We start from the raw sequence: 144,179 nt of genomic DNA, 5'->3' as shown, positions 1-144,179 counted from the left end.
CGAGCTACGTAGTTATTTATGCAAAAGATGGCCTGGAATCTTCAGAAAATCAGCCATATGTGCTAGCTGTCAGAAATTAACAGCGTTTGTTACAACGGACCACAAAATAGATAATTTTGTGGTCATAGCAATATTTGGGTTTACTTAATAAAATTATTGATGAAAATAGTAATAATGGTATTATATGATAATATTAATAACTAACAACTGCTCCTAAAAACCTACCTGTATTTACAGCTAGCTGAATGCTCGACATTGCCCGCGTAATGAAAAAGTCGTTGCACAGAAAATTAATTTTCATTTTGCATTTACCATCTAACTTTTAAATTTTATGTTATACAAAAAGTGTTTTGAGCAGTTCCAAATAATTCACAGAAACAATATAACAACTGTAAAGGTGTTTAAATGTGAAATAATTATCAAGTAATGGCTAGATAGTTTGTTTTGCTATAATTATTACAATGAAAAGTTATTTGATACTGATACAAATAATATGAACTAAGAAAACAAAATCATTAATATGATGAATTACTAATAATAATAACTACATATAAGTTTCTGTATAAAAAAGCTTTCTGTTGCAGCAGAAGCTTATTGTATTCGAGGTTTTAATGAACTAATGCCGATGCTTCTCAATACTAGTACAAACGTATAGAGCGAAGCGCAAGAGGGTACTTTGTTTTTGTATTTTTTAGGTTTATCTATCCCCTTTAAGAGAAACCAGAAATAAGAGTGCAACAACACATTTGAAATTGAAATGGCACATTTTAAAATTACAAATAACAAAAATAGATAATGAACTTTGAAATAGCTTTTTAAACTTCTAAACAAAAAAAAAACGTGTAAGATACTATTAATTAATAATAAAAATACATACAATGTATATAGCTTGTAACCTGCAATCATAATAATAACAAATAAAAAGTTAAATACTAAGAAAGGCTTAGCCTAGTAGTTACTCGTGATCGTTTATTAAAGCATATCAATTACATACAGGTAAGTACTTACATATACTTACAGGTAAGTATTACATACCGGTAAGTACTTACATATACTTACAGGTAAGTAATTACATACCGGTAAGTACTTACATATACTTACAGGTAAGTAATTACATACCGGTAAGTACTTACATATACTTACAGGTAGGTAATTAAATACCGGTAAGTACTTACATATTCTTACAGGTAAGTAATTACATACCGGTAAGTACTATTTCAGCTAACTCAGGCTCTTCAATATCTTGGTAATGATAATTGTGACATCACATTGTAGGAACCACGACCAACTGTTTTTTTTATTGCAAGACATACTTTTAACACCCTGTTTCTCATAGTTCTATTATTCTTTGTGTATTTAATATAAACTCATTCGAAAGCCAAGACTCTGATGTACTGAAATATATAATAAAAGTACTTATGTAATTGATGTGCTTTAACATGTGATTTGAATGTCATAAATTCAAATCCTCAAGAAAGTGTATTTTTTCTTACTAAAACTTTATCACTATAACTAGATGGATTGACACTCGCATTTATATATAGGCTATAAGAGCAATCAATATATATAAATATATCGTTACTTAAGAGAATTCAATTGATCTCACGAAAATTAAAACTTGTAATAACTTATTATTTTTTGTTCTAATCAAAAGCAAGTGTTTATATCATGTGACCTGTCATGTGACTATATCATGTGACCCAACCAACAATTGGCCAAAGTCTGATTCATGAGGAATTAATGGTTTAGCAATATCAAGAGGTAAATAAATCCCTATGTAAACTTCCTTTCAATACAGTTTGTAGCGGCAGCTGCTGACTCTTGTGATTTTTAGCATCTGAGCACATGCTTATATGAGTCAGCCTGTAAACTATACTTTGCTAACACGTGCGAATGTACCCAAATAGTTTCTGGGTATTTTTCTATGAATTTAGGAAATCTGTTAGAACGTTATGAAAGCAACAGTCATAGACAAGGCATCAATTAAAAGTTGGATTTTTATTGATGATGAGGTTGGAGTGAGCAAAGTGTAATATAAAACATTGGTTAAAAGAAAATTTAAGATAAAACAGCTGACTTGAGTTAATAACATCAAAAGAGACCAATTTCTATCAAACTGAAAACCGAGCACTTTAATATAATTTATAGATAGAAAGTTGACTAAAAAAACTATTTTTTTTGTAAGAAATTTTCAGAAAACCTTTAAGTATAAAACTGTACAAAAATGGTGACATAACATAGAATATAATATTAATAATAAAACACAACATTCACTAAATGAACTTCCTATAAATGAGTGTTATCTACATTAGCTGCTCCATTTCCATTGGAGGGCATATGAACCATTTCACTGTCAGGTTTTGTTTCATATTTTGTATTTTCGCGATTCTCTTCTAGAGCTGGTCCCCAATTTGGTTCTGAAGTGATTCCCATCTTTATATACTGCAAGAAATAGTGGCATATAATAGCATAGTTTGTAATGTAGAGCATTTTAACTAGCCCCCAAGTAAAAAAATTCCGCAATTCTATCATTCTCAATGTTTCAATAAAGCTTATCAACTCCATGTAGACTTTCCTACAATGTAAATAATCCGTTCCGATAACGCTTACGCTATCCATAGGGATTTTAGGTTATACTAACAATAATGCCTAATACATTACAATATCATCCCAAACTTGGCCCTTAAAATAAATAAAAACCAAACTTTTTAATTTAATGACTGTACAGTAACTGTGTTGTTATTAGCTTGTATCAACAACTTTTCTCTTATCACTTTTGCTTTAGTTCAGGGTTTATGATTACGGTAACTTCACATTAAGTTAAGGAGAGTGTACAACTTTTCATTAGGTCTGCTGTAAAGAGAACATTAAAGAAATCAAAAATACTTATTTCCTGTTATAAGATCAAAAAGTCTGTCATTTCATTTGTCCAAAGTCAGGGTTAGGGGTTAAGATTAAAAGATGAAAGATTGATTTTAACGGAATTCCAATTCATGGCATCAAGATTGGTTGACCAACTACATCAGACCAACACTTGCACCATTTTTGAATAATTGAGCAGCTAATGATTCTCTTTGCATTTTCGGCACACTTGCTGATCTCTGTTGGCACACTAGACTGCAAGGGTACTAGTATATATGATAGAGAGACCCACCCACATGTATACCTGATATTTATTATAGTGTATGCACACTGTATTCTAATCTTTTAATGGAGATATTTTAGCAGTCAAGCCTACACATTTTGTCAACAAAGTTATAGGGCTGATGGCTTTATTGAACATCAAGAATAGGTTTCTGGTGAAACAAATTAAATTATCCAACCAATTTGTACACAAGCAGTAAGGCAAGTTACTTGACTTTCGTTTTCCAAATTGAAATTGAGAACTTGCACTGACTTGACACTTTGTGTCAAATCACACTGACACTTCTGACACTTGATACTCACACGGGCAATTTCTCAAGCAATACAAAGCAACAATTTACATAAATTCCTTGTTACGTGGAATCTACGTTGTAGGAGATTGACATTATAGGAGCATCTTCCCTATGTTAAACTTAGGGAGAAGTTTATACATACCTCAAAATGGTTGGACTTCTGACAGTAGACTACACAGGCCCAGAGGGGAATCATCAACATGCTTGACAAAGCTACAAGCCAGCCAAGGCTCTCCGCCCATGCAGGATACTCAACTCCATTATAGCTGACAGCTTCATAGTCGTATGATGCAAATACTAGGATGAACTGCAACAACAAGGGTTTAAATTAGTGCACTGCCAGCTTTGCGTATATTTAAATTTACTAGTAATTTGACAGTAATATCGGCATCAATGCATGATTGTGCTTACTAATAAAAATCTGTCTTTCTGTGAAAAGCTAATAAAATTTTAAAACTTTTGCCTCGCTTTTCATTTTCACATCATTTAGGCTCAAAAACTTTGATGGCATGATAGACTGTCCTCGATGAATTGTGCTAGTATTTTCTGAAAACTTGATGCAGTGGTTCCCTAACGACGGCAATAAATCCCACTTCGCCATCGTCTGGCTACATTTTTTTTTGTCGATTTTGTTCAAATTTTACATGCGCATGCTCTCCGCCTACTAACAGATCGCCAAAAATATTTGGTTTCAAATCTTGGCCTGGTTTTTGAAAACTAGCTTCTTGAAAAGCGTATGATTAAAAACTCAAGAATACTCCTTCACATACATTAAGAATAATTGATAATTATAATTAATAAAGAAAATTAATGAATAAATGCGCTCATGGATTGTTGTCGCGAAAGTAGTGGAGCAAATCGTGTTGAAAACCTAAACAAGCGCTGCAGACTATCTAATCGAGAGTTAACATTCATTCATTCATATTCATCAGGTTTGACTACCATACTATAGTATTTTAAGTCATTTGTTTTTTCATAAATTATCTCTTATCAAATAATTTTTATTATCCTTTGCTCATTCAAATCTTGCTATCAATGAATATTTGTACCGTAAATTGAGTGCTCGCAGGTCTTCACCAAACTGCAGAAAAGCGGAACCATGAAGTCATGTGTCTATATATTTCACTCACCAAAATTCCTGCAGGAGAAAGTACCAGCCAACATACGATAAAGTACATCCAGTAGCCTAGTGATTTCTGCCCGACCATCAACTCGATGTCTGAAATGAACTGCCTCCATCCTGCAATAGATACGTCATTTCTATAAATGTTGATCATGTAATATCGGATGCGCTATTTGCAACAATGTCTAGCTCTTAAAATGCAAACTAGAATGTCACGAGGCAACACTTACCATAGACATAAACGAGGCCAACTAGTTCAAAGAAGACAATAACCAGAAGACAGTGGGAAGCTGAGTACCAATCGAGCAGTTGAAACCAGTAGACGCCAGCCTGAAATATAAGAACACTAATGTCGTAGAACCATAAAAAATGGATGATTTAATTATCGATTAACACAATCGTACTCAATTGTATCTCTGACATTATTTAGTCATCTCTGCAACAAAGGAGTTATCCCTATTGACAACAGCACTCACGTTTGTCGACATTGGCAGGCCAACGATGAACATGAAAAGGCAGAGTCCACCTGTGAAGCAAATTTTCTTTGGAATCTTGGCGTACTTGTATTTAGCAAAGCGGAAGCTTCCACTGGCCAGTACAGGGAATTCATCGACGAGCCCACTGATTACAGCCTCCATCATGGCAAACTGAAGAACATGAAATCGGCTACAGATCAGTTGCGAGTTTATAGTCCACAGGCTTTTCTACTTAAAGAGCTGCTGGCAAAAGTAAATGCAGAGATCTACTTCTAATTCTGAATAATATAAGCTTCTAGCTATTTGCTAGCCTAACAGGGTGAGATTTTATATGAGAATTATGAGAAAACTGGTGTTCAGAGATTAAGATGCAGTTTAAAATGATATTTAAACTAACAAAAATTGCTTCATTCTATTCAGTAACTTTTTGGAATTTATATTCCATCTTCATACAGAGAACAACAATGAGAACAACTGAAGGATACATTTGGATGCACTACCATCGCAAGCTCAATGACTAACAAAACATTTGATTTTAAAATTAATACTTATTAGATTGTACAGTTTATGACAGGCGATCATGAAATTAAATAGTTTTTTTTGTAAAATTTCATGTTAAAGTGAATTTTCAGTCAAATTTTTGTAAGCGGTTCCAAAATTTGGCGATTCTCATAATAAAAAAATCCCTACAGGAGCGTGCCAAAATCCAGCGACATGCCTTTAAAAGTGATTTCAGTCAACCGATTATTCTAGTATATGGCCACAATTATTGACTGCACACAGAAACACTTCAGCACACGAAACGCTTCCATCGGATCAATCTAGCTAATGCTGACTCACCTGGCTGTCAAGACCGAGCGTGAAAAGCATAAAGAAAAAGAGAATAGCCCATAGGGGAGCAACAGGCATCTGTGAGATTCCCTCGGGGTAGGCCACAAACGCAAGACCTGGACCTACAATGAATCATACAATGAATGTAATTATTTTAAACGCACTTGTTGCATAAATTGTCTTCTGAATTTTTTGACTAGGCAAAAGCTAACAATCTATTTAGCAAAAGAAATTTATAGCAATGCAACTGGTGAATATTCATGCTGTAAAAATCAACTGTGAAAATAACAAACATTTTTGTTCCACTTGAATCATATTCGCTAAAATTGTTGGCAAATAAACTGTTAGTTGAAATCTAACAAAGAGAATACGACTTTATAGCTTGAGTGTCTGTTCAAAGCAGTAAATGTGCAAGTTTAAAAACAAAGATGCTAGCAGTCAAAATAACATCAAAAACTAAACTTAGATTAGAGCCTCGACACAACTTTTGGGCTTTTAACGCAGGCAGACAACTCCTAATATGCCCAAATAAATTAACAAAACTTCAAGTTCTTAAATTTTGGCTCAAAAAGGATTGATAATCTTACTACTGATTGACTTTGTAAAAATTTACTAACCGCTTGTGGCTGCATCTTGCACATCAACTCCAGTCCTGTAGGCTACAAAGCCAATCACGGAGAAAATGGCGAATCCGGCATACACGCTAGTGCAGCAATTTATGAAGGAGACACTGACAGCGTCCCTACAAACAATGACAGTTGTGTTGAGAATGAGGCTATGTCGTGTAAAAAAAGATAGCTGACCTGCTATAAGACATCTTGTGTTGATGCTTGTCAATCTTGCACAGACATTTGTTTTTGCATCAGAAATGAGATACGAAGAGAAGTGAAAGATAGAACTATTTTCTTTTTGTTTAATATAGCCACATGTAAGTACCTAAAAACCAATTCTAACATAAACTTTACGTCACAAAAATGGCTGACTTGATCAGACAGACACAAAACAACATTAGCAGCTTTGAAGTTATTTCCACCTGGAACTCATCGAACTAATCAGAGCGGGTCAATCAGAACGGGTCCCATACTTACAGCAAGCAGTTGTTATTGAACTTGTTGTAGCTAGACATAACTTGCAGACCTCCAAATCCAACACCAAGAGAATAAAAGATTTGAGTCGCAGCATCTTTCCAGACCTGATGACAGAATAGCAAAGACATGTACCGGTGCATGTGTACTAGAAGATGTGTACCGGAAGACTAAAACAGCTTTTCATTTGAGTAGGAAGAGTTGTACGGCATTCGGTTACTATTACAAAACTTTTGTAACAACTCAGATCAAAATACTAAGAGACATTCAAGGCTGGCAAACATTGTATTGCAGTATGTCCGGTTGTGTTTATTCATTGACTGACGGCATCACCGATGCAACACAGATACGTTAAAAACATTGCAACTGGCAAACTTGTCTGATATCTCGCAGTGCTTCCTCGACCTTCTGTTTTACTTGCACCTGTTTGAGAATGGTGATTGGTTGTTGCAGATTGCGTGATCAATATTTTCTTTCAGAATAGTTACTGCGGGACTAGAATGTCATCATGTCGGCAATCGCAATGCATAATGAGAAAAACGCATAATATTCATTGAAGTAAACATAGATGGGTTTGTGAACAATTTTATCACAGAAAAATGTGGAATTATCACCGATTGACTGCAATACAGACTTTAAAGACAGTTCAAGATAATTTTTAAAAGGAGTTTTACCTTGGCATCGCTGAGCCGATCCCACTGGGGTGTCACGTAGAACTTGATTCCATCTGAAGCTCCTTCTAAAAGGCAGCCTCGAATAAGCAGAATAGTCAACACAATGTAGGGGAAAGTGGCTGTGAAATAGACGACCTGCAATGACAAATACAGGCCATCAACTATTGGTAACTTGTAACAGTTAAAAGGAGTTGTCACACTACGGATCATTTTCTCTGACAGCATTAACCTAAACCGTTTTGACTTTAATTTATGTATAAAGTTCTGTGTCAACTAGAAAAAACTTTATACATATATGCTTACTTTAAATGAACTTAATATAAGCTTTTATTTTTGTTTTAAAATGAATGAAAAAAAAATTTAAAAAAAAAACAACCTAAATGCAATAATGTTATTGAAATTCTTCAACATTAGGCTTAAGATAAATTTGATAACTACATGTTTGTATTTTAAATATAAAACTATTTCCGCGTTTCGGGCAAACTGCAAAAATGATAGCACGTTTTTTTGTTGCAGTTGGTTTCACTAAACACAAAACAAATATTAAACATAGCTTTGTTTGATTAATGCATTGATTCTTGTGCAGAATTTCTTATTAGTTCGAAGAAAAAAACTTAGATTAAAGCTTTGTGACAGAAACTAGCTTTTACAGCAAAAATACTGAGCATACGTCAGCAAAAAATTTTCAATATGAATTCATGCCATCAGAACGAGCAAAAAAGTTTGTAGTGAAAGAACTAAATTGTGTCGATGAGCTTACAAATACCAAAAAAACAAAAAACACAAAAAACTGAGGCACAGAGCTATGTTGAAGGACGTGCTAGACTCGAGAGATACACAGTTGACATTGATTCTCTCTAACTGGTATTTAAAAAGGATAAAGAATTGTTGCAAAAGGACATATCCAACACGCGGGAGTAACTATTACCTTGCCAGAAGATTTGACGCCTTTGATGAGACAAAGAAAGATGACAATCCAAGCGAGGAGCAGACACAAAGCGAGGTCCCACTGCACTGATCCTGTCTCGTTGATGCTCTCCGATCGTCTCAATACTCTTCGACTGAAAACGATTAGACGATGGGTAAATATGGCGGAACATGCTTCTAATGGTAAACTTTCATAATATGTTAGAGTGAAGCACTTTTTAAGCCCTTCTCTGTATATATACAACTAACGATGTTAGCTGCAATTTGGGTCGAGCTCTTTCTAATTGATATCAAAGAGTAATATCACAGAGCAATACATAGCTATAACCATGCTCTCCTACACAGCTCCATTGAGCTGATCTCAGAAATTAGGGGGGTAAGAGGTTGTTCTCATTCAAGCCTCTTATAGACCGTGGTCAAACAGACTTCAAGCCACTTTAGACCATGGTCAAACAGACTTCAAGCCACTTTAGACCATTGTCAAACAGACTTCAAGCCACTTTAGACCATAGTCAAACAGACTTCAAGTCCCCACAACTTCGAACTCCAGAAAGTGTACAAAAAACTTACTCCCAGTATTCTTCTGAAGGAGAAACCAGCTTCACATTGAAATGCCCTAAAATAAACACAAACCATAAGATGAAGACAGAAGCAGAAAGAATAAGTTGACCAGTTGACAGAAAACGAACCAACTAGCACAATTACAAGAATCAACTTTTAGATGACTCACATAGGTCAGAAATTGGATACTGGGATATGTTGCACTCTGATGTCATTTCCTCAACACCAGACTCTCCCTCAACCATCTTTGACAAACATTGGACTCCGTAATCTGCCATCTGTGAGCCTATATGACTGATGTTCGTTATCCAGTGGTCATCGGTGTATGAGGAATTCAGGCCGGTTTTTAAGTAGCTGTTAATGTTAGACGGGCCCGTGAAGTTATGGAGAATAGTCTCATTTGAGTTTTCTGTCTAAAATACATTACATGAAATATGAAAAAAACACGAAAATAAAATTAATAATAAATCACCATTTACTGTCATAGATTTGAAGCAGTGAGAATGACTGACTTACTTTCCCTCTGATATTGGCACAGAGAGCTGTATTCCACCATTCATTGCAAAGCTCCCATGGCAGTTGCGATGTCATTGAGGCAAAGAAGTAGTAGAGGGTCCAAGAAATGATGACATTGTAGTAGATTCCAACCATAAATGATACAACTATCATTCCCCAGCCAACACCTGCAAGGAGTGTCACAATTAGATTAAAATGATACAAACATCAGGTATTACCAAGACGGATAAATAAAATAATTGCAAGCTTGTAGTAGAACAGACCCATGAACTAAAGTTTATGACTGATGCTTGATGCTTTTTGGAGTTATTCTCTCCAGCTGTAATTACAGCAGCAAACATATGTAATACGTGTAACCAAATACATGCACATTTATATGATTATATTTTGCAGACACCTACTCTCTTAGCATTGAAGAGTATTATGTAATTTCAAGGTTGACCTTACAAACCTTTGAATAGTGGAACAGCTCTCCACATGGTGATGGGGCCGAGAGAAGCGAATTGACCGAAGGCTAACTCCATAAAGAACAGAGGCACTCCGCATATCAACAACATGATTAGATATGGAATTAAAAAGGCTCCTGCAATGTAAAGTAAATATGTTACAACAGGCTATCATTCTAGTACCTTTAGATGTATTATTTGCAGCATAGCAAACAACTAAAACAAGTGTTTTTGTTAAACCAGCTAAACTGTTAGTTATACTGTAGCAATGAGTTCTATTTAGAAACTGTTAACCCAAGCATCAATTTTAAAACTATAGACTTTTGCTGAATTTATGGGGTGCGTGAGATCACCCACCCTGTCTAGCAAACTTTAGCGTAAACCTTTGCATCAAACATGACAGTCAAGTCTCAATCAAGACAGTCATGTCAAGACAGTCTTACAGAGGCATGCGGAGAAGCAACTCTTTATATAAATAGCTGATGAGCTAACTTAGTTATTTAGTATTTGTTGTCAAAATACTCAGACCATATCTCCAATCTGCCTGACCGACCATTACATTCCTACTTTTTTAGATAAACCACTACACCTATGTACATGTACATCTATGTAAATCCAGTGGAAATTTCCACAAGTTATTGGAAATAAGCCCTCAGGGAATTTTCCATTTTAATAAAATGTAGCTAACTAGGATGCAATTGCGCATTTCCTGTAATTGTATATTTATATCTAGCTGGGAGAGAAAGCCATCTAACATGTATAGAGCGATATATCTAAACAACAATCAACAATATGGTTTCAATTATTCATGAGCCTGATAAAATAGCACTACGTAACGTCATGGTATGTTGAAAATCATCCTTTGCCGATGCCGTAAACAACACTTTCTGTTGTGCATTGATGTCGAATCTGGAACAACGTGTTATTCATTCATCGACCTCAGCAGATTGTTACCTCATGATTTCATATCTATGCCACGCCTTCAACATTGAGTATAACCAGTTCACACATGGGTCAGTGTCTTTTAACGATGGCAAAGAACGTTCCACCACATTGATATTTGCTGGTAATTTAGAAGCTAGGGTGATGGTAGCTTGCGGCCAACCACCTCATTGTTATACATTAATCTCCTGGGTGATTATTCTGAGAACCACAAGTTCTGCCTGTCCTCCTGACACCTTTCTATCAGGCCATACCATCTGTAGCTATAATATCTTACCTCCTCCATTTCTGTATGCGAGGTAAGGAAATCTCCAGACATTTCCAAGGCCGACAGCATAACCGACACATGATAAAAGGAACTCTATTTTTCCTCCCCAGGTTCCACGAGGTTCTACCTCAGAACTCACTGTTGATTCACTATCAGTATTTTTTGAAGAGTAACCGACCTGCAAAGTTCAAAGTAATTTGTCAACATTTTAGCGTTATAATCATATTTTTGAGCTTTTATTGTGCCCAGTGTGAGTTAAATAATATGAAAAAGGACTAATTCTTCATAGTTAAACTAGCTAGAAATGGTGATGCATGTAAAGGAAAATTAGCCTTGTTACAACTAATTGAAATTTAATACGTATATTTGGAGACCAAATTAATCCAGTGGAAAACTTCATATTTTTCATTCATTCAACATAAAAACTCAATAACGCAATTTATTGTCTTTTTAGTTTCTTCGTCACTTAATTCTAAAACCCTCCATTTTTGTAACTATAACTTTAATTAAACTATTTTTATTAAAGTGAACACAAAGTACAACATTACAGCATAAAACAAATACAACCATACAAAGACCACTACAAGTATTTTTTGTAACAACAACTTTTTTACTGTAACATAATACATTTCATATCTGATACAAACATTCATAAATCATGAATCGCCGGATTTGTGCACAAAAAATTTCAACAGCAAAGAAAATCATACGCTAGAGCTAAAACTTAAATTGAAGCAGAATAAATCCTTGAGTTTAATATGTTAAAAATGAAGAAAGTTGAATAAGCGTGATGAAAATACCGTTGATCTCTCTAAAAGTGGGTCGACAGTCCCAATCTTTTCATCTGCATCAGCCATTTTGTACGAATATGATAACAGCTCAATGAAAGCTAAACCGTCTGTGAGGTAAAACAGCGTACAACTGTCGAACACGCCAAATTTTATATTCTAACCAGTCAGTTGGAACACAAACCGAACATTGCTGAAACCTTACCTTATACCATACCTCACTGTGACACAGTATAGCACTCCACCAGTAAACAGGTTAATCAATACTATAATCGATTGGAACAGAATACTAATTAGGTAGGCGTAAATGTTCTAAATATTCTTCATTCTTGCCCAACATCCGGAGTGGAAAATTCCATAGTACTATACATCAGCTTTACATTTTTACAAGCATATTTTACTCCATATGCGGCCAACAGCAAATGCTATAAACATTTTTCATACGAACTGCATTGCTCAAGAATGCAATTAGCTGTTCCTGCCAGTCTGATACTTGTAATTGATTAGCGGAGCCGGTGCCAGTTTCTCAGTTAATAAGAAAAGGTCAGACGGCATTGTAAAAACATAAGTGTAGTAACATCTACCATTTTTGGGAAATTGTACTCCGACTAAAATTCAGGGCATGATGCAAAATAGTAGTTACATCCTCCTGCAACAAACAGGTAGGCAAAAGAAAGACAACTCCCATAAAGTTCATCACAATGTACTTGTGGAACCAATTGCTATGTCTAACTTACTCTTTTGCGTAGCCAGCATATGGGAGTTATCAACTCACCAACTGCGTTAAAATCTAGCTCAAAGTAGTTAGCAACACTAAATTTCAAGGTTTGTTGCAATTATTCCTAAATCACCTGAACAATGGGAAATTTTCAACATTAGCCTAATAGCTGGCTAACATAAAAAGCAGCATATTTTATTTCAAGTCAACATATATAATTATTACAGCAACGTATTTGCATACGATTTAGCAAATGCATACTGTCTATTATGCCCATATCGCCTTCTGTTTGTTTTACCTAATGCTACACCATGTGAGAATTTCTCCTGTCCTATTTTGGCACAAGCGGACCTTTGTTAGCCACTTCGTGCCTGACCCTTTGAAAATAACATACCTATTCAACGCTTTGACGTATGTAATAGATTTGAAAGAGTCTCTTAATACATGTCATCTCATATGGCAGGCGATTGATTTTCTATCTGACGCAACCAATTGAATATTCAAAAACCAACTTTAGTGCCATGGTAACGAATTTCATAGAGGAGATGAAAATGCAGAATTTAGTTACTCCACGACTAGGAGGTGCTCACACAGCGATGACTAACTTTTACTGAATTGAATCATCTCATGAATAGCAGTAAAAACTCTGCCAGTATTATTAATGAGTACGTGAATGCTATATGGGAGATGCTGCCTATTGACTCATCGTTGACCTAATAAGCTTTCGCGATGCCCTTCACAAGAAGCCCTAAATGAGTCAATCAATCGCATTAGAGGGAGTAATTTAGGACAGCCGGGTCCATTAATTGACCCGTGTGCTCCCATTCCTTGCTTTGATAATTAGTTTGTCCTGATTTTACATTCTTCTGAAAACAACAAACTCTGCTTTGAATATATCATTAGATTTGTCTCCACTCTCAGATTTTCCTTGTTATCAAATTAAAATACCATTCGCATTAACAAATCAGACAAGTGGCAAAACCCAATAACTTAAGTTGATGGCAGGATAATTGACCATTCTTAGCTAAACTAATTCAAAACCTGCGAGGCATAGCCTGACAAGGTGCCAATACGTTGTCCACTGCGTTGTCCATCGAAGGTGGACAACGCAGCTAAGTTCAATGGCTGCCTTATACGTGACAATAAGCCATTAAACACATGTGATTCTAGGGTGACGAGCCAAAACCCCTCCACAAGAATAAACTACGCTACACAATCTAACAAGTCCAAAACAGCGGCAAACTTACTCCATATTTGATAACAACTATTTTATGAATTTTATGACTAGTTTTTATTCTTGTTATGTTATTTATATACGGTTTAGAGGTGATGACCTAGAAAGGACAGCGCTGCTGCTGAACAGATTATAAGCAGTAATCAGACAGAAATTGAATTTCTGATCCATTGAATTTGGCAACAAAATAGCTAAATGCATGCATTATTCTCACATGTTGAATTGCGTTTTCATGAAGAATTTAAGGCTAAGATATTTTGTCATATCGCAGCCCCATTTTACAGAGCTCGATATTAGACATAAAAATAACAATGACCCCAACCTGTAAATAACTTTTCTCATTTGCGAGCTTGCTCATGCTGATAAGCTTTGCCCATCTTATCCTAATGAACTCTTTTTTCAAAAGCTTTCGTTATAAATAATCGTATCACATAATATTATTTACTATATATGTCATTCTATATAAATTTTATTCTACAGAATAAACTCGGTATCACATATTTTGCAGGTTCTCGCTGACTTGCATTTCAAATAGTTTTAATGTTATAATTTAGCACAATTCCAAACAACTACGGAGCAGCTGCAAATAATCTCACACAAGAATAATAATTGAAACAGCACAAATTTAACAAACAAACCCAGAAAATTGTATTGATGAAAAATGCTTTTATAAGTAAAAAATAGTTTACCTTCAGAAAAGTATATTCCTCTTACAGAAGTCTATACTAATACACTGTACTTGTGAACCAGCGAGCACGTATTCCAACTCACCACACTTTTACGAATCATACCACAAAGTCTTTGAACATATCGTCTCATAACAAATTAGCTCATTTTTGCATATATTTTACAAGTTCCAAAATTCTGTGTAAACTATGCCCAGAATATTTATCCTTCCACATATGACAAACTTTTATTCCGTGACACCAACATACTACATCCACCATCATATGCTTTAGATTATGAACTTTCTGTTACTACAGGCTACAATTCACCATCCCAACTCATCCACAGTACTATTAGATTATCAACTTTAAAACACTTTTGAAACAGTTTTAATTTAAACACAATCACTAATTCCCGATTCCAGTGTTCTCATTCTTGTTTTAGCAATACTGATGCAAATTAAAAGTTATACGTACCTGCGAGCCATTGCTAGCAGCCAGAGCATCTGTAGAGCTTTCCAATACACCCATCGTTTACTGTAGGTTAACCGCTATGCATACGCAGCTGTATCTCGATGTGAACTGCTTGAAAGCTAGCGAGTCATTTATAGGCTTTTGACATCCAACACTGAAAGGCTTCATGATGCTATCCAATCATACGCTGCGTGAGGCTTCAAATTATAATAAACAGCTCTAATTTGTCTAGGACTTCGGCGCTAATTGCATGTTTACATTCTGGAATTCTTAAGGAGACTTTTGGGACAAAGCAAAATGTTCAAAACACTGACTAAAATTATGTAACATAAATGATTGAAGAATGGAAAATTACCAACATGCCTAAGACTCGTTAAGATGGGAGCCCCATAATTAACTTATGGGAACCTGTGGAGACCTGTCACCGGGCAGTGTCAACAGTAGTGAGTATATTTTCCTTTATTTATAATATACCTTTTATTTAAATCTTTATTGATTCACGCTATAGGACAACAGATGTTATGAAATGCATCAAATATTTTTGAGTGATTGTATTTGATTTCCGTATAATCTATAGACTGGAATTTCTAAAACATTTAATTTATCGAAACAACATGAAAACTTGTTAGCCAAACGACAACTGGTCAGTGACTTGGTGTTCTAGTACAACCGCCCAGATTAATCGACTTTTGTAGGACTATTTTTACCAAATGGTAAACACTCCTAGGCTAGAACTATATTTACAGCCAGCATGTGTGATTTCCTAAGTGTACCAGATATTAAACATACAAATAACTACATGAGGTGACATTGAAAGAACCATTGAGTTTCTAAGAGCTAACGGCATGCCGAACAATCTGTTCATCAACAAATTGAAATGGGTCAGTGTGTCAAGGAATCGCTTGCCTCTCAATTTGGTCGATTGATGAATTATCAATAAACAGCGTATAACATAGTTACACTAGCTTTCTGGTTAACTGTCGATGATGAGAGGGACAAAAACGACAATCTGGGAAATTCTAAAATGACTTTGACCTTTTGTTCTTACAGATTATATCAAAATCCATAATTTGCCTTACACAGTAAAACTTTTACGACATCAACACTTGTGTTTGCTAAGTTTGTTGCATTAATCAATCGGACTCTTCACTGAAGTGAATTTAGTCTCTGACGAGTGGACAGACCGATGCTTGGTACAATCTATCGGTGATAACAGATGCCAAAACAAAAAACATTGATGAATAAGAACGGTGAAACAGACCGGCTGCCCTGCCCTCGTTGAGATAACATTTCCTTGTTAAATTAGCCTCTCGTGACATCACTTGTATGTCAACAACCACGAATGTTTAGACATTCCAACACTAGAGGTGCATATATGGTGACGTGCGGCAGCACATATATTGACCAGGCAGCGCAAAACAACTACGGTATTATCAGTACAGACAAATCACTGAACAATTGCGACAGGCACAACTGACATTAGCCGAGTTGACACAGTGATTGGTATAGGAATTTAAGGGGCAGTAAACAACAATATTTACCGTTGTTTGTCCCAGAGAACTTTTTAGGGACTGACTTTTGCATTTAAAACAAGACAGTGATAGACACCCTTTTCTATTCCTTAGATTGTTAGATAGCTTGGGCAATGATCCCATGCAATTTTTGTTTGAAATATTGATTTTCATGGTAAAATCGTACAATTTTATGTATATCCAAATAATGTACCTTTATACCCAACATCATGCTTGTTAGACTACAATCAAACTTATGCCATATTTCAAAAATATTTCAGCATGATTGTTTTAACTTTTTTTGCTGTTTTTGGACATATATCCGTGAGAATATCTTATTCAATGAGATTTATCCTAATAAAGTCCATAAGAATAATTGAAAGATTGGATTTCTGACCGTTGCAAGCAGTCAAAATAATGATGAAGCATGAATGTGCTGGAAAGCAAGCTCTGAGTACCATTACATAACCCATAGCTAATAAACACTTGATTTAAACTTAATAGTGGCTTCCACAATATATAATACTCTTAATTAGCAGGTAAGACCTGAATGGTCGACGTAACAACAGTAGAAATGACACGTGAAAAGTTAATCAGGCCTTAGAAATGGCTTCATAAGGCACAGGTGTGGATATGTAAACTAGCATTTCTATGGTTGTGGATGGGCTATCTTTATGGAGAATACTGATATATTGATACTTTAAATTTTTGTTTCGGTGAGGGGAAACCTGACCTTTTAATTGCGATTACGAAGGAAAAATAACATGAAGGGTTTATAAAAAAACTGATCTCATGCACTATCATTTTGTAGAACATCGTTGGTTGACTTTTTCATCAACTTGCCCAACAAATGGATTCAGTTCTTATCAACCTCGGTGCTCCAATGTCCTTGGGCCATAAAATCTCAATAAGCTATCTAATGCTGTCCGATGGGGTTTATAAAGAGAAAGGTTGGTCTAACATTTGCTAGCCGTCAACCATGGTTTAGCCTCAAACCTTGTTGCTCCTGATGTAACTGGCACCATCTCCAGGATCTTCAATTACTATGCTTCAATGATGCGGTTAATCCGCTTTGTTTGTGTCATCCACGAGATGGAAATGGCAAAAACTCCGTAAGTCAAACGTGTTTTGTTGCTCGCAAATTTTTATCAAATGTCTCATTCCTGCGAAAGATGGAGACAGCACTTGCGAACGATGCCCAAAATATTGCCGCACAAGCTATTCCATTTTAGACATTTTCCATACTTGGGCCATTTCTATTTTGAAAGCATGCTGCTATACGAGACAGGAGTGCCCCGCTATGACCTCTGACGTAGAACTCGAGATCTTTGTTAAAAAAAACACCCGTGTTAATCTGCAACATGCGATTGAAACACTTATCGCAAGGTAACTCAACGTGCGATTTTAGATCCGTCCCATCTGCACAACGGAAGCATGATAAATGGCTCTGCTAAAAACCATAAGGGAGTTTTTAGATTCCCTACACATACTCTAGAGCGGCACCTGTGGAGACATATCTATATCAGAATAAGGTACACGGTAAGCATTCTATTTATTTCTAGAACCATTAAGTTATCCTCAATATGCCACCGACACATAGCTAATGTATTGAGTGAATCTAGTAAACAATTCTGAGTATCCTCTGAATGTAGTTATTGCAAGACAAACAGTAGATTATGGTAGCCTAAAATCTTTAAAATATAAAGAACCATTAGTAACTGCCATTAAGGATGCATCGCCGACATGCACTTATCAACGTTCAATGGCGCCTACCAGACTCAGTTATTGTGTATCCCTGCCTAAACCAACCAAAAAAAAACCTGCCACAGTTTTCTCAAAATTGTGAGGCGTATTTTAATCGAATCCAATCACTTCAAGTATAATATATACAGTCAAACCTCAACCTGCTAGCTTAATGCCTTCTGATACTAGGCTCGTATGTTGATGTTCTAAAATAAAATAACTAAATACAAATTAATTTATTCCCATACTATGAAAAAAGTACCTAAAACAGAATATTACAACGGAAAAATGTATTTTTAATTGTTATAATTCAGTACCTCCGTTCAGAAAGCAAAACAATTAGGCTACATATTTAGTGGTTATGATATGCAATAAAATATAATATAACAATGTACAGTACTGTATGGAGTACTTACCTTCGAGACAGACGTAGTGGATAACAGCGGTGTGAGAGAAACCTGACAGCAACTCGTTCGGAACGCTAGACTTTGGTGACATTACGTAATATAAATTTTGAATTGAACTTAAACGATTTTAGTTTACTAAACACACATTTGAGACTAAGATTTTATCTTTTACTAAAAGTAACTTTAATTTTGGCTTCGTCTTAAATTTTTTATGTTTCCGACTTGGCGCTTTTTGCCTTATTTTCACTATAACTTTTAACTGACCTTTTTAAGACCGTTTCCAAACTGATTTGACAAGGAAAAATGGAGAGATACTGTTCTTAAAAGCGGTCTCTCGCATACTTGGCCATTTAGGAGCAATCAAGAACTGGCTTGTATGCTCATATATCAAAGGTTTCTCGTATCTCAAGGCAGAAACTTGCTTGAAATTTTGCTCGTATCTCAATTCCCTCCTATTTTGGGGATGCTCGTATGTCGGGATATGACTGTACTCCAGGATGACCGATGCAAAAGGAATCCAGAAGCCTCCTGAGTAGTTTTACAATACAAGCTTTGCTTCCAAAGTAAATGAAACCATCAAAATAGGGAGAGCTTGAAAGCAGAACCATGGTATGTTTTTCGAGATGCTTCGTAACTAATGCATAGAACCACAAACAAGAGCACATTTACCTTAAACTATAAAAATGCTAAAAAGTTATAAACAATACATAAAATTATTACTGAAAACGTTTTTTGTTAAACATTCTAACACAAAAAAAAATAAAATGGGGTAAATTATTTTTCAGGTATTTGCTGTCATATTTTACATGGTTGAGAGCAGAACAGGATACAACATCTATACTACCTCGTGTATTGGCAATGATCGTGTTATTTATCATTGCATGTTTCAAGTGATGATGGCGAAACAGATTACCATATAATAAATTTTGGCAAAAAAATCTTTGAATCGTGCAACAACTAATATTGGAAGCCTACAGCGAGACCTTTGAATATGGAGACACTACTCCTTATACAGCACCTATATTGTATGATAAAACCGTTGTATGTAGGGGCAAACATTCCTTTAGGAATTTACTGTAATTTATTTAATTGGTTCCAGAACTTACTAACACCTAAAATAACTCTTTAATAGACACTGCTTATAGTTACAAATGGCTTTGAAAAAATTGCATTAAATCCAGTTTTGCAAAAAGCTAAAAGTTAAAATCTAAGTTACATGTAAAAACTAAATTAACGATCAATCAGAATCTTTTTTATTGTTACTTAGCCTCAGAGACAAACTAGTTGAAGTGTAGGCTAAATTCAGAAGTAGAGGGGCTGATAAAGAAATGCTGCGTAGGTTATTTCAACTTAGGCTAGGTAAAGTTTACACTAATTTTTTATACAATTGCTATTATTGTTGTGTTTTATTTTTAAATGTCACCAGCATTTTCACTACAAGAATTTTCACTACAAGCATTTTCACTACAAGCATTTTCACTACAAGCATTTTCACAGCAAGCATTTTCACTACAAGCATTTTCACTACAAGCATTTTCACTACAAGCATTTTCACTACAAGCATTTTCACTACAAGCATTTTCACTACAAGCATTTTCACTACAAGCATTTTCACTACAAGCATTTTCACAGCAAGCATTTTCACTACAAGCATTTTCACTACAAGCATTTTCACAGCAAGAATTTGCACTACAAGCATTTTCACTACAAGCATTTTCACTGCAAGCATTTTCACTGCAAGCATTTTCACTACAAGCATTTTCACTACAAGCATTTTCACTACAAGCATTTTCACTAAAAGCATTTTCACTACAAGCATTTTCACTACAAGCATTTTCACTGCAAGCATTTTCACTACAAGCTTTTTCACTACAAGCATTTTCACTACAAGCATTTTCACTACAAGCATTTTCACTACAAGCATTTTCACTACAAGCATTTTCACTACAAGCATTTTCACTACAAGCATTTTCACTACAAGCATTTTCACTACAAGCATTTTCACTACAAGCATTTTCACTACAAGCATTTTCACTACAAGCATTTTCACTACAAGCATTTTCACTACAAGCATTTTCACTACAAGCATTTTCACTACAAGCATTTTCACTACAAGCATTTTCACTACAAACATTTTCACTACAAGCATTTTCACTGCAAGCATTTTCACTACAAGCATTTTCACTGGCACGTTTCAAGAAGCTTTAAACATCATATGTTAGCGATTTCTTCAAACACAGAGTAAAATATTTGCTCTACTTCTACAAGGTGTAGAGAAGTTAGTTGGTGAGACGGTTACAAGGATAGGCAAGTCGGTTATGAAAACTGGCTGTAAGTTAATCATGTGAATTTGAGTAAGCCAACTCAAACATCTCCGATACCTTTAGTTTCGCAGCCCAAGAGGGAGTCAACACTTCACATTATCAACACGTACTCAGGTTTTACAGGCAAGCTCAAACATTTGTGGACTGAGAGTTCAATGTGGACTAAACAGTTTTACTCAAAGTAATAGGCTTCTAACAATTTTAATTAGATTACAGGCTCTTTGAGCAAGTATAGACCCAGAGGACTTGTAGAACCAAAGACATGTTTTGTTATAAACATCAGACAAAAATCTTATTTTATCAGAGCAAGCTGATAATCATGACAGAAAAAGAGCATGCACAAAGCAATTTATTATTATGTGCATGGTACTAACAGATGATGGGGGGAAATGGGAAAGGATGACAGGCAGAAATGCGCAATGATGACAAACCATGATAAACGGTTGACATCATTTCTCTAGTACCAGCTCTCTGACACTTGAGCTATTTTATGTGATTCACCATCTTGGGAAATTTGATCTTCCCAGAAGCATGATGAAGGAAAGATTACCATTGTACAAGGCCGGAAATGTGAGATAAAATAGAATTTTATTAACGTAACTAGCATTGCCACATAACAATGGGTGATGAATGATGGTTGAGCAATAAGGGTCATTTTCCCTAGATAGCAAATATTTGACCATTTTAACCGCAAATTATGCCACGGAATGAAATGCTTTTAGTGTCGGCTTGTGAACAAGATTGACGACTGGAAGTTGAACCCTACATACTCTTATAATTTGTATTTCCTCATAGCAAGCAAACAGCGACAACGACTAATTTAGGCTATGACCTTTGATGACTGTCAACAGGTATGTGATGGCCTTCACAACGCTATGATGTCACAGCGTAGTAAACAATTCGCAGTCATGTTTTGAATAATAACTTTACAAAACTGATGCTAGTGAATCAGCTGGAGAAAAGACTATTATTATGTCGAGAAAACTATGACGAAAGGAAGTGGCCGAACATCACTGCTATGATTTTTTTTCTGGAGATAAATCTTGGAAGCCAGAGACAGTAAATCGATTTTAAGACATCTTATAACTAACCAGGCTCCTCTAAATATATAGCTATTATAGCAGTCCTTGGAAACAGTAAACAGTTTTCAAGGGTTTATAAAAGCCTATAGCAACGTCTAAGCCATTATACCATAAGGTTAACAAGAGCTGTTTGCTCAAAGGCCTATATATGCAGACAAGCCAAGCGAATTGCATGTCTAATTCCACTCATGGCCCTTTCATCTTAGTGCTTATTACGTGAACATGTTTTAGCAATCGGTAGAGGGCTATAACAACAAAATAGCTTGTCTTCATATTATAAACACTTTTGTGAAGCCTTGAAGTGTTCCTTCAATAGTAGATGCAAGCACACTATAGCTTTTAGTGCATATATACGGTATTTATACCGTATACCTATATACCTGTCGGTATATAGGTATATGGTATACCTATACTTATATACAGTATACTTATACGGTATATATATAATGTAGATATATACCGTATCTATATACGGTATATATATCAGTGTCACAAAATGTCAATTTACCATAAAACCTTTCTTTGAACGACATGGTGCTCTATCTTCTAACCATTTCCTCGAAGTGGCACTTGTTTAAGAGGTGCCGTTCAAATAAAGGGTGACGTTGTATTTTTGAAAGATTTAGTCAGAATATCGAGAAGACAAATTTAACCATTTCATTTGCACTATCCTTTGGGCGGAGTGACATTAACACTTTTATATGCAAGAAATTTGCTGACTTACCTCCAACTTGTTATGAATCTCAAAATAAAAATACAAGGGAAGTAAATACATAAATAAATAAATATAAATAAATAAATATGAATAAATAAATAAAAATAAATAAATATACAAGGGGAAGCTGATGCATGTCTCTGCCAGTTGATATCTATTACTTGCAAGTAACCTATGATGATCTTAAAGACTGCGATGCAATTTGTTGGAGCTTTTGAGTTTTTTATTCTATTCTAAAGTTGAAGGCATATTTTCATTTTATAACTACGTTTGACAAGTTGTATAACAGCTCATTGTACACGTTGATACGTTTGGTACAGTTTGTAGCAAAAACTGGCTTTTTATTTGCAATAGAAAAGTAGTTATGAGCGCCAATCCGGTGTAAGCCATGTTCAGATTAACGCAATCATGCTAACAAATAAGATAATATAAATCAGCAACTTTTTATTGTACAGTAACAATAATATATCAAATGATACAAACACATATTCAAAAACAAGTGAAATAATTGAAACAAACCATATTTATGATACGCGTAGAAACAAAAATTGACATTTTTAAAACAAAAATATTAGCATCGTTTGCGGGGCCTGTTGCGTTCTGATTGGTGCTTTCGTTTGAGGCAATTTCATATTCTTCTGGCTGTTCAATACCTTCTACAAAGTCTTCTGATCTCAACTTCTCTTCTGCACATCTGAGCTAGTCGATATTAGCGTCTAAACAATTTTTTTAGCAGAGCAAAACTTTCACACGATATATTTTAGAAAATAAACCTCGCGCAAATACAGAGAAACCGCATGTAACCAAAATAGCCTCAAAGTTTTAGCTTCAAAATGCTTAGTAGCACAGATTCCATCGTAAATGCAAAAACTTTCTTCACGTACATGGAAGTATCAAGACCGTGTTAAACAATGAATTACTATCAGTGTAATAAAGTTACTAACTACTTCTATGGTGCTGCATTCAAAGTTTTAATGGAAAAATTGTAAAGACTTGGAGTTGGAAAATGAACTTCGACACGAACAGAAACAACAAACAAATTAATTGTTACTAATGTAATCGAGCAATTATTACTATAGTTTTGTGGACACTTTTTTGCTGATCACTCGGTATTATTTGTTCGTAATGATCAAGAATGTCAAATAGTGCCAGTCAAATAGAAGTGGCATGCAAATAGAATTGGAGTTCAACTAAAGCGTGGCGCACTATTTTTTAACCCCTCTCGGATAGTGGCATTCAAATAGAGGCAGCATACAAATAAAGGTGGCGTTCAAAAAGAAGTTAAAAAAAAAAATATATATATATATATATATATACTGTAAAACATTATATATATATACTGTAAATCATTATAAGCTATATATATGATTATATATATAATCATACCTTCACATATGAAAAAATAGAGGTGCAAGCAAAATTTTGAGCAAGTTTTTCCCTTGAGACACAAGCAACCTTTCAGATACGAGCCGGTTCTCCACGGCTGCTGTATGGCAAAGCATGCGAGAAGCCGATTTCAAGAACAGCATCGCTGGGTCTTTTCTCTCTAACGAGTTTGAAAAAAGGTTTTATAAGGTTGCCTAACAGTTGTAGCAAACGTGAGGTAAAAACCGCCAAACCAAAAACATAATAAAAAATTATGATGATAAAATTAAAGTACATATGTTACTATATATATACATATAATTATATGTATATACATGTATATATATATATTTATTATATGTCATCATATATGTTGTAGCAGCGCTGTTGAGTGTAGGTTGTTTGTTAGCAATTGGTGCCACACTGGGCGCCATTCACTGTCAAGGGGCAAAGATCACGTAGACAATTGCATAACATGCTGGTGCACTAGAAGGATAAATTATGCAACCGATGAATGCCATCATCGTTTTCTTTGTTATATTGGCCTAAGAAATATTCTTTTCTTACCTAACCCAAGGGGTTAGGTAAGAAAAGAATGTTTCAGTTACCATGTTTGCTATTCACAAATAGCAGCACCCAAGCCCCACTCTGAAATTTAATCACTAGGTTTTAGTTCAAGCTTTGTTATTACCAGAGATACTTATCAAGAGAGTGAGAAGAGCCGAAAAGAAAATATTTTCTCATTTGTTCTGTCTTGATTCAATATTGAATTGAACTTAAATGGTCTTGCTTGAATATGTGGTCCCTCGTTAGTTTGATGCGTGTAAATTTTGTAAATTCATTTTCAATTTTGTGTAAACTGGCAACTCCTCTTTCAGATTTTACGATGGTATTCTCAGAAAATAATTGATAACAAGACAAAATAAATTCAACTCAATTCAAAATCAAATTCAAGTGAATATACATGTCTTCAGCACTTGCAACCAAAAAAGGTGCTGAGCTTTACATATGTTTTGTCACTAACAAAGTCACAGAGACATCTTTCACTGTAGTGTTTTATTTTGCACCCAATAAAATATATTATATATGTTAAAAAATGCAGTAGGAATTTATTTTGCATCATTTAATATATATAATACATATATTAAAGGGTGTAAAATACCACACTGCGGTGAAAGATGTGTCTGTCACACTGTTAGTAGTCCTTCGCTTCAATATTGAACCATCAACCTTGACCTAAATGTGATTAATAGGTGAAACCAGCAACGGAGCTGCCCACTCAGAAGCAACGCTAGCAAAAAGGAAATGATACTCTATGCTGGAATGAATTAAATGTTTTATGCATTCATATAACTATTGCTAGAACAACTTCATTTTTCCATGTTCATAAAAATTTATTCAAACTATTCATAAAACTATTTTTATTGTATAATACTTGGGTAGTAATTTGCCAAGTATTGTTTGATTTGGCAAGAACAGTTTACCAGATCTCGTATAAATGTATGGCTTAGCCATAGTTCTTGTAAGCTCGGCATTGGTGAAATCTCACCATTTCCATTTTGGTGCATTATGACAGTCTTGTCTGTATGGCAAAAATTTGGTAATGGGCATCTAATGGCATCAGTTGCCAATTGCAACATTCATTTTCTTTGTCCACCAAGCTGTTGCAGCCCTGGTGCATCTGCTACCTTATGATTTCACTGCCTAATTTTGCAAAACAACTGATTCATGGTATTCTCTTTTTGTCTTCCAACAACTATCACTTTAACTTTAGCTACTGCACAAGCATTATGTGAAATTGTCAAACTCTCGAATATAGGGTATGTATCTTCTAAGCATAATTTCCTGCTTTATTATTATATCTACATACACATATTCTATACTTATCAAATAAAAGTTTTGGAATCACGTTATTACAGAATCCCTAGAAGGTCGTTCAAGGTTACAATGGTTAAATTTACTTCCTGTATTATTTTTGTTTTATCATTTACTATTCTTGATTCCAATGTTACTATTAGTGCATTTATATTCATGTCTAGAAAGCATAGTGCACTAATTGAGAAATTTAATCTTTCATTATATCTACTCATAGTACGTATAGTATGTTACTCATAGTATGTTATTTTAGTTTTCATGTTGTTCAATAAATCTCATAAGTGGACATCAGTTTGAATTCCTTCGAGTATCTGAGGGTGAAGCCGTAACAGTTCTCCATATGCAAATGAGATGCTCCTTCTATTTAGAGAATCTGTATTAATAAATCACTTTATCATTGTGTGTGTCTGTTAGTCCGCATCAATGTTGAGTTTCAATATTTTAGGCCAATTCCATCCAAGCTTCGCAGACATGCTCCGTGCCTTGTGCCAGGTTGCTGAAAAATTTGACTTCAAAACTTCATTTGGTTCGAGAGAACAATTCATAATGAAATGAACTCCAGGTGCTGCCAGACTTACTGCATATACTCAATAATCAAGTACTGCGGCAGTAATTGCAGCAAACTCAGTTATTCACACCGTGTATTGTATTATTTGACAAATATCTTTTACAATTTGTTTATTTTACAAGCAAAATAGCCTATGTCAGATTTCAAAAAACCTTCCGAAATCCGAATGTGGTTTTTTGCTTTAATACATTGGTAGCTTAACTAAGACAAACAGCCGCTGCCAATAAGTAACAACAGCAGCAATTACAAAATAATTGAACATAATGAGGTTTATATTTGCTCCATCATTAACTAGTCCCACCTAAAACCATTGATAGAATTTGAAAACGAGGAGCACTCTGGGTAAATCTATGAAATCATTATTATGGGAGCTATTATCACACCAAAGAAATTGAACAAGTGTGTTCTAGACTTGATACACACAAGCTATACACTTTACCTAATAATGGCTTATGGAAAATGGCATTAACAACAGAGCATAGCCAACCATGATGGGAACTGACCTTTGACCTTATCATCTGACCTTTGGCTTGCTTAAAAGTTTCATCAGGTGAGAACCATACAAATTAACTCAGTCAAAGAAGACAATCAAATATATTTATTACAACACATTCAAATAGCAGCACGTTGGTTATTTGGAGCAGAAGCTACCAAAAACACAGGCTATGTAGTCACAGATGTCAACTTCTGAGCACAATCTAAAACCATGTAAGTGCTGCCGTCTGCTGTCATCAGAGACAATCTCACTCATCTGGTCCTTCGGTTACGAAGGTGTTGATCATATTTGCAAGGTCTGTGCTCAAAGGTTCCTACCAACAAAGAAATCGGAAGATGAATTTTGTTATTTTTCAAAAGAAAATGGGGGTGGATGGAACCAACAACTCTGTAGTCTTCCATATTGTCCAGAAATGTTTATGAACTCAACAATTTATTTGAAATAAGCAAATGAAATATGACTTGGACCACAGACATGCTTCCACTATCCGCCATAAACGCCACTAAATATTGACATGCTAACATCAATGAATTTCTGTGTTATTTTTAAACTGTTCCCGGGCCTAGAGACTTTTCCCATTTCCTCATTAACTTATTATTTGCATAGTTGGTTCACATTAAGAGCCTGACAAGAGGAATGTGATGAATCTGCAGCGCCGCTATTCTACTTCCTGTCAACAACTACCGATAGCCAAACCTTAAGAGAATTTTGGTTACGATTGAGTATTTCTGCAGCCGTAGCTAAAATGATCGTGCAGTTTGAGGTAATAAACTTTGAACTTCGCTTTTATCTGACCCAAACCAGAGCTCCAGAAAATACAAAAGCCCAAATATTTTACTAATATTATTGCTAATTAATGATGAATAAATATAGTACAACTAGTGATAAATATAGTGCAACTAGTGATAAATATAGTACAACTAGTGATAAATATAGTACAACTAGTGATAAATAGCCATTTTATAATATCACTAACTGAATGCCCCCCTGGTGTTGCACAGGTAATAGAAAAAGGTTTATGCACAGCAAATTTATTTTTAATCAGCATACACAACATTTACCTTTCTAACTTCTAAATGAAGGTGTTTGTTTACTTCGGTGTGCTATAAGTTTAATTAAGTTTATGATTTATGACACAAATATTTATAGCGTGTGGGAAAGTCTGGGCACGTTGATTCTTGTACACTGGCAGTACCTTGCGCCATTAAAGATTTGTAGGTGTAATACGCATGTTCACACGCATGTTTACAATTATTCCACAGTATGGGCAAGATGGCTGCGTAGTGTAGTGGTTAGTGCGCCTGTCTGCAACACCAGTGTTTCCGAGTTGAATTCCGGTGCAAAAGTGGTTTTTCGTTCCTAATGCTAGCTGCGTGTTTTAATGCTATAAATGTACATATGACAGACCAACAAACCAACAATTAGATATATAATGTATATATATATATACATTATATAGATATAGGTTTATCTATATAATGTATATATATATATATATACATTATATAAATATGGACTACATATCCATTATATCTATATAATGTATATATAGATAATCATCTAGATATGGACTAGATATCCAATAGGCCTATATCTATATAATATGTATATATATATAATGTATATATAAATTATATATATTTGGACTATGAACTAAATATCCATTATATCTATATGGTGTATATATATCAAATATATATATATACACTATATATTTGATATATCTATACACTATATTATATAGATACGAACTAGATATCCACTACATCTATATAATGTATATATACACATTATATAGATATGGAATATCGTGACTATATGGTGACAAAGGTGTAGATTGGCTGATAACCATATGATATATAGTGACAAAGGTGTAGATTGGCTGATAACCACATACTATATAGTGACAAAGGTGTAGATTGGCTGATAACCATATGATATATAGTGACATATGTGTAGATTGGCTGATAACCATATGTTATAGTGACAAAGGTGTAGGTTGGCTGATAACCATATGATATATAGTGACAAAGGTGTAGGTTGGCTGATAATCATATGATATATAGCGACAAAGGTGTAGGTTGGCTGATAACAATATGATATATAGTGACAAAGGTGTAGATTGGCTGATAATCATATATTATATAGTGACAAAGGTGTAGGTTGGCTGATAACCATATGATATATAGTGACAAAGATGTAGGTTGGCTGATAACCATATACTATATAGTGACAAAGGTGTAGGTAGGCTGATAACCATATGTTATATAGTGACAAAGGTGTAGGTTGGCTGATAATCATATGATATATAGTGACAAAGATGTAGGTTGGCTGATAACCATATACTATATAGTGACAAAGGTGTAGGTAGGCTGATAACCATATGTTATATAGTGACAAAGGTGTAGGTTGGCTGATAATCATATGATATATGGTGACAAAGGTGTAGATTGGCGGATAATCATATATTATATAGTGACAAAGGTGTAGGTTGGCTGATAACCATATGATATATAGTGACAAGGTGTAGATTGGCTGATAATCATATGTTATATAGTGACAAAGGTGTAGGTAGGCTGATAACCATATGATATATAGTGACAAAGGTGTAGGTTGGCTGATAACCATATGTTATATAGTGACAAAGGTGTAGGTAGGCTGATAACCATATACTATATAGTGACAAAGGTGTAGGTAGGCTAATAACCATATGTTATATAGTGACAAAGGTGTAGATTGGCTGATAATCATATATTATATAGTGACAAAGGTGTAGGTTGGCTGATAACCATATGATATATAGTGACAAAGGTGTAGGTTGGCTGATAACCATATGTTATATAGTGACAAAGGTGTAGGTAGGCTGATAACCATATACTATATAGTGACAAAGGTGTAGGTAGGCTGATAACCATATGTTATATAGTGACAAAGGTGTAGATTGGCTGATAACCACATACTATATAGTGACAAAGGTGTAGATTGGCTGATAACCATATGATATATAGTGACATATGTGTAGATTGGCTGATAACCATATGTTATAGTGACAAAGGTGTAGGTTGGCTGATAACCATATGATATATAGTGACAAAGGTGTAGGTTGGCTGATAATCATATGATATATAGCGACAAAGGTGTAGGTTGGCTGATAACAATATGATATATAGTGACAAGGTGTAGATTGGCGGATAATCATATGTTATATAGTGACAAAGGTGTAGATTGGCTGATAATCATATATTATATAGTGACAAAGGTGTAGGTTGGCTGATAACCATATGATATATAGTGACAAAGGTGTAGGTTGGCTGATAATCATATGATATATAGTGACAAAGGTGTAGATTGGCTGATAACCATATGCTATATGGTGACAAAGGTGTAGATTGGCGGATAATCATATATTATATAGTGACAAAGGTGTAGGTTGGCTGATAACCATATGATATATAGTGACAAGGTGTAGATTGGCTGATAATCATATGTTATATAGTGACAAAGGTGTAGGTAGGCTGATAACCATATGATATATAGTGACAAAGGTGTAGGTTGGCTGATAACCATATGTTATATAGTGACAAAGGTGTAGGTAGGCTGATAACCATATACTATATAGTGACAAAGGTGTAGGTAGGCTGATAACCATATGTTATATAGTGACAAAGGTGTAGGTAGGCTGATAACCATATACTATATAGTGACAAAGGTGTAGGTAGGCTGATAACCATATGTTATATAGTGACAAAGGTGTAGATTGGCTGATAATCATATATTATATAGTGACAAAGGTGTAGGTTGGCTGATAACCATATGATATATAGTGACAAAGGTGTAGGTTGGCTGATAACCATATGTTATATAGTGACAAAGGTGTAGGTAGGCTGATAACCATATACTATATAGTGACAAAGGTGTAGGTAGGCTGATAACCATATGTTATATAGTGACAAAGGTGTAGATTGGCTGATAATCATATATTATATAGTGACAAAGGTGTAGGTTGGCTGATAACCATATGCTATATGGTGTCAAAGGTGTAGATTGGCGGATAATCATATATTATATAGTGACAAAGTTGTAGGTTGGCTGATAATCATATGTTATATAGTGACAAAGGTGTAGGTTGGCTGATAATCATATGATATATAGTGACAAGGTGTAGATTGGCTGATAATCATATGTTATATAGTGACAAAGGTGTAGGTAGGCTGATAACCTTATGATATATAGTGACAAAGGTGTAGGTTGGCTGATAACCATATGATATATAGTGACAAAGGTGTAGGTTGACTGATAGCCATATGATATATAGTGACAAAGGTGTAGGTTGACTGATAACCATATATTATATAGTGACAAAGGTGTAGGTAGGCTGATAACCATATATTATATAGTGACAAAGGTGTAGGTAGGCTGATAACCATATGATATATAGTGACAAAGGTGTAGGTTGGCTGATAACCATATGTTATATAGTGACAAAGATGTAGGTTGGCTAATAATCATATGATATATAGTGACAAAGGCGTAGGTTGGCTGATAACCATATGTTATATAGTGACAAAGGTGTAGGAAGGCTGATAACCATATGATATATAGTGACAAAGGTGTAGGTTGGCTAATAACCATATGATATATAGTGACAAAGGTGTAGATTGGCTGATAACCATATGCTATATGGTGACAAAGGTGTAGATTGGCTGATAACCATATATTATATAGTGACAAAGGTGTAAGTAGGCTGATAACCATATAATATATAGTGACAAAGGTGTAGGTTGGCTGATAATCATATGATATATAGTGACAAAGGTGTAGGTTGGCTGATAATCATATGATATATAGTGACAAAGGTGTAGGTTGGCTAATAACCATATGATATATAGTGACAAAGGTGTAGATTGGCTGATAACCATATGCTATATGGTGACAAAGGTGTAGATTGGCTGATAATCATATATTATATAGTGACAAAGGTGTAGGTAGGCTGATAACCATATGATATATAGTGACAAAGGTGTAGGTTGGCTGATAATCATATGATATATAGCGACAAAGGTGTAGGTTGGCTGATAATCATATGTTATATAGTGACAAAGGTGTAGGTAGGCTGATAACCATATGATATATAGTGAAAAAGGTGTTGATTGGCTGATAACCATATGATATATAGTGACAAAGGTGTAGGTTGGCTGATAATCATATGATATATAGTGACAAAGGTGTAGGTTGACTGATAACCATATGATATATAGTGACAAAGGTGTAGGTTGGCTGATAACCATATGTTATATAGTGACAAAGGTGTAGGTAGGCTGATAACCATATGATATATAGTGACAAAGGTGTAGATTGGCTGATAACCATATAATATATAGTGACAAAGGTGTAGGTAGGCTGATAACCATATGATATATAGTGACAAAGGTGTAGGTAGGCTGATAATCATATGATATATAGTGACAAAGGTGTAGGTTGGCTGATAACCATATACTATATAGTGACAAAGGTGTAGGTTGACTGATAACCATATGCTATATGGCGACAAAGGTGTAGATTGACTGATAACCATATGTTATATAGTGACAAAGGTGTAGGTTGACTGATAACCATATATTATATAGTGACAAAGGTGTAGGTAGGCTGATAACCATATGATATATAGTGACAAAGGTGTAGGTTGGCTGATAACCATATAATATATAGTGACAAAGGTGTAGGTAGGCTGATAACCATATAATATATAGTGACAAAGGTGTAGATTGGCTGATAACCATATGATATATAGTGACAAAGGTGTAGATTGGCTGATAACCATATGATATATAGTGACAAAGGTGTAGGTTGGCTGATAACCATATAATATATAGTGACAAAGGTGTAGATTGGCTGATAACCATATGATATATAGTGACAAAGGTGTAGATTGGCTGATAACCATATGATATATAGTGACAAAGGTGTAGATTGGCTGATAACCATATGCTTTTAAGTAAAAGAACATAAAAATATGTACAATATAAATGCATTGGACTTGCAAAATCATGGCCTTTTTATGTGAATACAAAACATACAATGTGAAAATATTATGAATTAATGAATGAATGAGTATGTGGAATTGGAATAATTATAATCAACACATACTGACCGGCTAGAAAAACTTTCGCACACTTAACAGATGACTCCCATTTACGATATTTCTAACAGTAACTTGAACTTCTTGCCCAAAATAGAACAACTGCTTTATAGCTAGTGTTTTAATACATAAGTTACCAGTATTCAACCATTAAATGGAGTTTCAGTAATTACACATATAATCAAACACTACTCTGTAGCTAGAGTGTTTCCACAGTTATCTGAATATAAGTGAACATATAGTAAATCTATAACTATGGTATGCCCATGGGTGAAGTTTATAAGCTTGATTAATTAAAATTGGTTCAACTAAAACTGCATGATACTTTTTATTTCTTTGCTGAAGTAATCTACATTGGATATCTGTCTATAGCAACTGAGTTAAAGATACGATGTTTTGCAAAACTCAGGTGAAGAATTGACAGATGAGTTTCGGCCAATTTCTAAATGACAAACTTACAATATATAATACTAGATAACAGTCATTTCTGTGGTTGATTTTTGTCTTACATCCCTTTTTATTTTGACTATTCAAATTGTTGTGATGCCTACATAGCAGCTATAGATAGCACCAAAATGTGAACTCTTAACGACAATAAAGTCCTGCATCAAAGCTAATTACTAGATATATACTGGGCAGTATGGACACAAACTTTTTTCTATTGTATTGGTTAAGTTTTGCGTGACCAAACTCCACAAGCTGAGTTATGATAAATTCAACTATAACTAATAATCGCTTGCCAAGTAACTCCGTCAAACCACTACATATGATAGCCAGAATTGTCCGAGACGGTGTAAAATATAAAAATTGTCAACAAACAACGTTCAAAGTTTCTTGGAAGTGAACCTGGCGTGAAGACAAGTTTGAATGGAGAGAAAGTGGAGGAACTGAAGGTGACCATTACAAACGAAATATAAAAAGTGCAAAATAGGAAAAAGTAAAAAGTAAATTAGTTAGTATAGACCTCAACTAGTCGAATTCAGAGTAGTTAGTTTAGACTTCAACTAATCGAATTCAGAGTAGTTAGTTTAGGACTCAACTAGTCGAATTCAGAGTAGTTAGTATAGACCTCAAATAGTCGAATTCAGAGTAGTTAGTTTAGACTTCAACTAGTCGAATTCAGAGTAGTTAGTTTAGACCTCAACTAGTCGAATTCAGAGTAGTTAGTTTAGACTTCAACTAATCGAATTCAGAGTAGTTAGTTTAGGACTCAACTAGTCGAATTCAGAGTAGTTAGTATAGACCTCAAATAGTCGAATTCAGAGTAGTTAGTTTAGACTTCAACTAGTCGAATTCAGAGTAGTTAGTTTAGACCACAACTAGTCGAATTCAGAGTAGTTAGTTTAGACCTCAACTAGTCGAATTCAGAGTAGTTAGTTTAGACCTAAACTAGTCGAATTCGGATTAGTTAGTTTAGACCTCAACTAGTCGAATTCAGAGTAGTTAGTTTAGACCTCAACTAGTCGAATTCAGAGTAGTTAGTTTAGACCTCAACTAGTCGAATTCAGAGTAGTTAGTATAGACCTCAATTAGTCGAATTCAGAGTAGTTATCATAGACCACAACTAGCCGAATTCAGAGTAGTTAGTATAGACCTCAATTAGTCGAATTCAGAGTAGTTATCATAGACCACAACTAGCCGAATTCAGAGTAGTTAGTATAGACCTCAACTAGTCGAATTCAGAGTAGTTAGTTTAGACCTCAACTAGTCGAATTCAGAGTAGTTAGTTTAGACCTCAACTAGTCGAATTCAGAGTAGTTAGTTTAGACCTCAACTAGTAGAATTCAGAGTAGTTAGTTTAGACCTCAACTAGTTGAATTCAGAATAAGTTACACTATGTATTTCTATCACCAACTTGCCCTCTGAACCCAAGTCATTAGTTATTCCAATCAAGTCAAGCCTCCTCAAGTCATACTAACTAGTCAAGTTTATTCTAGTTTAATTAAGTCCAGCCTAGTCTAGTCCTGTCAAGTCGGTGGACTGATTCATGGCAGACAAGGTAGGAGAAGGTGATATGAGTATACTAGTCTACTAGTAGAAATGTTCTACTACTCTAGTGACTAGTCACAATAATAAAAAAGGCAGGGCAGTGGCTGACTCCCACAGGCTAGACTTATGACTCTGTTATAATCAGGAGTGATTGCCTGCAAATCTTCAGCAAGCTTAACCATTTCAGTCCCCAAGCCATTAAGCAATTATCTAATTATTCTCCATTCTCGTTGTTAGAGTGAAGGTTTATGTCTCATTTTACAATATTGTCATTTAGACCATCTGGGAGTAACTTTTCTTATAAGAACACCTATATTCATTCAAATCAGAAATCTTTGGGCTTTCTAATGGTATAAGTAGCAGAATTGTAGCTCAATTACTGAAGAATGTATAGAATGTCAAACTTGGTGAATATAAAAATTTGACAAAAACACAATGGTACATGATTTCAAAGACATTATTTTTATTATTATGACATGACTGAAAACATAACAGAGGATTGACGAAGTTGCAAAAAAAGAGGAAATGTTCGCGATTTTTACTTCCAATACTGAACTCTGGTATGGTACGCTTTCCAGCAGTCTGAACCGCGTTTGATGCACAAGTACACGTTGCAGGTTTCACACCGAATTGAACTCTTGACTGATTTGTGTTGTAAGTCTTTGTACGCCTTCTCTGGATTTTGCTGCGATTCTATCAGGTACTTTTTCTGGCAGACTGCACAGCGGTGATCTTTTGACCCATCAGTAGGCCACTCGGGACAGTGTAGTTTGCTCATGTCTAGACGTATCTCCGGATTGTTGGGAGTGGCAGCTGGTGTGTTTGTCCTAGTTGACTGTCGAGAGAATGACTTTTCACCTATCCATGTCGTCAGTATCTGCAGGACAAAGTCTCTGAATTCCATCGGCTTTTCCTGGCCATGCTTATAGAGCACATAAGCGTTGTACAGGGACCAGTGAAAGCATTTGCGGTCGATTCGCGCGTACCACTTATATGACTTTCGAGAGCGATCGAGTCTTGCCATTTTATCATTGAGGTCCACACCACCCATCATCTGATTGTATACGATGACGGATGGTGTGGCCTTCACTGTCAGCTTCTCACCTTTCTTATTTCTACGGATTACAGTTGGTTGCTCAGACAGCTCAGCTCTGACATAGTTTGACAGGAAGTAGATCGGTTTCTTGTCATTCCAGCGGGTTGCTACAATTCCTGTTTTCGCACACTGGAGCCACTTAGAATCCCCTTGCTCCAACCTCCGAGCTTCCGCTTTGGTGGCTATTAGCTGTTTCGGGTACTCCTTTCGGTTGGTCATACATGTACCAGTACCAGACATCTGAAGCTCACGTAGCCAGTGGAGAAGATAAGGTGACGTGTAGTAGCGATCAGTAACTACATGGTAGCCTCGACCCCAGTAACTTTGAACTAGTTTCAGTACTACTGCGGCAGAGTTTTTCACTGTGGTCAAGTCCTCAAAGTCTCTGTCCTTCCCAGAATAGACATCTAGGTTTAGCGCATATCCGCTGGAAGCACAACACGCCATCCAGACTTTCACTCCCCATTTGATTGGCTTTGAGGAGTCGTAACATTTCCCACTCCAGCGACCCCGAAAAGGAATCATGCACTCGTCTACTGACAGATCCTGGGAGGGAGAGTACTCTGCTGTGAATCGCTCTTTCATGTGGTTGATGAGGAACCTGATTTTGTAAAGTCTGTCGTATTCAGGATGGCTACGATCCTGAATTGACGTCTCTTCATTACAGTAATGCAGGTAACGTTTTATCTGGTCATACCGTCGTAATGACATGACAGTTGAAGCTTTAGGCATCTGGAGAAGCTCGTACTGCGGTCTCCAGATACTTCGCTGCCTATCCTTGCAGAACATTTCTATAAATGCTCGGAGCGCGTAGAACGCTCGGAGTTCGTCTGTCTCGAGTTTAGTCCACTTTCCATAACCGCTGTGGATGGTACTCTCGCTTATCTTTCGTCTGGCAGCATTCTCGTTTGTGAAATCACATACTGATTGTAAAAGTTTCTCATCGTAGAACAGCATGAAGAAGTCAGCTGGCTTTGAATCAGCAGGCATTACTCTTGTTGGTCCATGTGGTGCAGCTGGGTCAAAGTTAGGGCTGCACATTACTTTATCAGTAGGCTGCCAGTCGAACGTGGGTGTTGGGGTATTATCCAAGTCAGACAGGATGAATCCCAGATAACCTGGTGCTGCCAGATTTCCTGAACTACCGTCATCACCAGAGGCTCCAGTAGGAATGTTGGTAGCAGTACTAGTACTAGCAGCTCCAGTATCAGTTGTACTAGTAGGTCTACTAGTAGTAGCAGTACTAGTAGAATTTGAGTCCAGCTGATCAAAATCTGAATCCCAGTCGAAATCAGCACCTAATTGTGAGTCATCATCACCAGTATCAGCATCAAAAACAATGTCCCTTGTTCTAGGATGAGCTCCAGTAGCATTGTCCACAAAATCATCTGAATCATACTCAAAATCACTAGAAAAATCCATAAATAAGCCAGCACTTCAAAATGTTACAACTTTCAACAATCAAAAATGGCCGCGTAGTTGTGAGTTTTCTTCCGTATATTTTCATTGGCCTTTACTCAGAAAACTTTCATTGTAACATGGTTCAATATTAGCCAATAAGAGAAGCTTAGCATCTCTTCTTATTGGTTGGCTACTCTAAGACTTCATTTGGATTAGACAAAGGCTGAAATTAGTCTATGCCAAATAGAGTTACACTAAAGCCTCTACAGAGGCTAGGAGGACTGTGTGCAGACAACTCCAAGCCTCCACAGAGGCTTGTATGACTGAAATGGTTAAAGCAGCAGTTGAGTTTCTCAGTATTAGGCTACTACTGACAAGCATGAATTATTGTCAATTCAGCCATGTAGTTGATCATCTATTTAGACCACTGAAACAAATGCAATGAACCACACACTACTGATGTGTCATTTTACTATATCCAAAACATCTATGGGTTTTAGCTTAAGATTACCTAATGTTACCTCTGAGCCCAATTTCGGTTGTGTTAACTTGTTACTAAAGTATTCAAATCAATTTTGAACCACTATCTATCACTTCAAGCAGTATTACATTGCTGTTACAATAATTTGAAAGGCAGTAATGTTCATTAGTATTTCAGTTCACATTTTCTTTTCATCGGTTTTTTAGATGATACAAAAGAGACATTTGCAAATTTCTCATTTTTACTTGTAATAGAAATACAAAAACACAATTTTTGTAATATTTCTCTATATGAGCCTATATGAAGAATTCTTTATGCAGCAATTAACAGTATGGTCAGCCATATTTGAACATACCATGGCTCAGAGGTGAGCTGAAGAAGACATATCTATACCTGTCTTATAGATAAACTAGCCAAATTCCGGTGTTGCAAGGGTATTAAAAGACAGCTTATAAACAGTGGCAGATAATGTAGTTACCTGACATGTGTCATTAGCCTGGCACATCGTCAATGGCTAATTTGAGTAGGTTAGTATCTGTATTGCTTAACTTACTAATGAGAGCAGTGAGAGCAAGCTTTAGTGATGCTGGGACATAATGCAGAGTCGCTATGGATATTATAACCCAGATAACGCTTCATATCGCCCAATTGAATCCATTGCATCTTGCGAAGCACACGGGTTAGCTTATCGCCTGGTGAACGGGAAGTTACGAGGGCAAATCCTCTGCGATATGGATTCTTCATTGTTAGATACTAATCGCTATAGCTGGACATACCAGGTGACAGACACACAACAAACTTTGAGATTTATATATGTAGATTACAATATTGAAAAGGTAATAGGCCTAATACGTGACACTTGCAGTTCCCTTGCTCCACTTTCTTTTAATAGATTTACTTTTCTAATCTCACTGGAGGAAAGAGCAAACTGTAGCTTCAAAAGCATTTGGCCAGGTATTTTTCCAGCTATGCTGCAGTCAGATATCAAAGTGAACATTTAACCAACAGAGGAACGTTGTCTCTCCCGACCCCCTGAAATGATGTTAATTGTTACAGCAGATAAAAATTTTGTCTCTGTTACTAGGAGCTAAGGATAAAATTGAATGACAGTCTTTCGAGACCCACTCATGTTGCTTGACACTTTTGCTATGGAATGTGAGAAACAGCAGCAAGTGCTGCCGGTGCATCTTGTTTTTACATTACTAATTTAATAGTTTTAGTGAGAGTGTGGTGTAGCATCTAAGAGACAGCGGTTCTTCTAATTGCCTTCTTTAGAATGACGCCATTCGTGTTCCCACAAGTATTAAAACATACAACTCCGATAGTTTCAGTAAAAAATATCAAAACATGATTTGATTGCCATACATAAAAAAAACAACTAGATAACAAACAACTATTTCTAAGCTAGACTGGTGAGAATGTTGCTTCGTCTGCCGTCTGCAGGGGAGGATGCCTTTAGATCAGTGGTTCTTAACCTTTTCAGTGTATTTCCCACATTGACAAACCACACTTCGAGATTTCCCCGTCTCTAGCAGCCAAAAATTGTGGTATTTTTGCTACTCTCAGATTGCAGGCGGCATAGCTCAGATAGCATTTTGCCATACAGTCAAAATGAATCAATTATTAATTGAACTTTGATAGAAATCATATTTTATGGATAGTTTGTCATGATAAGCTTTTTATTTATGGAAAAATAAAGTTCAAGATAAACACAACAATAGAGTAATTTAATTATAATAAAAACATCACAGTACAAAGTTAGCAGTCATGATCGCTTAGTGGGCCCTCTGCTGCTGTTTATTTTTGCTGGCTCTGATATGTTTGGTGTATGCTTGTGTGATGCCTGATGCAATGTAGACTAATTATCCAATAAGCTGCTTGATACATCACTGGGCTTGGTTTCCGTATTAATACAGTTGTACCCACAATAACTCCATGTATCTGCACCATGTATGTAGTGACAATACAGTACAACAGCTATATCCTTGAAATGCGCGTAATAAATATTCTCAATCTGAAGCTTGAGAATTTCCTACCTCAAACCCTCAAATTTCCCACTGGTTAAGAACCCCTGCTTTAGATGAACCTTATACACTTTCAGATAAATTGATCTAATAAATAATTGGAATAAATGTTATAAAAGCTTCATTTCCTGACAGCAATACTGATACCCTGCTCACACATACTCTTCCTTTCTGAAGACATTACTGGTAACCTATGCAATATTCCAGAATATTCCATTGATTCTACAAACTCTACAAAAACTTACTAACAATACATTTTAAATGAAAAAACTTATTTTGAAATGCATTTGAATGAGTTTTTAAAACAGATTTCGCTTTGTTCATCTAATTTTATTGTAACATCCCTAATTTGAATAGCCTACATGATGAGAAGTACAGAGCTGCAAACGGGAATATTTCATCCAGCAATATAGCAAACGGCGAACTAAATGAATTGGATTAGCTATACTATGTAATCACATTACAACATGGTTATATTAAAATAACAATTGCCGTTTTATTAAAATTATAAAAGCCATGTAGGCCTAATTGATAGAAACCTTATATATAGTATTATATATAAGGTTTAAGATATATTTATTTATTATGGACATAAATATTAAATTATAAATATATATTATTATATATATTTATTAAGATGTAACTTTGACCAAGTGTTCGTTGTTTACAAACAGTTCAACAAATTTTACTGAGAAGAACAAATGGGAGCGAAAAACTTTCCCTTGTACATACCAAATGAATAATTATTCATTAATTAACCTTCAAACAGACTCGTGCCTTGGAGAATCGCTATGATTATAACAAAGAGAGAGAGCATGAATGCTATAACAAGTACATGTAATATATTACCTGACTTAAAATACCACAGTTAAGCAGTTATTTATATAGTATTTATGTTTATCTAGTTTTCAACCAACGCATATAATGAGACATTCTTCTACCTGACTGTAGAGAGAATATTAAAGCAATTCTGGAATCTGGAAGATAAATCAAATCTACAAGGAACAGTGTACAGCAAGATGTGCATACATAGAGCTGTTACCCATGCACACTAATCTCTATCAGCAGTTATAAAATCCTAGTGCCAAGTGTTAACATTAGAAAGACTTCCAGTCAAAACTTTCTGGTTAGTTAGTTATGTGGTATTACACGCCGATATTTTAGAGCACGAATGGTCCGGCTGATCACACCTGTGATTGTTTTGACAATATTCATTATTTGCATTCACTAATAATCACAACACTAGTAGCTTTATAACTAGACAAGGAAGTTAAATCTTTAGGGTTATTCGAACAAACTATCTCCATTTTCGCTGTCTCGCCGTAAAAACATCCTATCAACATAGTTTGCAGAAATTTTGAAAACCCCAAAGATTTATATAAACCTCTACAGTGACAATCGTGTCCATAAAGCTAGTTTAAAACCATGTTTAGGTGAGAAAATCTGTTAACACCATGTTATAGAACACTCTTCTACTATAATCACCAACATTTAGCGATGGCCTTCTTGAAACTTGCTAAAAGCAACGTCCATGTTTGGTTAAAACTTGAGACACACCTAGCCTCGTGTAATCATTTGATGACGTGTACTCCAGCATGCCACTGCTTAAAAAATGCTAAGGGTTCCAAAATTGTATATCTATATAAAGCTTAAAGTTTGTCTTTTGTTTGTCTGTCTGTCCATGTGTCCATGTGATAGCGACAAAGTTTTAGGTATGAAAAATCTGTTGCGCACTAGATTTGAACCTCCAGTTCTGCAGACATACATTTATCCAGTACACTACGCTGCAACTGTCTATACTACGGAATAAACTGTGCACATACTCAATACACATGCTAATCTTTCATGGCTTCACTTTAAACACTTCGGTTAGCATTATCCTAGAATTGTTGGCCAAAAGAAAAATGCTTAAACTCACATGGGCAACACAACTATTCGCTCAGTATAGGCTGTAGACACTGTATAGCTGTGGTAGACACTGCAGCCGATACAGTTTGAATTACACAGAAAATAAACAAATACCTTCATTTAAAATTTACAATGGTAGATGTTGCATATGTTGATGAAAAGTAAATTTTCTGTGCAAAAACTTTTATTACCCATATGAGGCCAGGCATTCATCCAGTATATGATACTTCATATACATATACTATATATATATATAAAACTATAGTCATACAGGCATATCAAACTTTGTCAAACAACTGTAACTTTCAAACTTCATACCACGAGGAAAAGGTTTTGTGCAGGACAACTAAATTGAAAACAAATAAAACAACTGTAAAGTTTTCAAACAGCTGTAAATTTAAAATTTCATAACTTGAAAGAAGTGTTTCATTGAAATAAATTAGAAGGAAAAATAAAAATGTAAAGGTGCTTAAAGGTAAATGTGAAATTATTAGCAAGTAGTGGCTAAATATAGTCTATTTCGCTACGATTACAATCCAAAATTATTTGGTATACAATTACATATATGATTCAGTTCGTTTCAAGTACTAATCATCGTCATTAAAAATAGTGCCAAAAGACTATGTTAAAGGTTGACTTGCAACAAAATTCGCATTACAGTTATTTGGTATCAAAAGATTCACCATGTCTTACTCTGTTGTGTTGTAAGTGCCAAATACGTGGAAATGTGATTATAAGCTCTTAAAAGCTCAAAAACGAAAAGCCGCCGTAGATTGGAATCTCTTTATTTATCTGACGTAGTCATTACAGTTTGGTTATCGTCTTGTCACGTGATATTCTCACGTGAATTGAAAGGCCAATAAAAAGCTCAATATAAAACTTAGCGTAGCACTAGTTTATGACAAACACTTCGGACTTTACCGAAGACCCCGTATCAAATATAGATGCTCGCTACTTTACAGTTTTGTTTCGGCTTGGACTAATCGTCAAGTCGTAATCTGATCATGTGACCCAATACTTCGAAAATCATTTTTGCAGCACTTTTCGATTATCACAGGTAACCAACAGGCTCGTCATGATAATCAGACAATGATATGTACTCCTTCGAGCTAAGGTTAAAAAGTGTAACGATTTTTTACGGTAAGTTATAAGATATCAGTGCTAAAAGTGACAGGATTACAACGACGATAAAATAGACACGCAAGAACAATAGACATAGTTTTATTGAATGCGTGAAGTATATTTGTGAAAATATTTCGACGAATGAGATTGCATGAAAGTGTAAATAGAAACCATCCTGTAACAACTACGTCCCATTTGAGCCGTTTTAGAAAGCGAATCCAAACTACGGCGGTCTCGTGTGGCTGCGATTAACTGTTCGTTTTTAGCTTTTAAAAGCTTGTAATCACATTCCCATATATTTTGCACCTACAACACAACAAAGTAAGACATGGTGAATCTTATGATACCAAATAGCTGTAATGTGAATTTTGTTGCAAGTCAACCTTTAACTGTAGTAACTATAGGTACCTACAATGGCTTTAGTGAATTTTGTGGTTATGATCTGCGTGCCCAAGATCATATAACATTACAATGTACTACGTGGAGAGTTTTTACCTACGACGCCGACGTGTAACATGAATGCTGAACCTAACGTAAATGAATTTAGCCTACTTAACACGTACTTCAAGGAAGTTTTCGTATGTATTTTAGTAAACCTTAAACTTTTAACATAAGTTTTATCATTGCGAAACGTTTTTATTTTAACCGATTCCAGATATACCGTATATGGATAACTCACCATGGTAAGTTCAGCGATGTATATCTTTTAATAACGTATATAATCAGTACACAAATCGCCAAATTTCAAGTTCGGAATAAATTTTTGTCGATATCGTGGGGCCGAATAATTTAGCCCTAACAAAAAAAGACGAAAAAGCATCGCGGAGCACATACTTACGTCCCAAAATATTTCTGAACAGAAGCATCGTAACTCGTGGACGCAACGCTAAAATAATTAGCAGGCGCATGGAGTATTCGGTATATGCTAACATAACTGATCACCGTCGTTCTGGCATAGTGATAGAGCGTTTGCCCGAATAAGAATTTTGTCAATGCATTCGTCGTGAATTCAAATCCATCAGAAAGCAGAGTTTTAATATCAAGATTTTCAGATCTATAACTGGGGGACACACATACTTTGAGAAATATATATATATATATCTATATATCCATTTATATTATATATATAATATAAATGTATGTACATGCATATATATATGTACTAGGTGAATGCTCGGGTAATGAAAAAGTCTCTAGACAGAGAGTTTATTTAACATATACAACATTATATACTATAATTTATATACAACATTTAATATTCTAACTTTTAAACTTCATATCATGAAAAGTCTTTTGTGCAGTTCATATAAATCAAGTTAAAAATAAAATGACTGTAAATGTGTTTAAATGTGAAATAGTTAGCAAGTAACGCTAAGTTTTTTGCTGTTTCGTTACAGTGAAAAAGATTTTACACTAATACAACTATTACGAACTGAGAAAAAATAAAAATCATGAATATTTTAAATTAACAATAAGGATGATTACATAGAAGTGTGTTTATAAAAAAGGTTACTGTTGTAACCAAGGTAATCCACCCAACCTTTGAATACGATGATACTGGTACAAACGTAAAACTGAGAAATAAGGCTGTTTTTGTCGGATGTTTTGTCTGACAGAATGGAAAGAGAATGTAGATGCAATTCCTACTCGAGATAATACAACAGTTCATGTGTAAAAGGTTAAGTTAACAGTTCTTAGCAATCGCCAAGAGGAAGAACCGGAAATTGGAGTTGGTAACCGGACATTTGAAATCGAAACATCACATTGAAAAATTAAAATATAAAAAAAGATGACTTTCGAAATAGCTTTTAAAATTTTTTAAAAAGCAAAACCAACACAAAAGGTAACATCAATTAATAATAGAAAGTTGCGTCCTTAATTAGCAATAAAGATTCCGTAAATAAAATTGTTAAGAAGGAGAAAATTGTTAAGGATAAAACGGCTTAGCTTAATGGTTAGGTGTGCGTGTTTGCGATCTTCGTGGGCTTAAATCTAATACAATCTGGATTTTTCGTTTCAAAAACTTTATCACTATAACTGGATAGATGACAAACTTTGAGACTTATAGATATAATATATCTACTTGTGTTACAAGAAAGCGAACTTTATTAAAATGGATAGAATTTCGTGCTACAACTCAATTTTTTTACTGACAAAAAACAAATTTTAGTGTGAATTTCGAGCCATTTTAATAAAATTTGCTTTGCTCAATCTATTTCCATATATACACGCACGCCCATGCACACATATATACTGCATATACACATGTACCTAGAATAACTAACTACTTATACAAACATTAAACAATGAGAATATGCAATGTGATTCGCAAGACTTACAGTACTTTTCGGACTACAAACTGCACCCCTATAAAAGCCGCATCTGCTTTATTTTCAAAATAACAATAATAAAACAATACATAGGCTGCACCTTTGTATAGGCAGCAGAACTCAGGATGGTGCTTTTTAACACGGCAGCAACTTAGCTGGTTGAAACGGAACGGGACCGTTAGGCACTGTTCTGTTTTAACTGACGCTTTTTAACCCAGTGCCTAACGGAACAGTACCGTTAGGCACTGTTTTGTTTTTTCTTTAACCACTAGAGGCGCACTAACCAGAGATTCCGGTTAATGTGCCCTAGCATTGAAAAAAACCACAGAATAGCCGCACCCTTATATAAGCCGCATGGCTCAAAACATCAGAAAAAAGTAGCGGCTAATAGTTCGAAAAGTACGGTACTCCAAATTTATTAGTGGTTCCAGCCTTATGGCATTTTTTTCATTAATAAATATATACCTCCTCCATTTGCTGTGGAGCTGGTGACGTGACCTCTGAGCCCTGAGTGTCCATGGTAGCGCTAGGGGGAACAGGATCATTTGCATGGGTGACGCTGCTTGATACTGAATTGGTAGAACTGGTCGCCGACACCAGAACTGATGGCGAAGAGCTGACAGCACTGGTGGTTGTGGCAGCACCTGGCAGAGAAGTTGAGTCTTTGTTTGGAGATGAGACGGCTGGAGCTTCATCAGCCAATGTGAAGGGACTCTCAACTTTCTTTGAAGCAGAAATTAATTGACTTGGAAGACTGGACCCATTTGGTTCTACAAGACAAAGTGTTCGATATGATACCCCGGAGCAGTACAAGTGCCATGCGACTGATGGGTAGCCAAGGAAATGAGGCAGCGGAGGCCATGACAGTAAATACACGGTTACACATTGCCGATTATTGTTGTTACATGGCCAGTCAAAATGTCACAAGCCACCGAGCATGCCATATGAGAATTTTAGGAGCGTTTTTGGAAGGCAGATGCACTACTAGTGAGAAAAACTAGTAAGCCCTTCTGCTTGTTAGTTGATAATTAGTTTTTAGGCACTCTTGTGGATGACCGCGAGCTATTTTCGTTTGTAATCATGATATGACAAAAGTTTGATCTAAAAAAAATTAATAATAATTGCACAACATCATGATGGAATCTTGACACTGAGAATAATATTTTTAATAATAATAATATTTTATGAGAATTGTCTCATAAAATATTCTTGATTATAGGTTCAGCCAGGAACCTGCTAATTTAGACAATCACAGTTAGACTATTGACAATTTAGACGATGCATGTACTGTTACAGTAGTCTGGTGTTACGATGTGGATGCAAGCATGTCGGCTTACTATTCAAATCAAAATGCACTGTAAAACCTCTATTTGAACGCCACCTTTATTTGAATACCACCTCTAATAGAACACCACTAGAGGAGATGGGTTGAAAAATACAGGGCATCCAATTAATTGAACATTAAACCTCTATTTGAGTACCACTTTGACATTCGTGGATAACAAGAACACATAATAGCAAGTGATCAGTAGAAAAGTGCACACAAAATCGGACTAATAATGACTCGGTTACATCAACAACAATTAATTCTTTCGTTGCTGCGGTAGTGGTTACCACGATTTTATTGACGGTGTATCTGAGAAGATCGATCGTAACAATCATCAGAACTATACGCTGATTTGAAGTCGCCAAGGTTGAAATCAAATACATTGTTTTTAGATTTGTGTATAATGTAGTTTTAGAATCTTACCTAAAGACTTTAAAGCGTTTTGATCAACGATGAGAATACTCTGTACAACGCAATAGCAGCCTTTGTTATGGCATACCAAAGTCTGTTTTTTAACTTCAATGATTTACAGTTTTATCTTTAAAACTTTGATACCGACACCAACAAAGACACCCCAAACCCCAACTGCATCCGACAAAAAAACAAATTTTTTACTGAAAGTAGTTAATTGTTTAACTCGGTTCGATATTTCGATGAATATGAACAAGGGTTTAGGAAAAATGTTGAGATTGACAATATTAGTGCCACTCTGTCTGAGGGAGAGTGCAAAATATAGGTGACATTAGCATCGCTCCGCCTGTAAAAGGTATAAATTTTCTCTTCCCAAAATTCTGACGAGCTGGTCAAAGATATAATGCCTTTATCTGAATGTCCCCTCTAATACAACGCCACTATAAGAGAAGGGTTGAAAAATGAGTGCCATGGCGTTCAAATAGAGGCTTTACGATAAATGTTTATCTCAAACTTAGTATCATATATATAGCATATCCTCGCATATGAGCTGACTCTAGAAAAACAGCCCTAAAATGGTGAATTTATAAAAATTTGCATATAAGCCAATGCTATAAATTGCAACACGTCATATGCATATATCACAGCAGAAAGGTTATGGAAATGAATTAATAAAAATGAACTATTATTACTATTTTCCTTTTATTAATAACGGCAAAAATTTTCAACTTAGTGGTACTATAAATGCTAATAAATGTATGTGACATCATATGTGACGAGGGTAAACACAGAAGCGATCACATGTAGGACCTAGCAATTACAGATTATTATTACGGCCATAGCGTACTATTATCAACCAAGTGCTGCCTGGCATGCTATTATCATGAGAATAGGGACAGAAAGAAGGTGATATGCATCTGTTTGTCAAATTTTTAAGGCACCTTCACATGTGGCAGCTCTTCAAGCGCAAGCAGTCGGTACGGTACAAAATAAACTGTACGTAAAATACTACCAGCTGCATGCTTAGAAGAGTTGCAGTTGTGGGAACAAAGTTAGCATAACGTCATTTCCTTAGCGTGCGATCAGAGCTATGTCCGTACATACAGATTTCTTAGTTTGGTAATTTTTTAGTTTCAAACTCAGCTTATATACCACTAAAATGCATAGATAAACTAATATCGTGCATGGGGAGCAAAATTTTTACAGATGCGATTAGCGAAATTTCACGGGCGGGCGTATTTCCAAAATTTAACGCTTTATATAACACAGTTCATCAACTGTTGGTGGCAATGACACAGTGCATACTTAACTAGACAACATTAAACAAAGTTTAATGGGGTTAAAATATTACGGTGAAATCACCCCAATAATGAGGTGACATTTAGTATTGTCTACCAGACAAAAAAGCAGCGACGTGCATTCTGACCTCACTGAATTATACAGTATTTACAGATGACCTTGCACAGAATTTTTGTAGATTTTATTAGAGTGTGTCAGTATTTTGTCATTTGCGATTTTGTTTGTTTGAGGTGTTTCGGGATGTTTCAAGATTGAAATCGACCAAAGTTGACAGCAGTTAAAACACTCAGACGAAAAGTACAGGCAAAATGATATCACTAATTGGTGTTGTTGCTTCAGTTGAGATCAGCTATCCTTCGTTTTTTCGTGACATCATTCTATCATTGTCCACCATCTTTATGAACAACTTTTATCGTTAAAAACACGAAGCTTTTGCAATTAATTATTGCGAACAATGCTTTTGTTTTCAAATAAAAATAAAAAAAAACGAAAAATACTATTAATCAAGAGAATGACCATCGTTTTCTACAAAGATGGTGGTTTTTTCGTAGACGAGCGCATGTAAAAACAGGGTGATGTCGTCAAAAACACAATGGATTGAGTTCAAGTTGAAGCATTACATTCCTATATTCCGGTCTTTTAGCAATTGCCGACATCATAATCGCACTTTTGCTTGATCTGAGAATTTTAGTCGCAATCAAGTTTTGTTAATTTTAATCTTGAAACATCCTGGCAACTGGATCACCTCAAACATCAAAAACAATTGCTAATAATAGAAAAATACTGATACCACTTACCAATACTAGCTTCACCGTTAAGGCTTCTGTCAACACAACAGAGCCGCTGCAACTAACTTTACCAAAGACCATAATAGTAACCATGACATTACATATAAAACATTTTATAAACATTCCATCATCCGCTCTCAGCTAGAAAACGAACACAGAACTTAAGATGATGCATCTAAAACTAGTTCAGATAGTAACAAACGCCTTCACTCGGTGTTGAAAAGCTGCAGACTACAAATTACTAATTGCTGAACTTTTGCAAAATGAGTATATATCATGTGGTGTGACATCCATTTGCGACAAAACGAGTTAACAAAAAGTTCACCCAGACAAGGTTGAGCTGAGTAAAGGGGGTGTCACACAAGAGCCAAAATGAACTAAACGACGCAAAACGACGTCGGTGTCAGCTGTAAACTGTGCGGCCGAAGACATTTCTGGCTGAAACGAACCATTTCGGTCCTGCTCGTAATTTCGTGACCGAATCCTTGCTCTTATTGGCTGGTTAAAATTCTAGCGAGCACGCTTCATATTTTTCCTTACGTTTGTGAGCAAAGTTGAAAAAGAAATGGGATGATCTTTTTATTTCGTTAATTAAACAACATGAAGCAATTTACGACAAGGCTCCACGGACTACATCAAAATAGATGGCGCCATTTACAATATTTGGTTCTTCATTTCGAATGAAATGAGAGCACAAAACTATATATGGAATTCATTAGTAAATAAGTAAAATAATTAAAACGTCCGTCATCCATTGTCATATGATAATATATTGTAAAAGGATTTTACCAGGCTTTACTCAGGCACAATGTAGCTTGTGATTGTGTTGCATAAATGTAAGAGAATGGTTGTGGTTTTCTTTTGTGTAGAATAGAAGTAGATATGTAGAAGTAATGTGTCATACTCATCCTGATGAAGAATCATTGACTGATTTATTTATGTAAAACCACAGTACTATGATAAAGACTGCTTTTGTTTGTTATGTACTCAGCATAGAAAAACATTCATATGTTAACAAAAAATATAATTTTGTTGATAGGAAAGGTTGGCAAAATCTTTGTATCGAGTTATTTGTTTTGAGCAGCTGAACGATCTTCTGATAAATCTGCTGCGTAATTATATTTAATAATTGGTCCTCAGTTTTTTTGTTTACAATAGAAATATTTAGCTCAAATACATAAAAACCACCAATGAAACAGTGTCCTGTCTCCACGCGTACTGTATCTAGGAAGTGAAGTGACTTCGGATGCCGTGTGACATGTGGCTTAGCCGAACTGAAACAACCTCCGAACCGAACCAAACCTAAGTCGGTTCGGCCATCGTATGACCACAGCTTAAAGCATGCTACACCTTATATTCTGACACGATGATTAAATATCACAAAAAGAAAGTCAATTGAGATGTAAAAGAAATGGGACTAAAATTTGATGCTTGGAATGTCTCCTTTGTCCGTACTGACTGAGGTATCATGTCATCAACTCCCACCTTACCTCCAACTCGCATGTCATATAAAGAACTAAATACAAGATGTGACGATTATGTATGACAACAAAGGCGGTGTTTTATGTGAAAACATTATTTTCCAATGTCTGTGCTGGTTGTAGATTGACGAATAAAGATGCGCAACGTAAAATTACTATCGTGTTATACCTCATCAGGCTAAAAATAATTATTGCGATTAAGAAAATGTGTGATTGTCGCCAACAGAATTAAGCCAATGAGATGAGAGTGACACAAAAAGCTCTGAACAGACATCAACATAAAGGAGCCATTCGTCCAAGGAATCGACATGTAATCACTCCAACCTATCCAATAGTAGTTATCACCCTTTGATGTCTGTCCTGAAGGTATGCCCCAAACCCGAGCTGGTCATGTCAGCGAAACTAAACCCTGGTGGTATCACCCCTCTCAACCTTCATAACTAGTAGCAACAGCCCCTAACCTGTTCAATTCAACATGAGCAGACCTCAAGCTATGATAGCGTAACTAAGTGCGATGGTTTACCTGGTGAAGGGGCAGACGACACAGCGCAAGACTCGGCAGCGTGCACAATGATGCTATCATTAGAATAATCCGTAGCTGACATACTCTCAGGAGAAGCGGGCTCCTGGTTGACGCTGTCTGTTAATAACACTCCGGTAGAGACAGGGGGTATTGTGACTGCCGGCACGGAAGGTACAACTTGAGAAGCCCTACAATTTCAGTGCGCTGAGCATTAAAGTTGGCAAATAAAAAATCATTCAAGGGTGAATAAAAAGGACTCAAATTTACTTGTTAATAAGATCTGTTGACAGTGGTATAAAAATTTCTCAAAATATAGTGATGGTATAAATAACAAAGAATAGAAACAATCTACAGCAAGAGCAATACGCTATTCTGAAGCCTCACGCTATCTAAAGGGTTCGCTGTGACCATGATCGCACTCGTACAAACAAACGTCACCTTGACTGACTAAACTCATCAATGCATTTTGCCAGATGTTTTCTTTTTTAGATGTTCTGTATAGTGTGGCTATTTTTCAGTGCATTTATTAGTGTAGGTGCGCTTTATGCATACCATCCATGTTTTTAATGCTTTAATTTGATTATTTTCAATGCTCTGTAATGAATCAAATTGTAATAATATTTTCATTTATTATTATCGTTACCTATATATATAAATCTATATAGGTAACATAAATCTCAAAGCTTGTGTGTTACTCTGTGTCTGTGTAACTATGTGTCTGTGTACTCTGGGTTACTTCGATATGTCCGGCTATAGCTTTAAAAAATTGAAATGAAGAATCCATATCACAGAAGTTTCGATCACGAAACCTCTCGGTCGCCTTACCAATTTAGCTATGCGAGATTGATAGATTCATTGGACGATATATGTCGCTATCTGGGTAAAAGTAAGCTACAGCTCTCCGTTACAGCGCAAAAAAATTTTATGCTCGCTCTCTGAGCAAGTAGTTAGCTCTTATTAGTAGGCCTAAGCTAAGTCAGATTAGCCATTGGCAATGTGCCAGGCTAATGACAAGTGGCAGGCAACCACATTACCTCTCATTTTTTATTAGCTAATTTTAATACCTGTGCAATGCTGGAATTCTGCTATTATACTATATTTGAGCGATAAACATATTTTTTAATGCAATTTGCATTAATGCAAACTAATTAATGCAGCATGCCATTTTTATTTCCTTTGACTTCTATTATTCTGACTGTTACACCAGACTGCTCATGATAACTACCATCTTTACTCATGTGCAAAATTTTGCCCCAATTTCAATAAAAAATCAAGGGTGTGCATTAAACACGAGCAAATACGGTTAGTTGCATAGCATAGCTGTGGGCAGATTAACCGAAGACATCTATTGAAGAAAGAAGATGCACAATTCGAGAAGTTCTTTCTCATTCAGAATTGCGAAAAAATGAAAATATTTTTAGGCCTATACCGAATTTCATGCAAAAATTACAGGTGCAAGCTGTGATCGAATAAATACAGTAGTAAAAATGCAATAAATGACTATCTAGTAAGATAATACAGTTTCAAAAATATTCCTTTCCCAATGCAATCTTCACTAGCATGTTCATACTAGCCATAAAAAGGGTCTGCTAATCACGTAGGTGCTTGCATCAGCTTCTGCATTTACCCGTAGCTCCACTCAATGACGAAATGCAGTCTATGCATGCATAGCGCAAACCTCTGCTATGGCTGTACACAACAACATCCCTCGATGTATTAGTAGGATAAATAAATTGGCCAATGGGAATAAGACGTTGTCAGGGGAAGGCCTTGCTGAAGTTTTTATGATCATAATTGAACCATCCTCTGCGTATTATCTCTGTGTAGACAAGCAAAAATTTATACAATCAACATGCTGTGTTGATGAAACTGCTGTAACAGTTATATTTTTGCTAGAGGCAAAAACCGTTAAGTGTTAATGATGAAAATCAGTCAATTACAAAAACATACTCATCGCCTTTTGATGGCAAGTTTAGCCCTTGTTTGAGAGCCAAACACAGAGTTGGACAGGCAAACTGTACACCCTTTTAGTCAACAGCAGTCAATATTAAGAGAAGTCTTGCGCATGAAAGATTGGACACCCATAGCAGCTACAACAGCATTTTGTTGATGAGATGTTCTACTTTCCTGCAGAAAATGTCTTTCCGATAAATAGAGGATGAATGAGGGATCTTCACATTTCCGTACTATTTAATTATTTCTCTCTGTGCATATGCACTAGAGATCTGCTAGCTGTAAAATAGTTTTATTTATTAGAAGTTTGGACAGCTATTAATAGAAGGCTTCACCTCTAGCAGCAACTACATGAAAGAATTCAACCTATGAACAAAACATTCAGTCAATAGAGGCAACAACCCTGATTCTTCACTAGGTAACAAGGGTCACTGCGCACCCATCCCGTGTCACCAGCATTATGCTAGATAGCGTTCATGGCGTGTAATATCTCCAAACACCCGTCAAGTAGGCCGTATATTCTATGGCCTGCATTATAACTTGAGCCTTGCTTAACGTGACAATGAAATACTTCTTTGAAAACGATAGAGTCTCAATTTACAAATTTATGAAATAGCTAAACAGCGAGTGGTAGAGAAATGTTATGTCAATCCATCAATACAACACTTTCCATGGCTTCTTGACTGACAACTTTGGCAGTTGAAGCCATACCAGAGCAATAACTGGCACATGTGTGGTCTTTTATCTTCCTAAAGCCTGGTTCTCATATTGATTGCGAGACTCCGCGGCAATATTGCGCAGCAAACCGCTTGCGATGCTAGTCGGCTTATGTTCACATCACATATAAAACTGCATTGTTAATAACGGCATAAAAATGTTCGCTCGCCATGCCGTCTCGATAATGCTGACCTTTACCTGTACAATGCATTTGGGGAAGGTTTTGCCTGCGGCTCTTCGCAAAATTTGAACAGCGCTAAACTCTTGCGTTGCCACCGGCAACTACCGGCGGTCCTCAGCTGTACTCGGCGCGTGGGTCCCATTTCACCGCTAATAGCCTGCGGTGCTGTCGCCGGTGCTTTGCGACGTATATGGGATGAGAACCAGGCTTAAGGTATTGATATTCTACATGCTACACAATTTGCTTCCATGATTTGAATGAGTTCGGAGTTTCCCACTTTCGACAATTCGGTACGCTACCGTTTCAACGATAGGAGCTGCACTATAGATATTTCCAAGACTTTCGACGCATCCCTCAATACAAAACAAGTTAAAGTGTACCCACTTTCAGGTCATGGTCACATTTCAATCCCTCTTTATTCCACTAGTTGCACTAACTAGGTCAGGATGCCTGATCGCAAAAAGTAATTACTTCGTCAATCTCGTAGGAACAACTCATCCTTTGCGAGTAAATGTAAAGTTAATCAGAAACAGTAGTGAACAGCAGTAGATTGGTTCCGTAGAAGAGACCCACGTTGTTGTGTGCTAAAAAGTGCTGAAAATCTTTTTCACGCCTGCTGGAGACCGCTTAACCAAGTATTGTGATTCAGATCCATCAGCGGTAAACGTTTCTACAATGTCGAATACTACCCTCACAGCACATACATTTGCAAAAAATTAGCAAATCGATCAGATTTGATTTCATTCAGATTTGATTGTTTCTACTATTTGGAGCTGAAGCAACTCCTAATACATTCAAAGCATTGAAACACATTGAGAATTGGAGGCAGGAAGCTTCCAACACTGCAACAGCCACAACTAGAAGCAAAGTTTTTTTTCCAGAAATTGTCGAACAACTATGCTGATATGTGGAGTTGCTCGGCGGGCTGTGTTAGTAGTAGCTGTGTTAGTAGTCTCAATCTATACCATAACAAAAGCAGCGCCAGTCTGTCTCCCTGAAGCCACCTTGAGAGCCTCGGAAAAAACAAATTTACCTCGCACAGGAATCGAACCCAGGATGTCAGATCAAAAGACAAGCCCGCTACCATTACGTGACTCATGAGCTCTCACAATATACAAAATAATTCTCAAAATACTAATTACTCATGGCAATCTCTCATAGTGTACGGGACTGGCAGGCTTATTAGTATAAGACGACCTTTGCTTTTACCGTCCCATTTGTGAGCCAGGACGATATTGTTCACACCAGAATTACAGGAAATAAGAATCGGTCATTAAATTGTCTCAGAAAAAACTTCCATAAATTTTGGGCACGTGCATTTACATCTTTTGAGATAAGGTAACTCCCACAAAGTACAATTACATAAATACTCTTCCCAGCTTCAAAATCGTACCCATATTATCAGTAGCTCATAAATAATATCAGTTGACTCTTCACAAAACTTTCTTTGCAGACATATGCTGGTTATACGCATTCGGAGATATTTGTTTTTGAATGACTTTAATAGATACTACTCGAATGTCATACCAAAACCAAATTATGTCCATGAGCAGATCAACTAGGGAGAACATTTTACGTGTTTGCAAATTGACTCCAATTGTTTATTGTTATTTATTTCCAAGTATGTTCTAATAATTTTTGATGTGAAGCATGCAGGCCAATCAGAGTGGTGTGACCTACTCAGGCAGGCGTGACCTACTCAGCTGTGGGATGCGAAAAGAAAATCTTTTGGGAAGTTTACCCAACGTGAATGAGCGCGCACCAATAGTAGGCCATTTCACACGAGAGAGGCGAGTGCCACTACTTATTAGTTGGTGCAGGTGCCGGTTTTGTTTGCGATTACCATCAGAACACCAACTTTCCAGTTGACAAAAGAAATAGTCAACATAAGAAATAGTCAACATAACATTATCTGCCATCCCCATATAAACAGCCTAAGGATTGTTAGACCAAATGCCTAACATAGACAATGACAATTGTTAATGACAAATAATATTTTAATGACAATGTCATTAAAACTTGTTTAAAAAATTATTAGGGGCTTGCGCTTTGTAAGTTTTTAAAGGTTGACTTGCAACAAAATTCACATTACAGTTATTTGGTATCAAAAGATTCACCATGTCTTACTCTGTTGTGTTGTAGGTGGCAAATGTGTGGAAATGTGATTACAAGCTCTTAAAAGCTCAAAAACGAAAAGGGGCCGTAGATTGGAATCTGTTTATTTCGATGACGTAGCCACGAAATTTTGTTATCGTCTTGTCGCGTATGTTCTCACGTGAATTGAAAGGCCAATACAAAGCTCAATATAAAACTTATCGTAGTACTAGTTTATGACAAACACTTCGGGTTTTACCGAAGACCCCGTATCGAATATAGATGCTCGCTACTTTACAGTTTTGTTTCGGTATTATTCAATCGTCAAGTCGTTCTCTGATCATGTGACCCAATACTTAGAGACGCTATACGCGTCTCTATTCTATCGGTCTCTTAGCAATTATCGTCGTCATAATCGCACTTTCGCTTGATCTGAGTGGTTTAACCGAGATCAAGTTTTCTTGATTTTAATCTTAAAACATCCTGACAATCAGATCACCTCAAACATCAAAAACAATTGCAAATGATAGAAAAATACCGATACTTTCTGACATAATCTACTAAAATTTTGCTCAAGTTTATCTTTAAAGATAAACAATTTCATGTAACTTAAGGGCTACTTGGCATAGTTTGTTGTTGACCAGTTGACTGATTACGTTAAATCTATAGTTAATAGACAGACAAATCAGCCATTGAGGTTAACAAAGATGACAATATTTGTCATGGCAATAAAGGCTGTACACAATGTATCACGGTATATGGGCAGTAACATGGCACTATACCTGTCATCATTGTGCACACTATGACAGACTCATCTCTGTTTACATCAGCTGATAATCTGTGACATAGTCTTCTCATTATACAAGATATATATGTCAATAACTTATTAAAAATCTTGTCCAATGGAAGACGAAGAACGTGAAAATCAAAAACTTGGTAAGAAAATGAAGTGTTAAAATGAGGAACCTTTTAATAGTCCAAAGGAACCAGCAGCGCCGACATTCAACAGGTTTTCAAGCACCTTGTCTCGTATGTACAACGTACTGTGAGTGATAGTTGAAACCTTTTTATAAGTAGTACCTACAGTTCATTCCTGCATCTGTGTTACAGATTTCAAAATCATGCGCAAACTATGCTCAAAATATTTGAATTCATCCTTCCACACATAAAAACCATTGCTTTCTATTTCGTGACACGAACATATTTGTTATTTGCGTATTGTTAATATGCAATATATTACATCCATCATCATATGTCTCAGCTTATCAATTTACTGTTTTTACAACCTTCGATTCCAACTCCCCTTCAATGCTACTAGACCAACTTTAAAACACGTGAGTTCAACTCAGTCAATAATTCCTGACTTGCCTTCTCATTTTTCTTTCGACATGTAATGAAAAAAATCATTTTGTTGATGATTATTAATGCCAATAGAAAGTTATACATACAACTACTTGTAGTGTTTTTATTTTTTTGTATTGTTTTAATTTTGTTTTATTTTTTTTTATTTAAGTCCAACATGCATATGCATGTAAGACTTTACAAAGTTATGCGATATGGCGATTTAATTGCTTGGTAGCAATTTTGAAGGTAGACGATTTGAAAATCGTTACCATTTAAAGATATATGCATGCCAATCGTATAAACGATATAATCGTGCAATGGCAATTTATCTCTCACCTGATGATTTTCAGAGTGAGCGATGCTGGAGCTGAGACATACAGGCCTTATAGCTTTATCATAAGCTCATCCCATGGCCTTCTACGCACACAAGCATTCATAAAATCAATGTTTCTAATTATCACAAACCCAAACCAGTTTCTTTCCAAGTTAAAATATACAAATAAATAGAACAAAAACTTACAAGTTTTGTTACAGAATAATATCACGGTATACTGTGAATCGTCTATAAATAGACGATTCACGGTATATCGTGAATCGTGCGATATACCATGAGTCGTCTATAAATAGACGATTCACGGTATATCGCTAATCGATATTGCAAATTTGCAACATCGAATCGTCTAGTGATTTTGGAAATCGCAAAGCTTTAATCCCAACTTAACTGGAATCGTCAATTTTTTGCAAATTACACATGCAAATATATGTAAATCAGCAGTGACCCACCAGAGTCAATCATACATTGGGGGAAACACCACTGAGTGGGGGATGGGAAAATGTCCTTGGAATGCGAGGTACATAGAGGATAGGATACAATATATAATGCTTACGAAACAACCAGCAACTGATGGCACATTGAGCCAGTGCTACCAAGTACATGTATACCCTGGATACGCGAGAGAGAATTAATGAACAGGGAGAGATGTGAAGTAGCTACGCTTTCATTCATAGTGTCATTCGAAATAAATAATAACTCCAACAAATGATATTCATGGGTTCAATAGAAGGTGACAGCCTTCTTCAAGCGTTTAAAGTACCCACAAGTGGTCCTCTTCAGAAAAGAATTTAATGGAATGAAGAATGAAAGGTATTGTGATTTGTACAGATCTATACAGCCTTCACCCTTCAGAGGTACAAAAGGCATAATGTCTATGTTCACAGTTAGAGAGCTACAGAGATTATTTCCTTCAAGTTCAAGTTAAATTCCCATTTAGTAGTTCTCTTTAAGTTTAACTCCCATTTAGTAGCGCCTACGGGGAGATGAATAATAGGCAAGGAGCGGTGTGTTGTGACTAGTGCTGAGCACGATTACTTTTTGATCAGCGAGTTTTTCGGGTATCGCGTTTGTTGATAGGGTTTTATGTTTAAAATTTCCAAACATCAGACATATCTTAAAATTTACAATGAAATTATAATTCTATTCGATTTATTTATTATTTTTTACTGTTTTCTATCGACCGATATTCGTGCCCGCAGTATTAACAGGCGAGTTGTTAAACAGTGCTTAGAGAGCAGTGTGCAATAGACCTAATTTTTGTCAACTCTAATCGACGGATTCGAGGACTGAAACCCGAACTCGCAAGTAAAAACCCGAACCTGCAAGATCGCAATGATCAAAATTTGTATTACCCGAGACTCGAGAGAAGATAAACCTGCGAGTTGGACGAGATTTATTATCCGTGCACTCGTTGTGATCTGTATAATTACACAAGCTGGTCAGACATGTTCAGACTTTGAGAATACGAGATCTAAAGGTATGCTTTCAAATGAAGGTATGCAACCCAAAATACAGTCAAACATGGATAACTCAAACTTCACGGGACTGAGTGAAAGTGTTTGAGTTATCAGAGCACTGTCACAAGTCCATGTATTTATTAGTAGATACATGTACATATACAAACTATATATAAATCAAACGCATGAATGGCTTGTTTCAAATTAAATGCTTCTAATGTAAAGTTTAAAATTTTCTTATCAGAAAGTATAGAAATACTTTTATCACTTGAGATTTGTTTGTTGTTTTATGTGATGTTATTGCCAGGACGTTTTTTAGATTGACATTGGCAAAACTTGATCGTTGTTGAAATGCTCAAAAGAAAAGACATCTTTTTCTTTTGAGCGTTTTACCCACGATCAATTTTGCCGATTTGTTTTGAAGTTTATGCAAAGATTACCTCACTTTACCTGGCTTCTGAAGGGCGATCGCTAAGCGGATGTTTGGTATAAATCAAATTTCACCAAACCTTTAGAAAAGTCGTTGACAAAAATATTTTGCCGATGGTGGTAATAACAACGCTTATGAATTACGAAAAGTTGAGGTTTACCTCTATGACTTGGAATAAAGTGATTTTCTAAAGCGATAACAACCGTTTTCGGTAACGTCAAGTTAACAGTGTTGAGTTCGAGTTATCTATAGCAATTTATCATTACGTGGGAACGGACCAAAGAAACCGTTCGAATTAACCATGTGTTCGAGCTATCCGTGGGCGAGTTATCCATGTTTGACTGTATATGTAAAATTTGCCACAACTAAAGACTTATGAAGTAATTGCTTTGAGAGGAAGTAACTACATGTATTTCCTTAAACTTATTTCTTAATCTTTTTCCCCAAACTCATACTCATCCCCAAGATCTTTAACCAAGATGAGTCAATCTTATTTTTTACATCAACAGAAAGGATTTCCCATTGAAAATGACAAGCCTACACAATTAATAGCTTTAATTACATTAAAGCCAAAATACCACTAAACTCCTACTAATCTCAGAATACGACTATAAGATTTGAGCAAATACTTCTCTCAACGAACGAAGTAATTTCAACAAATAAATAATAAAAAAATGAACATGGATGAATTCTTAAAAAGACCTCCAAAAGCATTTAGTAGCTTTGCTGCAGAAGAAAAGCAAAGGACTGCGAAAAAGGGCACACGGAGCATGTAAAAGTGGAATTACTAACTGTGATAATTAAATTTAGAATTAAAAATAGATTAAATATGAAACTAAAATGTATATAAGTTATGATATCTTAAAGTTGACAGTCTATATGTTAGACTAGCTCTGTATCTTTAATGCAACATCAACCTATGCACCATCTGCCTTCAGTATCGCCTGTACCTAATTTTAAGACAAAGTGGCAATCAAAAACCTTATTATATATAAATATATATTCTTCTTTCATTGATTATAACTTTATTTGTTCTTTAATTTCAATCTTATTTTGTACATTTAGTTTCCACCTTAGCTCTCTGAGTAAACTGAATGTAAATCCGTGAACAATGTATTCATGTAAAAATATTTGCTCCAACGTACAAAGAAAATCTTGAAACTAAACAACTTCATATGTCAAGGTTAGTACCGCATGTGGATAGTACTGAGCAGTGAGCAATGCAATGTTAGGTTTAGTTTAGCTGTACTTAAAAGAAATGCAAATATGTGACAGTTTGAAAGGCTACCAGGCTGAGTTGGCAAGTATTCACAGGTTATTTATAGGAATATTGTTGAATTGGATTTCATAAAAATGATAGATTACAATGTGCTCACTACCATTGCAATTCTAGTGCTAAACGCATTCACCGAATTAAAAACATGAGCAGTTTTCATTTATTGAAATTGTAACGTAACATTTAATCGAAGAATTAGAATTCCTTGAAATGGCTGGCCATACATTCATAAAGAGTTAAACCAGGAGCTGAATGGGGAAATAGCAGAATGAGCAAACACCTTTTTGTTCCCCGGTCCGTATCCGTTAAGTCACGGATCGGCAGACTCCTCATCTAATGATGTCAGAGACAACCATCAGTAATAATAAAAATTACATTCCATTTCTATATATACTAGTACCCTTGCAGCCTCAAGTGCCGTGAGAGATTCTCAGGTGTAATAACTATACATACAATTATTCTGCAAACCCAGAGGGTAGTTGATTGGTGCAGTTGTAAGAGTGTTGAGCGACTGTGTGAAAATGTTGTGAGTTCAAATCCCGCACGATGGAATCTTTTTTCCAAATATCCAATCGTGACTTGGGACAGACGGGCGGGCACGGCTCTTATTATAATAAAAAATAAAGCAAAGATTTTCATACAAATATGTAGTAACTTGTTGATAACAGTAAAAAAAAAGCGCATCACTTTGGTGACGGTGATGGGTGTCGCAGATTGCGTAACCTATAGTTTCCTCTATGATAGTTGCTGCGGGACTAGAATTTCATCTTTTCAGCTGGTGATGGGTGTCGCAGATTGCGTAACCTATAGTTTCCTTTATGATAGTTGCTGCGGGACTAGAATTTCATCTTTTCAGCGACTGCATTCTATAATGAGGACGCTACGCTGCAGACTATTAGCTGATGTGAACGAGGATTGGTTTGTGATAGTGTGAACATTATGATTACATACGATCGCTGGTGTATTACGGGATTCCTGCCGACATACCGGGATACAGTGAGAACCAGGCTTTATGTTACTCATCCATCACGTGAGACTTATCGCTGCTTAGGAACAGAACTGTGGCTGACTCTGAACAGGAACCCTGACAGAGTTCCACGAGCTACACAAATCCCTAAAACCCTAAACCTACATCAGTGATAGATCTACTTGTAATAGTACTAGTAATATCTGTGGTATGAGCATTCGAGTACATGTATTAGGTTAAAATACTCTTTTTAAAAATGAAATTTATTCTAACGATTAGAAGTTAATGTTCTGTTCAAATTAAGACTTTTCTCATGACAGCATACGGACCTTACTCAGGCAGAATGCACCGTTTCGTCATGCTATCTAACCGTACCATCATCTCGACTTCGCCTAATGCTCATGAACAACAACAAATTTCATGTCCTGTCATGTTGTTGTGCAGCCCTACATATGTACTTACTGCTCTTCCACCTCCACTTTTGTGTTTGTAATTTTAGCCGGTGGTTCAAGAGGTTGTGCGCTCGGGTTCTGTACTAAAGGAGGGGCTCTCGGCTCCACCACCAACTGACAGACTAGTAGACCATTGTTACAGAGGCTACGAACCTGTAAGAAAACTAGAGGGACATAGCCAAAACAAAACGTGAGCAAGTCCTGGCGCTAAAAGAACTATCTTATACAGATTGCGCAAATCTACCAATTAATAGAGTGAAGAAGGGGAGTGAAATGGCTCCCTCAGACGGGAAGAGGCGCTAAAATATGTGCTAATACCATTGCAATATATACGATTAGAGGAGTTATGCAAATCTACATATGAAGCATGACAATGCAATTACGTGAAACTGTTGTTATCATAGAATAATTCCGTGCTGTTTCATGTTGCTGCCATTGCAGTTTTCAAGAGCAGCATATTTGAACAGTATAAGCATATCTTCAATTCGCTATATGCACAGGCTAATGTGTCACAATAGACGTGATCAAGGCTCTACCAAAATGTTATTCAATACAGCTGGGTAAGCACCTAAAGCTCCAATTAAAGCACCTCTGACTTACAGCACAAATCTTCCATATCAAATGTCCTCACCAATTTTTAGCTGAACGACTGGGAGATAAGTGTGAGGCAGCAAAATTTTTTCAAATACCATAGGCGCAACAGATGGTAACAGGTTGTAGACAGAGATCGGTAGAGCAAAACATAGCTAAACTTTTAGTGGCCGAGAGAACTGGTAGAAGTAATCTGTTCAAGTGTTTAAAAACATGCAATGGCAACTAACTAGAACATATCACTCATCCCTTCAAAAAAAGACACTCTACCGACAGCTGTCGAAAGACACGCTCTATCGACAGCTGGTCTCATGCATGGCCACAGGGCAGCCATGTGAAGCACAGGCAACCACTAACCAGCACGGAATCAACTCTACATTAAGGCTAACAAGGTGTTTCATGTAACAAATATAGTTTTGGTGATGCTTGCAGCCTGCGATATGATGGGAATGTATTTATGTTGCCATGCCATTATGCAGTTTGTATTTATTTTCAGGAATTACGTTAGTTTGTCAATAAAAATCTCTGTTTCAATTTTTTATATTAATCATTTTTATTCTTCTATTTATTACAAAACTTATTCTCCATGCATAACTTATTCTTCATAGAACAATTTACTTGTTTTTATATTACATGAAAGAGAAGACAACTCTTGACTAGCAAGGCTGTGATAGATTTGTGAATTGTTTAATAAACCTTACAGAAGCTTTCACAACCTATTTCGCATCCATGTCACAAATTTTCCTATGAGTTACATACTGAAAAAGTCCTGAAGGTCAAACAATGTCTTTCGACCTTTTTAATCGGTGCAGCCATATTTTGCACGTTCACACAAAACCAATTGTTAATTGCCCCAAAGACATTTTGCTACCTAAGCAATCATTGACGGATCAAGCATTGTATCTTTCTCATTGAGATATAATGCACATGATACACCCGATTATTGTTAGCCATGCTACTTTAATCCATTCTACAGACATCTACAGATATTCAAGAAGGCGCACATTCTGCTTGGATCGCAACGCCGAATCAGCTCACAAGTTCATCCACGACTTTTTGTTCTTCTGATAACGAGGAAATGATGTCACTAGACGAAACTAGTAGGGACTTACCGACGGGCAACGGTCTAACAGGCCATTACGCAGTAACTGAATTGCAATATGGGTGAGAGGTCCGACCTCCCTGTTGTACGAGTGAATAGAGGCAAGGAGGGTTTCATAGAGGGCTCCTCGGAGTTGTGCATCCTTAGCATAGCATTCGGTGGCTAGTGGGCTTTGTGCACATAGAGTCAGGGCAACTAGAGTGTCATAGGTTATCTACAATCAAGGACAAAACTAAATACATGAATAACTAGCCACTTCTTTCATTTGTAATCAGATAGCCTGCAGGTGGGTGTTTAAAAGGCTGGTTATCAAAAACCAGACGGAGATTTGAAACCAAATATTTTTAATGACCTTGCATAAGGTATGGATCATATGCGCGTGAGGTTTGGATGAAATGGGTCCAAAATGTAGAGACACGCGAAACATTTACGTGAACTCGACCCAAATCAGTGTGACCCGCAGTTTCCTATGATAGACCTTCATCGAACCCATGAGACTGACTCACCAAACCCCAGGGTTCGATCGATCTAAGGTTCAGAACCATTGATTTAGAACATATGTCTGAATGACTTGGCAAAACCAAAAAGCCGTTGAAAAACAAAGATTATCCCTTGCAAGCACATAATTTATAGCAAATCATTTGTTCCGTAACCCATTAATAACAACTTGAAGAAACAACCAAACCTCAACAATGGAAAGCATATTAAAATAGTAACTCGCTTGTAACTATTACCTTGCCTTCTTCACCACGACAAACAAGAGTTTCATCAGCTTTAGTTTCATTGTCTACTATGATATCAATCCTGATACTACTAGATATGATGTCGTGCTACCAGCAAAATCTTTCTGCTCGGTTTCTCGACAGCTAACAATAAACTATGACATGATGGGCGCCATTTCAGATTGAGATGAGAGATTAGCTATTGTCACCATGGAGCGGCTATTATCACTAGACACTATGTAATCACAATATAACCATAAATATAGTGAAAAGTGTCAACAGATTCTAATGATGTCGAGACAACAACATTGCTATTAACTTTGATATATGCCACATTCTGTGATTAATGTTAACCAAATTTGCATAAATCAGATATTGTATTTGATAACAGAGATATGAGAATACCTTAATACGAAAACATCACTCATTTACTAGAAGGCTAGCGCTTCTCTTTGATACTAAACTCAATACTAAACTCAAATCCCGACATAGTTGATCCGTTCTGATATTTGTTTCGCAAGCCGAAAATGTTGTATGGTGAGGCAAATATTTTTATAAGAACTCGTTGTAGTGTATTTAATTCGTGCCAGAGTCCAAACAGCTACGATAAACAATTCAAATAATTGTATAGAGTAGCAAAACATTTATAAAATTTTATTATTTATTTTACATTTTATAAAACTTTGTAAAAGTTGAATTCAAAAATCTAAATTATACATAAACAAAAAATTAATTATGTAATAAGAGGTTGTTATTGTTATTTTAGCTAAAAGACAAGAGAATGAAAGTGTAAGCTCAGGAATGCATTAGTTCAATAGATCTCAGCGATAGAAACTTACTCAAGCTTACGCTAAAAGCCTACATTAATTTAGTCTGCATTTTTGTAAAGGTTTTTTGTAATTTTACTGGTAAAGATGTCAGGTCTGGAGAAATTTCAGATGTTGAAAATTACTTCGTAAATCAAGACAAATATTCGCTCAATTTTACATTGTATGCCAAAAACAATTGTATGCGATGTTGATTGTAAGGAGAGGTTTGAATGTACTGTACGTAAGCTGTTATTTAGCTGTTATTGGACGATGAATCACATTAAAAGTGTAGCTATAAGTTGGTAATACTAAATATTGTCATGTCCGATTCACACAGAAACCTGAGCATTCTGCAAACTGTACATTTTAAACATGCATTTCGCGCAAAGATACACAAAGATATTTTTCCATTCAAAACTAACAAAGAATAAGTAATCCATAATGATTTAATTTTGACGTTCTAGTTTTTATACAAATAGACATTCATACCGAACATCAAAAACAATTTTTTAACTATCAGAGGAGTCTGCAGAGGCCGGTATGATATTCAGGGAGAGGAAGGTGCTGATAAACCAGCTTTGAGCACTTTGATAAGGCTGTGGAAATGCAACCAATTAGAAAGGAGACTAAGGCTATATAAAGGGTAAGACATCCTGATCTACAGACATCCTGGTATGGTAGACGTGAATATATCAACCACTAAAATTAAGCTATTCATCAATGAGCAGACAACTCTAAAGATAGCCACACTTCGAGTTAAAGATGAGCTTACACAAACTTTAGTAGATTTTATCAGAAAGTATTCGTATTTTTCTAAAATTTACGATTGTTTTTTATGTTTGAGGTGATCTGATTGCCAGGAGATTTGAAGATTAAATTCGACAAAACTTGATCTAGATTAAAACACTCCGAAGAAATGACATCACTAGTTGTTATCATTGTGATTGTTGATATCAGCTACTGCATTCAAGTTAAACCGCTACGCATCTCTATTTTGTCAGTCTCTCTGCAATTATACACCTCAGAATCGCACTTATGGCTGATCCGAGTGTTTCGATCGTGATCCAGTTTTTTTAATTTTATTCTTGAAATATCCTGGCAATCAGATCACCTCAAACATCGGAAACAATCACAAATGATAGAAAAACACCGATACTGTCTGATAAATGTCATTTAGGTGCATCTTTAAAATCGACCCAACAAATATTTAACGCTACATACCAACTATACTCCACTGTATTACATCTGAGATTTACAGAAACATCACAATTTTGTATGTAAAAGCAAAAAGCTGGCAGAAATAATACATATAAAGTAAAAAGATTTTAGGAAGTAAACTACATGTAATGTAAGCCAGAATAGCTAAGAGGAAGTAGTTCTACCACTCACTCTACCACCAAACATACACTTCTCTACACTTGTCCTTAAGGAGATGTGAAAAGCCTCTTTAAAGTAGTTATTATGTGATTAATTTAGTTTTGATATAAAATTTAGATTTTTGAATTTGATTTTTACATAGTTTTATATAATGCAATTTTTGATGCTATACATAATTTATTGTACTATAAAAATTTATATTTATTTCTCATTTATCTTTTGGCTTTGGAATAAATTGAACAAAATGCTACATAATTTTACAAGAATATTTGCTTGAAAATAAAATGATTTTGACAAATTGATATCATATGTCAAAGTTTGACAATATACTGCTGAGCCTGTGTTCAGAAAATCTAAGCTGCCAGGCTCATATAAACTTTAAGCAAGTACTAGAAGATATGACTGACATTTATAGACCATTCAACCTTGACCTCTCATAAGCAACCAATAATGTGGCTCAATAATAAATGGCTCAGCAATGGTGAATGAACGATGATGGCAAAAATAAAAAAGTGCACCAACCTTCAACTGTTTTGTGCTGAGGAAACCAGAAAGAAAGGAAAGCAGATATCCCAGCAATTTAAGGGCAGACAACCTCTTACTTATATCTGTCCTCAGAGAAACTGTGATGGAAGGTGTCTTACAAGGGGGTTTGGGGATGGAGGATGCTAGCTGCATTTTTTCTGTCTGAAGAGAAAGCCATTCAAGATATGACTGTAATCATTGCTGCACCATACCAGCTTATTAACTGTTACTGAGCGTGCATGGGAGAAGAAAAATTGTCTAAAAAACCTTCGTTGCGCATCAGCAAGCCAAAATAGAGAATTAGTTGGGTTTAATATAAATATTATATACAGTATATAGCTTTGTTTTTAATATTATGTGGTCATTTTGTCTATTCACATACAATTTTCTGTTTGTAATCAGTATGGAAAGACTGGATTTTAAATTGCCAAGAATAGCCGAGCGATATATGAAAAAACAAGCAATGACGTCTCCAACTGCGCTACCAGAGATTAAGAATCAGAAAAGCTCCATGCAATTCACATGGCTCATTTACACTTTAACACCCCACGTGCCATGTAAGATTTCTCCTGATTAGTGAACCTCCTGAGATCAGCTGGCTGGTGATTCTAGGAATGGCACACCACCATACCAAAGGTCATTCATGCCAATCGAGTTAAGCTTCATTGATGAAGATTTGTAAAGAAAAGAACTGACACGCCTGTCTTAATCGCAGCTGGCTTGACAGAGCGCAACCGGTACCAATCGCAGTGACGTACATATCTCTCAACTGTAGAAATAAGAAATGACCATTGCGCAAAGGATAAATTAGTGTCCAAAACTAACTCATAAATTTTCATCATACAATAGAAGTTTTGTAATCTGTTGAAAGCGTAAAGACAATAGAACTACGATTCTCAATGAAAAGTGTAAAATGTCCAAGTCTAAGACATAAATCGAGGACTCTAGACAAGTAAGTGATAATCATGAAAATATGATTGGCGTGTGAGAAATAACTGAAGGTGTCAAACACATCGACCCCGAAGACACAAAACAAAGCCACTACTGTTGAAACACAGATGGCTACACCTAAAGTGTCACACACAAAAACCATGTAGTTAATAAAGAAAAGAAGAGAATGAAAGAGGTATTGTCTTGCACATTCCGTGACGAGTACCTCAGCACAACCTGGAGGTCAACAATTAGTTCAAAAGCTAGGCCTAAATATTCGCGAAAGCAGACCAATTTATTCCAATTTGAAGTAATCTTCTCTTTGGAGTAATTTCTAATTATTTGGCAAGCGCAAGAGCGGTGTGAGCAAGAATGACTCAAGTGGTCTGTTAGTAGTATTGTAAAACACTCTATAGCTTACATGATTGGCAATGGCTAAGGAGTTGGATTCAGTGTCATACTGCAGCGTATCATTACAGGCCATACTATACATATACTGATGCTGCGATAGTTCCAAGGTTAAAAAAATATATTACGGCTAAAATTAAGTACTCCGATTAAAAATTTTAAACATGAAAACAATTCCTAATTTTTACAATTATAATAATGGGACAATCTTTCAAACTTTCTCCTAACTAGGTTAATATCAACTAATGCATAGGCAGATATTAAATACCAAATCAGCAAAATATGTACTGTAATACGTACGTATCACAAAGCAATATACGCACTCTAAATATTATAAAGTAAATAAGTACTGTAAGTTCCATAGAGTAAAATATGTACTGTAAGTACCATAAAGTAAATATGGACTGTAAGTATCATAAATTAAATATGTACTGTAAGTATCATAAAGTAAATATGTACTGTAAGTACCATAAAGAAAAGTATGTGCTGTAAGTACCATAAAGTAAATATGTACTGTAAGTACTATAAAGTAAATATGGACTGTAAGTATCATAAAGTAAATATGTACTGTAAGTATCATAAAGTAAATATGTACTGTAAGTATCATAAAGTAAATATATACTGTAAGTATCATAAAGTAAATATATACTGTAAGCACCATAAAGTAAAATATATACTGTAAGTACCATAAAGTAAAATATAGGTCCAGAGAAATAAACATAAATTTAGTTATGGCATACATGAACATATGAGGATTTCGTTTTTTTCTTAGGTTTTTAAGTTTTACACCAAACATCAAGCTGGTGATACATCTGATACCCACCAAGCACTCACCGAAAGAACTCGCATTCAAATCCCACAAGCACTTCAATTATATCACATTGTCAACCTTTGGGAACAAAAACATCAATTTGCATTATTTTCACACCAAGTCTAATGACTTACAGACCTGAAAAGTTCCAGACGGAGAAATATCCGTTAGAGCGTGCTCAACAAGAGTGCCCGCAATAGTACCCAGAATCGAAGGCAGGCCTGGCTGGGACAGTAGGCTATGTACTGCATTCAGAGCATTTACTCTGGACATTGCGTAGTTTGTCTCTCCATCTGAAGTACCCATATCCAGTGTCCAGTGTAACTGCGAGCTTACAAATTGACAAATGGTAGTTGTGTACGGGTAAAGACAACTTCCACACCTGTAGAACACAAGACAGTGGTTGTGGATAGACAAAGACAACTCCCACATTTGTAGAATACAAAAAGATAGCACAGCTACAGAATTTTTTTATGAAAATGGCTCAGGGCAGGTTTGTATGCTTTGGTAATTCTACACTATCAATTCTGCATTAAGGGTATTGTTATGTAACTGCCAAGTCGAGAGTTTTAGCCAAAAAAGGGTGAGACAATTCCACAATATAGACAAATATCATCATAGCACTTGAAAATTTCTTGACAAGCTGAACCAAAGTCAGCCAGCTGCAGGGTCGTATATAGATACAAGCTGTATTCTCATCAAACAATAACTGCAGGAGCAGATGAGATCATGTACAACAGAAAATGCAATTAACGGTTGCAATATAATATAGTAGACCTCGCTATACGACATTAATTCGTTCCGGTGTTGGCACCGGAAGGTGGACATGCCGTATAGTGGAGTATAGAAACCCATAGCAATTATCTAATGCAAACACCCCCTGGTAAAAAACATCAAAATTTTACATACGTACTGTACATATTAAAATTATTAATAAAATAGTATATTAACCTTAGTAACTATAGTTACCTGCAGTAACTTTAGCACCTTTAGTGGTTATGATTTGCAATAAAATGCAACATAACTATGTACTAAAAAAGTTTTGAATTTACCTTAAATGACCTAGCTTACTGAACACACACTTAAAGCTAAGTTTTAGAATCTATTATAAAATGAATTGTAAACCTCAATTTTGTCATTTTAATTAATCGTTTTACGAAACCGGAAAATGCTGAACTGAAAGAGAGAGAGAAAGAGAGAGAGCATCGTATCTCTTTCAGGCGTTGTGTGACAGATTTTGGCAAGTAGCATATCGGCATCCCCGTATGCGGCGTACCGACCGCCAAATTTGAATTTCGAGAGACATTTTTGTTGATATTATTTGGCAAAAATATGCTGTAACGAGACAAAAAGATTTTGTGTTCTACAACTTTAGGCAAAAAACTGTGAGACAGAGATGCCATAACCCGGGGTGCATAACTGCTAGTATTGTGTATAACACACTGTATAACACAATACTAACAGCAAGCCTGGTGTTGTCTGGGATCTCTTTCATTCTCATTCATGTAGTCCACAGGTGAGTGTTTAAGAACCTGGTTTTCAGGAACCATACAGAGTTTTTGAACAAATATTTTACGACCTTGCAGAAGGCACGGAGCATATAAGTGAGAGGTTTGGATAAAATCAGCTAAAAATGAGGAAACGCATAGTATTTACAGATAGACTAACAGAGAGATAATAACAAAGTAAGATTTATTAATATAGATAACAATAATGATCATGAATATTAAAGGGCAATAATAATACAAGTGTTTATCCAATTCTCGTCAACTCTCTTACTATACAAATTACTAGATATGCACATATAAATGCTAGAACTAACTACTAGAAATCTTTTCCATAGAAACATATTTCTATTACAAATATATCATACCGCTCAATACATATTAGCAGTTAAATTGGTTTAATCAAATGCAACGCTGATGCAATAGATGCTCTGACACGCTAGATTGACTACAACCATTTCCTGGAGTACAAATACATTAACCTTCTTATTGCAGCCAAAGTACCAGCCAGATAGTAATACAGTATTAGTAAATATAATGAAGATATATCAACCCATTAGGCTTGCAAACAAAACATGACACGGTGTGGATAATGATTATGGTCTGTGGAACATCAGTAATGGTGGCTTATGTGACAGAAATAGTTTATCTGTCATTAATGGACATATCATAGTAAAAATAGGTTAGAATGCTAACAATAATCAGAGGCTAATGACCATTAAGCCAGTATTGCAGCAATGTTAATAGGATACATGTCATACTCTCTGCATCAGGTCATAACTGAAGGCTAGGAGAAAACAACTACAAACTACAATCTGTCATGGCCATATTACACCTTTTTACCAAGTCAGGAGACAATTGCATTACATAGAGAACTGCTGTTACATCAAATCTTATATGAATATGCAACAGCATGGCTATAGTGGACTGAGCAATAGCTGGCTATAGTGAACAGGGCTATAAAGTGGCTATAGTTGACAGGGCTCTAGCATGGCTATAGTGAACAGGGTTATAGAGTGGCTATAGTTAACAGGGCTATAGAATGGCTATAGTAGACAGAGCAACAGCTGGCTATAGTGAACAGGACTATTGCAAATACATAACTATACCGAATCATGGCATTAACAAATTCATTGGCCAACCAGTTGAAGTTTGATAGAACCATTCTCTCTCCCCCTCTCCCCTTGCTCTTTGCCTCATGACATAAATAAGATGTAATGAAAGTTGCAAACTCACAGATTTCCCAAAGCCACAAGAAGGTCATTTGCAATGCAGTGGAGCGATGGAAGATGAGAAAACACAACTTCTAAGTCCGGTCTAGTTGCTCTCTTCCTAAAGATCTGTCAAATCAATCCAGAACAAAAATTTAGAAAAATTCATACTCTCAACACTCTGCATATATGATATTTCTCCAAGTCCTTCTTAGTAAACAATAAATTCCAATGTTTTATATTTACAACTTTATATTGGCAAATAATTATATGTTTTACAATGCAACAAATAAATGATTCAAGTGCAAAAAGTGAGATATACTCAAGCAACGTATTATTATACATCTGTAAAAAAGAGAAAATGGTAATACATATCCCTCATCCATATTATATTCTAAATATAAGCATGCTCTATGGAAAATCACCTAGTCAATACGTTGCCTCATATTTTATATAATTGTGTTGACTAATAACAGGGTGCCACTATATAGAAAAGTGAGTTGAAAAAGCTATAGATATCAGAGGATTTGAAGGTGAGAGAATTGGGTTCAATTTCCACGAGCAACGATTCTTTCTTCACAAATAAGCATTGCATTTAAAAGTTTGCATGAGCATATGTAAGTGTGCAGCTATAGTATTAACTCATATGTAAGTGTGCAGCTATAGTATGAACTCATATGTAAGTGTGCAGCTATAGTATTACCTCATATGTAAGTGTGCAGCTATAGTATTAACTCATATGTAAGTGTGCAGCTATAGTATTACCTCATATGTAAGTGTGCAGCTATAATATTAACTCATATGTAAATGTGCAGCTATAGTATTACCTCATATGTAAGTGTGCAGCTATAGTATTAACTCATATGTAAGTGTGCAGCTATAGTATTAACTCATATGTAAGTGTGCAGCTATAGTATTAACTCATATGTAAGTGTGCAGCTATAGTATTAACTCATATGTAAGTGTGCAGCTATAGTATTAACTCATATGTAAGTGTGCAGCTATAGTATTAACTCATATGTAAGTGTGCAGCTATAGTATTACCTCATATGTAAGTGTGCAGCTATAGTATTAACTCATATGTAAGTGTGCAGCTATTGTATTAACTCATATGTAAGTGTGCAGCTATAGTATTAACTCATATGTAAGTGTGCAGCTATAGTATTAACTCATATGTAAGTGTGCAGCTATAGTATTAACTCATATGTAAGTGTGCAGCTATTGTATTAACTCATATGTAAGTGTGCAGCTATAGTATTAACTCATATGTAAGCGTGAACCTATAGTATTAACTCATCTCATACCACGAGCTGTGTAATGCGGCTTTTGTACATTTTTACCAAATGTTTTTGATTAGTGAGTAGTTGATTAACTAATTAGCCTATCATATCTGTACTTAAATGAAAGGAACCAATCATCTGTTTGCGTTGAGCCAATAGAAAAGAAGTTTACAACCCAAGCTGAGCTTATCTTAGCCTAGTTGAGCTTTGCAAAAACCTCATTTTTATCGCAGCATCTTTTTCATTTAGCCATGTCAGACCCATTACAGCTATGGAGGTTCAACTAATTGTACCTCAGTGGACCTACCTAGGATGATTATCTATTACGCAATAGTAGTAATTACAGTGATTATTTATATTCAGCAGTAACAATTATGCCATAAGCTATAATTATATTGATAACTGCCGCGAAACACAGCCAACTTATTACCCACGGTAGTAGCAAAGAGGCCAAAAGTGTCCAGGCCCATTCTGCAACACATTGTGGATCCTTTTCATGGCATTGGCTGATGTAAGATTGTATGCTGATTAATTTGGTATCAAAATCTTTTTCATAGACTATGAGAGTCAAATATTATGACAACTTCTATGCTCCACTTTCAAATACAGTCATACCTCGACATACGAGAAAATTGAGATACAAGCAGAATTTTAGCAAGTTCCTGCCTTGAGATACGAGAAACCTTTGAGATACCAGCATAGGAACCAGTCTTGATAGCCATTAAATGGCCAAGTAGGCAAGAGGCCACTTTCGAAAACAATGATCAGATTTTCTTGTCACATCAGTTTGAAAAAGTTTTAATAAAGACGGCTAAAGGTTGTAGTGAAAGGGAGGAGAGAAAGCGTCAAGCCGGAAACAGGTTAATAAAACATTAAGGCAATGGCAAAATTTAAGTTAAGTTTTGTAAAATATTAAAACTTAGCTTTAAACGTGTGTTTAGTAAGTTTATTCATTTATGTTAGAAATGAAAGTTTCTGTTATGTCAAGTCTGGTGTACCAAACAAGTTTCTATCAAGTCTCTCTCGCACAGCTGTTAGCCATTACGTCTGTCTCGAAGGTAAGAACTCCATACAATTATACTATCCGTAGTAATGTTACATTTTAATGCTAATCATAACCACTAAATAGTATTTGTTACTTGGTGAGTGTATGTACTGAATTACAACAATCAAAAACACATTTTTCCATCATAATATCATGCTTTCAGTGTTTTTTTATAGTATGGGAACAGATTAATTTATATTTAGTTATTTTATATAGAAAATAGTGCATTGAGATGCGAGAACATTGACATACAAGCTCAATCCCAGAACACATTAAGCTCACGTGTTGAGGTATGACTGTAAAAGGTTTTACCGAATATTCAATAATGTCAATAAAATGCATTGGTAGCGAAAGAGTTAAGTTGACAAAAGCATTGAATAAGACCAATAATACTTACGACAGAATCAGGTGTAATGGATGACAAGTTACAGATAGTTGAAAGCAAGTGTTTGATAGGCACGCGGACCCGCCATGAGAAAGGCGTGTCTATCATTGCTAGTACTGCCTGGAGGTACACACGGAGATATGTGGCAGCCTTTGTCAGTCCTGAAACACTTGTATCTCCTGACACGGTTGGGAACCGTTGTCCTGGAATCTCTGCCTTAGGCCCATCTAAAGAATAACGCCTGTCAGTATTTCCGGAAATACAATCCATGATAAAATAACACAACTAACCAGGCATAAGTGTCAAATCTTGATTTCCGATCGCTCTTACATTAAAACTTTCTGACAGGCTGAATAATTGTCTCTGCATACAAAGTATGTAAGTAATTTCTAACATGCAAACATATCTTGAAATTACAGCTTTTATGTAATATGAAAATCTATTGAAAGTTTGAAAAATATAAAAAATACAGAAATTAGGTCAAGTTCAACTATCTATGGTGTAAATTCCAGCAAGCTATAATGCGTGTTTTCTCCCTAATTATGCTACTAAACCAACCCATCACCAAGCCTGTCCTTGTGTTAACAAGATTCTAAGCTAAAGGGGAAATTATAATGTTTTAGAGCTGATTATTTATTATCAATTATTATTACAACTAATATTTTAATCAAAATTTTAATTATTTCAATTAAGAATAAATTATTTTATTTAAAATATATTTACTATTTTATTTATTCATTTATTTAGCTGAAGCTGATTATAGTTTCATATAATTCATTAGTCGTAATGCTGTATATAATTGTTTGATGCATTCCTTATCAGTTGTGAGAACTGGAACCGATTAAACAAACTACAATGTATTCTTATAAAAATATTTGTTCTAACATACGACATATGAAGCACATATTAGAATGGATTAACATAGCATTTCGATGTTTGGCTGTGCGTACAAAACAAATATCTGTAACGATACACACGGTACTCAAAGCATTATGCAAAAATAAATCCAGCACAAAAAAAATTTACAGCTAAAGCTTTGGGAGTGCGAATGCATTTAATGAGAATAGTAATAGAAAATCCTTCATGGATTATACACAAGAGAAATGAAACAAATACAATAAGAAACAAATTAGCACAAGGAAATTATTTGTGAGCTGTACTATGAATTACGATAAATTGGTAAATTACAAAAATATATAAAAGAACATTGAGGTAATATTAAATTAGACACATTTTTATTTTTCAGAAGCAATTGCCCAAAAATCCAAGGAATTCTGCCAGTGACTAAATCTAATATTCTTTTTAGTTAACAATATTAAAAAAATAATATTTTATGATGAGTCACGAGAAGCTCTACATGTCTTTTTTTGAGGTTAAGGCAAATGTTTGTCACATTGGGAGAACAGAGGTATTATACGGTTTTGAAGAGTTGTCCCTACTTGGAAACAAATTTCATCGATGGAAGATTAGCATACACTACACAAAACTGATGGCCATAGCAACTTCTTACAATTGACAATCTCGAATAACCATGGTAATATTTGGAAGTTTCAAACAAAGCAGAATTGCAAAGAATAGCCCCCACTAATAGAGGTAGTCAAAGAATACCTCTATTGACTCTGCCACAGACTGCATAGAGACAATCAATCAGCTCTTCTATAGCCTCCAGCAACCTGCAAAGCTGGTTGCACCACATCTCAGAATGTTTGTTTCCGGTGGGCCCATGACCTCCACAGTTAGGCAAGGAGGCCAATGCGGATAAACACGTCTAAAATTAATAAGTTTATTTATTGGAGTACTGTTTGATGAGTATTTGTCTTTCCTAAAATATCAGGCCTGCTTGGAAAAGAATGGAAACCTAAAAACCTAAAAGGTTCTTAACCTTGGTTAAATCAAGCCCTGAGTGTTTAACAGCCAATCAGTCTCAGGGAGTTTGGACTTTGGGAGACTCTCGAAAGCAACAGCAAAAGTTACACTGATTCGCAAGGTCATGTCCATATGATAAGGTATGTAATTTCTTGTGAGTTCATACACTGTATTGATTTTGTTCTTTGAACACAGTGATGTTACTACACAGTTTATTGCACGCACCAGTAAAACATTTACCTATGTTTTGAATATGAAATAAATCGTGTTTTATTTTTCAATGAAGATGGGTTTGATGAAGGAAAATATGAAGCCGGTGGGGCTCAGAGCCGTATAGTTTCACAAAGTCCCGCGATCAATGGGAGCGTATATGGGAGCTTGCTCGTTTCCAAACAAATAGGCCGAGCCTACTATTTTTTATAAGTTATAATAGAGAGGCCACAACATTAACCAACAAAAATTACTCCCATTAGCAGTTGTTTTAAAAACGATTGTTGTATCATACACCATTTGAAAGATAACAGAATTTCTTACAAAAAGCTGCGAATAACTTTTTTGTAAAAGCGTAAAGTAAATGCAAAAAAGAGTGGTATCGAGAGCCAAAAGGTGATGTATCGAGAGCAAGGTACGAATATTCCATTAGAGCTCAGTATGTAGATCAGGTTTTGTTCAGAAACAGGCGTTTCGGTTTCCGGTTTTGGTTGCGAGACTTTGTAGAGCTATACAACTTTGACAGTACAGAACTATATAACTTTACAGAGTTTCGCGACTAACGGAAACGTATATGGGAGCTTGCACGGCTCCAAACAAACAAGCCACGCCCACTATTTTATTTACCTTAGGACACTTATATTTTGCTAGTATTTAGTTTCGTGAGTAGCATACAGAGTAAAATTTCGCTTCAACTTAATTTCGCAGCTTTGATGAGTGTGAAAATATAGTGATGTGAAAATATAGTGATGTGAAAATAAATGCAGTGGAACAAACATAATTAGATTTCTCAGGTTCGGTTCACTGGTAAGGAAAATTTTTTCAATTTGGCACTAGTATGTAATTGTGAACCGCAGGTAGAATTGTGTGGCCGAGATCGATAATGCAATTTGATCGCTTGCTGCCATTTGTTTCTTGGACTATCAAAGAACAAAGCTATTGAATTCCGCGTTTTCGCTCGCTCGTTATGATAGCTTAGTTTCGCTCATGAAATTTTCGCGAGAGGATGACTCCGCGAAAACGCGAAAGTTAGATGAGGCGAATACATAAGTGTCCTAGGGTATGTAAGTTATAATAGAGAGACTGCAACACTAACCAACAAAAATTACTCCCATTGGCAGCCGCTCTGAAATTTATTGCTGTATTATACACCATTTGAAAGAAGACGAAGTCCTACAAGAAACTCCAAAAACTATTTTGTAAAAAAAGTACAGTAAATGCAAAAAAGTGAGATGTTGAGAACGAAGTAAGAATATTCCATTAGAGATCAGTATGTCGGTCGGGTTTGTTTAGAAACAAGCGTTTTTGTTCCCGGTTTTTGATGCAGGACTCTGTGAAACTATACGGCTCTGGTGAGGCTCAGTACGTCCAACAGGATAAAGAAGCTTTGCCCAAAAGCTAGATTTAGGTAGCTTCGGTATTTCCTGAATTAGTGTGGGCAAACTTCTTGCTTAGACAAAGAAACTGAGAGACATACTAATATGGGTTACATTATTGCCAGGAAATAAAGCGGACCAAGCTGTTCTACAGCCTGTGCAAGCTGGAATGGTGTTCCACAAGCTTTTAAATCCTGTGGTGAAGGCTAGCAGACTACTTAATATCATGGCTAAGGTTTGCCTTCTTTCCCCCCACGTCACTCTATAGTCGAATACATTGAATATATTGCAAGTAGATCAGGTAGCCATAATTATTTCTGTATACACCATTCCTTCATGTAGCATTTCATAGTGTTACCAGCTAGTACAGCAGTAGCAATACAGCTAGCACAGCAGTAGTGTACAGTAGATACTCCTACAGTGTAATAAATCTTGTTTGAAAAAAAATTTCCGTCATACAAAGTGTATAATATGTAAATAGTCTAATCCGTTTCATGACCTTCCCAACTCACCCCTTTGGCAATTCAAAATGAAAAACTAAACTTGACTTTTTAATTTAATGACTGTACAGTAACTGCGGTATCACTGGTTTGTATCGACAACTTTTTTTCTTATCACTTTCACTTGGTTTAGGAAGTTACGATTGCTATAATTTTACATAAGGGGAGAGCACAGCGTCAATGTCAACTTGTTATAGCCAAAAATCATGTTTTTGAAATAGCTGTATATTAGCAATGTTCCCACAAACGTAAATGTCAAGAGATTAGTTAATAGGTAGGAAACTTAGCAGTTACAATACATTCCTACAGCATATATTATCTCCCACTAACGGAAACAAGTATGCATCAACAACCATTGCTTACGTGCTGCATACGTGTACAATATTCTTACTATTTGATTGTGGAGTTGGGAATTATTTACTCAGTCCATAGCAACACTATAGTAGGAACACAACTCCTATTCGGTCTATCCATTTATATAGAAGTAGCTTTATAGTTATATTCATTCCATGTCTAGCAACTAAGGAAGCAACATCATTTAATTGTATACTAATAGTTGATCGATCAAAATGTATATTGTATCATAATATCTTACGTCTAGACTGCTAATCTAACCCCAACCCAGTCTTTAGAGGGTTGGTTGGAGGTGTACGTACAGTAGCGTATATATGAGGCATCGTTACATGAACTATAGCATTGGATTAGCCTTGTTGTAGAACCGTAACCTGACCATCACTAGACTACCTCCCACCTATCGGCATCGACACTCACATAGACGGTGAATAACACTATAGCACCAGCTAACCAGAGTCCTCTGCACCTAACGACAAACACAACTGAAGTGAAAACTATCCATATATAAGGAGATTTGGACTCATACTAATACTGAAGGTAGATAGCTCATTTACAACAAAATAAGCTACAACAAGCTTATATTGATTTTTTAATTTTTTCCCAGCATTCTAAGCTGCAAAAAAAAAGTAATGCATGTCTAAAGTAAGATAACATAATATAATACATCTAAGAAACACCCCAGATAGATCGTTTTCTCTCACAAGTGCAGCCAGAGAGAAAACAATCCTTTTAACCCTAACTAGTGGAAACTCGGTTTTTACAACGAATTTGAGAACTTGCCCGGTTTGACGCTTTATGCTATATGGAATCTGTAACATAATACAATGCAATAACTTAACATAATTTTTTACGCCATGTTGAATTAATGTAATAGGAGATTGACATTATGTTTGTCTCCTACTACATGTTCCGCGAACTTTACTTACTGTAAATTTAAGACTTGAAAACTGATTGCTCTCTTTTTTATTAGTCGAACTATTGTCAAGGTTATGTCGATGTCCAATCTCCTGTCTTTGTCATCCAATGAGGCCACGAAAAACAAGGAATCACTGCATATTTACCATACTAAATTTATTATGTTTCTGTTGCTCCAATTGAAGTATACGAAAGAAGCCGTCAAAAAAGGATTGGCTTATAACTATTTTCATATCAAGACTGCCAGCTTTGTATGTCAAACACAAACAGCAATGCAGCTCCAATGTTTGCAAGTACCCCTGAACTCACAAATGTTGGACCTCCTACCTTTAGCAACAGGGAGTCAGAGTTCAATGTCTCAGCTAAAGCCAACTTCATGACATACGTCTCCAGTTTGTTCTGAAACAAGCAAAGTGATACGTTTAAAGCAGCATTTTGATATCTGATTACGCCTCAAGTCCAAAGAGGGAAGACAAATCACACAGACAATAGAAGGCCTTGCTCTTCTCATATGACCGCAAATCAGGACAGCTGGCGTGAAGTACTAGAACGAGAAACCTGCTTTTCATGTGGGGGGCTCACTGCGAGAGCCTCACTGTTTTGAAAGAACTTTTTTGCTTTCTCCATTGGCCAAAAATACTCCTAGGATGTTGGCTGGCAGCAAGAAAAGCATCAAAGTTTCCTTACCTTCATGGGTACTAGGATTTTTATGACCATGAACAAACCTCAAAACTTGAATTTTTATGTAAATAAGAACTCCTTGGTCGACATACTTGTGCTCTAACAGCTGTGCTGCTTGTTTTTATATCCAACATCTTCCTAACACTCTGACTACGAGAACTAAACACTAGACACGTAATACTGATCTAATCGCGGCTAACTTGATACTCAATTGAATGTCGTTAACAGCATATTATGAAAAGAGTAAGATTTATTTGCGCTTGCGGTAATCATTGCAAATCATTCCTAAACTTTGGAATAATAAGTCAAAAAGTTGTTCTACTATCTTAACTTCAACTTCAAGTCAACATTAACTTTAATATGCCAATATTCTTCCGGAAACAACCAAAAACACTAATCGATGAACTTGATCGAGTTTCACACACACGCTTCTGAATTTAAACCAGAGTTTTTTAGCTAAACTTATACGAGTCTTAGAAATACAAAAAATGAACAGTGAATTCTGGGTAAGGGCTATAGTTAGTTTTATAAAAGTAAAAGATGCCTTTGCTGTTACAGCTTTCCATAGAGTGAAGGTCTGCGAACCTAATCAATTATTCTTGATTTTTAGGAACTATTGTTGCGATTATCAAAGGTCATTAATTACTAGAAGCCATTTAAATATTGGTTGTTTATAGACTTCAAACTTGGTCATCTGCAACCGCTGTGTGGTTGGGTGTAAACTATCCTTAAATGGGTTCTAAATTATTTATAATGAATTTTAATTGTATTTTAAAATGGTAAGGAAAGCCAAAAAATTTTGTTCAAGATAGTTTTATAAAGTTTTAACGATGGTAACATATGTTTTTCAACCTGAATACTGGCACACCTTTTGACTTGCATTATGATAAATTAGATTTCTGCGAGGCTATAAATTGATTTTTTTTAATAAAGAACATTTTCAAAACAGAGAATAACAAATAATGTATGAAATGTAGTTTTATTTACTATTCGCATAGCAACTAATTAGTTATAATTTTACACCCATTAAACGTCTTTGTTAAAAGATCTTTGGTGACCAAAATTTAAGGTGCAAACAAATTAAGAAACATCATTATTATCAATCGACATTTAGAAAAATACACTTTGGTTTTTTATGGATCCAAGTTCCATGTTATGTAAAAAGGCTGCACAAAGGTTTTTCAAATATATGAGCTGGTGTCATGACACAAACTTGATCAACAAAGGATCAATACAATGTATATTAGAATATCTGTAAAATATAGCCATACGCCCATCTTATTCCAACAAAAATCGATGGAAATCGGATCAAAACAACTGTTGCGATAAAGTTCGAATCATTGATCAAGCCAAAAACATTGTTCACAGAAAAAACATCAGCCATGAAAGATCAACCTGAATGTATTGTGAAGTAGCCTAGCATTACAAAACAATAAATGTGGTAGACAAAGAGCAATATATCTCCACTAATATCATATTTCAATCTATATATAAATCTCAGTGTTTGTCTGTCATCTGTGTGTCCATTTATAGCGATTAAAATCTAGGAATGAAAAACCCATTTCCCACAGTGTAAATGAACTCACAAACTCCGGTTCTGTAGACAGACATACTATCCATTATGTCACACTCCACTTCAGCACATGGCCTACTTGAAACACTATAGAATAACTGTGCATATACTTATTACACTTGAAAATCTTTAATGCCAATTGATTAAAATAGCACGCTTCATGCTTTAGCTAGCACGCTTGAAGATCATGATTGTGTGAGAGATCTTTTTCCATAGCTGGCTTCAGAGGAATGGACATGGCTCTTATAGAAAAGATTTAGACTAGCTTAAATTACTCCAATTGTTTGGGTAAAGAAACTTAGCCAATAGAAAATTTCTTTTTATGCAAAAAACTTTTTTATTACCCATGTAACGCCAGGCATTCAGTAGTAAACAATAAAGCTAAGAAGATAAGCTAATAAAAATGACTCTATTTCTGTGTGCAAGCAACCAAGCTACCAACCATGACACATTATCGGCAAGACTCTACATTATTACTTGAATATTTATTAACATTTATAATTCAATGCCATAGAATTGATTAAAAGGGTAAATTTGGTGAAGTGTCATTAACCGACTAACAAATATTACCATTTTACATTTTACCACAATCGACCTTTTGTTAAAAATTGATTAAATTTTGATCATGAACAGTGGCTGACTGATGGCAGTGAAATAAACGCTATATCGTTAGAGAAAGTGATTCGTCACTTGAACAGTTTAACACTGCGAACAACACATGGTGAAATAGAAATTAATGGCTTAATCTAAAAGCAGATCGAAAAAACAAATATGATATGAACCATGAAGATATTGATAATAGGTTAGATCAAAACAAGAAGATCAACTATGAGGCGCTATTTGAAGAAAACAGATTTTGATAGACAAGACACACTAATTATGCCGATACCAACATTCTATTTATCCTTACTGCTCATTTAAAGTTGCACATCAGTTTTGTGCCGTACCCACCTTGAATGAGAGACACGATCCACCAAAGTACTTCAGGCAGATCTTCATCAAATGGACAACAGCAACCAGAGCGATTTCCTGAGTTAATAAACCATGAAGTTAATTTCTAATATCATTATGACTATAATTTGTTATACAGATGATGTTATGTTCATTATGCACAAACACTAATTCTATGCAATTTACTTCATATAAAGTACACTGGCTTTGTATCCTATCTATCCATGCACAGTCAAACCTATACATAGGAAGTTAATTCAAGCTCTGTTTTCTGTGCTAAAACTGTTGGAGCAAATAGGGCCTACATGTATTCTCTTAAAAATGTACTGTAATTCATTTTAAAAGCCAAAAACCTGGTATAATTCTTCAATTATTGCTGCAAGTACCGTAATTAGGCATAGCATTAATAAAAATGTAATATCTGAAATTATATGAACCAAAATATTTTTTTGAATTTAAATGTTGAAAAAATAAATCTATACAGGTCTCCCAAACCTACAGTATATAAATCTCAATCTTTGTCATTTGTTTTCTGCCATCAATATGTCCAGTTATAGCGATTAAAATCCAGCAATGAGATTTTCTCACCGTACAGGAAATGAACTCACGACAATTGCAATTACATGTATGCAAACACACACACCTAACCACAAGGCTAAACCATTCTTATCTGATTTAGCTCATCTGTGGTATCCTTATCACGATTAAATCTAAATATGTATATTTTATTATGAATTAATATTACCTTCTGCGTTTGTTCTTCTTTTGAAATTTTTTAAAAAGCCATTTCAAACTGCATTATCCATTTTTTTCATTTGTAATTTTCAATAGCGTATTTTTGATTTCAAATGTTCCGTTGCAGTGCAACTGTAACTGAACAATTTCAATATTCAATTTCCGGTTATTTTAAAGGACAATCGGTAGAAATTGTGAAACTAAAAGTGTTCACACGGACATTCTCGAGTAGGAATTGCCTCAACATGCTCTCTGTTTGGTCAGAAAAAGTACCCTCGTGCGCTTCGCTGATGTATTTAATTTCGATATCTCATTTTTACATTTGTGCCAATATCGACTATAGAGAGGTACAAATGTATTCAAATTTAGGATGGATTGCCTGTGCAGCAACAGCAACATTATTTTATAGACACACTTCTATGTACTTTTTGTTATTAATTCAACATATTCACGATTTTTTTTCAGTTCATTTGAATTGTATCAGCAGCAGTTCACTTTTCATTGTAATCATTGTAACAAACCAAACTATCTAGCCATTACTTGCTAATTATTTCACATTTAAACACTTTCACAGTTGTTTTATGTTTTTCTTAATGTATTTGAACTCCACAAAACACTTTTCTCTTTTTTTAGTTCAATAGTTGTTATGGTAAATGTTATAATGTTTAATAAAAGTAGATTCTCTGTGCAAAGACTTTTTATTACCCGGGCAATGCCAGGTATTCATCTATTAATAAATAAAAATGTGTCTATTGTTACTTTAACCTAGAGCAATGTACTCACCAATGTGTAAAATATGTGCCCTCTTGTCAAGGTTGGAACTAGAGAGTATGGAATGCACAACACACAGTACTAGCTGATATCAAATAGCTTGGTTCCAATAGTACATTACAGACCTGTTCAGCGGGCTCTATCCCGAGGAGTGAGGGCAGGAGCTTGGGAACGATACTGATTGAGACAGTGCGGGTCAACTCCGTTGAACTAGAACACATCACCAGTAACTGGCTGAGCGTGTGACAACACACTGCGAGTTCTGTCGCACAGGAAACTTTACACGCCTACAAATAACAGGAAACACTTGAGTGCCTTAGCAAAAGACGCATGCACAGCGATAACACAAAAAAAAATTGAATCCAATTACAGTAAACACTTCTGCAACGTCAATAATCCATTCCAAAGATGTTTGTCATAGTGATTTTAAGTTTTACGATTAGTAAAATTCATGTAAATTGCCTAATCTGTTCCAACATCGCCGAAAACTCTGTCCTTTGCCTCTTCAAATGGAGAAAAAATAAGACCAAACTTTTTAATTTAATGGCTGTACAGTAATTGTGGCGTTACTGGTTTGTATTAACAACTTTTTTAAGGTTTACATTGAGTTAAGGAGCTAAGTTTTACGTTAAGAGGGCGCACAGCTTCAATGTCAATTTAAATCAGTTTTATTCACTTTTTGCTAGACAGCAAAGTCTATGATGGAACGAAAAAAAATATATTTGCCTAAAGTAAAACCAAAATATATAGGCCTATTTTTGTTTTACTATCGTAAAAGCAATGTTTGTATGTCCGTCCGTTTTTCCGAAGCCAGCATTATAGGTTAAGATAAAAGATATCAACGACACTCCAACTCGTGACATGCAGATTGGTAGACTGACACTCTAATACCTGCACCAATCAACCGCCTTTGAGAATTTCGGAATAATTGTGTACATACTTATTCTCTTTGCTTTATCAGCACACATGATGATCTCTCACAGCAAACTCAAAGTATACAGCAAACTAGACTGCCAGGTTGCAAGTATGTATAACAGAGATACCCCAATGCATCATTTTCTCTCCCAAATGTAGCAAAGGAAAAAACAACATCTTGAAGGTTAACTATGTGACTCTCATCATTCAAACCGGATTTGAGAACTGGCACCAACTTGACGCTTCAAATTATACAGTGGACCCTTGCCATACAATTTTAATTCGTCCAGTGTTGGCATCGTAAGGTGAGAATGTCGTAAAGAAGGGTACAGAAACCCATAGTAATTATCTAATGCATTTTCACCCCTGGTAAAAACCATCAAAATTTTATATATGTACTATACATATTAAAAATTAGTAACAAAATACTGTTAACCTTAGTAACTATAGTTAGCTACAGCAACTTTAGTGTATTTAGCAGATATGATCTGCAATTGAATGTAACATTACAATGTAATATGTGAACTACGTACCGTAGAGTTCTTACCTTGGAGACAAACTTATAACATAAACTATGAATCTAAATTAAACGAATTTAGCTTACTAAACACATACATTAGCTAAGTTTTAGGATGTATTTTACTAAACTTCAACTTTGCCATCAGCTAAAATTTTGATCACCTATTTGTTGCCAGTATTGTTTAAACTATTACTAATAACGAACTGATAGAGAGTGAACATTGTTTCTCTTTCACGCGGTGCGGGAAGGATTTGGTGAATAGCATATCAGTATCTTTGTTATTCCGATGGATTTAGCACACCGACTGCCAAATTTAAATTTCGAGAGAAATTTTTGTTGGTATCGTATAGCAGAAAAAAACAGATAGTGAGGGTGAAAAAAACATCGTGTTCAACTTCGTAAGACGAAAAAATCGTATAAGAGCATAGTAACCCGGAGGGACACTGTATATAATTCTTATGTAATACAGTAGTACAAAGCAAAAGCTTTACATAAATTCTTTTTTTCAAGTTGGAATCCATATGCTATTGGAGGTACCGTAAGTCCTTATGCTCAAGCCACGCAGCTTGTCGTTGGGCGCGGCTTCTGGTTCAAGGTCATAGGCCGCGGCTAAAGCCAAGTTTTTAAAACTTACGTGGGGCTCAGGGCAGCTTCTCGATAAATGCTGTGTCTGCTCAGTTTCATGCTATAACCATAGAATTGCAGTCATGATACACTTTTATGTACGGGGTATTGGCGACCTACTCGTTTATTTTCAAGGTCATGTTTATGGAATACTTTAGACTAAAGAAGAATTTATCGCTCATGTTTAACTCACCACAGTCATAGGTTATTAACGCCTTTCATTCTTGACCGGCATATTTCCATAAACGTGAAGCCCTCTAACAGTGCAATAAAAATCTAGCTGAGACATGTCATGTAAGTTCTTGACGCAAGGGTTTAGGAATTTTAACTCGAACTTGGAAGTAAAAGAAAATTCTTTTCGCGTGTACTGATGTAGCCTGGTTTCTTATTCAAGAAAACGGGGGTATAGCGAAATCCGCTTCAACACTCTCGCTCCCGAAGGGGTCAAGGACGACAAAACTTCAGTCATTAGCCGCGGTCTGTGGGCATATGCGGCTTGTTGGAGAATTATTTTTTCTTTCGTGAGTCATCTGTTTTTGAGCACAAGCCGCGCGGCTTGAGCATGAGGACTTACGGTATATGTTATAAAAGTGTGTACTGCATACTAAGAATGATGCATGTCTATGTGTACAATTGAGTGTATATCTGTACATAGAGGCAACTATGCAGACTTAAGCTGTAAAATTTGTATATAGCGCTTCCTAAATATACACATGCTGCAACATCTGCATTGTAATCTTGTACGTGCAACGGACATGCACAGAGGTATTGTGGTCAATGCTTGATGCATGATTAATAAGCAGAGGGTACTTACATCTATTGTTTTCATGAGATGTCCAATCCATCCAAGTGCCTGGGTGTGTACCTCATCTTCGGGTATAAACCTCAGCTCCTCTCCCAGCACCTGAACAGCTGCAACTCTGTGTGAAAACATCAAGTCAATAAGCCTTAATGAATGGGGAAAACTATAAAATAGAATACTATGTAAAGACGTTCGGTGATGGTTCTTAAATTAAACTGTAGTCAAATTAACTTAATGCATCACACGGTATATATTTAATAAAAGGTTTGTTTTGAGGTCTGTCAAATTAAAGTGGGATCTTTTCTTTGACAAATTAACATAAAAACTCTTTAGATTTTTGTACGATTCAAAGCTGAAGTAAAAACACTGTGCAAACAGGTAAAATGTTTGCATCTTACAAACTAGTATCTGAAATTCGCAAGTGGCGTACCAATTACAGCTCTGCATATCAATTATCAACACTGTAACTGAAGCAAGTTTGGACCAAGTACCAAAAACTCATAGCAGGCCGTACATAACAGGTACAAGGGCTTTAAATAAACTGGAGGAAATTGCTCAAAGTTTTGGGTATAAATGAAATAAAACGTTAATAATAGTCACTGATATAACACTATCCACTATGGTGATATACCCACTATGGTACTATATCCACTATGGTACTATATCCACTATGGTGATATATCCACTATGGTACTATATCCACTATGGTACTATATCCACTATGGTATTATATCCACTATGGTGCTATATCCACTATGGTACTACATCCACTATGGTACTATATCCACTAAGGTACTATATCCACTATGGTACTATATCCACTATGGTACTATATCCACTATGGTACTATATCCACTATGGTGATATACCCACTATGGTACTTTATCCACTACGGTACTATATCCACTATGGTACTATATCCACTATGGTACTATATCCACTATGGTATTATATCCACTATGGTGCTATATCCACTATGGTACTATATCCACTATGGTGCTATATCCACTATGGTACTATATCCACTATGGTGATATACCCACTATGGTACTTTATCCACTACGGTACTATATCCACTATGGTACTATATCCACTATGGTGATATATCCACTATGGTACTATATCCACTATGGTACTATATCCACTATGGTGATATATCCACTATGGTGCTATATCCACTATGGTACTATATCCACTATGGTACTATATCCACTATGGTACTATATCCACTATGGTGCTATATCCACTATGGTACTATATCCACTATGGTGATATACCCACTATGGTACTTTATCCACTACGGTACTATATCCACTATGGTACTATATCCACTATGGTGATATATCCACTATGGTACTATATCCACTATGGTACTATATCCACTATGGTACTATATCCACTATGGTACTATATCCACTATGGTACTATATCCACTATGGTACTATATCAACTATGGTGTCAATCCATGTTAAACACAAACTAGGTGTTATTATTATTCATAATTTACATGTATGTCACATCAGCATATATATACCATCATCCAGCTACATGATTACAATACTCTATTTAGATTCCATATGAACACTTGTCAATGCTCAGACATATCAGGAGCTATTCTGATAATTTTTATCATAAATAACCAACGTATTACAATTATTTACACAACAAACATGAAAAGAAGCTGGAAAATTCCTTTCCTGGTTTATATACATACTAGCATAAAGCCCGGCATATACACACACAAACTTTGAGATTTACATATATATATATATAGATTGCAAGAGAGACATCAACGACACACGGCAATTGAAAAAATCCCTCCTCCAAAACTTTGCTGATTTAAATCCATGACTCTTTGGCAGTATGTATATCTATTTGTCACTCAGTCCTCGATATAGTATTTTTCATTCATATCTCACATAGCAGAAAGATCTAGTTATTTCGGCAGTTATCCATCATGTAGACAATATGCTTTAGTAAAAAAGTAGTTCAATTCTGGTAAACCTAATGCTTTGCTGCACCATCAAAGATGTCAGTAAACATAAAATTAATGATATCAACGCTGTGCTATATGACGCATTCTCCATTCTTGTACATTCCTCATAAGCTCTACCCAAACTATTATGTGAACAAGAATGGCTAATACCGGTTATTGTATAGGCTACTTGAGAGTGCGCCAACTTGGCAAAATCTACTGTGAACCATGTAAATTATTTTTAACGCTCGTGGTACGAGTTGGATACCTTGCTCACATTGGCATTCCCAGTTTTATTCCATATCAGATAAAAAAAGGTTTGCCAGTTGCTGTTGACCTCATGAATGACCCCAGGCCATTTGGTTTCAGAGAAATAGTAAAGATAATAATAACAAGACATTGTCATAGTAGGAAAGAAACTAAGAAAAATTGGCCCATGGCCGTTTAACATCTACAATAAGACTATCTCCAAGTCATTCACATGATTGATATAATTCCTTTCGGACCTATATGGCTATTTACCTGTGAGCATGAGATTTGTTCTCTGAGAATATCTGGTTGAGGAATTTCACCAAAGTAAACTCATTAGCATTAGTCGATGCCTTTCCTCCTGACTAGAGGTAAAAGATGCAAACAAATAAATAATCACAAAATATCTAGAAATGTACGAGAGCTAAGCATTCACAACCATTGGGTCTTTTCCAGGCCTATTTTGGTATGGGGCATCAGCATACAAGCTATCCCTTCCTCATTTCTACATTGTAATATATTGACCCACCTTTGGTGATACAACTCGTCAACTAACTAATCGTCAACTAACAACTGGTTCATACTACATCGCCATATCTCGGCGTTGATGTCACAAAACTTTGGTGATCGCCGAGGATAACAATGTTCACATAAACCAATCCGCGTTTGCATCAACAAATACTCCGTGACGTAGTAGTGTTCGCAATTGTCTTTTTAAATTTTCACGAAGAAACGTTTGTTTTCGCGTGCTTGAATCAAATACTAGTCTCACAGCAACTATCATAAATGGAAATATACAAATCAAGCTATCCACGACAGCGAATTACTATCGCCAAAATGGTTCACATTGTAAAGGCGGTCGTGATGCTCAGCAAAATATCGAGAAAGTTTGACAGCTGCGAACTTATACGGTGCATCCGCGTTGCTTCGTCGACGCTATCGGTTTACGGCTCACATAACCAACAATTAACGACGAAAGGAAATGCCAACATATGGCGATATTGTATGAATCAGCCTAAGGCAAGAAGCTCCCTAATCCGGAGAAAAGTCTCTCGACTAGGCGGTCTTTTTTCTGTGATCTAAATCTAGCTCATAATAGGTTAACATGGCTATTACAGATACCACATATCCAAGTATCTGAAATCAACAAAATGGTAAAAAAGTTTTAGCTTGACCCACATGATATCAATATTTATTATTTTTTCTGCTTTCTATTTAGTTTTACAAAAAAAACAAAAATACGAGTATATTAAAATTACAAGAAATATAAAACTGAGACCATTGAATATTAACTCGCAACTCCATGTTGTGTAAATAAAAATCATGTGCTTACCTTGACAAATACAACTAAACATGCTAGCTGCAATTTCAACCGCAAAATTATTGGTTCTTAAAAAATATTTTGTCACTCCAAATCGTATTGTTAAGTTCTTGCTATTATTAAGCTGTCAGTAATTTTCTAACATTACAGATTTTATGTTAGGATAATTTCACTTGCGCTTTCAAAAGTTGAATTTTTCTTACAAAAATACCAGGACTAGTCGTAGTGCAAAGTCACCTATAGTTGCTCAGCTAGGATCAACAGTACGTGCTGAAAGAAACTTTGTGCAGCAGTTGGAACTGCAACTAACCGACTTGGTTCCTTGAAACAACTTGGACAATATTTGTCAGGGTGAGAGAGCCAAATGACAAGTTCTGGTCCCTCAGCCGAGGGCATGCAATAGTTTATAAGTATATTGATTTGTTAGAGCAGCATCAAAATTCAGCCTTAATATTAACATAAAAACTAAATGTCTAAATCAACCTGCAAAGGCTCTGCATCTGCCACCAGATCCTACAAATAACCTGATAGACAACAAGCCCCTCACTCACTGTACAGATTTCAGATACCTGGTTAGCAATGCCAGAATTAATAGCGAACATAGTCATAGAATTGGAACTGCCAGTGCTTCCTTTGGTAAACCTTAGAATCATTTGTGAAAGAACAAGCATAGATGTAACCATCTGAGCTAAATGTAAGGTATACCAAATCATAGTCCTAACAGCCCTAATATATAGAGCTAAGACCTGGACAGTGCACCAAACGTAAGTGAAGAGGCTGCATGCAGTCATGATGAGACAATTACACAGCATAATAAATCTCCCCTAAAAGATATGGTCAAGAACACTGAAATCCTAAGACAGACTGGCCTATCATCCTTTGCAGACATCCTCATAGAAAAAGGCTTAAGATGGTTGGGACATGTACGCAGGATGGGTCATGAGCGATTGTCAAGACAACCATTATATTCACAACTATTCGTAGGAAAGAGGAATCAGGGCAGACCACGACTGAGATGTATATTAGAAATTACATTAATGTACATGAAAACTAGACACAAGCACACAGCAAGAGGCGGCAGAAAACAGAGCTGCATGGAAGTCAGTCATAAAGCCCAGAGGTTTTACTCTCAACTGTTATCCCTAGTTCAAGTTTAGAAGTTCTTTGGTGGCCAGACACTCTAAGGTGTTCCAAAAAAGGGTATGTTTTTTTAGCTTGGTGCAGTGGAGAGCGGCCAAACCTGTCTCATGAGTTCCACACACAGTGATTAAACCAAAAAAGGGGCAATTAGTCTGTGGTGATGAAGTGATAAGGGGTAGTTTTGTTTTATTAATGTGTAGGTCAGTGGAAAGGGTGCATTTTATAGCATCTCAGACTAGCCCTTGGAAATGAATAGAGAGAGTGAAACCCCTGGGTGATAAAGCCAGAACAGATAGTCATTGTGGAAATGACAGACTGCAAGAGAAAGAGATTGCCAACGATGCCAACAATATATTTGATGCCTCATTCAAGATGCCTCATGTATACTTTCATGTGACGTAAAAGTGCTGCCATATTTAGTATGTATGCTATGTATGCTTACAAAAGCAGCACTCTAACAATTTGGCTTTAACAAGTTGGCAAGACCAAAGGTAATACACATAAAACTCTGAGACAAATTTTACCAGTCATTGGCAAAATCCAAGTAGACAACACCAGCTAGTGAAGGCATGGCATGTGAAGCCTGTTGATAAAATGCAATTGAATCCGAAGGCGTGTACCAGAACAAGATTTTAGGACAGACGTACCATTACAATAGTAAAGTTAAAAGTAATCAAAAGACTGAGTCACGAGTCTTTTAGTATATCTGCTATAGAAAAATGGTCTTTTCACGTTTCTCCATTTAAGTAAACAAAATGAAAAAGTCTATAATATACAAACTGCCTTATCCAACAAAGTTCAAATTTCCTTTGCTATCTCCATTCCTGCATGCAGTATTTACCAAACATTTCAGTATTTATCAAACAGCGACACCGTATGCTGGAGCTTCAAAATCGACCAATGTATTTGTGATATTTCTGAATTAATGACTATTAAAACTAAACAACAAGTTAAAGAGGTTAAAGAGTGAAAAGGTCAGTTGACACAATTAAACGAATGGGAATAGGCCACAAAAGAAAATAGGTTGTCAAATTTCACCTCTGCACCTCTGGTCTTTTTTGAAACATTTGCAGCTTCTTCGAGTCTTCGCCTTTTACGACTATGTGGGTTAGGCATTTTAGTTTATTCAGATAAGGAGGTTAAAATAAAACAAGCGTGCTGTCAATACAATGGGTATGCTTTAGTATACAGTAGGTTAAAACTAGTCGTATTTTAAGACTATTATTATGTGCGTGCGTAGTAGTGTGCAAACTACTGTAATTGGAAAACCTTGAACTAGTCATCGTTCGTGTAAACCGAACATTAAGACAATAGTTTATATCAATGCAGCCGTACATCGACATCGAGTTTGGCTATACAGTACAGGTATACCAGTGCTGCGTGTAAAAGAAGTCGCCCGATCAAAACCGAGAATAGCTATGATGGTTCTCAAACAAACTGGCCATTTTATATAGTCGCTAATGGAGAGACGAGGGATAGACCACAACATTGACAAACAAAAACAAAATAAATTTGCAGTAGCTTTAAAACTGATTGCTTCATTATACACCATTCGAGAGAAAATAAAAATCACCACAAGGTTATGCCAATAGTCTTATAATTTAAGATAGGATAACCTTTTTAAGCTCAAGTCAAAGCAGAAGTCTTACCTTAATTGGCATATAGGTAGCTCAAATTCTGATAGGCTTTGTAACTACAATCAGTTTCTAGTTTGTGCTTTTAGAAAATTTATATTTTTGATGTCTGTGTAAAACCCGAAGTGCTGATGCTAAACCGCCAAAAGATATTAGCACTCCTCATACCTGCCAACTCTCACGCGTTGGGCGTGAGACACGCAATCACCCCAAAGAGAAAATGAAAATGCGTGAGATTTTTGCCCCAATTTCCACCATTTTATATATACTATCATTGACACATCAATTGCCCCAAAACCAAATCTCACGCATTGCCCCACTCTTGTGTTGGCAGGCCTGGCACTCCTGTACTTACATGTAAGTATACTGGTATAATCCCGCATAATCAGTCCTAAATATCAGGCGTTCTCTCACTAGAACAAAAGTACTTATATTGTTTAGTTAAAAGGTTTAAACTTTTCAATTACTTCACTCCTACTATAGCCAAACATAAAACTTCAATGGAAGATACAACCAGCAGAATGAATTCTACAAAATTTGTCTCTACTATGAAACGTGCCGTAAGATGGATAAATTTAAGGAGGCTATTCAGGCTGAATGTTGCTTAGTGCAACAATATCTTGTTCATTACATCCAGAAGAAGCTGAGAATTGATCAGCACAATGCAATAGGTAGCCTCTTGCACTGAAATTGTCGCTGCTGTTTAGAGGAACAGTATTAAGCGCATCTGAGTGACTTGGTATGTTTTGACCTTGAAAAGGTCAGGCTTCTCAGTCTCTTTTGGTATTTGGGGGTCGCCATGTGTTCCTCCATTTTCACAGGATGTACAATAAAATAAACTTACATGGTGCCTCTTATACCATTGAGTTTGAAGCCAAGGATGAGAAACTCAAATAAATTCAAGATAGCGAGGCATGAGGAACAGTGACAAACAGAAGCAAGGAATCATCTTGATCAAAATGGATCCTGATAATTTGAAAAAACATGCTGTTGGCTTTAAACAAGTTTCTTGCACACGTGACAATTTATTTCAAACTGCTTCATGGTGTTCACTTGTAGTTTAAATTTATTTGATATTTTGTGTATCTCCTAGAATATCGGAGTTGAAGATTATATAGCTAACTTCAACCAATAGTATTAAATAACTATTAATAGCTATCAATAACTATTAATAGCTATCAATAACTATTAATAGCAATCAATTAACAATTTTTATTAAATATTCTAGTAGTTACTGATTGTTGGCAATTTATGCAAGTATTATTTTTCTGTGTTTGTTCACACGTTTATTGAGAAAGAAGATATATATTTTTCGCTTATCACATTGTAATATGATTTTCTACTATCTTTGTGTTGTTTGTTGTTAACATTATGTAGCTCGTCACAAACCTTTTAATGGCATCTATTTTGTTGTACCATTCTACAAAATCACTTTTTCTATTGTTATGTAATCAAAATTTTTACAGAATTAGTAGCGAGTGGTGCTTCATGGGGTCATACAAAACTATTAATAAGCTAAATTTCTCTTGCACAAGTAATATAAATAATATTGAACTTGTAATGTAGCTTAATTTATGTTTTGCTAGCTTAAGATATACTATTTGAAAACTTGTTATCTTGAACATGGTTAAAATAGAGATAGTACACTAGCGCACCATTGCCGAAGCACGCAGGTCTGGATGAAAAATAATTTATCAAATAGTTGAGTTCCTTCTTGTGGGATTCCGCTGGTTGCATTCCAGGAAGCTTTGTGTACAGAACACTGTTAGTTTCAGCAGAGCAGGACAGGTCGGTTTCAGCTCTTTTATATACATATATACACCAGTAGGTTGTTTTACAGGAAGTGTTGAATGCAGCAGACACTTGCCTCTTGCGTAGAACAGTGAGTTGCTTTCAGCCTTCTTGTTGTGTTTAGCAGATTGTATTACAGAAAGCACTACGTTTGGCCTTATATAATGAAATAGCTAGTTATAGTGGGTGATTTTTTTTTATTCAAGGAATTTGCTTCATCCCTATTACAGAGTAAGTTTTGTGACATACTGATCTGGTGGTGATGTCCTTTGGGTTAAAAGGTTCTGTAATTGTGGGATGGGTCTTTGACAGTCACTACCGGTTTTGCCAACCGCTTTTCTGTTTAACTCTTCAAAATTAACATGTTAAAGATGAATTTACCTTTAACTAGGCTAATCTAACTATAGCATGATAAATATTTTGCTCAGTGTAAATTTTGCTGCTACAAGATTAGATATTAAATTTTAGTGAATTTTTCAATCATCAATAGATATCAAGTAGTAATTACTCTGCTTTGTTATGCATTTCAATATTGTGCATTAGTAGTATAGTGAGAGCAGATCTACACACACTAGGCGGAGCTTAGGGAGCAGGAAGTGACATCACATCAGGATCTGTTTGATTGACAGTTGGGGGGCGGAGCTAGGCGGTGTTGAGTCATGGTGTGAGTCATGGCGAGCTGTGTGATTCGTGGTGCGAGTAATGGTGTGAGTTGGTTGGTGACGTCGCGGTGGTGGTGTCGGTGGCCGAGTGGTGAGTCGGGCCGCGAGACGATTCGCGGTTGTATTTGGGATTATCGGATTTCGTTGGCGTCCGGTAGAGGTCGCTCTTCCGTGCCGTTTCGGGGATTGACGGAGAGCTCGGTGGCGACGGGTTGACGGACGGTGGCGGATGGATTTCGAGATCGTCGGAGCTTGTATGTATTTTCTTTTTTCCGATCCCGAATGAGAATGATGTGTCTGCGAACGAATATTCATTTTGATTGTAAACTTCATAAATTCTGAAATTATCCATCGCCTCTAAGTCTTCATCAGGATTAAAACTTTTCAGAATTGACGGAGCATGCAATCTGAAGGAATTCAGAGAGAAATTAAAACAAAGATTATAAACTCTGTATATCAAGACAGTAATGAGTTAAGGAAATGATATTATGATTAAATTTTATATAGTTTATTTGATGATATATCATAGGGATTTAAACTTACTATCAATGGATATGTTATTGAATAAAAGTTTTGTATATAAAAATGCTAAAACATAATATAAAAAAGACTATTGAATTTCATTCAATCCCAATTTTCTTCTTCTTCTTTCATTGTCGAATGAGAATGAACTGTCTACAATCAAAACATACATTATTTTTAGTGAGATATAGTAAAAGTAAGACATACAATCAGATTAGATCATTCATTCAAACTAAAAATCAAATATAATGTAATACTTACTGAAGAAGAAGAAGATCCATCCTTTTTCTGAATGGAATCTTCCTGTTGAGATACGGGAGCCTGCAATTGCAATGATTACAGTCAGGATGGTTTACTATAACCTTGCTGAGATAGTAGACTCTACATTCACAATGGACTCCAACTTAAATTGTAAATTTCAATTGCATTAGTCATCGAATCATAGAATGATATGCAAGATGTAATGCAGACAGAATAGGATATGCAATCAGCTAGAGTAGGACATACAGACAATAAGAAAAACAAATATGTTACATCACATAGTCAGACTAGGACACACAGACAGAGGAGGATATTCAGTTAAAATAATCTGTTTTAATCTGAGTAGGGATATAACATACACTTTGCTAAGATATTGGAGTTTGCAATTGCAATGAATACAATCAGCCTAGAACACATAGTTACTACTCAGAAGAGAAGATTCATTGTATCATTCCTACATAACATCTAGATTGAATTTGTAGTACTTACTGTAAACCGTAATCTTTCGTTGAGATCTTGATAGAACTTTTCACGTAAGAGAAATCGAAAAGCTTTTCGCTTCCGATCGCTTATTTCCATTCCATGAGAGCAGTAACCCCATCGCTTCACACATTTATCTACACATTGTAATCGTTCTTGAAATTTCCTTTTTCTGTTGTCTCTGGTACTCATTGTGAAGTTATGAACTGAATTGAAAAGGCATATTCGCTCGAAGGTTTTATAACAAGTAGAAGTGTTGTCGCGGTTCAATAATTTTGTGATCTAATGATATATATAAACAGTTTTCGCGAAATTCAATTTCGCGAAATTCACTTTCGCGAAATTCAATTTCGCGAAAATTGACTATATAATATATATAATGTGTAATTTTGCGAAATTCACTTTCGCGAAATTCAATTTCGCGAAAGTTGACTATATAATATATAATGTGTAATTTCGCGAAATTGAACTTCGCGAAAGTTGACTATATAATATATATAATGTGTAATTTCGCGAAATTCAATTTCGCGAAATTCACTTTCGCGAAATTCAATTTCGCGAAAATCTGTTTACTATTTTCGCTTCATTAATTCCTTTGGACACACCCATCATTCTTCAATTCACTATATAAGCGTTGCATAATCTGATGGAATATTCTGCCTCATTAACCATCTCTTGATGCCTACTTATATTTGAGAATTTGGGTCGATCGAGTGTTGATACCATAAGGCTTGTATGCTTCAGCTAGAATTCTGTTAGCCGGCTACTCGCGATTAAGTTCGTTGAGTGTCGCTGTTTTCAGGGGCTGTTGTGTGGACAAGCGCCTTGGCATTCGACCTGATTGTTTTCCTAGGTTTACCTATGGAATTCTCCTGTTTGGTTTGGCTTAACCATTCCATAACAGTCTCTCGACCAGTAAATAGATGAAGATGATGAACTAGTAAAGGGGCATACATGGATTAATATGTGGATTATTTTGAGGATAGCTCCAACTCAGTGTGAGTATATCAATATATAAAACTTATATCAAAAAGTAAATAATATTCGGTTGTATTTGTTACCAACTTTATTTCGATATAAAGTATATATGTATATTCAATTGTAAAATATAGAAAAAAAAAATTTATGTCAGATCTTCTAGTAATTTAACAATTTGGGAAGTTCCTTGAATATGTACATTGTCAACACCTTCATTTTCTTCGTTATTAAGACTTTTACTAATTTTTTTTTCATTCCAATCATATCTATCTAGTATAGTTTTTCGAACTACATGATCTCGTGTATCTGTTTCAGAAATTTTTAGCATAACTGTTAGAAAATCTTCTATTGAACATCCTCTGCTCCAAAATATTGCAAAGAGAAGACAGTAATCTCCACATGTTGTTGAAAGAATTGTTTCCAATAAAACAACCTTTTTGCCAATCAGGTGTAACCAATAAAAATAATAAAAAAAATTTTTCTTTTGCTGAACATTTCCATCAATTCGCGGTAATATAAATACAGACAATCAGACGGTGTATCGACTCATCAATAGGGTTTCACTTTTTCTTTTAATTACAAATCCCACACATCAGCTAGGCCAATCAAATTTTGTTTCCAATGAAACAACCTTGTTGCCAATGACGTGCAACTAAATTTTTGGTTCAACAATTCCATTTCTAATTATTTTTTCAAAAACGGTAAAACCAGACCGTTATCGTCATGACAATAAGAAACACACCGAGTTTGTTCAACGCAAAGAAAAGCGTCAGGAATTTTGTGAGAGTAAGAGTTGCTAAACAATTTTACACCTATCTTGTGGAGAATTTTGTTCTGAATAAGATACATTTAAAAGTAAAACGATATATGTTTTCATTTTTTGAGATATTGCTTAAATACTAACGGTATATCGGATTTTTTAGAAAATCCGTTTGAATTAACTTGGGCAGAATAATCGTTTGGTCAACAATTAACGTGGTAGCGAAAGAGTTAATATACAAGTGAGCAGTGATTATAAATGTATATATAATGATAAAATGTGAGTAAAATAAAAGCTACTGAAGATACAATAAACAAAGCTAGGATTGTGCTAGTCCATGTTGATATACAAGGGAGCAGTGATTATAAATATATATATATATATATATAATAAATCGTGAGTAAGATAAAAGCTACTGGAGATACAATAATCAAAGCAGGATTGTACTAGTCTATGTTGATGTACAAATGGGCAATGATTATAAATGTATATATAATAATAAAATGTGAGTAAGATAAAAGCTACTGAAGATACAATAAACAAAGCTAGGACTGTGCTAGTCCATGTTAATATACAAGTGAGCAGTGATTATAAATATATATATAATAATAAAATGAGAGTAAGTAATGTGAGTATATATAATAATACATTTTATTATTATATATATTTATAATCACTGCTCACTTGTATATTAACATGGACTAGCACAGTCCTAGCTTTGTTTATTGTATCTTCAGTAGCTTTTATCTTACTCACATTTTATTATTATATATACATTTATAATCATTGCTCACTTGTACACCAACATAGACTAGTACAATCCTAGTTTTTTGTTTATTGTATCTTCAGTAGCTTTTATCTTACTCACATTTTATTATTATATATATTTATAATCACTGCTCCCTTGTATATCATCATGGACTAGTACAATCCTAGCTTTGTTTGTATCTTCAGTAGCTTTTATCTTACTCACATTTTATTATTATATATACATTTATAATCATTGCTCACTTGTATATCAGCATGGCCTAGCACAATCCTAGTTTTGCTTATTGTATCTTTAGTAGATTTTATCTTACTCACATTTTATTATTATATATACATTTATAATCACTGCTCACTTGTATATTAACATGGCCTAGCACAATCCTAACTTTGTTTATTGTATCTTCAGTAGCTTTTATCTTACTCACATTTTATTATATATACATTTATAATCATTGCTCACTTGTACATCAACAGGGTCTAGCACAATCCTAGCTTTGTTTATTGTATCTTCAGTATCTTTTATCTTACTCACGTTTTATTATTATATATTCATTTATATTCGCTGCTCACTTGTATATTAACATAGACTAGCACAATCCTAGCTCTGTTTATTGTATCTTCAGTAACTTTTATCTTACTCACATTTTATTATTATATATACATTTATAATCACTGCTCACTTGTATATTAACATGGACTAGCACAATCCTAGCTTTGTTTATTCTATCTTGAGTAGCTTTTATCTTACTCACATTTTATTATTATATATACATTTATAATCACTGCTCACTTGTACATTAACATGGACTAGCACAACCCTAGCTTTTATCTTACTCACATTTTATTATTATATATACATTTATAATCACTGCTCACTTGTACATTAACATGGACTAGCACAACCCTAGCTTTTATCTTACTCACATTTTATTATTATATACAATTATAATCACTGCTCACTTGTATATTAACATAGACTAGCACAATCCTAGCGTTGTTTATTGTATCTTCAGTAGCTTTTATCTTACTCACATTTTATTATTATATATACATTTATAAATCACGGCTCACTTGTACATCAACGCGAAAGTGAATTTCGCGAAATTGGAATTCGCGAAATTACACATTATATATTATATAGTCAAGTTTCGTGAAATCGAATTTCGCGAAGTGAATTTCGCGAAATTGGATTTCGCGAAAATTACATATTATACATTACATAGTCAACTTTCGCGAACTTGAATTTCGCGAAAGTACTACATTATATATATTATATAGTCAACTTTCGCGAAATTACACATTATATATATTATATAGTCAACGAAAGTTGACTATATAATATATATATTGTGGAATTTCGCGAAATTCAATTTCACGAAAGTTGACTATATAATATATATAATATGTAATTTCGCGAAATCCAATTTCACGAAAGTTGACTATATAATATATATAATGTGTAATTTCGCGAAATTGAATTTCGCGAAATTACACATTATATATATTATATAGTCAACTTTCGCGAAATTACACATTATATATATTATATAGTCAACGAAAGTTGACTATATAATATATATAATGTGTAATTTCGCGAAATTCAATTTCGCGAAAGTTGACTATATAATATATATAATGTGTAATTTCGCGAAATCCAATTTCGCGAAATTGAATTTTGCGAAAGTGAATTTCGCGAAATTACACATTATATATATTATATAGTCAACTTTCGCGAAATTACACATTATATATATTATATAGTCAACGAAAGTTGACTATATAATATATATATTGTGGAATTTCGCGAAATTCAATTTCACGAAAGTTGACTATATAATATATATAATATGTAATTTCGCGAAATCCAATTTCACGAAAGTTGACTATATAATATATATAATGTGTAATTTCGCGAAATTGAATTTCGCGAAATTACACATTATATATATTATATAGTCAACTTTCGCGAAATTACACATTATATATATTATATAGTCAACGAAAGTTGACTATATAATATATATAATGTGTAATTTCGCGAAATTCAATTTCGCGAAAGTTGACTATATAATATATATAATGTGTAATTTCGCGAAATCCAATTTCGCGAAATTGAATTTTGCGAAAGTGAATTTCGCGAAATTACACATTATATATATTATATAGTCAATTTTCGCGAAATTACACATTATATATATTATATAGTCGACGAAAGTTGACTATATAATATATATAATGTGTAATTTCGCGAAATACAATTTCGCGAAATTGAATTTCGCGAAAGTGAATTTCGCGAAATTACACATTATATATATTATATAGTCAACTTTCGCGAAATTACACATTATATATATTATATAGTCAACTTTCACGAAATTGTATTTCGCGAAAGTGAATTTCGCGAAAATGGATTTCGCGAAATTACATATTATATATATATTATATAGTCAACGAAAGTTGACTATATAATATATATAATGTGTAATTTCGCGAAATTCACTTTCGCGAAATTCACTTTCGCGAAATTCAATTTCGCGAAAGTTGACTATATAATATATATAATGTGTAATTTCGCGAAATCCAATTTCGCGAAATTGAATTTCGCGAAAGTGAACTTCGCGAAATTACACATTATATATATTATATAGTCAACTTTCGCGAAATTACACATTATATATTATATAGTCAACTTTCGCGAAATTGAATTTCGCGAAAGTGAATTTCGCGAAAATGGATTTCGCGAAACTACATATTATATATATTATATAGCCAACTTTCGCGAAATTGAATTTCGCGAAATCTGTTTAGCTGATTTTACAATTTCGTGATCATAAATTACACAAGTTTAATCAACCATAATATTGATTCTGCTTACTATATAAGCAACGAGAAAGAATAAGTTTTTCATCTCATTTTATTTATAATAGTTTACAATGTGTGCTCGAGACAAAAACGTGGATAGACTCCTAACTCAGACAAAATGCATCGACACGTGTGTTGAGATATGGGGCTACTGCCCTTGGGGTAGAGAGGTAGATCCTGAAAAACAGAAGGCTTTTCGATTCAAGATCAAGCTTCAAAAGAAAGTAAGTACTACATTATAATATTTTACTAAATTATATTTTTGATTAAAGGAAACTTGAGAATATAAACTACATATTAAATATATTTCGAATTATAGGGTTTGCTTAAATGAAACAATTAAATTATACAAAGTAATTTTGGAAATTATTGTAGAAATCATTGGTCATGCAGCAGCAAAGAGAGGAGTTCTTTCGTAACTTCGATGTTACATTGACTTTAAAAGTAAGTATTACATTATATTTATTTCGTCTAATATCGTTGTATAATGATAAAACATGTAACTAAAGATCAAATACATTCAACAAAATTCACTCCAATTGGTATGTAGGAATGTTAAAATGAGTATCAATCTGTGAAAACAGTAATTAATATTTTGTATAACTCCACTTTAAAACAAAAGGAGTTGGAATTGAAATTCAAAGTAAGACCTGACTGTGTTTTAATTTGTCTGCATGTTCTACTCTGACTATAATCAATGCAATTGTAGGATCCTGGGCATCACCGAACTAAATATAGTCCTTTTCGGAGAAGGCTTTATGAATTTGAATCTTCAGTAAGTAGTACATTATATTTATTTCTTTATTTTAACTGAATATCCTCCTCTGTCTGTGTGTCCTAGTCTGACTATGTGATGTAACATATTTGTTTTTCTTATTGTCTGTATGTCCTACTCTAGCTGATTGCATATCCTATTCTGTCTGCATTACATCTTGCATATCATTCTATGATTCGATGACTAATGCAATTGAAATTTACAATTTAAGTTGGAGTCCATTGTGAATGTAGAGTCTACTATCTCAGCAAGGATATAGTAAACCATACTGACTGTAATCATTGCAATTGCAGGCTCCCGTATCTCAACAGGAAGATTCCATTCAGAAAAAGGATGGATCTTCTTCTTCTTCAGTAAGTATTACATTATATTTGATTTTTAGTTTGAATGAATGATCTAATCTGATTGTATGTCTTACTTTTACTATATCTCACTAAAAATAATGTATGTTTTGATTGTAGACAGTTCATTCTCATTCGACAATGAAAGAAGAAGAAGAAAATTGGGATTGAATGAAATTCAATGGTCTTTTTTATATTATGTTTTAGCATTTTTATATACAAAACTTTTATTCAATAACATATCCATTGATAGTAAGTTTAAATCCCTATGATATATCATCAAATAAACTATATAAAATTTAATCATAATATCATTTCCTTAACTCATTACTGTCTTGATATACAGAGTTTATAATCTTTGTTTAATTTCTCTCTGAATTCCTTCAGATTGCATGCTCCGTCAATTCTGAAAAGTTTTAATCCTGATGAAGACTTAGAGTTCATGTAAATCTCACTTCGATCCAATATCATGAGAGCTGGTGTCAACCATTGAAATGATGAGGGAATGTTATACTTTTGAGGATCGATGATCGAACATAATACCACACGCTCTCCCTTACGTTCAACGAAGAATTGCAACGCAATCTCACAATTGTCATTTTCTTCAGACTTATTTGCTTGTATTACTTCTAACGAAGCTGGAATATCCAAAACTTTTAGATCAATCCATTTCCATGGTTCTTGCATTTCCTCGGTTTTAAAAACTGTTGCAATAGGTGACGTAATTTTCTCATCTCCTTCCATATAATTTTCCTTGGATTCGAATAACCGCTTTACTACCGAACTTTTTCTTGATGATCTTCGTAATGACGTAGTTCTGTTCAATCTAGACTTGGTTGGTCTTCTATACTCTCTTTGTTTCATATTCAATTGGGAAGTTCTTTCAGAAATAATGTCGATATTCATACTATTGGAAGTTGACTCCTCAGAAGCTCCAGTAACAATCAACACTAACTAATAATACTTCATCAATTTATACATTATCTTTAAAAAAGTAGTGGAACCATAACAGCGATGGATAATTTCAGAATTTATGAAGTTTACAATCAAAATGAATATTCGTTCGCAGACACATCATTCTCATTCGGGATCGGAAAAAAGAAAATACATACAAGCTCCGACGATCTCGAAATCCATCCGCCACCGTCCGTCAACCCATCGCCACCAAGCTCTCCGTCAATCCCCGAAACGGCACGGAAGAGCGACCTCTACCGGACGCCAACGAAATCCGATAATCCCAAATACAACCGCGAATCGTCTCGCGGCCCGACTCACCACTCGGCCACCGACACCACCACCGCGACGTCACCAACCAACTCACACCATTACTCGCACCACGAATCACACAGCTCGCCATGACTCACACCATGACTCAACACCGCCTAGCTCCGCCCCCCAACTGTCAATCAAACAGATCCTGATGTGATGTCACTTCCTGCTCCCTAAGCTCCGCCTAGTGTGTGTAGATCTGCTCTCACTATACTACTTGCATTGTTTTCTGATGACATTTGATTTTCCAAAAGAAAAATACTTGAACTTCTGCTCTTTGCAGCTGACATGCTATCTAATAATTTATAGACTAGCCCTGAGATTCTATTTGCAGATACTTGTAGTGGTATGGATATCGCTGTAAGTCTAGTTTACGTGGTTATAATGGCCATCAGCATTTTTTGTTGGCTATCACAGGGTTTCCTATATTTTTTTTAAAGTTATTATTGCGACTGGGTGCCTTGGTTGTTTGCAGCGGTGTGTGATTGTGTGATACCTATAGCTTTGTATTATTTTTTCAAGGTTTTAGGTTTGTTATTGCAATTGTTGGGACAGCCTATTTTGCAACTAGCATTTTTTTAGTTTTTACAAACTAGGAAAAGTTTAAGCAGGCTTAAAATCAATTACTGTGTTCTTTTTGTCTTTCCCTATATGTTAAAGTTTACAACAAGCATTAGTTTGGCTAGTAGACAATTTACAAGAGTAATTGTCTTAAAACACTTATGATGGTTTTTCTTCAATGTCACAGCTATTTATCAATTTTGTTGTTGTGCAACTAGTTGGCAGTAAATCTTGAGCTTTTGGTAGTTGTCCGATCCTAGTTCTTATCTTCATAACTTGCAGATTTTGAATGGTTGTGTAGCAGTAATAATCTCTCTGGACTTCAAGTGCTTTATATAACCAGTTCTATCTCAGACAGATGATTTGTTTCAGAATTGATTATATTCGCTATAGGTATGCAAATGCTTAGGGGTCTTATGCTAACTTTAGCCTAAGAGCCCTAATTTTAGCAGACCTTACTTTCTGTCCTTTGCGAAGATAAGCCATCAAAACCTGGTTTACAGTAAACACAATTTGAAAAATTACAGACATAAGGTGAATACAAACACTGGCGTCATAAAGATTTGAATGTAATACAATGCAAAGGGTAATATTAGACTTATTCAAATTTTCCCACCATGTTTAGCCTATATGCACATTGTCAAGCAGCCCTTTTACAATTTATTTGTTAACTTGGAGTTATTTTTAAGCATTCACAATGCTAAAAAAGGTTTTTATCAACAGTTACCAACAAATCTATTTAGAACTTTCATACTTTTTATCTTTCTTAGTTTACCATAACTCAACAGAATATAAAAACTATGATTACTATCGGTAGAATAGGTAATCTGTCAGGTGCATACATGTAGATGTTACAATACAAGGCAGTTTTGTATTCAGAAAAAAATGGTTTTTATTCAATTAAATAATGGAAGAAAAAAGAATGCTTTGGTACACAGAAAATATAGTTTTTCACATAAGAGAGATCTGTTCACCCAGAGTTGGAATCTATTCCAAAAAACCAGCTGGTCTTATTCAATATCTCTTGTCGCTCTCGCTTGATGAAAGCGGAAAACGATGAAATGCAATTTCCTATGAAGAAATCAGCCTTTGCCGCAATAATAAGATCGTACTGAGGGATATCTGGATCAGCATGTATGGCCTTGACACCAAGATCTGATAGTCCATGTTCGATATCTGATATTAATGGGTATTGATCTGTGAGCACGTATATGTTGGTGATTTTTGTAAGCAAGACCGCTTCTCTGATCCGCCTGCAATAAAAATTTATCATAAATATTATATTTTCATTGCTAAATGATAACACGATGAGTATTCTATAATAATATTACAGATGATATTGCAAACTATGCATTAAATACCGTTATGAAAATTTTGTTTCAGGAAGAGAAAATATTCATAAAAAACCTAAATACCCGAGGTTTGGTTTAACCTGTCTTGAAAGCAGGACGGACAGCCTGTTTATCAGTTTCGTTACCAGAAATAGTAAAAAGGATTATAAAAAGACCAATGTTAAAGTATATAATACTAAAGGTAGTTCCTAACCAAGTTCAATTTAACATCACATTAAAAATAATTATTAGGCCCAGAAGAGATGTTCAGTGGGTGCACATTTATGAAACCTAAAATATAATTAGCAACAGGGTCTCAGTTAAGAACCCCAAAATAGAAACAAACCTATTACAGGCAAATTAGGAAACAATATAGTACACAAAGAGAACACAATCCAGGACACACAAACAGGATATTCTGTAAAATGTATGACAATTATCTACCGTAATTTTCGGACTATTAGCCGCTACTTTTTTCTGACGTTTTGAGCCATGCGGCTTATATAAGGGTGTGGCTATTCGGTAGTTTTTTCTTTCACAGCAAGGGCGCATTAACCATAATCTCCGATTAGTGCGCTTCTAGCGGTGAAAGAAAAAATGAACAATTTCTAACGGTACTGTTCCGTTAGGCACTGGGTTAAAAAGCGTCGGTTAATACGGAACAGTGCCTAACGGCACTGTTCCGTTTTAACCAGCAAAGTTGCTGCCGTGTTAAAAAGCACCGTCTTGAGTTCTGCGGCATATGTATTGTTTTATTATCTTTTTTTTTTCAAAATAAAGCAGATGCGGCTTATATAGGAGCGCGGTTAATAGTCCGAAAAGTACTGTATATATTTCTCAAAGTTTGTCATCTGTTTTCGGTATGTCCAGCTATTGCTACTGATATCTTAGAAAAATGACTCCGCATCACAGAAGATTTGAACTCGGACCCTCCGGCCCACCAGTCAGACACCGTACCAACTCAGCCACACAAACTTGATCACTGCACTAGCGATATATGTCGCAATATGGAAGCAATCACGCGACGGCTTTGCGTACTACGCAGGGTGATTGCCGAACATCACAGAGAGGGTCACTCTTATTAGCACGCTTACTCATATTATGCACCGGCAATGTGCCAATCTAATAGCAAGTGGCAGGCAACTCTCATTGTTTATAAGCTGATTTTTAATACTCGGGCAACGCTGGGTTGCACAGCTAGTATATGTATATACAGCAAAAACTTAATTAGTAAACTTATAGCACACACAGAAATAAACAAACACCTTCATTTAAATGTTAGAATGGTAAATGTTTTTAATTACTCGTGCAGTGCAGAGCATTCACCTAGTAGCTAAATAAAATGGGAAACAAGACGATTTATGAGTATTACATACTGAAGCACATGAGCAACATCAGGCAAACACATGTTCATGGACAGAGGATGTTTATTTGAGTATCCAGTGCACTGGGGAGAAGACATGAAGGTGATCCTCTCAGGCACATGTGAGCAAGCATTGTCCCAGTCAGGCCCATTCCGTAAGTGCACGGCTGCAGTAAATAGTACATATTCATTGACAGTGAAAATGCAAGACAATTATGAAGGTGATTTTGAGACCTGTTCATGTCTGTTGGCTTGAGACTCATCTTCAATACAACAGAAGTTAACATATTTTTATGACTTGCCGACTTACTTCCAATTTTCACTAACAGAAGCAAATATAACATAGCGATTTCAGCTGAGCTATGTTGAAGGAGTGTTTATCAAAATATTTCAAGCCCGAATTATGATTACCATTACTATTTTTTATGTATGGGATAAATTTGAGCAAACAAATGTCTTGACATGTGGAGTATTGAACTACATAGAAAATTTTTCATCTACATTGCAATTTTGTCAGTAACAGTAGAAAGACTGATAGAAATAAAAAATACAACAAACAGCACAACATATATATATAATTTAAGGTTATTAAAATTATACCTGATGTAAGTTATGTTGTGTATTTATATAAATGACTCCAGCAATAACTTATGCATTGCTGAGCCTCCTATTTCATGGGTCATTAAGGTCATTGAAGACTTCTTATCAATTATTACTTTATTGATTTAGCTTTCATGTTCATTTTATTCTATTTATTATTGTATTATTTATTATTACATTTATTTTAGCTTTATTTTCATTTCTCTACTACTGAATCCCATATCATCATTGTGTGTACATATCACATACATATCATACATATCACATAGGTATACATTTTCACATGTTTTGGCCAGTTTTTATCCTTCACACGCATGTGCATATATACCTTCTACCAGGTTGATAAAAATACTTGTTTGAAAGTCTGTCTGCTTTTGAGAACCGGTCTCTTACACATCTGATTAGCACCTCAAGAATGTGTCTTCACGTGCATTAAGGACAATTTCCCTCAATGAACACATTCATGGATTGTCTTTGTGGAAGTTTTGTAGCAATTTGAGTTGGTAATCTACATGAACTCTGCAGGCTATCTGATTGAATATAAAAAATCCTGGGTAACTTAGTAAGCCAGGCTTACTGCTAATAATCTTAAAATGCATTATTTCAATTTAATACGATATGTAAATACTTCAAGTGTTTGTCGATGTTATTAAGCTCTGAAATGATGTAAACAAAATACAATGTATACGTATAAAATAGATTACTTGAACATACAATAGGTTTGACATACCAAGCAATTAACTGAACAGAACAATATAGTGCGTCAAACACTATATGATTTATATATACTATTTAGATTCTTTAGGGCACAGATAAAACATAATGGAGCTATAAAAACACAGATGTTCTAATAATGCATATATACATTATTAGAAGGAAGAAATTAAAGAAAAGAAGACTGGAAGCGATTAAAATTATGTTAATTATTTGTAACGGTAAAAAAAAAGTTTCAAAATTTGAACAATTTGCTTTTTAAATACCGAATTTTGGTCACAAATTGAGGTCAGACGGGACACGAGTAATTGCATCTTCTCACTCAAAATGCTAAAAACTAGAGTGATTTGTCTCTTTATATATTATTAAATGCTAACTAAAAGCTTCGTGCAAAAAAACATCACTAAGAAGCTGTCATACAATCTTACAGCATCGAAGCATATTTTAAAAATTGAATAGTGCAACATATTAAATACACTGGCAGTCTAGTGTGCGGTAGGAAACTTTCAGTAAATGTTTCTTTTAACTTCATCTATATTATTTCTGTTCGCTTCCTTTACCATAAAGCACAGAGAATAACTATTTGCATACTTATTCTAAAATGCCAAAGGCGCTTGATTAGTGCAGGTGTTACAGTGTAGGGCTATTAAGCTGAATGTCCTGAACAAAACAATCTTTTGTCCTAATCTCAAACCCTGGCTTTGGCCAGACACCGCTATTATTATTGTAAACATTTAAACATGAAGTTTAAAAAAATTTTTTGTTTTACCATCTAATCACAAATTTGTAAGAACAAACAAACATACCAATATAGCTCTCATTCTGGAGATGGCTGTAAATGAGTCTACTGGCTGCCTCTACCATCTGATTTGACCACCATAAATATCTCTGCAACTTCACATTCTCCTATACAAAAGATGAGTATATAAAACGATCACCAGATATCTCTCGGAGAAATTCTTTTAACCACTGCACCAATACAGCGGAACCATGAAGCCACACGGCATTAATTCTCTCCATCGTTGGCATCGTAAGGTGAAAATGTCGTATAAATGGGTATTAAAACTCAGTAATTATTTAATACAAACACCCCCTGGTAAAAACCATCAACAAATTTTATAACTACTGTTCATATTAAAAATTAGTAACAGAATAGCATGTTAACCTTAGTAACTATAGTTACCTACAGTAGCTTTAGTGTATTTAGTGGTTATGATTCTTACTTCTTCCTTTAAAGTCATTATTAATCTTAGTCTAACAAATTAAAGTTATATTTGTAGTTATATACGTATAATGAATTAAAGTTTATAGCAAATTTTATATTAAAGACTATATTAAACGACATTAATGTCGCACCACCTGCAAAAGGGTTAAAGACTAAAATGCACAATAAATTTTCACTTTCGCTTGCTTTTCACCAATTTCCGTCTCACTCACACAATATCAAGCATTTACAAAACATGAAGAATGATGAACTGATAAAGAGAGCGAGCATGGTATCTCTTTGGGTGTTGTGTGAGGGATATCGTTGAATAACATATCGGTATCTTCATTATTCGAAAGTATTCAGCACACATACCGCCAAATGTGAATTTCAAAAGACACTTTTGTTGATGTTGTATGGCGAAAAAAAATGCTGTAGCAAAGATATGAAAAAAACATTTTGTTCCACATCTTAAGACAAAGAAAACGTCAAAGGGGGATGTCGTAACCAGGAGCGCACTGAACTAGTTGACAAAACTGACCTCCAGTACTGGGTACTTGGCTGGCGCCCCTCTGAATGCCAGCACTGGGTATTTGTTAACCGGGTAGAGCTCTTTCCAGGAGTCAATGTCTGCAGCTGAGTAAGTCAAGTGGTAAAACTCCGTTGAATCGAAGTCAACATTTAGGTGATCCCAAAAGTCTGAGAAGGGGGAGCCTTGCTTAAGGTCGCATTTATCCTGTAATTTAGCAAACCTCCTGTCTCAGAAGTGATAAAAACATGAAAGTGATAAAGACAGAAACTCACTAATCCATTTCTTCTATTTTTGACGTACTAGTCAGATGACTATTTAGTCCAAGAATTATTCCAAGTTGAACAAAAATGGACGTCTGGATCGTTAAAAAACTATATGATTAGGTTCTTGTACTATGTAAGAAATTTTTTATCACAGAAGTAATAAAAACTTGCATGCTATGATATTTGTTAGTATAGTAGACTAAAATACTATTATTATCAAAAATAGATTTGTAGAAAAGATCGACCAATACCGATCGAGGTACTTCCCCACCATATTTGTGCCAATATCGATACTAGGATCAGGGCTTCTTTACTAAGAACGATTGTTTGGCAGAAGACTATCGCACATTATCTAACGCAGTCGATAATGTACGACAGTGCATTACACAAAAGTACTAAACATTGTAATAGGAATACAAATGAGACTAGCTTTGGTTTAGAATACTACAACACTGAAGAATAACTAGGAGGCTAAAGTAAAATGTGGACATGATCATCATACCTGGGTATAACTTCCATGTGCCGGTTTGTAGCAAAAGCCCACTCTCTTACCGACTGGCCACACTTGTGGTGCTATATCCTTGATAAACGTATCAGCTGTCACAACCTTCTGGTGAGTTTGCAAGATGTCTATGTCAAACCACTCATCAAACTCTACAAAACCCTATATGACATACCTGCTAAGAAATTCACACATATTTATAAATTATAATCATGCCAGAACTCGGGCAGAACTCTTCTGCTCTCATCTGTTACTATTTTTGTTTTTTTTAAAGATTTCTCAGAAATCTTTAAAAATTTGAAATCAGCAAAAATAGTAGCAGGTGAGAGCAGAAGGAACAGGGGGAACAGAAAGGAACAGTTGAAAAAAGCAAAACACAACCCTAAACTACTTAAGTTTAATGCAGACAAAGTGAACACTACAATAGAAATGGTCCATTCTAGCAATGACGTGTTTATTCTGGTATCTACTCTTTTTTTTAGTTTCTTTCTCATACCAATTTATGTTAGCAAGTTTTTTGCGATAGATTTGTTTCAGCTTCTTATTTGGAGCTGCAATATTCAATGCAACAGTGTAGTGATGTAGTCCAATTTCCTACTCGGTAAATTGGCTCCAACGAAGATAAGCTAACTTCAAGATGCAGATATCTACAGCTACTGACACTCACATAGAATAGTTTCAATTGTTATAGTTATACTGTGTTGAGTACCATACTAGTGGCATACTTGAGTACCGACGTGTATTAACTGTTGCCTGATGTATTCGCTAACAACTGAATGAGACCTTGTCTTGCTAATGCAACAAGCATGGATAGTCTCGGGTCGACACCAACCACGAAAGCTTCCGTTGATACTCCTACCAGAGTACCATATCAAGGAGCAAGGAGAGGCAGAAGCCTGTTAGCCAAAGTACATACCAAACTTACAAGGTAGTATGAGCTGTGGGCTCTGACTGACATTGAGCCATCAGCAAAGCTTGCCAACCTATAGCTATATAGATATGCGATTGGTGAGCAGAGAGGAACCAACTATAGTTGTCGGAGTAAGTAGCAAAAGTGTGATCCGAGAAGAGCTAGCATGGCTGTATATATAATCAATTAAAAAAGTTCTTACTACTCATAATGAGCACATAGAATGAATCAAACTTATTACAATGATGGGTTTATTATGTGTGCGCTCAACATGCATGCATATGGGCATATAGTGCACATTAACTGAAGAGGCAATTTAACAATAAATAAAACCATTATCTAATCTATGCAGCATAATCGTACAACATGTATGAGATAAGGAAACACGCAGATGTTTTTGTCCATTAACATCGAGCAAACTAATGCACTTCATATGAAGTATAGCTTTGTAAATTATACAGTCAGAATTAATTCCGAAACCAATAAAAGCCACCCAGCCCTTTATCATCTTATGTTAACTGCATTAATACACACAAACAGACCAACAGACTAAGTGAAAAAAGTTTGGCACATAAATCAAAACTTAGCTTATTATTCTACCGTGATAATCACAATACTAAAAAAATCCATTTTTAAGCTAGGTTTTAAGTGTTGCCACAGTTTATTACTATGAGCATAAATTACCCACCTAAAGATAAGTTTTGGCAACTCTTCAAAAATGTATATCCTAATATCATTAAACTTGTATGTTGTTAGCGCAAGCTTTTTGATAGTGCGGCATCGCTATTGTTTGTTTGTGAATATTATTTATTGAGGTTTTCATGAGAAAATAGTGTTCTGTTGACCTCAAAATAGTGTTCTGTTGACCTGCTATTGTCTACTCTTTTGTCCGACTGTAATTTGAAAATTGATTCAAATTAATACCTTTGTGTTAAATTCACTCTTGAATCTTGCATTTGATCGAGAGCCTATAGAATTTATTGTAAGAGCCAGAACGGCTCAACAGATGGAAGCTGGGCAATCTAGCTAACAAAAAATACTTATATAACATGTTTTTTGCAAAGCCATCAATTGAATACATACCCGCATGGTAGGCCAAGCCGGCAAGACCAAAGTTCTTCTTAATTTATGTGCAAAAGCCAAAGAACCTAAAAGATGATCAGCTTGATTGCCAAATCTGCCCATGCAAGGACAATAAATGATGTACCCGGTATAATCATTTTGTAATGATGTAATTTTATCACATGCTGCAATTAGCCATAAAATTACTAGCACAAATCGAATTAGTAGCATTGCGGTAATCGCTTGCCCTCCTGCTTGGTGCAGTAGATTCAACAAAACCTCGCTGTTTTGCAAACTGCGCCAAGTAACATGTACTGCTAGTATGTTGGTTAATCGAGCTCGCCTCGTTGATTGGGACAGCTTGTAATGTAGGTCTGAAGCTACAAACATTGTAATTTTATTATTTCTTTTACAAAAGATTAAACATTGACCAATTGAATGATGAATCGTCGTGTCCAATGAAGGTTTCCAAAATACGAGGCCCTCCAATAGTAAAGGGACATGTACCGGAAACCATACGCGTGCGAGCCACGGATGTAAAAGAGAAATTGGACAATTTGTTATAACCGGCACTATGAAAGCATCCATTACTAACCTGTTATGCTTGCTGTGTCTAATTTTTGTTGCTAGCGCAATAAAGCCTAGAACTCTTGTGCTCCTTGATGACTGGTCTGTTCGAGATACACACTCAATCTTCTTTCGGGGATTGAAAGACCGTGGTTACGAGCTTTCTTTCAAATTAGCCAGCGATGCTTCCTTGAAGTTATCCAAATATGGAGAATTTTTGTATGATAATTTGATGATTTTTGCTCCTACTGTTGAAGAATTTGGAGGTATGTTGCTAGTATAGCATTTTATATAGTGTACATATAGTAAGTGCTTCAAAATTATAAACGGCTATTCGACCATTGCAACTCCGTAGTATTTAAAAAATAGGGAACATGTTATTCTACCTTTAGCTAAACAGTTGATTTTTAAAATGTTGTTTTAATGTGAAATATTTCCTAACTTTTTGTTTAGTTTTAGTGGTTATCTTAATTTTATCATCACACTATTCTGCAAATTTCATTGCTATATTTTGCTGCATAATGATAAAATATATCTTGTGGCGTCATAGGTACTTTAAATGTGGCTGAAATTACTAACTTCATTGATGGAGGAGGAAACATGATGGTTGCCGCTAACTCGGATGTCAGTGAAACAATCAGAGAGCTTGCTGCAGAAGTTGGAGGTGAGGAGCATCTCAATATACGTATAACCAAAATTAGTAGAATTGATATACAGTCAAACATGGATAACTCGAACTTCAAGGGACCGAGCAAAAGTGTTCGAATTATCAGAGCGTTCAAGTTATCAGAGCACTGTCACAAGACCATGTATTTACTTATTTATTAGTAGATACATGTACATATGCAAACTATACTATAAATCAAAAGCACAAATGGCTTGTTTCAAATTAAATGCTTCTAATGTAAAGTTTAAAACGTTTTTATCAAAAAGTATAGAGATTTTTCTATCACTTGAGATTGGTTTTATGTTTGAGGTGATGTTATTGCCAGGACGTTTTTTTAGATTGACATTGGCAAAACTTGATCGTTGTTGAAATGCTCAAAAGAAAAGACATCTTTTTCTTTTGAGCGTTTTACCCACGATCAATTTTGCCGAGTTTTCTTGAAGTTTATGCAACTTCAAGAAAAAGTTACCAAAGAAAAATCCCTTACTTTACCTGGGATTCGTTAACAGCAACACTCCGAGGCAGTTCAATTAAAAGTTTTACGAGGTTTAACGGTACATTGTATATCACTCACGCTTTTTGAATGGATACTTATTGAATGTACACACGTATTCTGTGTTTAGGTCAAACGATGAATAGTTTTTTTAGCTAAGACACGTATACGTTTAATAAAAACAATTCTTAAGACGTTTTAAACATTCAACATTCCGACGTTGATTCAACACGGAATCAACGTCGAAAAACTATTCGTCACGGGCTAGCCGGGTCACGCACTCAAAGATTTTCGCCACGCACATACAAAACAACATGCTGTTTTTGTTTTGTATGTGCGTGGCGAAAATCCTTGCGCGCGTGACCCGGCAAGCCCGTGCTATTAATCGTATAGCAGTATAAATCAAATTTGACCAAACCTTTAGAAAAGTCGTTGACAAAGTTATTTTGCCGATGGTGGTAATAACAACGCTTATGAATTACGAAAATATGAGGTTTACTTCTATGGCTTTGAATAAAGTGATTTTCTAAAGCGATAACAACCGTTTCGGTAGCCGTTGGGCAAAAAAACAGTTCGAATTAACAGTGTTGAGTTCGAGTTATCTATAGCAATTTATCATTAGGTGGGAACGGACCAAAGAAACTGTTCGAATTAACCATGTTTTCGAGCTATCCGTGGCCGAGTTATCCATGTTTGACTGTATTTGTATATTGTATATTTGCAGCCTATTTGTCAAGCTGGGATTGGTAATTAGGTTGGGCAATAGCCTTTTAACAAATGGCTACTAGCCATGATATTAAAGATGTATACACCTACTTTGTTTTAGTTGAATTGGATGAGAAAGATACATCTGTTATTGACCATATGTCATTTGACTCCAAGGACTGTGGCAAGCACACTAGGCTCGCTGTTTCGCCATCATATCTGATTCAGTCGGAGCTCATTGTGGGCAAAAGCAAATCACCTCTGCTATTTAGTGGTGTCGGGTATGTTGCTTAGCATGTTCCTGATTGCCCAAGTAGGAATTAACTCGTAGTTAACTTGACTACATATAGACCAATATAAAGCAACACCCTTACCATTGAGGCTCATAAGTCAGCATGTTGTATGTTTTTTCCACTTGGATATGCTATTATATAAACTTGTTGGCAAATCATTGACAAGTCATGGCAGTTTTTTTATATATATATATATATATATTCAGGAATTAAGAAACGTGGCCAAACAGTATTGGTTTTGAGAATGTTATTAGCTTTCAATATTGCTTGAGCTGGTGAACTTTTGAAATTGTACTTGAATCAAGGTCACAGCATAAGTATCACATTAAAAACTTCCTTCACTAAGCACTGATATTCAACGTTTAGGCACACGGAATAAAATTCTGTATGATCAACTATTAATTGTGGATAGTCAGCTAATTAGTAAAAAGGTTTGATTTGTGGTAGCATTCTAATTGTCAACAAAGGGATGGCTATCAAAGAATATGTTGAATTATTCTATTTATAGCCAATGCAGGGTTGGCGCTTAACATAGGCGAACAAAATGGACTGAGATATATAGCACTGCTTCTTTCGAAGCGAGTTGTAGTAGCCAAAGTTGGTACGTTTTGTGGCAATTTGCTAACCCAACTTCGGCTGGTAGTCATTTCTGTGGTAAATGTAAGGTTTTCATTATTTTTATTTGTCTTTATCAATCTTACTATAGCTACAGCACCCTGCAGCTTTACAAAAATATCTCCATGCTATAGGAATTATTTCTCTAAGTTTGTATTGAAATGTTTATCGTTTCATTAATAATATGAAGCGGTGGGAACACATTTCATAACATACAGATGGGGCAATTTGTGTTTTACTTCCTTTGCATAACAATTTTTCATTAAAATGGAACCAAATCAGCGCATGCATTGAGAGTCTGCAAATTCCAGTAATGTTTGTGACTAGTCTTGAAGATATCATTGTTGTTTTGAGAAATACAATAGTTATTGTATGTTGTTTTTCATCAGCAAAAGACTTACCTGAGAATACTTCATGCTGGTTCTTTAGCGTCTCGTTTCGGTTTTGTTACATTTGAAGGGAATATGCTTGATTACAGACATAATAGGCGACCCTCATAGCAGTTACTATTGAGCGTGAAAAACGTTTTAACAGTATATCGAGTATATATGTATTATTTATAGTCCAGCATAGCAATTACAAATTTAGTTGCACACAATACAGCAGGAGCTAAATAATATTGAAGTGTAAATGCAAACAAAAATATCTACAGCGCTGAGTGATACGCAAGTCTAATGATATCTAAGTACAACATAAAAAACAACATTCATACAGTTATCTCTTGGACACTCGCGATTATTCGGATGTAATTTTTGATGCGCTGCAAGGGCACTAGTCAAGGCCGGAGAGAGCGTCAATTTGGAGGGCGTTACTGTGTTTAGGTCTGGAGATAAATAACTACCCCACCAGAATGAGTGTGACTTAAACCAACCATTTCGTAAGGCCAATGAATGTGAGTGGGATGCCAGTCGACAAAGGCAGAGCACAATCTGAAGATGTCAAATTATCCGCTGTTTATATGTCCTTCCTTGATGAGGATTAGTTAGCTTGTTATTGTTCTCGGCTAGTTGAAAAGTCAGCTTTGATTGTTTACCCATTGTACAAGAATTATATTTTACTACGCATTATCAGAAGTAGGCATTGAATTTAGCTTCCCTCTTGCCATTATAGGATGGTAGCCGATTCTAGCAACCCACTTGTCCTAGATGTTATGCGAGGCAGCCCAACCGCCTACAGCTATAACCCAAATATGGAAGTCACTGACTATCCTCATGCCGTCGGTTCCTCTATGCTCCTAGTCTCAGGTCTTCAAGCAAGAAACAACGCCAGGGTTGTCATTTCTGGTTCTTTATCTATGTTCAGTGATGAATATTTGATGGCATCTGTGGAGAACCAAGCGGGTGTCAAGTGAGTTTGTAAATTGACAGCAATCATGCTTGCATAGAACTGATAAATTATCACTTTCCCATGTACAGATGTACTCTTGGTTTGCATGAGTCATTGTTATTCTAATATTAACCACATTTGAGTAAAAAAGTGATGAAAGTGCTAGTTTTTTTCAAGTATGTCTTTTACTCATTTTTTTAACCATAAGGAATACCTTATGTCACGGATATTGTGTTTTGAAGTCTTGTTCTTCAAAAGACTTCAAAACAATCTAGTCGATTACAAATAATTCTAGATGATTAATTTTAGTCGGCAGTCTCTGTGTCATTAAATGAATCATGGTATGGCAGTAAGAGTGACCATAGTATGGCAGTAAGAGTGTCCATAGTATGGCAGTAAGAGTGTCCATAGTATGGCAGTAAGAGTGTCCATAGTATGGCAGTAAGAGTGACCATAGTATGGCAGTAAGAGAGACCATAGTATGGCAGTAAGAGTGTCCATAGTATGGCAGTAACAGAGACCATAGTATGGCAGTAAGAGTGACCATAGTATGGCAGTAAGAGTGACCATAGTATGGCAGTAAGAGAGACCATAGTATGGCAGTGAGAGGTACCATAGTATGGCAGTGAGAGGTACCATAGTATGGCAGTAAGAGAGACCATAGTATGGCAGTAAGAGAAAACATAGTATGGCAGTAACAGAGACCATAGTATGGCAGTAAGAGTGTCCATAGTATGGCAGTAAGAGTGACCATAGTATGACAGTAAGAGAGACCATAGTATGGCAGTAAGAGAGACCATAGTATGGCAGTAAGAGTGACCATAGTATGGCAGTAACAGAGACCATAGTATGGCAATAAGAGAGACCATAGTATGGCAGTAAGAGAGACCATAGTATGACACAAAGAGAGACCATAGTAGGACACAAAGAGAGACCATAGTATGACACAAAGAGTGACCATAGTATGGCAGTAAGAGAGACCATAGTATGGCAGTAAGAGAGACCATAGTGTGGCAGTAAGAGAGACCATAGTATGGCAGTAAGAGTGACCATAGTATGGCAGTAAGAGAGACCATAGCATGACAGAAAGAGTGACCATAATATGGCAGTAAGAGAGACCATAGTATGGCAGTAAGAGAGACCATAGTATGGCAGTAACAGAGACCATAGTATGGCAGTAAGAGTGTCCATAGTATGGCAATAAGAGAGACCATAGTATGGCAGTAAGAGAGACCATAGTATGGCAGTAAGAGTGACCATAGTATGGCAGTAACAGAGACCATAGTATGGCAATAAGAGAGACCATAGTATGGCAGTAAGAGAGACCATAGTATGACACAAAGAGAGACCATAGTATGACACAAAGAGAGACCATAGTATGACACAAAGAGTGATCATAGTATGGCAGTAAGAGAGACCATAGTATGGCAGTAAGAGAGACCATAGTGTGGCAGTAAGAGAGACCATAGTATGGCAGTAAGAGTGACCATAGTATGGCAGTAAGAGAGACCATAGTATGGCAGTAACAGAGACCATAGTATGGCAGTAAGAGAGACCATAGCATGACAGAAAGAGTGACCATAATATGGCAGTAAGAGAGACCATAGTATGGCAGTAAGAGTGACCATAGTATGGCAGTAAGAGTGTCCATAGTATGGCAGTAAGAGTGACCATAGTATGGCAGTAAGAGTGACCATAGTATGGCAGTAAGAGTGTCCATAGTATGGCAGTAAGAGTGACCATAGTATGGCAGTAAGAGAGACCATAGTGTGGCAGTAACAGAGACCATAATATGGCAGTAACAGAGACCATAGTATGGCAGTAACAGAGACCATAGTATGGCAGTAACAGAGACCATAGTATGGCAGTAACAGAGACCATAGTATGGCAGTAACAGAGACCATAGTATGGCAGTAAGAGAGACCATAGTATGGCAGTAAGAGTGACCATAGTATGGCAGTAAGAATGACCATAGTATGGCAATAAGAATGACCATAGTATGGCAGTAACAGAGACCATAGTATGGCAGTAAGAGAGACCATAGTATGGCAGTAAGAGAGACCATAGTATGGCAGTAAGAGTGACCATAGTATGGCAGTAACAGAGACCATAGTATGGCAGTAACAGAGACCATAGTATGGCAGTAACAGAGACCATAGTATGGCAGTAACAGAGACCATAGTATGGCAGTAAGAGAGACCATAGTATGGCAGTAAGAGAGACCATAGTATGGCAGTAAGAATGACCATAGTATGGCAGTAAGAATGACCATAGTATGGCAATAAGAATGACCATGCCTATAAATGCATAATAACTAAGTTTCTCATGTTATATTTGTAATGGGTATACGAGTTGAGCTGAAAATTATAGCAACAATTTTTTAAAGACACTGGAACATGAAAACCTGGTGTTTATCCAAATTACTTTTTTTAAATCAGTCGTTGGCGTACTAGCCATCCCCATAACTGCACTAGTGTAATTAATGATGTTCAACGCCTGGCAGTATCATGATATTTTTTGAAAATCTAGCAGTTACATAATATTTGTTTTTCAATATGCTGTTTCATTCAACTGGACTAGAAAATTTGTTTTTTAAACTACAACAATGTATGTTATAGTGTTTGAATTTGATTTAGACTTTTGATTTAGATGTGAGTCTAATGTTCGCTCTCCATTGCTGCTTGGCAGTGGCAGCATTTTAAATAGCATCTTGAAAAGTTTATTCTATACTTGACGAACATTTGTATCTAGTTGCACGCAAGTAGTTGTGTGATTTAGGAGCTCCAAGTCGGGCAATAGTGAGCTGGTCACTGCCTTGACCGCCTGGTGCTTCCATGAGCAAGGTGTGCTCAGGTTGTCCAATGTGCGGCATCACCTGGCCAAGGACAAGTCACAGCCGCAGGCCTACACAGTGACAGATGAGGTAGAGTACTTGGTCACCATAGAGCAGTTGTCTCAAGGAAAGTGGGTACCATTTGATGGTACTGACATTCAGCTCGAGTTTGTCAGAATTGACCCTTTCGAGCGTACATATCTCAAGAGGTTTGTTTTATTATCTGTATTTGCTTACTTTTTTGTCGTCTCTGCTTATTATGCTATGTTATGTCTATGTTAGTTATATTTAACAAGTCCAACGACTTGCATTAGCTCTGAGTAAATATCTGGTGTTAGTTACTTCACTACGCTTGGCTGACAACCCGCTATACATGTAACTCTTGGGCAATGTTAGCCAGCTCCTTGGAGAATATTGCTGAATTACTTTTAGCTAAGCAGTCACTAATATGGCAGTAGAGTAAGTTAAACCTGTTAGAATGTGTGATTCACTTTCATGCAGAGCTTCAATTATTTAGGATCAGTGTGGTTGACTCATTTGATCAATAACATTTATTCAATTCCTTTTTTTTTAAATTATAAAGCTCAAGCCAGTAATTTTTATCTGTGAGCCAAGTTATGTTATATTTTCTTGGCGTAAACAATGTGATATTTGCTGGATCACTATGTGATTTCATGGTTGGTTTCTTTATTCTTATGACCAGGAGTAGTAGGTAAGCATGAAGTGTTGCTGTCATTGTTGGTATATGTGTGTATTTATGATTGGGAAATGAAATGAATGTACGGTATGTGTACAGCTTTTATGTATCTTACACTCGGCTTTGTCTAATTGGGCTATAATGAAGGTTTCTGATACAAGCTGATTAACAGCACAGGTGTATGTAAGCTTTATTTTGAATTGATTGACAAATGTTAATCACTTGCAATATGGATGTTCGCATAGCCCGGGTCTCTGTCATTTTTAGAAAGAGCGGCGACTATGCAGTGACCTTCAAGGTGCCAGATGTGTACGGTGTTTTCCAGTTCAAGATAGACTACAATCGAATTGGCTACACACATCTCAAGTCATCCACCCAGGTATGGTGGGCAACATAGAGCAGCCTTATGGATTTAAATCTATCACTTCGTCAATCAAGCGCATCAAGTTACTATTGCACAATATTTATACATTTTTAGGTGTCCGTAAGACCTTGGCAACACACTCAATATGAGAGGTTCATAGTGTCAGCGTATCCCTACTATGCATCCTCTTTCTCCATGATGATTGGAGTTGTCATCTTCTCACTCGTCTTCCTCCACTACAAGGACAGCTCGGATGAGAAAAAGAAAAAGACTGAGTAGATGTTTACATATGTAAAGTACAACTGAACGATCAAATGTTCCACTGTAGATGCAGTTAGCATATGTATAATATGTACAAATGAGCGAGTACAATGTGAATAAATTGAATACACCATGAAGCAGTGTGTCAACATATGGTTGTCTGATAGTGTTGGACAGTTGTTGGTATCTAAGGGGCAGGTTCCCAGTACACACTGAACATCATGTGTGATCTGAAGTTGCTCAAGCATCATCTTTTAAATTTTAAAAAGATACAAGTGCATTGCAGTTGCAAATTGTAAATAGCAAGTTTGTAAATTTTTGCTTGGATATCAACATGTATGTATGTAGTTGTATTAGCAGTAGCAATAGTAAACATGTCACACGATTCAGTATAGTTGCATTGCGTGCATCTACTACTGCGCAGTATGCAGTATTGATGCAGGGCAGTGTGCAGTATTGGTGCAGGGCTGTATGCAGTATTGGTGCAGGGCTGTATGCAGTGGGCAAGTTGCTAGTGTGCATTTCGGAACTAACTAGGAACTTCTGCATTAAGGTCCGGCCACACGTAACGAATTGTTCGTTCAATCTGACCGAATCCACGAATTTCACAGAATTCACAGATTTATTCTGCCGAATATCATAGATTCGTCTGAGCTGTGCATGCACACCGAATTCGTTACCGAAACGCGTTTAATTGGCTAACCAATTTTTTTAACGAGCACTATTCTAGTAGCTTTGACAAGTGATATAGTCCAAGACACGTACGACGACCCACAATAAAAGTATGACCGCGATATGACTTGATACATACGATGCAACTGCCTATATGCGCTAGAGATAGCGACTGTTTTTGGAGGTATTTTTACGCACCAAATATGGCTAACAGACTTTTGTATGATCTCAATTTATATTTGTATATTTTGCTCTTTTTAAATATTTAATGATTAGATAGGTCAATTGTGAATAGCTGAGATAGGTATTTATTAAAAAATAATGACGTTTTTGGTTGTTTTCTGATCACTATTTCACTCAGTCAAAACCACCGTAACGCCATGGAAAACCCTGGGAATCCTTTTCGTGAATGCTATATGATCTCTGAATGAGGTGCGCAGTTTCGCATGAGTGAGATAGGGATCAGAAAACAACCAAAAACGTCATTATTTTTCAATAAATACCTATGTCAGCTATTTGCAATTGACTTATTTAACTTTTAAATATTTAAAAATAGCAAAATATACTAATACAAATAGAGATCATACAAAAGTCTGTTAAAAAGTCTGTAAGCCAATTTCGGTGCGGAAACATATCTGGTTTTTGCGACGGAGCTTTTGCTGCATAAAAAGAAATTATTATTATTGAAAAGAAATAATTCACAGCTTCTAAAACATCTAAAAGAAAATTCTGGATACACGATGAGAAGTTCCTGTCATGGTGAACCAACGAGAGAGAACCAATAATAGCGCATATAGGCCGTTGCATCGTATATATCAAGTCATATCGCGGTGATACTTTTATTGTGGGTCGTCGTACGTGTCTTGGACTATACCACTTGTCAAAGCTACTAGAATCGTGCTCGCTAAAAAAATTGGTTAGCCAATTAAACGCGTTTCGGTAACGAATTCGGTGTGCATGCACAGCTCAGACGAATCTATGATATTCGGCAGAATAGATCTGTGAATTCTGTGAAATTCGTGGATTCGGTCAGATTGAACGAATAATTCGTTACGTGTGGCCGGACCTTTACACTATATGCATACACATCACGTATTGGTAAAAACTCACCACGGAATCAAGTAGTGAGTTATGCTGCTCAAACTTCAGTATGAGTGGGCTAACAAATTAATCACCAGCGCGTTGTGTATGTTTGAAAGAAAAAACTGCCATGGTTTTAACATATAATGTTAGTGAAAATACAATACAAAGACCCTTACTCTCATCCATTGGAATGATGACAATGCCTGCCTCCCTATTCTGAAATGATATGGGAGTTCATGCGCTTGCTGAACATATCATTCGCTAATTTAGTACAATGCAGTACAGATATATTTGGAAAGTCGGCAGACGAACCATAAGTACAAATGTCAGTCACTTGTTTGCATGAAAGTGTCAGTTGGCTCGCTCTATCAACTTCATACTAATGCCCATTTGTGGTACACATACATTTTCAAGTTTTGAAGAATACATTTGCAGTAAACTTGATTGCTAGGTCTGCGAAAATGCATCATGAAAGTCATGCGCAGTAAATCGTAGTGGGCAATTTGCAGCAGGAGTGACGTTGCTGTAGCAGTATATATCTACATGTATTGCGCATTGGGAAGTTGTAATGCATTGCGAAGTAACCACAATAACTATAAATTTCGCATAATACACTACAATGGCGCAGAGCAAGTCCAATGCGTCACAACCCTGGTAATATCTAGACTCATTTGAAGTGTACCTTGGTTTAGAAGAAGGTAATAGGGACATTACCTTGGGGATAAAAGATAGACACCAAATCAGTTATTTTCTCTGACCGGTGGGACGTTTAGCTGTGATGGTAGAAGTGGTGGAAGTGGCTCTGCTTGGAAGACTAGTACATGACCATCTAGTTGTAGGATTTGGTGCTGTAGTAACTGATTTGGAACTTGGAGAAACCACTGCTATATGCAGATATTACAGTATGCAGATATTGCAGCAGAAACTGTTGTGGCAATTTTGCTTGATTTGCTAGCAGTGCTTTGCGAAGTGACACTATTCCTGGGCGCAATAGTTGCGAACTTTGTGTTGTTATAGGGTGTGATAAAATGGTAAGGCTAGGGGATGTTTTGCAACAGTTAGTGTATTACTTGTGCTGCTAGATATTTGATGTATGGCAAGTTTCTTTGGCTATATGCATTTCTACACTTGTGGTCCTCGATTGAACTGTTGTGGTTGATATAATTGTTATTCGGATAGTGGATGTAAACATTCTTGTTGGTATTATTTCTGCTGTGCTCAGAATTTGTTGCAGAGGTAGCAGCTTTTGTTAACGCTGTTTTAAGTATTTCTATGTTGTTTGGTGTAAGTGCTGCGAACGTGGGTGCTGCGATCATGGGTGCTGCAGTTGCAGGCTCTGCGGTTAGGGTTGCAGCGGTTGTGGGTGCTGAAGTTGTTGATGTTGTGGGTGCTGCGGTTCGAGATGTGGTTGTTGTAGCTATTGTCGTTGTGGTAGTTGCCAGAGAATTGTCTGGTACGGAGTTCGTTGCCAGTATTGTAGTGAGGGAGGCTATTGGAATAGCTGCAGATAAATTCATAGGAGGATCAGCAGCAACTTGATTAACGGCAAAGAAATAGGCTTCTGCATGAGCTGCCTTTGTTGTCATCATTATCACTTGTGCTAACTTAAACACGTCTTCATTGTCAGCTTGTTCTGTCATTTTCTTATCTTCTACAGCCACCTCTACTGTATTCGTATTTGCATATTCTACCACCTCAGCCACCTGCCAGCATGCATAGAATATAAATGCAAACAGTCTTGTATTAAACTTTCTGAACATGTTTAGTACTACGAAATATGATATTTGAGCAATTCATGCCAGTTGACCTTCTATGACAAGCTGATCAATGATACAAGTTTTTTGGAAAAGGTATCTTAGCTTGTAGATCAGTACCCTCAGCTTGCCAGCAGTCATATACACAGGCTTCCATCATTGAGTCATTCACGGCTGCGCCGGCCTGTGCGCAAATATCTGCCTGTCTTCTTTTCCTAGCTGATGTTACATTGACAGTCATCATCTGTTCATCTATGAGATCCAGATGATCATCCGAGTCCAAACAACCACCAATCATTATTCTAGATGATATTTTAAGAAGTGTTTCCAGTCCTCACAACCACATTTAGCACAGATCTACAATCATAACAAATATCTCAAAAACATCTTTTTTAGAAACTGTGTTGCTTGTCTCAACGGAACAGTTTATAAAAGGTTAAATTATAGTGTGTGTGTGTGTGCGTGCGTGCGTGTGTGCGTGCACACACACATACTGCATGTTTATCCAAGTTTAAAATGGTCTTTAAATTTAATGATTTAAGGTTTTTAGAAATGTTATACTAACATTTTCAGCATTGGTTTCATTAGATTAGATTATAGAATTTTCATACTATAATTTAAAATGCATACTTTTAATTGCTATTTTTAAACAGTAATTGTCATAAATAATGTCCACAAAAATTTCCTTTTATACTGATATTTCTCTGTATTTTTAGAAAATTATATTCCAGTATTTCATCCTCGTCAAAGCAGTACTTTTTTATTTTTAACTAAGCAGCAAGCAACAAAGCTCGTCAAAGGTTTTTGATAAACAATGATGTTGTGATATTATCAAGGAAAAGTGCTAAAAAATCAAGCATTTCAATGTCTATGAGGCCTTTTAAGGTACCATACATATCAGAGAAGACTAAAAACTACCAAACAAAATTTTCAAAGTCTAGTAAGCCCAAAAAATGTGTAGCTAAAGATTTCCTCCAGAATGAATAAATTGATCGAATTTTTAAGTAAATGAGGCAGAGTGTGTAATTGCAAAACTTATGTTTGGCTGCCACGGAGTTGAAAAAGGCAAGGATGAATATTACAGGAAGCATGATATACAATGTAAACTCTATGACTTCTTGCTAGTAGGAAGTCAAATCAACTTCACAACATGAAGCCATGAAGTATGCTTTGGAATGTACACAACCTACAACAACAGACTGTCGACATAGCAATGACAATGCAAGAATTCCTGACTATTGGAGGAGTAACGATGTGGCTGCATGTTTTTAAAGTTGATGAAGTGAGAGCTAAAAGTTTTAAGTTAAAAGAGAAAGCGTTGCTTCAATGATATCAGGAATTTCACCTACCGCCTGAAGAAAAGGTCCTACCTCCAACCATCTTCTATTCGGTGGTAAAATGTGATGACTTGCACTATTGATAGAGCGAACGCAATAGAGCTACCCTCTCGGGGAAATCAGGAATTTCAGCTGCCGCCTGAAGAAGAGGTCCTACCTCCAACCATCTTCCATGTGATGAGTTGCGATTTTGATAGAGTGAACAAAATAGAGCTATCCTCTCAGGGATATCAGGAATTTCAGCTGTCGCCTGAAGAAAAGGTCTTACCTCCAACCATCTTCCATGTGATGAGTTGCGATTTTGATAGAGCGAACATAATAGAGCTATCCTCTCAGGGAAATCAGGAATTTCAGCTGTCGCCTGAAAAAAGGTCCTACCTCCAACCATCTTCTATTTGGTGATGAAATGTAAGAACTTGCCCTATTGATAGAGCAAACATAATAGAGCTATCCTCTCAGGGATATCAGGAATTTCAGCTGTCGCCTGAAAAAAGGTCCTACCTCCAACCATCTTCTATTTAGTGATGAAATGTGATGACTTGCCCTATTGATAGAGTGAACACAATAGAGCTACCCTCTCAGGGATATCAGGAATTTCATCTGCCGCCTGAAAAAAGGTCTTACCTCCAACCATCTTCCATGTGATGAGTTGCGATTTTGATAGAGCGAACATAATAGAGCTATCCTCTCAGGGATATCAGGAATTTCAGCTGTCGCCTGAAGAAAAGGTCTTACCTCCAACCATCTTCTATTTGGTGGTGAAATGTGAGAACTTGCCCTATTGATAGAGCAAACATAATAGAGCTATCCTCTCAGGGATATCAGGAATTTCAGCTGTCGCCTGAAGAAAAGGTCCTACCTCCAACCATCTTCTATTTGGTGGTGAGATGTGAGAACTTCCCCTATTGATAGAGCAAACATAATAGAGCTATTCTCTCAGGGATATCAGGAATTTCAGCTGTCGCCTGAAGAAAAGGTCTTACCTCCAACCACCTTCTATTTGGTGGTGCAATATGGCCAGTTGTGCTATTGATGAGTTTGCTGCAAGTTTGGGATATTCAAATAGTTTTATCTACCTAAGTGAAATAGTGAAATATCAGTGACAAGAGCAAATGCATGTTTGAATAAAATAGACACTCACATCTCAGGATAGTACTGCAGAAGCACCTTACTGGGAACCGATCCACTCCATACTCAGACTGCCCGCTGACAAGGCTTTAAGAAAAAGACATCTCAGTGCTTTAAGGCTGTTTGATTCGCTTTACTTGAAAACTGCATGTTTTATACAAATATCCCATATAATTCCTTACATTATTCTGTTGCAAGGCAAACTTTGTTAATTGGCTCAAGTGAGAATTGTATGAAATAAAAACTGTTTTTGCATGAAATATTTGAGCTACTAAGACGTGCATTTATTCAAATTCTTAAAACTCTCAGCGTGTAACTTTATAATGTGAATGACTTCTGTTATCTTTGGCTCTAGAATATAACATTCTATTCTCTGCAGAATTTTTGACAACCTTCTACATCCAGATATGTTCTTTGGAAAGCTGCAGAAATCTTTTATTTGTGATTGGAAATTCCTTGCGATTTAACTTCCTGCCTCTAGCGGGACAGATGTGTAGTCAGTCATTTATTTTGAAAATTTTTGACAATTCACCTTGTTTTACCACAAGCATCTGCAGTAGATTGACTAACAATGCCTTACACATCGCCACGCAAATACCTTAGTACAAATGTAGTTGCCAGTAAAACTGGACAGTTTCAAAACACAAACTTACACTCCTTAGCATTCAGTTGTTTCTACGTAGGCATAGCACAGATTTTATTAATTAGTGTTTATAAGAACCATTTTTTGGGTAATTTTACATGTTTTCCGCTAAAAATATTTGTTCATTGCTGCTATGCGGTTTACTTAGGAAGATGCACAGACGTCAGATTTTAATTGTAATAAATAATAAATGTAATTTAAAATATAGCCTGTGATCTACAAATATAGCCTAGTTGAATACTATCAACGTGATAAAGGTATACGCTAGTAGCTCTGTTTTTACACTAACCATTCTCTTCAGTAATCTTCAGTAACTAACTTCAGTACAAGTAATCCTTCAAACTGGGTCACACAGAGTCCTTCAAACTGGGTCACACAGAGTCCTTCAAACTGGGTCACACAGAGTCCTTCAAACTGGGTCACACAGAGTCCTTCAAACTGGGTCACACAGAGTCCTTCAAACTGGGTCACACAGAGTCCTTCAAACTGGGTCACACAGAGTCCTTCAAACTGGGTCCCACAGAGTCCTTCAAACTGGGTCACACAGAGTCCTTCAAAATGGGTCACACAGAGCAAGAGATATGTAAGGATTAAAAAAAACAAGCGCCGAACAAAATCTAAAAATATAAATGTGGTAAACAGAGGCTGTAAGAAACTGAGTCTATATTTGCAGTTTTAGGTTTTTTTTACAGTCAGTGCCATAGCCTATGGTTGGCACAAATTAATTCCAATCAACTAAAAAGGGCTAAAACATTACAAGCTGCTGTGGCGGGTACATACTTTCCTCTCTGTATGGCGCAGTGGTGCAAGTCCTTTTTTGGGCTAATTCAGGCACTGAGCTGTTTTTGACAAATTTGAAATTAAGCGAATGGTGAACATACTGATGCTGATTTTGGAGTTACTCTACATTGTTTACATCTCATTGGCCAAATCCGTTAGTGATGAATACACTCATGCAACTTAATAAAATTGTAAGCTTGAAAATTGTGCTTCATGCAATAAAACTAGAAAACAGCTTTTCATAATGACCTTAGAAGTACAACTTTATTGCTTGGTGCGTGACTACTGCGGGTAGTATTGCAGAAGAATGATTTTGTATAAAACACATCAAAAAACACCAGCTAGACTTACTGATTAATATAGCCAGCCAAAAACTTTATAAGTTTTGGTGTGTATAACTTTGTTTTATAAAGTTCTCGATTGTTTGCATGGCCTGTGGTCTAAATGGCAAAGTAATATCAGCATTTTGAGTAGTTGGTTAATTAATAGTAACAGCTATGGTCAGTCGAAAGCTGCGCTATAAATAATCATGCTTTAAGTTTATCGAGCAGATGGTTTAGTCCTGGCATACCTCTACAGTGCCCACTACATACCACACATACCTGATATGTATCACATGTGCTCGCTATGTACCACATGTACCCAATATGTATCACATGTACCTAATATGCACTATATGTACCCAATATGTATCACATGCACCATGTGGTACATACCGCATACAAAGTGTCATTAGGTAAATGTGCTTTCATCAATGGCTACTACATAGGAATTAGGTAGCGAATATCTGTAAATAATAATATATCAAGGGTAAAAGCAAAATGAATAATTTCACCGTTCATTTGAGCTAATCTTAGTTAATTTCAGTGTTGTTATTTTTAAATTCTGGTTATCTCTCCTCGTTAATAATAAATACCCCCGAATACGACTCACATGCTAAATAAATTTTAAAGCATTCGCGATACGATAAGGCTACGTCAATAGACTTTTGAGATTTCTTGATAGAATATTTTGCTATCCGACTAATTTGCTCCAGTGTTGGCAAGGTAAGGTAGAAATGTTGTAGAGGGGTATAGAAACCCATAGTAATTATTTAATACAAACATGCCTGGTAAAATCCTCAAAATTTCATATACGTACTGTACATATTAAAAATTTGTTACAAAATCGTATATTAATCTTAGTAACTATAGTTACCTACAGTAACTTTGGTGTATTCAGTAGTTATGATCTGCCTATGATTATGGTTCTTACCTCTTCCTTTCACGGAATTATCAATATTAGTACTCATGGCTAATGAATTAAAGTTATATACAGTCAAACATGGATAACTCGCCCACTGATAGCTCAAACACATGGTTAATTCGAACGGTTTCTTTGGTCCGTTCCCACGTAATGATAAATTGCTATATATAACTCGAACTCAACACTGTTAATTTGAACTGTTTTTTTGCCCAACGGCTACCGAAACGGTTGTTATCGCTTTAGAAAATCACTTTATTCAAAGCCATAGAGCTAAACCTCATCTTTTCGTAATTCATAATCGTCGTTATTACCACCATCGGCAAAATATTTTTGTCAACGACTTTTCTAAAGGTTTGGTGAAATTTTATTTATACTGCTATACAATGAATAGCACGGGCTAGCCGGGTCACGCGTGCAAGGATTTTCGCCACGCACATACAAAACAAAAATCGCATGTTGTTTTTGTTTTGTATGTGCGTGGCGAAAATCCTTGAGTGCGTGGCGTAACCCAGCTAGCCTGTGATGAATAGTTTTCCGACGTTGATTCCATGTTGAATCAACGTTGGAATATTGAATGTTTAAAACGTCTTAAAAATTGTTGTAATTAAACTGTATATTATATACAGTCAAACATGGATAACTCGAACTTCACGGGACCGAGCAAAAGTGTTCGAATTATCAGAGCGTTCAAGTTATCAGAGCACTGTCACAAGTCCATGTATTTACTTATTTATTAGTAGATACATGTACATATACAAACTATAATATAAATCAAAAGCACAAATGGCTTGTTTCGAATTAAATGCTTCTAATGTAAAGTTTAAAACATTTTTATCAAAAAGTATAGAGATTTTTCTATCACTTGAGATTGGTTCATTGTTTGAGGTGATGTTATTGCCAGGACGTTTTTTAGATTGACATTGGCAAAACTTGATCGTTGTTGAAATGCTCAAAAGAAAAGACATTTTTTTCTTTTGGGGGTTTACCCACGATCAATTTTGCCGTTTTTTCTTGAAGTTTATGCAAAGATTACCTTACTTTACCTGGGATTCGTTAAGAGCAACACTCCGAGGCAGTTCAATTAGGAGTTTTACGAGGTTTTACGTACATTCTATATCACTCACGCTTTTTTAATAGATACTTATTGAATGTACACACGTATTCTGTGTTTAGGTCAAACGATGAATAGTGTTTTGTAGCTAAGACAACGTATACGTTTAATTACAACAATTTTTAAGACGTTTTAAACATTCAATATTCCAACATTGATTCAACATGGAATCAACATCGGAAAACTATTCATCACGGGCTAGCTGGGTTACGCCACGCACTCAAGGATTTTCGCCACGCACATACAAAACAAAAACAACATGCGATTTTTGTTTTGTATCGGCGTGGCGAAAATCCTTGCACGCGTGACCCGGCTAGCCCGTGCTATTCATCGTATAGCAGTATAAATAAAATTTCACCAAACCTTTAGAAAAGTCGTTGACAAAAATATTTTGCCGATGGTGGTAATAATGACAATTATGAATTACGAAAAGATGAGGTTTAGCTCTATGGCTTTGAATAAAGTGATTTTCTAAAGCGATAACAACCGTTTCGGTAGCCGTTGGGCAAAAAAACAGTTCGAATTAACAGTGTTGAGTTCGAGTTATATATAGCAATTTATCATTACGTGGGAACGGACCAAAGAAACCGTTCGAATTAACCATGTGTTCGAGCTATCCGTGGGCGAGTTATCCATGTTTGACTGTATTTATATACATATAATAAGTTAAAGTTTGTAATACATATTATATTAAACATTAAAGTGCACAATAAATTTTAACTTTCGCTTACTTTTCATGAATTTTTGATTCACTCAGGCATTGATGAAGCACAGAGAATACTGAGCTGAAAGAGAGAACGAGCAACGTACCTTTTTTAGGTGTTGTGAGAAGGATTTCGATGAATAATCTATCGGCATCTTTGTTATTCCAACATATTCAGCACACCGACCGTCAAACTTACATTTCAAGAGACATTTTTTGTTGATGTCGGGTGGTGAAAAATGTTGCAGAGGGGACAAAAAACATCGCGTTCCACATAGTAAGGCAGAAAAACTGTACAACAGGGACGCCGTAACCTGGGTATGCATTGTATTTTATTTTGTGATGGGCTTCTGCGCACTCTCTGCTCTATAGCCAACAGTTCCCATTGACAGCATAACATATTAGTTTACCTTCCAATAATAAATTAATATATAATAACACATTAGTTTACTTTCCAATGATAAACAAAATCTGTTGGCTACAAGCCTGTTTTTTACCCACTTGGAAACAATATGCTTGAAACTTGCCAGCTTGTAAATCTGTGATTTCAAAACCATGATCAATAGAATTGACTGACTCGGCGGATCACCACTGATGGGAATTATCTAAGGTTTCCCTGCTTCAGATTTAGTAGCACAGCTAATTCATAAATAACAAAACTTTGATTAAAGTTTAGTGAGAAAGGAGTTTCATTTATACGATATAATTCCTCAAACATTATTGTCTGTTCGTCTGTTATTTTTGATCTCATATTTGGCAGCTGAGAATTTGGCAGAACAGTCAGTTGAAACAAACTTTATTGTTAACTGGAAAGAAGAAAATTCAGATGTAGGCAAAACGCATTTACAGTCTACCTTTTACCTAGTATACTTGAGAGTAGCCATAAAATGCAAATTGAGACTGCCTTCAATAAAACAGAGAGATAAAACAAAAAAGACAAGACATTCATGGAAGGAATAGCAATTCTAAACTTCTTTGTGTATGTACACTATTTACTTTATTTTAGTCCTATCATCACCCGACTGATTTCACCACAAGTTTATGTGACGAGCTCCCAGCACACACCAAATAGCATATGTGAGATCTGATTTGATGAGCATCTAACATCAGAATTGGTGGCCATTTTGAGTGCTTCTAGGGTTGAAACGCCTTTGAATGATTGCAATGGTTGATTTTCTACAACAGAACATTGTCACGCCATTGTAATTAGTTCTGACTTGCTCTGACTATAAACGCAACAAAGAATCTATGCATCCTAATGAACAGCTGGTAGGGTAGGAGTCCAACATCAAGATGACCGACTAGATAACTTTTCATAGTAAAGCCTAGTAGTAATACAACAGTACTGTGTCCCCTAGCAATTGATTTACATGCGTATCATAGTTTAGCATATACTATATTAGATGGTGCAGTTGTTTTATTACGATTGCATCGCTTGACCTGTCAAATAGATGACGACAAGGAATAACCTAAAAGCTCTCTTTTGAAAAAGACTGATACAAAAGGCGCATTTTCGAAGGTTCATTCAGTGAAGAAAAAAGATTGTGTGCAGTAAGGGAAAAAACTTGCTTGCATTGCTTTAAAATTCTTCTGATTGAACATTGAGAAATTGCAGTCCCTAATATCTAGTCTCCACAAACATGTCTAAATATGCTTTTACACTTGATATCACAGTGTTCAGAGGAACCAGCAATGATGCATGAACTTCTGTCTCAAAGGCTATGTTACAAACCAGGCTTTTTCTAGCTTATTCATTTTACATGAGCAGATAAAAGTAAATATATAAACATCTTGTGGTATCTCAACATATGAATTTTCAGTAAATATAATTATTTAGGATTTTGAAGCTGACTTTAAAGGAAACTGTTCCAAAATGATTAAATTTATATAAAAAAAAGAAGCCGGTCTTACCATAAAAATGTGCCATGATGTCTAACAATATGAATAAAGTAGCAGGACCTAATAGGTCAAATTTCAGCAACTCTATTACAACTGTTACTCTACTACTACTGTCACTCTAGTACTACTGTCACTCTACTACTACTGTCACTCTACTACTGCTGTCACTCTAGTACTACTGTCAATCTACTACTACTGTCACTCTACTACTACTGTCACTCTACTACTACTGTCACTCTACTGCTGTCACTCTACTACTGTCACTCTACTACTGTCACTCTACTACTACTGTCACTCTACTACTACTACTACTACTACTACTGTCACTCTACTACTACTGTCACTACTACTACTGTCACTCTACTACTACTGTCACTATACTACTACTGTCACTCTACTACTGCCACTCTACTACTACTGTCACTTTACTACTACTACTCTACTACTACTACTCTACTACTACTGTCACTCTGCTACTGCCACTGTACTACTACTGTCACTCTACTACTACTGTCACTCTATTACAACAAAGGCATCACATCGTATTGTGCTGAATAGCAGGCGTAAGGGTGAAGCACCCAATCTCAAGCCAGCTCAAATCGCCATGCAGTGTGCCTCGCAAGATATCAAATGCACATAAACCTCTTGCTTTTTCTACCAAGGAAAAGCATACAGTTCATACATCCTTTAATTTATAAGTATGAATTATTTATAGTTGAAAACATGACACATGTTATTAAAATTCTGTTTTGGATTATTTTGTAAATACTTATTTAGGAATTGAAATTTACCGATCCCAGCGTTTTCAAAAACAGTTTTTTGTTGCTCCCTGATCGCATAACATTACTACTAAAAGCTAAATATCTTCTGGGGTTTGACTATAGCAAGACAATTACTCACCAGCTGGGAAGGTGATCGGAAACATGTCTGTATCGGCAAAATATGTAACTTTACTAGTCATAGGTGTCACTTGTTTCGATGGTGGCATAGATGTATGCATTGCATTGCTATGGTCGGCTGTGTGCATGGATGTGTGTCCCGTGTTCATATGATGGGTTGTTGGCTTAGATGTATGATTTGTATTCATATGGTGTGTCGTTTGCGGAGACATATTGTGGTTGGATGAATGCATAGAAGTATGCATTCCATTGGCATGGCTTGTCATCTTAGTAGACCAAAGAGTTGGAAAAGTCAAAGGCTGCGGGTTTGTTTGAGGTTCCACAGAGTACGCATCGGTAGGAACTGCTTCAGTTGTCGCTACAAGCACTTGTAAGGCGTCCGGTATGACTTCCTCTTCTGCTTCGGCCGCAAGAATTTCGTCATCTGAAACAGCCTCTTCCTCATTGCTTTTTGCATCTTCGATTGCAACAGCCACCTTAAAAAATGATTGAAGTGTTTTAGAGCAAACAAAAGATTTTGTTGTAAACTCAATTTTTTGTGGATTGAGTTTTTGGGAGATACACAAACTCAAAACAAGCTAATTTGCTTTTGCAGATGTTTTGAGTTGATGATAATGCAGCTTTTGACTACAGTATACGCTATCACTTGAGTTGAGAGGGATTTCCTGTTTTTGATGACAGTGGAGACAACTAAAGCAACCAAAACACTGTGTGCTCATGCTACGACAATCCCCAAAGAAAATTTTCAAGCTTCCACTATAATTTGCCCACTAAACTTCAGATCCTACGAAGATATGCGAAAAGTTGTAGAGGTATAGCCAACCATATTAATCAGTCAAGTTAAATTGATCAGGAAGAATGAAATAGAAAACAAAGTTTACTTTAACAAATGGGCTTACAGTCGGTCAGGTTTGGGCAGTGAGTCTAAAGGTATGTTTACACCAGGACGATTTATCATAGCTGTTTCTGCGCTGACAATGTCGGTTTATTATGGAAAAAAAAATTTGTAAGGTATATATTGTCAGAGTTTGAGTTAGTTTGGTGTAAAGTCTTTATATAGTCAGAGTTTGAGTTATTTTGGTGTAAAGTCTATATATAGTCAGAGTATGAGTTAGTTTGGGGTAAAGTCTTTATATAGTCAGAGTATGAGTTAGTTTCGTGTAAAGACTTTATATAGTCAGAGTGTGAGTTAGTTTGGGGTAAAGTCTATATATAGTCAAAGTTTGGGTTAGTTTGGTGTGAAGTCTTTATATAGTCAGAGATTGAGTTAGTTTGGTGTAAAGTCTTCATATAGTCAGAGTGTGAGTTAGTTTGGTGTAGAGTCTTTATATAGTCAGAGTTTGAGTTGGTTTGGTGTAAAGTCTATATATAGTCAGAGTATGAGTTAGTTTGGGGTAAAGTCTATATAAAGTCAGAGTGTGAGTTAGTTTGGTGTAAAGACTTTATATAGTCAGAGTTTGATTTAGTTTGGTGTAGTCTATATATAGTCAGAATTTGAGTTAGTTTGGTGTAGAGTCTTTATATAATCAGAGTGTGAATTAGTTTGGTGTAAAGTCTTTATATAGTCAGAGTGTGAGTTAGTTTGGTGTAAAGTCTATATATAGTCAGAGCGTGAGTTAGTTTGGTGTAGAGTCTATATATAGTCAGAGTTTGAGTTAGGTTGGTGCAGAGTCTTTATATAATCAGAGTGTGAATTAGTTTGGTGTAGTCTTTATATAGTCAGAGTTTGAGTTATTTTGGTGTAAAGTCTTTATATAGTCAGAGTTTGAGTTAGTTTGGTGTAAAGTCTTTATATAGTCAGAGTGTGAGTTAGTTTGGTGTAGAGTCTTTATATAGTCAGAGTTTGAGTTGGTTTGGTGTAAAGTCTATATATAGTCAGAGTATGAGTTAGTTTGGGGTAAAGTCTATATAAAGTCAGAGTGTGAGTTAGTTTGGTGTAAAGACTTTATATAGTCAGAGTTTGATTTAGTTTGGTGTAGTCTATATATAGTCAGAATTTGAGTTAGTTTGGTGTAGAGTCTTTATATAATCAGAGTGTGAATTAGTTTGGTGTAAAGTCTTTATATAGTCAGAGTGTGAGTTAGTTTGGTGTAAAGTCTATATATAGTCAGAGCGTGAGTTAGTTTGGTGTAGAGTCTATATATAGTCAGAGTTTGAGTTAGGTTGGTGCAGAGTCTTTATATAATCAGAGTGTGAATTAGTTTGGTGTAGTCTTTATATAGTCAGAGTTTGAGTTATTTTGGTGTAAAGTCTTTATATAGTCAGAGTTTGAGTTAGTTTGGTGTAAAGTCTTTATATAGTCAGAGTGTGAGTTAGTTTGGTGTAAAGTCTATATATAGTCAAAGTTTGGGTTAGTTTGGTGTAGAGTCTTTATATAGTCAGAGTGTGAGTTAGTTTGGTGTAGAGTCTTTATATAGTCAGAGTTTGAGTTAGTTTGGTGTAGAGTCTTTATATAGTCAGAGTGTGAGTTAGTTTGGTGTAGAGTCTTTATATAGTCAGAGTATGAGTTAGTTTGGGGTAAAGTCTATATAAAGTCAGAGTGTGAGTTAGTTTGGTGTAAAGACTTTATATAGTCAGAGTTTGATTTAGTTTGGTGTAGAGTCTATATATAGTCAGAATTTGAGTTAGTTTGGTGTAGAGTCTTTATATAGTCAGAGTTTGAGTTAGTTTGGTGTAGAGTCTTTATATAGTCAGAGTGTGAGTTAGTTTGGTGTAGAGTTTTTATATAATCAGAGTTTGAGTTAGTTTGGTGTAAAGTCTATATATAGTCAGAGTATGAGTTAGTTTGGGGTAAAGTCTATATAAAGTCAGAGTGTGAGTTAGTTTGGTGTAAAGACTTTATATAGTCAGAGTTTGATTTAGTTTGGTGTAGAGTCTATATATAGTCAGAATTTGAGTTAGTTTGGTGTAAAGTCTTTATATAGTCAGAGTTTGAGTTAGTTTGGTGTAGAGTCTTTATATAGTCAGAGTATGAGTTAGTTTCGTGTAAAGACTTTATATAGTCAGAGTGTGAGTTAGTTTGGGGTAAAGTCTATATATAGTCAAAGTTTGGGTTAGTTTGGTGTGAAGTCTTTATATAGTCAGAGATTGAGTTAGTTTGGTGTAAAGTCTTTATATAGTCAGAGTTTGAGTTAGTTTGGTGTAGAGTCTTTATATAGTCAGAGTATGAGTTAGTTTGGGGTAAAGTCTATATAAAGTCAGAGTGTGAGTTAGTTTGGTGTAGAGTCTATATATAGTCAGAGTTTGAGTTAGGTTGGTGCAGAGTCTTTATATAATCAGAGTGTGAATTAGTTTGGTGTAGTCTTTATATAGTCAGAGTTTGAGTTATTTTGGTGTAAAGTCTTTATATAGTCAGAGTTTGAGTTAGTTTGGTGTAAAGTCTTTATATAGTCAGAGTGTGAGTTAGTTTGGTGTAAAGTCTATATATAGTCAAAGTTTGGGTTAGTTTGGTGTAGAGTCTTTATATAGTCAGAGTGTGAGTTAGTTTGGTGTAGAGTCTTTATATAGTCAGAGTTTGAGTTAGTTTGGTGTAGAGTCTTTATATAGTCAGAGTGTGAGTTAGTTTGGTGTAGAGTCTTTATATAGTCAGAGTATGAGTTAGTTTGGGGTAAAGTCTATATAAAGTCAGAGTGTGAGTTAGTTTGGTGTAAAGACTTTATATAGTCAGAGTTTGATTTAGTTTGGTGTAGAGTCTATATATAGTCAGAATTTGAGTTAGTTTGGTGTAGAGTCTTTATATAGTCAGAGTTTGAGTTAGTTTGGTGTAGAGTCTTTATATAGTCAGAGTGTGAGTTAGTTTGGTGTAGAGTTTTTATATAATCAGAGTTTGAGTTAGTTTGGTGTAAAGTCTATATATAGTCAGAGTATGAGTTAGTTTGGGGTAAAGTCTATATAAAGTCAGAGTGTGAGTTAGTTTGGTGTAAAGACTTTATATAGTCAGAGTTTGATTTAGTTTGGTGTAGAGTCTATATATAGTCAGAATTTGAGTTAGTTTGGTGTAAAGTCTTTATATAGTCAGAGTTTGAGTTAGTTTGGTGTAGAGTCTTTATATAGTCAGAGTATGAGTTAGTTTCGTGTAAAGACTTTATATAGTCAGAGTGTGAGTTAGTTTGGGGTAAAGTCTATATATAGTCAAAGTTTGGGTTAGTTTGGTGTGAAGTCTTTATATAGTCAGAGATTGAGTTAGTTTGGTGTAAAGTCTTTATATAGTCAGAGTTTGAGTTAGTTTGGTGTAGAGTCTTTATATAGTCAGAGTATGAGTTAGTTTGGGGTAAAGTCTATATAAAGTCAGAGTGTGAGTTAGTTTGGTGTAAAGACTTTATATAGTCAGAGTTTGATTTAGTTTGGTGTAGAGTCTATATATAGTCAGAATTTGAGTTAGTTTGGTGTAAAGTCTTTATATAGTCAGAGTTTGAGTTAGTTTGGTGTAGAGTCTTTATATAGTCAGAGTGTGAGTTAGTTTGGTGTAGAGTCTTTATATAGTCAGAGTTTGAGTTAGTTTGGGGTAAAGTCTATATAAAGTCAGAGTGTGAGTTAGTTTGGTGTAAAGACTTTATATAGTCAGAGTTTGATTTAGTTTGGTGTAGAGTCTATATATAGTCAGAATTTGAGTTTGTTTGGTGTAGAGTCTTTATATAGTCAGAGTTTGAGTTAGTTTGGTGTAGAGTCTTTATATAGTCAGAGTGTGAGTTAGTTTGGTGTAGAGTCTTTATATAATCAGAGTTTGAGTTAGTTTGGTGTAAAGTCTATATATAGTCAGAGTATGAGTTAGTTTGGGGTAAAGTCTATATAAAGTCAGAGTGTGAGTTAGTTTGGTGTAAAGACTTTATATAGTCAGAGTTTGATTTAGTTTGGTGTAGAGTCTATATATAGTCAGAATTTGAGTTAGTTTGGTGTAAAGTCTTTATATAGTCAGAGTTTGAGTTAGTTTGGTGTAGAGTCTTTATATAGTCAGAGTGTGAGTTAGTTTGGTGTAGAGTCTTTATATAGTCAGAGTTTGAGTTGGTTTGGTGTAAAGTCTATATATAGTCAGAGTATGAGTTAGTTTGGGGTAAAGTCTATATAAAGTCAGAGTGTGAGTTAGTTTGGTGTAAAGACTTTATATAGTCAGAGTTTGATTTAGTTTGGTGTAGAGTCTATATATAGTCAGAATTTGAGTTAGTTTGGTGTAGAGTCTTTATATAATCAGAGTGTGAATTAGTTTGGTGTAAAGTCTTTATATAGTCAGAGATTGAGTTAGTCTGGTGTAAAGTCTATATATAGTCAGAGTTTGAGTTAGTTTGGTGTAAAGTCTTTATATAGTCAGAGTTTGAGTTAGTTTGGTGTAAATTCTTTATATAGTCAGAGTTTGAGTTAGTTTGGTGTAAATTCTTTATATAGTCAGAGTTTGAGTTAGTTTCGTGTAAAGTTTTTATAAAAATGTATTTAAAATTGCAAACAGACTAGAAGCCAACTTTGACTCTTTTAGCGATAACACAACTCCGACAAATTGTCCTGGTGTAAAACACATGTTTATCGTATTTATTGGCAATTTGCTTTAGCCTTGAAATTCTATCGCCTGTTCAGAAATCTATTGACTAGTGTTGAGTTTTATGAAGTCATCTGCTGCTGACTGCACTGACAGAGTATCCTAAACTGCTGACTAGAACCTCAGGCTTCTACCTTCCGTCATTCTCTTATCTGTTATTGCTAGTGAGAAATCTGGGCTTACCAATAAACAAATACGAGTAGTAAGATAACTGGTTCACACCTACATGCAAGTACTTGTATTAACTAACAAGTACTCGTACTGACTATTGATTAGTGATACTTGCTAGAGAGCAGTGATGACCTAATAGTCTAGAATGTTTGACCCACAAACAACGGGTTGGGGTTGCACCAACCTTAAATTGCTCTCTGCACCTGGGCACTTTATCCGCCGTTGAGACTCCCTTGCCACTGTTCAGCATATTTAGACACGCTGACAAGCGCTGACATGTTCAGCCATGATAACAGAGCTGATGTTGGTGCAACAATAGCTTTTAAAAACATGCATAGCCTCCGCTTGCAGTAAGCTGAGCAGAATTTATGCTCGATTTTTGAAGGAATGCTCACATGACACTTTTTAAAGTTGCGCTATTACTAGTATTCTGTCAATCTAGGGTGCTGTGAGGGATAGTCAGTCAGGTGTGCTAATACAGCACAGAGAATAACTATCTGTACAGTTATTCATACGTAGCTGATCACGGTTGATTGGCTCAGTGTGCTGGTCTGCAAAGACTTATATTGCAAGTTCGAATCCCTTTTGACGCAACCTTTTTAAACAGCTTGCAACTGCGCTTTTGCAAGGGCAGCCACAGCTCTTACTTAATTAAAGGTTGATTTGCAACAAAGCTCACATTACAGTTACTTGAGATGAAAAATTTCACTATTTCTTACTCTGCTGTGTTGTAGGTACAAAATATGTGGAAATGTGATTAAAAGCTCCTAAAAGCTCAAAAACGAACAGTTAATTGCAGCCATCACAAAACCGCCGTATATTAGAATCTCTTTCCAAAACGGCTCAAATGGGACGTAGTCGTACAAGATGGCTTCTGTTTACACTTTCACGCAACCTCATTCGTCGAAATATTTTCACAAATATACTTCACGCATTCAATAAAACCATATTTTTTGTTCTTACCCGTCTATTTTATCGTCATTGTAATGCAGTCACTTTCAGCACTGATATCTTATAACCTACCATGAAAATTCGTTTAATTTTTTAACCTTAGTTCGAAGGAGTACATATCATTGTCTGATAAACATGATGAGCCTGTTGGTCACCTGTGATAATCGAAAAATGCTGCAGAAATTGTTCGCGAAGTATGAGTCACATGATCAGATTACGACTAGACGATTAGACCAAGCCGAAACTAAACTGTAAAGTAGCGACATCTATATTTGATACGGGGTATTCGTATCAACTATACATTTTGAAGTGTTTGTCATAAACTAGTGCTACGATAAATTTTATATTGAGCCTTT

General features: G+C 35.6%; 4 protein-coding genes and 1 long non-coding RNA gene across 6 annotated transcripts; 2 read left to right on the top strand and 3 right to left on the bottom strand.

Moving 5' to 3' along the window:
* Positions 1-2,001: 2,001 nt before the first annotated feature.
* On the bottom strand, positions 2,002-15,265 carry LOC137405674 (sodium- and chloride-dependent glycine transporter 1-like). 2 transcript variants are annotated; one of them, XM_068092014.1, is made up of 16 exons: positions 15,169-15,265; positions 11,296-11,464; positions 10,082-10,213; positions 9,631-9,797; positions 9,284-9,527; positions 9,124-9,169; positions 8,555-8,687; positions 7,627-7,761; positions 6,956-7,059; positions 6,485-6,609; positions 5,877-5,989; positions 5,037-5,207; positions 4,791-4,890; positions 4,568-4,677; positions 3,580-3,744; positions 2,002-2,442 (listed from the first exon to the last, which is right to left on the bottom strand). In XM_068092014.1, the coding sequence occupies exons 1-16, from the start codon at positions 15,220-15,222 to the stop codon at positions 2,287-2,289; spliced, it is 2,124 nt and encodes a 707-aa protein (XP_067948115.1). In that variant the 5' UTR covers positions 15,223-15,265; the 3' UTR covers positions 2,002-2,286. The 2 variants fall into 2 exon arrangements, with proteins under 2 accessions (XP_067948115.1, XP_067948114.1); XM_068092013.1 differs by lacking the exon at positions 15,169-15,265 and adding an exon at positions 12,087-12,175.
* An 11,627-nt stretch (positions 15,266-26,892) lies between these two features.
* On the bottom strand, positions 26,893-94,116 carry LOC137406235 (proline-, glutamic acid- and leucine-rich protein 1-like). Its single transcript, XM_068092772.1, has 16 exons — positions 93,993-94,116; positions 90,767-90,858; positions 88,282-88,387; positions 85,534-85,695; positions 83,903-83,980; positions 81,025-81,096; positions 77,085-77,244; positions 75,489-75,703; positions 72,792-72,895; positions 70,189-70,432; positions 67,899-68,063; positions 64,479-64,682; positions 62,786-62,928; positions 51,571-51,758; positions 46,207-46,511; positions 26,893-27,564 (listed from the first exon to the last, which is right to left on the bottom strand). Exons 1-16 carry the CDS (start codon positions 94,068-94,070, stop codon positions 27,499-27,501), a joined length of 2,382 nt encoding a protein of 793 aa, XP_067948873.1. The 5' UTR covers positions 94,071-94,116; the 3' UTR covers positions 26,893-27,498.
* Positions 94,117-104,036: 9,920 nt separating this feature from the next.
* On the top strand, positions 104,037-104,800 carry LOC137405618 (uncharacterized). Its single transcript, XR_010979787.1, has 3 exons — positions 104,037-104,116; positions 104,382-104,447; positions 104,741-104,800. It is a non-coding gene; the product is annotated as an uncharacterized lncRNA (long non-coding RNA).
* Positions 104,801-107,315: 2,515 nt separating this feature from the next.
* On the bottom strand, positions 107,316-115,334 carry LOC137406096 (GDP-fucose protein O-fucosyltransferase 1-like). Its single transcript, XM_068092623.1, has 6 exons — positions 115,121-115,334; positions 113,128-113,289; positions 112,372-112,566; positions 111,433-111,532; positions 109,326-109,479; positions 107,316-107,871 (listed from the first exon to the last, which is right to left on the bottom strand). Exons 1-6 carry the CDS (start codon positions 115,328-115,330, stop codon positions 107,589-107,591), a joined length of 1,104 nt encoding a protein of 367 aa, XP_067948724.1. The 5' UTR covers positions 115,331-115,334; the 3' UTR covers positions 107,316-107,588.
* A 285-nt stretch (positions 115,335-115,619) lies between these two features.
* Positions 115,620-124,071, top strand: LOC137407374 (dolichyl-diphosphooligosaccharide--protein glycosyltransferase 48 kDa subunit-like). The gene is made up of 7 exons (XM_068094011.1): positions 115,620-115,932; positions 116,217-116,330; positions 117,653-117,812; positions 119,550-119,786; positions 122,544-122,807; positions 123,563-123,674; positions 123,774-124,071. Exons 1-7 carry the CDS (start codon positions 115,674-115,676, stop codon positions 123,936-123,938), a joined length of 1,311 nt encoding a protein of 436 aa, XP_067950112.1. The 5' UTR covers positions 115,620-115,673; the 3' UTR covers positions 123,939-124,071.
* The last annotated feature ends 20,108 nt before the right edge of the window (positions 124,072-144,179 follow it).

This window comes from Watersipora subatra, chromosome 10, assembly GCF_963576615.1.
Source record: "Watersipora subatra chromosome 10, tzWatSuba1.1, whole genome shotgun sequence".
Lineage (NCBI taxonomy): Eukaryota > Metazoa > Bryozoa > Gymnolaemata > Cheilostomatida > Watersiporidae > Watersipora > Watersipora subatra.
This window is presented reverse-complemented; position numbering and strand designations above follow the sequence as displayed.

What these genes read in the sequence shown, in the direction of transcription:
- LOC137405674 (XM_068092013.1), bottom strand. Translation starts at nt 12,143, where the DNA reads ATGGCTGATGCAGATGAAAAGATTGGGACTGTCGACCCACTTTTAGAG. An exon ending in ATCGGCTCAGCGATGCCAAG is followed by an intron (nt 7,060 to 7,626) that starts GTAAAACTCCTT and finishes TTCTGTCATCAG; the next exon opens with GTCTGGAAAGATGCTGCGAC. An exon ending in AGAAGTCCAACCATTTTGAG is followed by an intron (nt 2,443 to 3,579) that starts GTATGTATAAAC and finishes TATTTCTTGCAG; the next exon opens with TATATAAAGATGGGAATCAC.
- LOC137406235 (XM_068092772.1), bottom strand. Translation starts at nt 94,070, where the DNA reads ATGCCTAACCCACATAGTCGTAAAAGGCGAAGACTCGAAGAAGCTGCA. An exon ending in CCATTACACCTGATTCTGTC is followed by an intron (nt 72,896 to 75,488) that starts GTAAGTATTATT and finishes TTGATTTGACAG; the next exon opens with ATCTTTAGGAAGAGAGCAAC. An exon ending in TGTTAGACCGTTGCCCGTCG is followed by an intron (nt 62,929 to 64,478) that starts GTAAGTCCCTAC and finishes GTTTTCTTACAG; the next exon opens with GTTCGTAGCCTCTGTAACAA.
- LOC137406096 (XM_068092623.1), bottom strand. Translation starts at nt 115,330, where the DNA reads ATGCTACTAATTCGATTTGTGCTAGTAATTTTATGGCTAATTGCAGCA. An exon ending in CACATGGAAGTTATACCCAG is followed by an intron (nt 112,567 to 113,127) that starts GTATGATGATCA and finishes GCTAAATTACAG; the next exon opens with GATAAATGCGACCTTAAGCA. An exon ending in CCAGAATGAGAGCTATATTG is followed by an intron (nt 109,480 to 111,432) that starts GTATGTTTGTTT and finishes TATTTACTGCAG; the next exon opens with CCGTGCACTTACGGAATGGG.
- LOC137407374 (XM_068094011.1), top strand. Translation starts at nt 115,674, where the DNA reads ATGAAAGCATCCATTACTAACCTGTTATGCTTGCTGTGTCTAATTTTT. An exon ending in GCTTGCTGCAGAAGTTGGAG is followed by an intron (nt 116,331 to 117,652) that starts GTGAGGAGCATC and finishes ACTTTGTTTTAG; the next exon opens with TTGAATTGGATGAGAAAGAT. An exon ending in GAGCGTACATATCTCAAGAG is followed by an intron (nt 122,808 to 123,562) that starts GTTTGTTTTATT and finishes TGTCATTTTTAG; the next exon opens with AAAGAGCGGCGACTATGCAG.